Source organism: Ostrinia nubilalis, chromosome 6 (assembly GCF_963855985.1).
Source record: "Ostrinia nubilalis chromosome 6, ilOstNubi1.1, whole genome shotgun sequence".
Classification (NCBI taxonomy): Eukaryota; Metazoa; Arthropoda; class Insecta; order Lepidoptera; family Crambidae; genus Ostrinia; species Ostrinia nubilalis.
In genome coordinates, this window is record NC_087093.1 from 12,187,963 (window position 1) to 12,332,141 (window position 144,179).

A 144,179-nucleotide genomic window follows, 5' to 3' on the forward strand; every position below is an offset into this window, starting at 1 on the left:
CGAGTCCTCCAAATCGTTAGACGCAGTCATTTTTAATACCCGAGACACGATTTCGTTGGTACTATCAAGATGCATGGCTACACGTGTATTTTGCTTTTCCAATCTGACCTCTATCTGGTGGTAATAAAGTACACCATTAATCGTATTGACGGGCAGAAATGAAACACAGGATTTTCTTGCACGATCTCGACTCCCAGATCTAAAAGATAAAGCTGGTAGCTTAAATAAGGAACAGCCTCTATTGTACCACTTTGTCACGCTGTCACTACGTATGAAGTAAGGTCCGCAGATAAATCAATTACGATTGAAGTAGAAAATAGACGAGTGATAAACTCGGTGATCCCTTCTGACACTTGTGTCTAGTGAATTCGAGTCGGTCTTGACACTTAGGTCAAGCTTGGGTGATGGATAATTTCTTAATTTGACAGGACAGTAAGTATTGTTATTAAAAAGGGTTGGAGAAGGAGCATCAAGGTAATGTCATGACCACAAGATTTTTAAGCACTTTGTATATTTTTACACCATTAATAACCCACTGACTACTCCACTGTAATATAATACACAAATTACTTGTTATTTTTTCAAGTTACTCAATCGATACACAGCCTACTTTTCTGACCGTACCAGCTCATGTTTCTGAATATTAGGTAGATTTACCGAGTACAGTCAAAGCTAAAAATATTCTATCACTTTGGTCCATCTGCTTAGGCTGGGTTACACTATCTTACTATAACTTTAACAAACAAACCCACAAACGGTAATCGTTTATAGTTGCTCTTAAAGTTAGATGGTGCAACTCAGCTTTAGAGTCATCTCAAAAGAAGGCGTTCGTGTTATATTATTTGGAGTTAAGGGATGAAACATACAAAGGCAATTCTGAGCTGATACCCAGTGTGTAATAATCTAGTTCCATAAACCGTGAAGATGATGATGATGATAATGATAATAATGATGAGGCAGTTTTAGAACTTTACGACGAAGAAGAAGTTGATAAGGTTCAGGCACATACAGAACGCGACGTATGGAAACACCTCATCCTTCAACTAGTAGTCCAGTAAATGTAAGAGATCACGATGTCATCTCTAAGGACCCAAAGGTAAGAAAGATGATACAAGCAGATACATATTGTTGTGTTTGACTTTACGCAGTTATTAAAGCGCCAGTTATTTTCGGCCGAGGTTATGTTCTTAAATATGGCGAGCGCCTTTGTCTGTCTGTGGTAAATCGCGAACTTGGCCTTGATTTGCCAAATCGTAATTCATCTTAACAAGAGTTTTTTAACGAGCCATTCAAATGTTGGAGATACATCATGGCTGAAGTTACCTTCGCGAAAAAAAGGGAAGTCTTCGTTCCGTATTCTAAAATTGGAGTATCTTAATATTTGGAAATAAGTTTTATCCTGTTATTGGGAATTCGAAAAAACTCTTTTATTGCCTAATAATAGCCATTCTTAAAACCAGATACCTACAATTCATTTTCCTTACGGATAATATTTAGGTATCTATCTCTACACAAAGGACCGAGCAAGATATTTTTTCGCCGCTCCACTATATTCTTGTTACCGTGTAGGATTGAAGAGCAATGTAACTAGATGGTGACAAAAACCAAGACATCTTCATACAGGAATAACTTGTCTACTCAAGGGACATCCCAGCGCAATCCATCATAATTTTGACAAGCGATAAAGTCAAGCGCGTCGACACTATGTCACGGTATCACACGACGCAGGGGTATTAAAGTAAATAGTATAATAAAAATCTAACTACAAAGCCGAGGAGGACGGAAACTATAACCTCTAACGCTAAGCTATAAAATATCCGGTCCAAACAATACCTCATATTACTAGCACATCGTAAACCGTACATATTCAACAAACCAGACTTGCACAACGACTATAATTCACGTTTTGACAACAACGAATTAGTTGTTCGTTTTTCGACACTCGTAAATTTCACGTCGCCATATTTCTTATTGAGGCCAGAATTTTTCGGGGCCATAAAAGTTCGAGACTTCGAGTATCTATTAATTAGTGCCGAATGAGATCATTTTCCTGGGTATTTCAAGCCGTCTTTGTCTCTGGAGTTGTCAGCGGCGTAAATCTAAGCTTCTGACAAGCGTGGCGAACAAATCCGAACTTCGGAATTATTTGTTGGGGATCCGAAGGGGGAGAACTAAGCCGCCGTTAATAAAATCATTATGAGCCGGATGAGTCGTCCATGACGCGTTTGTCACGAAAATGACGATTTTGCGCGATATTTTGTCGCCCTTTTTCATATACGGACTGATGTTTTACCATTCATAACTATTTCCGGATATTTTCTAGCATTAATCATGTTGTGGTGGTTGCAATAGGTGTCAGTGACAACAAAAATGTATGCTCCGATGAGGTATAACACCTACAACTATATGCATAAGAAGCTCGTAAAGAACTTCTTTTTGGTCAAGATTTTAGAACATCAGACGTCAAATCTAGTGTGGATATCTATCTACTGGCAGTAACCAGAAAATTTAACTGCATAGTCACATACACATTACGCTCTCAATCCTAAATCAATGCCTTTAGCTAGACAACGTAACGTTCGATGTAGATTCTATTGTTTATGTCTATGTATTCCACCTGATCATCAGTTTCAGTAATTTCAGAAATCAAAAGAAGAAATTATGACCAACGATGATGACCTCTGAACAAATATTCCCAAATACCTACAATACAAAAACTTCTCGTGCTTGTCGCGTCTTTGTCTGTCCATTGCGTCACCAACATCGCTCACAATCCGAGGAGTGACGAAACGGTTTCACGGCTGCACTTATTTGTACAGCCCGAAGATAAATAACTCGATGCGCGAGAGTGCGATTAAAAAGAATACGCGGGTACAGTCGAGTGCAATCAGCATGATTATGAATTTAAAGTTTCTTGATTCTGATTCTCATGCCTCACCAAGTAGAGCAGAGCACCAAAATTCAGTGTCTCTAGAGTTCTAGACAAAGTGACGTTTGGTATAGATTTGATTTCGATAGCGTTTAGCTACGGGACGTTACAGCATCACTCTGATTGAGCCTGACATAACAAACGCCTATAGCTCAACGTCAAAGCCTTCCATAGAAAACAAATACTAATTATGTACATAGTTAAGTTAAGTTTTCTAAATCAAATAATACTGTAAAATTTTCTACCCAAGACGCCTATCTCAGAACCTTCCTGTAATTTGATCCAAACTTTGGATAAGCTTATCAAAATTGTGGCCAACTGTACCATAAGCGCGCGTTTGTTATTATGAATGCAAGGGAGATCGTCAATCAACGAGTGCCAGAATGCTGTAGCGAAGTCATTGATTGAAGGATTTTTAAATTATAAATAATTAATTAAATTCTTGCGACGTCTTTTAAAATACTTACAAAAAGTCATTTATGAATTCTGTCCTTCTAGACACAAAATATATTTTGTCATAAGTATGTGTGATCGTTCACAAACATTTCCCTAATGATAAAATTACTTAACTCGTTGTATCTATTTTTATAAACTGTTTACTAAACAACACGAAGAGTGAAATATTATTCTTAAATATTGCGAAATAACTTGAAATTAATATTATTCTGTAATTACCTTTTACAGCCTCTTACAACTCTTACATACACAAATTTACTAAGTATGTTAAGCTCTGCAGGTGCACGAATGGCCTTAGGCTCGCAGACTATTTGTGAATGGGATAATTTATATAAAAATTATAATAATGTAATCCAACAAGTAAGTACCTACTAGCAAACTGGTAGTAAAAAGCTTAATGCTGAAGCTTAAATTCGAGCAGGTAATAGCTATAATGGTACTATAGATTCACATGAAAAAAAGCACAGAAGATTCGTACATTGACTTACAAAGTCAAAAACAAAATTACAAATTGGGTTATAAAGAAGCTAAACACAATACAAATTGAGCAATTTAGTGTATGAAATTGACTAAGATACATAACAAAATTGCTAAGTTGGTGCTTTTAAAGCCAATTCCTCTGATTGCAAATTCCGTACTAATAAGAGAGTCCTACTGTTTCCTACTACAGTGTAATCAAACGATATAAATAATTTGCACATAACGAGAAAAAGACTTGAAATACTTGCTGCAATTTACAACTTGTTTTGGGCGATGACTAGATTGATAACAAATTATCAACATTAATTTGAAGTTCCATTCCGGTTTCTAAATGGTTTATTTTCAAATGAGAGGAAGAGATTTCAAATAAAATCAATGGCGTTATGACATTGATTTGACCAACAGAGACCAAACGGTCTGAACTACTGTAAATATAAAAATACAGTTTAGCGCACTGAGGGTTCCGTATCCCAACCATTGAACCATCTCCTTCTATTTCCTGCCTCTATCCTTCTTTTAATTTCAATTATTGTTATCAATTTTAACTTTATGCCTTCACGCGTCCCCAAAACGAAAAAGATTCTGACGGATGAAAATAATTTGCCTCCCTGTACCATGAACAAAAGAGATGAACAAAGAAACAACCAACAAGTTACTTTTTTCTTTTTTTCAGACATTAGGTACTACCAAAATTCGTGAGTAAAAAACCTAAAAAGTACTAAAATACTTAAAAGTGACAACTGCTTAAGTAAGTATTACCAAAAACACTAATCACTCCAAACTCAAACTGTAAACCAAATGTTACCAATCGTTAAGCCTCTCACGTCTCGCGTCGCACCAGAAATAAGTTTGTTCAATCGCACCGATGACGTTAAAATATAACTGTTAGTAATTACAACGAGTTGCAATGTGTTTGACAAAGACTCCGCTCGGGGCGTCACTAGCAGGAATAGATTGGCGCCCCTTGGAGCAACGATGGGGGCACAGCATAAGAAGGACGGCTAGCTCAGTAACAACACGCTACGAAACAAATTAAAACTAAGGAAAATAGAAATTCTGAACTTTCTTTCGAAATCAATAAAATAGATAATTTTTGGTAAGAAAAAGAAAACCAGGTTTCCCAAACTCCAAAACAAATATAGAGAACAAGATGAAGAGACTCAGAATTTGTAAAAACGGTAACACTTAGTTTGAAAAACATAACCCTCCTTCTGGAGCAGTCGGATGAAAAACTGAAAATATGGACCAGTGGGTTGAGTGTGAGATTACATCAAACGAGCTCACTAAAAATTTTAGTTTTTAAAAGGTTCCCGCTAGGGGCGCTGTACAATCCGTCATGAGCGCGTTTGAAAAAAACTCACATTAGGCCCTCAGTCCCCCTTACCAACGAGGATCGTTACTGTTGTAGAAAATTCAATAAAACTAAAAAAATTTTTTCTATCCACGCAGTACGGCAGCGTTCGGATCGGATATAGTGACGTAATCGGTCCCGCGCCGGGCGGTCAGTGAACTTTTTTAGTAATTTGGCCATAACTTCGTCAATTTTTGTCCTAGAACAAAAATTTTTGGACTGTATATTAAGGATTTCTTATCCTTATAAATCTGCATTCACAGCTAAAAATCGAAATGAACCTCATTTAAGTTTGAGATCATTAATGTAAGAAGTAATTTTATTATTGCCTATCGCATTAATAGTAATACTTATCACATGAATAATTACATTTGTTTACGTGTTACAAGTATAACTTTTTATTACATCCTTTGTTACGCTATTAAAAAATTGTGATAACCTTTAACCTTTAATATCGAAATCCTTAACGACCAACGAACATAACAACGTGTGCGTAATGCATTACAGTGTGTACCTAGCCACTTAGCCAGACGTAAACATGCCCTATGAGCTGCGATAAAGATTAACAGTTAATTAAAGCATGAGTATATCTAACATTACGTCAACAATGTTTTGTAAACCTGAGATGCTACTTTAAGATTTTAAACATAACATTAAATACTTAGGCGCCGCGCATCGCAGCGACAGTCGTCGTGAGTGTCTATTGCAGACAGATGCTACTACCATAGATAATACTAGTCTACTATTAATGACACTGTTTGCGTATGTCATACTTTTTAGACGTCATATGCGTCTGACATAGTTTAAATGGTCACGACTTAGAAACTTTTCCGCAGCAATCAAAAGCATATTTTCAGCCGAAAATATTTGTAATACAATATAATTATGAATGCAGAAAAAATGAGGTTCAGTTTACTCTATAATCACTTCAGTCATCAGATAATTGAGGGTCTACATACCTTTTTAAATAAATAGAGAAAACATTTTTAACACTTCACATAATATTTATTTTATATTTGGTTGAACATGAGCTGGCTGTTCTCGTCGACACAATCCCTGAGCGACACTAGGTGTTTCCAATTTACTCCGACGACGTTTCTAATGCGCTACAAGATTTACAATCTGTATTAATTTAAAAACCGGGATGACAGGAGCTATATTTGAAATCCAGATTTGAAACACTGCAGTGTGCAATAAAAATACAGATTCAGAGCAGATTAAGGTCATATCTATTTAGTCTAGATTCGAGTCTTGACCTGGTTGAAAAACTAATATGCAGAATTGTTTTCCTCCTTTTACGTTCGTTCAATTGATTTTTATTGTCTCCAAAATTGTTTGAGCACGAGAATACCTTGACATTTTTTGCTATCAAATGTTGAGTAATTTGTGCCTACTTTATTATTATTATTACAAAACTTTATTTCACAATAAAATCGTACAAAAGGTGGACTTAATGCTATATAAGCATTCTCAGCCAGTCGACCCCTGGGCTATGCAGAAAGCTGTGAGTGCGGTAAAAGTTTAAACGGTAAGTATGTGAAGAAAAAAAGAGAGAAAAAAAATCAATTTTTAATTGATAATAATACTTAAGATACAGATATACCTACTTTCAGCATATGCTTTGGTTTTTAGATAGTACATAACTAACTCAGACAGAAGTTTACATTGCAATTTGTGCTTTTTGATTACAATATATTTTAAAAACTGAAAAATTTTCAAACAAGTAAAGTGTGTAATTTTAAGGCAAAGAGCTTATTTAAAACAAGGCTCATAAACAAGCACTCTAGAGCTGAATTTTATGAGCTCTTCAGTTTCTAATTTCTCGTAGACACCTAAAAACCACCCAACATTTGTAATTGCAAAAGAGAACCGATTGTATAAATATAAATGCAAATCTGCTCAGGGAATGAGTAGTAGGGCCCGCGCACACATAATACTTTTGTGTTAACAATTCGTTCGTCTCGACCAAAACACGTCCACTGCTGGACAAGGGCAATTGTTTCCGCAACGACTGGCCCTGCGTTGCTACATGCAAGTGTTTCTCGCGATTATCACCAGATCTTCGATCCATGGATGGCCTGGGAGGCCTGCCCACACTACGTCTTCCAGCCCGTGGTCACCTCTCGAAAACTTTTTACCCCAACAAGGCATCAGTTCTACGAGCTAGTCGAGCTATATTCCCGCACATTATGTGCCGCGCGCCTTGTTAACAATTACCGATATAGCAATTCTATGCACCTCAGATCAAAGAAGGGATTTCCCTTCTCCTTCTGGTGCCACTGACGGTTTACGGTAAAAAAAAATGGCACTGTAGTACCCACGGACGCTCAAGTGGCTATGCACCAATGGCGACATAGATTATTTTCAATTTGTTTCTGTAATAACCACAGTAGAAGTTGCTAAGTTTGCTTGTAATAATTTTGACAGATGACGCAAAACTGTTGATTTGACAGAGATAACAACAAAAGACGCTACAAAGTATAAAGCGTGCTCAGGCCCTAAAAAGAGCAGAACTATAAAACAGCAAGAAGCTCACAACTCACTCCGCAGACGGATCACGTAGCGCGGTATAGAGACGTTTAATTAGTATCAAACACGCGATCTTCGGCAAGAATACTGTAACGGGATGTTGCGGGGAAAATTTTAATTTAGTACTTCTTCTTCTTATCCTGTCGACAACAAACCTACACAGTGTCAGCCCAAAACTCCGCTACGAGAGAGGCGTTGTCAGCAGCATTCATTAAATCTAGAATGTACTAAAAGTTATGTACATATTTGTACCAATTTTTGGTTTGCAAAGTCAAAAATCCTATAAAAATATTATTAGAGTACCATAATCATAACATTTGAAATGTCCTACCTGCTTAGAAGTAAGATATCTGTGTGATGGTTGAATGGAACTATGTAACATTTACAAGTATTTTAATTAATGAAAATTATAATAATATAAAATTAAATCATTGGAAGAGGCCAAGTTTTGCAGTAGACAGTTCCAATGGCTGAAATGATGATGATATCTTGGAACTAGTAGGGTAGGTTTATTCAAGATTAAGTAGGTACCACACCTTCATGTCCATATTATTAACAGAAACCATGTTATGTCAACAATTTGCGCTCGTTCATCACACTTAAGACGTTAACAAAAACGAAACTTAGCCATTACGCCTCACGGCTGATTCCCAGTTTTTGCTGCAGCAGCACCAACGTAAACTAAGAGTGCCCATCACCTATACTCGTAAAGTGGGGGCAATGAAAAAACCGTAAAACAAGGGAGAAAGCTTCGGCAAAATATGATTTTTGTTACGTGCTTTCTTAAAAATAATGTGTGCATATAAAATGCTGGCTTCGGCTGAGATTGTACACCTGCAGATGATGTGGCCTCACTCGAAATGTTTTTTTTTTTTTTTTTTTTTTTAATTTATTGTATGAACCACAAACAAGTTTACAATAAACTTAAACTAAAACTTATATGAAAAAAGAATCTTAACAATTGTAAACTCAACATCGATGGTTACATTTTACGTTAAATGGAAATAAACATGAAAATGCGGGACTTAAGTTCTTATTACATAGTCGAAATTAATTTTATTGGTTTGTTGGCGATGTGTGCGCAGTATAAGTGCGCTAGTGTTCTTATGAATATCAGTGTATGTAAAATAGGTTTTTAGTGTGTGTGAATGTGAATTAGTATTAAATGTTAGTTAGTAATTTTATGATTTCTCTATTATAGGATACTGCACTGCATGTGAAAATATCTATGGAGTTAAATTTTTTATTATAAGTATCAAGCATGCGGCGAAGGGGGGATCGGACACCAGCCGCTGTACGAGACTTAGTAACCGCAAAAAGCGGATTGGTGCGTGAAGATCGCTTGTGAGTCCGTGTTGGTACCGAGTAGCTGATGCGATTTATTAAATCAGTGCAGTCATATTTATTGCTGCAGATGTCAAATAATAGCCTGGCATCGAGTTGAGAGCGTCTAGACTTTAAGTCAAGGAGTTTGTATTTCTTTAACAAGAGCAAATATGACAGACGCTTGCGGTAGCATTTGTAATGGACTCTGCGTAAAAACTTTTTTTTGGACCATTTCAATGCTGTGATTATATTTTTCATAAAGCGGGTTCCAGATAGATACTCCGTACTCTAATTGAGGCCTGACAAGGTTTAATGTTTGTGACTTATGTTGTGTTGTGAAATGTTTTATGACTTATTGGATTTATCCATAAATCCATAGTAATAAAACGCATAATAATATAGTTGTGAGAGTAATTAGGCAATAAATCAATAAATTCAAGGCACAACTTCTGAAAAAGAACACATAATTTTATCCCCAAAAACCTAATGGTTTCCAGTTAACAGTAAACTTTGATGCCTAGAAAGAGCCTTTTGTGCTTTTGCCGCGTTTTGTCAGCTCATAAAAGAAGGTTATGTGCCTTAATCAGTTCTAACTAAAATAAAAATTGTCATGCCACGCGCAGTGTAGGGTTCTGTAGTAGTCCGTGTTAACACAATATATTTCAAAAGCAAGATATTAATTCATCTAAAGTCACTTTTCATATTTTCTTTGAAGGAATTTTTACTAGTTAAGAAATTTTATAATACATGAGTTAAATGACTATTACTCTTAAATTAACTGATATATCTTAACCATTTAAATTTTCCTTGAAAGTTCATAAAAAGCAGATTTTTCAAGCCAATAGTTTAGTTTTTAGAGGGGGGAACGCCCTACTCGAACAAAAATTGGCACTTTAAACTTCAATCATTTGCAAACAGATCCCTAAATGGAAAAATAGTCTTAGAAACCCCTAAGCCATTTTAAAAGACCTATCCAACGATACCCCACTCAATGGGGTAGAAGATGAAAAAAAAAATCATCCCCACTTTACATGTAAAAATTTTTTTTTTCAAAATTTTATTTCACCGTTTTTTTGGCGTGGTTAATATTCATTCATACCTCCACAAAATTACAGCTTTCTAGTGCTAATAGTTCAAAACAAAACCTCGGACGGACAGGCGGACAGACAGAGATGACGAAACTATAAGGGTTCCTTGTCAGAACTACGGAACCCTAAAAAGGAGTCTTCCATCGACTTGGCCCCCTTTTAGCTTGGTCCACGAACCAAGTTGCCAATATTTAAAAATTCAAACGGACGACTTGGCCCGTGGACCTATCCAGGACAAGGCAACTGCCTACTGTATCTATCAAATTAATAGCCATTCAACTAAAAAATCAAGAAATCTTCTCCTCTGTTAACGATCATTAAAATATGTGATTTATTTACAAAAACACTAAGATTAACGTTAAAGTAATAATTGCTAACAATCTTATAACCTTCAACTTTGACCTCAATAGTTAATTATTGATTTATTGTTTTATTTTCTTTCTGATAAGTTTATTTTAACGAATCTAAGAAAAACAAGTCAAATAAGACACATCCGTTGTAATGCGTTTTATTTTACAACTTTGTTATTATTATGAGTAGGTAAACAGTTTATTAATAAACTGAACGGAAATAAGTGTGATAAAGCATATAAGGCGCACGTACCTATAGTTTGCAAAAAAAACACAATCAGTGAATTAATTGAAGAAAAAACAAGTCACTAGTGTTGTTATCAATGAATTCGGATGCAATGCGAATGTTATTTATAACAGCCAGTGTTTCATCCCAGTGAAATAAAATATGACAGTTTTTTTTTTTATAAAAACCAATATTCCTATCATACTTCTTAGAGTAGGCGCACACCGTTGATTTTTCGTCGGCCGATAGTTTAGTCGGGCAGTTGATCAGTATGGGCATGTATGGGAGTGCGCACTACGCCGATTCGATTTGGCCGATTCTTCATACAATTTAAAATCGGGCACAACTATTGGCCAACTAAAAATCAACGGTGTGCGCCTACTCTTAATAAATTACACCCCCTTTGAAAATCGTCCCTATTTTTTCTGCAACAACCAAAGATGTCACCTGAATTCTGAAAAATGACATCTAACATAAGAAAGTAATTCGAAAAGGCAAAGTTGTCCAACTCATATTGTTGCCTTTACATGTACGCCTTTTTGATGTGACATCAAAGATCCCTTTTCGGGTTGATACCTCTCCATTGTCGCTCGACCCGGCTACTGAACCACCCTCATTTTTATCAGATTTCTTTATTACAACATTTTCTAATTCAATCCACTGATCCTCCCGTTCATTTCGAGTTTTTTCCTTATTAAAATAGTCAAAAGGAACACTCCAGGGAGTTGTATTGTTGCGCCACCTGAATTCCCCGCTAAGTCTTATTATGTTCCTTGAATGGGCATTTGGTTACTTTGGGGGAAGCTAGTTGAATATTGATAACTCTTTTGTTAGGGAAATCTTAACTTTCAGTATTTTTTTCATTTCATAGCATAAATCTTTTTTTATTATCGTGTACAATTTTCGCTTAGTAGGCATTATTATTAACCGATTGAGTCCCAGACGGCATTAATTAATGTCATAACAATTGATTATCTATTGTGTCTAGATTCGCGGAGCTTGAAGGATTAAAGAAATTTCAACTGTTCAGTTTTCTAATTTAGCATCTACCTGTAGATATATCTCTTTCCTACAGAAGACTATCTTTGTAAGCCATTGATAGATGATTTAACCCAGTAGGTACTGTTTATTTGAGTTTAACTACGGAACCGAATAATCCATTCGTCATCCTATGAAAAATTCCATACACCATGAATAGGCCCCATTGAAACAAGCTCATTCTCGTCTCATACAAATCAGTTTATGAGTTCTGAACTGTCACAAAGGCTTCACAAACTGATTATAGCTCCCCTCGCTCTCAATACGCATAGATTTTTAAACACAGGGCCCTTTATACACTGTTCTTAAGTACACGTTTACGAGCAACTCGTAAAACACGGATCACTGAAAATTTTTGATATGTAACCTTTCTATTCAAATTTCAAACGCTGAATTTACGACACCGCCCATTATAATTTTACTGACGTCATATTTTTTTGCTATGGGTGGCATTTCAAAAGATTTTTCTTCTAATAAAAACGTTATTTATTTTTAATCGCTTCCTTTTTTATATCGGCCGTACTTTTTCAATATTGCACGGGGCTATTTTATCTGTGTTGTATAGGTAGTGCTTGAATTTTGCCATCGCCTGATTTGGATTGGCGGACTGTTTTTGTAACTAATTGATTAATTGTTCGATGTATATTGAAAACGACATTCTTTTAACCTTCAACGGTTGTGTTTCGTTTATTTACTTCATTAAGCGCCGTCTCTATCGCCCGATATTAGTTAACCCTTAATCGGACAAATATTTTTTTTGAATTGTTTTTGGACGGTAATAAACCAATAAATATATCAAAATTATGTTGTTATTTTACTACATAGCGGTCTTTATTTTTAAAAGGAATTATTCCACAATATAATTTTTACTTAAATTTTTGTACCTATCTACCAAAGTAGGTGCAAGGAAGGTGTCAGAACAGACTATTTTTTATAATTAGTTATAGCCAATTTCTGCAAAATATTTTCAAAATGACATAGTTAGTAAGTAAACTCTTTTTCTTTTTATTAAAAATAAAAATAATAAAAATTCGTACCAGTAGTCAAATTACTCTGAACACGCAGATGATTAATAATATTATGTGATAGGATGATGACAAACAACATAATCATCTTCTATTCGTACTTAGGGCTATTACACAATCAGCCACCAGAAGCGTCCTTTCATAAACATTGCCATCACGCTCCAAAACTTTCAGCCAGTTACCATTAATAAAATAAAACAAACAAATCGCTTCTTTATGGCCGACACGAGTTGATACAAAAACTGCCCCAATTTATAGCAACTGATGTCATAAGTTCATAAGAGAAGATATAGCGAGTGGAAATAAAAATACGCAACGAAAAACATGTGGTCCCGAGCGTGAGAAAATAACAGCAATAGTATAAATAAAACAATGAAACATAATTCGATCGTTTGTGTTAGTTTGTGATCTGATGTTTCTTTCACAAGCTGTGGATATAACTGTTGTTATATTTTTTTAAATTGTATAGAAGTATCGTTTTAGTGATAGTGATAACTGCGCGATTTTTGTTTGCAAAATTATTAACTTTTGTTTTTTTACATGAAACTCCTTCGGTGTACCTATCGACGTTATACACAGCACAAAGCTATCGACGATAACACCATAAAATAATAGTTTTCTTCAATGCGTAGAAATGAAAAAGAGAATAAGCGATAAGTACTTAATTAAAAAGAGCCTGAATTTATCTGTTCGGCAACATTTTTAATATAAGCTACAAAAATAGAACCATTCACCAGCGAAGTATTATCGTATCGACAGAGCCTAAAAGTAATTTAATGTAACCATACAAAGTCATTATAATTTTACCAACATAATTATTTTCCCTTTGAATCACCGCCAGATGTCGGAACATGTTGAAATTCTCTCAAATAAAGCAAATCGTATGCCAAGTTGTTACCGTTTTGACCTCATCTACATTCCAAACATTGAGATTTATGTATGTAGTTGTCATTTTTCCATGAATCACGTATAAGGGCAGGTCAACAGTCCCATACAATGTGACGTTGTTTTAGAAGTCAAGTTATGCAATAGTCGATCTTATTTAAGGCGCAGACTCACACAATTTTTTATGGTAGGTAAATGCTATTTATACCAAAACTTGCATTACATATTAATGTATAAGTACGGATATAATTATGGGTTAAGGGGTTACAAAATAAGACATGATAATAATTTTATGGATATTTAGTTTAATTCAAATAAAGCTAGTAATGTATGCTCGTAATAAGTAGTAAACAATTTATAAATAGTGGAGATTCTGGCCCTTTCGTAGGAACCTAACATAACAATAACAAGGAAATAATAATGAACCAGTAAAAGAGATTGTAAACAGGTAAAACGATATAATAACATTGCGAATAAGATCAAATTAAAACATCGTAACGAAACCAAAACATGTTTGGTGTATAAAACTACCGTTACTGGTTTTAAACGTTTATTTCTTTTAAAGGATTATCTTAATGATTTGATGATTTTAAAGTCTTGTAACGACATAAATTAAGTTTTACTGCACCATGAATAATGTCAGATTTTTAATCGTATTCAATATCTTTAATAGTAATTAAACTTTCTACGGCACATGCTACTCGTAAATAAGCTTTTGGCCTTTCGTAAAACAATAATTTGTTCTAGTGAATAATATAGCTATTGCAATGATGTTAATTCATGCCATTGTTAAAGTGATTGGAATATCTATTATATATACAGGGTGTTAGGTAAATGGGTATATGAGCCGACACTAGCCCATGTTAACATGGTCATATAAATGGTATAGTGAAGTCAGAAATTTGATATCATCATTTTATTTTTTTTAATTTTCATACAAAATAAATTTCATAAAATCCGATTTGTATGAAAATTAAAAAAAATAAAATGATGAAATCAAATTTCTTCAAGCCAGGAGGAGGACTTTTTATCCCGTTCGAAATAAAAAAAAAGTCTGCTTATTTATTGCCATTAAGGCGGAACAAAGTTCGCCGGGTCAGCTAGTTAAATGATAGAAACAGAAGAGTAATTAGGTCTCAATAAACATTGTGAACGACGTTCCCATCTCGATTGGCCGACGACCTCAAGAATTTTATATCTTGTGCCCGGTGCTCGATTGACACTCCATGGGGAGTCGAAGTCCAGCAGTAGACTGCAATTTACTGAAAAGATGATAATGATAATGTGAAGATAAATCATTTCCATATTCCTGCAGATCAAAGCAATACAATCATAAAACAAGCTCCTTTTGTTTTGTTTCTCAGAACTATAACATTTTCTCAGTTTTTTTAATCAAAATTCAAAACCAATATGTTCCAAATATTATGTAATATCATAATTTATTTCAAGACAACGCCCCTTAACGGGTAACCCAACCCGGTGTTTCCAAGAAACGTGCCATACACAAAAACAGCGGCGAACACCGATACGAGATTATGCGGATTCAGTGAATAGTTCCGACTGACAAACAAACCGATTAAATTGGCATCGAGAATAAATCGATTGATCGAATATGAACGATGTTTGTCATGTTACAGTGAGAATTCTGATGGAAACAGGGGATATTATAATGAATCGATTGATCGACATCAACAAGGATGGTGTTTGACGTAATGAACATTTTTGGATATGAAAAAAGGAAAAATGTTTTTACCATCTTTTCCAAACAATTTTTTTTTTAAAGTTGAACAATGCCGAATGAAACAGCGCTTGATAATATCAAAACGTTTTCAAAGAGTCTGAAAATATGGCCATAAAGAGGTTGAACATGACTTGTTTTCTTCTACAATCAAAATTATAATTGGATTTTATTACAGTTACAAATAAACAATCGCTTGTTTATACGTTTAGTCGTATTACCAGTTTTCCCGCCAAAACATTACGAAGAGAACCTGACCTGACAAAGAATCCTTAAATTCAGCTAAGAGTAAGCTGGTTTTATGTAGTAGAGTTCTTAGCATTTTTTTGTTGTATTTATGTCTGAATATTATTCAGCTTCTAAATAAGTAATTAATATGCAAATATACCGGATTCTTTCAGATTACTCGAAACCTTTTTTCTTTCAGTGATGTTGATGTCTATGGTACGGAAATTTGTAGCCTGTTAGTCTGGTATTGCACGATTATTACTCACCGATAGTTTTCTAAGTAAATAATAATAATGAGTATTATAAAACCAATATCAAGTATCTACTCAATAGTATGAGTAGGTAAAGAAAAATACTATTCAAGTACTTATCGATTGACGAAGAGCATCAAATAAACAATAAACCGAGATTGTTTTGTTTACAATCTAAAATAAACATTCAATAACTCGTCGGCTATCCTTTGATGAAGCCAAACATCGTTATCAAAACTACAACAGTACCAAAATATCGGTTTTTAAAGTCTTTTACTGATCCCTGAAAACAAGTTTAACAGGTCTGAGGCATTTCAAAAGTGTCTTTTTATATGGATTCCAATTTCTTTTGGCGAGAATAAACAGGGGATGAATGCAAGCTTGCGTGATAATAGTGCGGAGATAAGGTGTAACAAACACACATAAAGACTGTAAAGACCGAGGGGCCCTGTATTATGGTCCTGTGCGCATGAGTGCCTTAACTGCGGTCTTAAGTAGGGCACAAACACAACTATAGCTTGAATTTCTCCGGGACAAAGCAAAGCTTTTATTCGGCCACAATTGATTTTTATATGGTTTAATTGACCGGTTTTTAGAATGGATGTGTGAAGAAAGTGTGAGTAAACGGTTTTAGCTATCTTGTAAATAAACGTTTTATTTGTCTCTTAATCTATGGCAAATGTTAATCATAATAAAAGCGATGTTATTGCTCATTTATTATCCGAGGAAATTGAGGTACCAGACTAGAATAAAAGCTTTATTCAGTGACCCGATTATTACCTTGTTCTAATGTATTATTTTTGTTTATTGCTCTATTTGGTTACGTCACATTTAGATTGAAGGTCGAAAAGGCAATTCTGGATTATTTGTTTGTAGATAAGTATTTATGTCCTACATTAAACAGCTGCGTTATTTTTCATAAAACAACATTGTTTTAATAAAATTTTTAAATGATGAATAATTACATTTACCTTTTTTTATTTCTTTTTTTTCTATTCTAATGATAAATTGCTGGCGGTATTATTGATACGTGCCGACTTACGTTTATTAGCAATAGCACACCAACCTATCTATTAAAAAATTAAGTTGATTTTAAACCTTATTTAAAAATCGTTAAATTCAAATTCCGTTGAAGAAATTCGCCATTTTGTTTACCTCCTGGCGACTGTACCTAGTCAAGTTGTGGCCTGCCCGGAGTGTCTTTTAAAAAATACAATTTTTATTTAAAGAGACGTTTATTCGTCTAGAGATGCGGCTTAAGACTAAATGTTCTGAGGGAACTTTCGCGGCTCGCAGGCCAGCGGGATGTTTAGTCTACAAATGATTCTGTTAACTCTTCAAAACAATTCCTAGAATATAGGTTGCTGATCATGCAGCATTGAAGAGTTGGCAGATGTAACTCCTCCCTCCTTAAGTTCGAAGTTCTCGGCTTGAAGAGCTGGAGAACTTCGATTACATGTTTTAGTAATCTTTACACGATATTTAATTATGAAGTAAATTACAATTCCAATGATTATAAGGTAAATTACTAGAGTCCAGACACTAACACTATGCACTTCAATAAAGGCCTTTTCACTTTCATTTTCACTGTTATCACTTTTCTTGAGGGCTACCGTTAGAAGCTTCAAGTCCGTGAGGTCCACTCCCTGAAGGTCTACCGGCTTTCGTGTTCCGTTTCTTGGATGTAGAGCAGGTAAGTTTACTAATGGTAATTTCTCATAGCTGATGTTATCTGTGTTCATTTGATGCATTTTCAGGGTTATTTCCAGGATTTTTACTTCGCAGGGATCATCCAGGGTAAGTATGAAGGTTCCTTTAACTTTCTGCCGGAATATCTCGCTGGTGCAGGTTCTGGTAAGTACTTCTTCATTCTTGCTGAACAGGATCCATCTGTTTGGTTGTAACGGCTGAACTTTGATGTCTTCAATTTCTACAGGTATACGCTGGCATGACGTCACGTTCTCTACGTACGTCATCAGGTCGGTGATGCACGGGTCACGTACATACTGCAGCATCTCGTGATGATTGCAGAGGAAGCTGGATTCTTCAAGTTCTTCACAGGGCTGGTCGAGCAGTTTGATCTTCAACCCTTTCACTAATAGGTAGGGATATTTGGGTAAAATGACGACGGTGGATTCATGGGATAATACAGGTAAGGGAATCAGTTTGTAATAGATATAAGTGTCGCCGTCTATAATTGGTATTTCCAGTAAGTAAGTAATTTGATTTTCCTTGGAAAATGCTTTAATACTAATTGTTTGCTCTATTTTAACTAAGTTCTCTATCTTAGGTTTATAAACTAACTTTTCTGTAGAATGAATGCTTTTTAATAATTTCAATAGCTTACTGGATTCTATAATTGATTGATGTAATATCCCTAATCTACTTAATGCGAAACTTGTTTCAATTTCACTTAATTTAGCGTAAATCGTTTGAAAGTTATGATAAAATAAATTGTAAGTATTGATAATTTGTACTTCAAAATGTTCTTTCTTAATGCTTGAACTTAAGTTACTGCTTAATTCTGAAATTTCCTTATTTAATTGTTTTAATCTGTCATTTAATTGGAATGTAGAGTTAGCCAAGACTTGAACAGTTTCCGTTATTAAAGTTAATCGGTCGTTAGCGGAATTTTGTTTCTTTTGAATATTTTTAATCAAACTATCATATTTAATTGCGTCATCATTGTCCAGATTTCCTGTAATTACTTTAATTAATGAACCAAGGGGATTAATAACGCCACGTTTAGTTCTGACATTCGGGGAAATTTGGCTCAGTTTACTTATAGTTAAGTTTTTCATATAATCTACTTGTTTACCTATTTCTACGAAATTAAAAAGAAAATGTTCACTAAATTTACTGTGGATTAATTTGTTTAATTGGGAAAGTTTATCAATGTTAATTTTTAAATCTTCTTTTGTGGGTTCTAAATCTAATACTTTGGCTATAACCCATTGGTATTTGGTAATTTTGGCTAATCCATTTTTCAGGGGCAGGATACCTGGGTTTTTATTCAGGTCTTGCAGCTGAAGTGCTTGGAGTTGGGTCATCAGGATCGCCGCCAGGAGGGCGCCGACGTGCCTGCGGAGGGCGTTTCACATTTTTAATAGGTACTTTGGTGGTTCGGTCCCTAATGGTTACAGGTAAGACATTTCTAACTGCCTCATCTGTTACTGTTGCTTTTTGGTAACGCGGTTTATCTTTGCTTATTCTTTTGTTAACGTTTTTAGCGAATACTGTGTCTCCAGGTTTAATAGGGAAATCTGTTTCTCCTCCACGCTTTTCAATTATGTTTTGCTTTCTCTTTATTGCTTGCTCTACTATGTGCTGGTATAATACTTTAGTTCGTTTAGCATGTTCTTTAACTAACTGTTGCATGTATTGTTTTTCAAAGTTTAGATCGAACGCGTACTTGGAATCGGTGTGTCCAAATAAAACTTCAAACGGAGTCATTTCTGTTGTAGAGTGAATTGAGTTATTATATGCCATAATAGCATATGTCATTATGGAAGAAGCATCTGTGTACTTCTGTTCATATTTGGCTAACCTGTAAATCTCTATGATGGTGGAATGGAATCTCTCTATGAGTCCCATGGAATTTGGATTATTGGGTGTACCAATGTGAAGATCAATTTTATATAAGGAGAGCATTTCTTTTAATAGAGCGTTGTTAAACTCAGAACCAGGGTCGGAGCTGATCTTGACCGGGATTCCGTAAAATGAAAAGTACTTGATGAGAGCTCGCACTACCTCCGGTGTAGAGCGATTTGGCAGCTCGAAGGCTTGTCCAACTTTACTAAATGCATCTATCAACGTCAGGTAATAGCGACCCTCTATGGAAAAGAGGTCCATGAAAACTTCTTCAAAGGGTTTGGATTGAGTTGCTGTCAACTGAAGTTTTGGCTTTATGGGTTTACGGTCGTACTTGTTTTGTCTACAGGCTTCGCAGGAATTTATAATGGTAGCAATAGTCTGTTCCATGTTATGCCAGAAGAATGTTCGCTTGATGTGTGATAGAGTTTCGCGTATTCCTCTATGACATGTTTTACCAGAATGATATTTTTCTATAATTTCTTTTTGCTCATTTTCGTCTTCTACGAACACAACTCTTTTGGTGCATTCATAGAACTGTACGAGTTCCTTTTTAAACAGAAATATGATCGCTTCGGTAAATTCTCTACGGTGTTGTTCGTTTTCAAAGTAAATAAAATATTTTACGTTATTCCTGATGTATTCTTTAAGAAACTGTTTTACTAAATCGGGTCTGTTGAGAGGTAAATGAACTTCTAATATTTTTTGTTTTTCTCGTGAAAGGTTTTTTACTGATAATTCACCTAATTGCCAGTGATAAATCAAGATCTGATTGGGTTTGGTGTCAATGGCTTCCTGCAATATTGGAATGCCTTGAGATTCGGTATCACGTCCAGAATGAACGGTTTCGGTTCCAGTTTTACTGGATGCTGTTAATGTTGAACTGGATGGACTTGGTACTGGATAAGGGGATCTAGAATGTATGGGTAGAGTCCTATCTGAGTCGGTATCGGAAATTACTACGGGTTTTTCCGATTCGCTGTCCGAAATTGACATTGGCTGTTCTAATTTCTTTTGTTCTGATGCTAACCTTTCTATTTCTTTTGTAAGCTGTGCTATGTATTTATTACGGTCTTCGTCTTTGTCCACGTTGGCTTTGGTAGAGCGGTCATCCTTATCACCTAGTGCATTTATGCGGATTCGCGATAGTGCATCGGCGTTTTTATTAAGTTTTCCGCTTTTGTGGATAATCTCGAATGTATATTCGGAAAGACGTAAGCGCCATCGGGTGAGTCTACTATTTGTTTCTTTAAGGCTGTTTAACCAAGCAAGAGGCTTGTGATCAGTTACTATTGTGAATTTCTTACCATATAGGTAAGGACGGAAATGTTTAACTGCCCAAACTACGGCAAGAAGTTCTTTTTCAGTAACACTGTAACGGGTTTCTGCATCATTGAGAGTACGGCTTGCATAAGCGACAGGTTTGTCACTGCCTATAGGGCCTTGTGATAGAACGGCTCCTAGCGCAAACTCTGAAGCGTCTGTAGTCAGTACATAAGGTTTATCGGGATCTGGATATTGAAGGATGGGTGCATTGACGAGCAACTGTTTACATTTCTCGAATGCATTAATGTAATTTGGATCATTAGTTGGCATTGAACTTTTCTTTTTCAAGCGTGCTGTCATTGGTTGGGTGACTTTTGCGAAGTCTTTGATAAATCGGCGGTAATAACCAATAAGTCCAAGAAAGTTTTTTAATTCGGTTGTAGTACGGGGTAATGGATAATTTAGTACGTTGGTGTAATTTAGGTCTGATTTATTTACGTGATTTAATTGGTCTAATTGTTTTTTGGAAATATTTTCTGTAAGGATTTGGTTGGTTTCTACGTTGGTCGGAAGTTGTACATGTTGTTCACAACGCGGGGCCAATTCAATAATGTTATTTGGATTGCATACTATAGGTATGTTTGCGGTATCAGTGTATAATATTTGATCTTTCATATCGATTTTTGCATTTAATTGCAGAAGAAGGTCTGTGCCAATGAGACCGTCGTATCGACCATCAACGTCGTATACGTAAAATTTGTGTAAGATTGGACTGTTAAAAGTCGGAAAAAGGGGAACTACTATGACTTGGTCGTGTTTACTTGAAGCATGTGTGCTGATCACTTGAAAGGGTTCGTATTGTTTATGACAGGCGAAAAATTCGTCTGCTTTACGCGGGCTAATAAATGATCGTGCACTACCAGTGTCAATCATCAGGCGTGCGTCGATTTCTGGTATTTTAATGTAAGGCAAAGTTAAAATGTGCTTTATTTCTGAATTTAAATGTATTACGTTTTGTCCTGTAACGAGGCTGGTATTGGAAAATTTTCGCATTCGTTTATTGATTCATTTTGTTCTATGGCGGGATGTTCGTATTCTTGATCATCGCAAGTTTCTGGGTATTCGGAATAATTTGGTTGCTCAAAATCATATTGGTCTTGAGGGAAATACTCAGGGTATTCCTGGTATTCGGAAATTTCGGGTTCATCTAGGTAATAAAGCTCGTTAAGCTTGAAGCCTTGAGGTCTCTGGGGTAATGTACGCATGGTTACATCAGTGGGCTGGTGTGTAGGGGGTTTATATCCGAATTGCTGGTTATTAAGCTGTGGTCTATAGCCAAATTGCTGAGGTTGGTTTAGTTGGGGTCGGTAACCGAATTGCTGCTGGTTTAGTTGCGGTCGGTATCCGAATTGTTGGTTATTTAGTTGGGGTCGGTATCCGAATTGTTGGTTGTTTAGTTGGGGTCGGTATCCGAATTGTTGGTTCACTTGTGGTCGGTATCCGAACTGTGGGTTTGGTTGGGGTTTATAACCGAACTGCGGTTGATTTTGTTGTTGTGGTATTTTATGCTGTTTGCTAGGGGTAATTCCAAATTTAAATTGTTGTTTCGTATTGTTATTTGGTTGTAGGCCAAATTTAAATTGTGGTTGCGGATTAAAGAACTGTTTTAATCCCATAGTGTTTGGATTGGGCGTAAACGGGTTGTTGACCATTGGTTGTGGTCTTGGTTGAAATAAATTTGATTTGAGCATTTTGTTTCGTGAGTTATATTGGTGAAGGAAATTTACTTCCTCCAACACAATACTGAGGGCACTCTTTAATGAGCTGCAACCTTTTAGACGGACTATCCTAAGAAGGTCCTCGGGCAAATTGTATAAAAAGACATTCATAGCTAAGTTGTCGTAAATTATTGCTTTACTTCGTTTCAAATTTTCATCTGCTATTAAATTAACTTTTGCAATTAAAGTACTTTTTACGTGTTGGATTCTGTTACAGAAATCTAGGTATGATTCGCTATTGGTAATTTTCAACGTTTCTAGTTCTATTGCTATGCATTCTTCGGATCGCGGGTCACCGAAGTGCTGTTCAAGTGCTAGCTTTAACTCTGTCCATGTTGAAATATCTTGGCGCTCGCTAATGAGCGTTGCTGCTTTTCCGGTTAGTCTTGATGTAATTACGTGGTATACGTATAGGTCTTGGTCCGGGTTTCCATCTACTCTACATGTTCTGATTACATATTCGCACTTTTGAATAAACAAGTTGAGTAATTTTTCATCGCCGTTGAAGACGGGGATGACAGAACTCATTTCACGCGGTATCTGAACGATGCGGTCCATGGTTTGTTTATTTATTCGCGTTGGTGTCAATGGATGTGATCGATGTTTGTATCACTTCTATAAACAGGAACGCGATTAAATTCTAAGTAACTAATATGTACAATGTTACAAACTAAACTTAACACTTAATAAACACAATTGGAAATTAATTATATGTTTTACTTTAATTAATTTATTTTAACTTCAATTAATTTCTTTTTAACTTCAATTTAATTTTTTCACTTTATGATCGGGTTCGCCTTTTCATAAATTAGTATTTTTATTTTATTACCTATATAAGTGATTAGGATTGCTCTTTCACAAATACGGTTTTTCACACAAAAATTTCACGTTAACTTAAACTAACAAAGAAAATAAAATTACTTACTTTTGATGTTTGAAAAATAGGCAATTTTAGATTCAGACACTTATCTAAGGATCGAATATGACAGGATAGAAAGGAATAGCGATTTTGGTCTACTCACAAACTGCCCATCACTCGAAGTTGAGTCTGCCGACGAATAATCTCCAGGTGCGGTCGTAGAGGCTTTTTCCAAGTTGACAAATTTGTTTGTTCGGTGGATTTCCGTTTAAGGCAACAAGAAAGTGCCCGGCGCGCACTGAAGTTAAGTGTTTTCGCGTCGCGGAAATCCTGCCGGCTGCGCCAGTCAAGTTGTGGCCTGCCCGGAGTGTCTTTTAAAAAATACAATTTTTATTTAAAGAGCCGTTTATTCGTCTAGAGATGCGGCTTAAGACTAAATGTTCTGAGGGAACTTTCGCGGCTCGCAGGCCAGCGGGATGTTTAGTCTACAAATGATTCTGTTAACTCTTCAAAACAATTCCTAGAATATAGGTTGCTGATCATGCAGCATTGAAGAGTTGGCAGATGTAACTACCTACCTAGGCCAATTTATTTGCCGCAAGGTGATGATTAAATTTAAATAACCAGACGCAACCAACAGTAATTAAATAAACCACTTGATTCCTTGAAAGATAAACTCCGGAATCGGCATTTGCCATCTTGACTTCGTGGTTTTTAAAGTCCCGCCACTATTTAAGGGTTAAGAAAAAAATATTCGCGAATTGTAAAATAAGGTTCGCGCTAAAATTTCGGGAATCACCGCAGATGTTCTTTTGGCCGGCAAACACGCCATTCCGGGTCATAAATAATACTCGAGTGAACAAAAATGCTAACCCTTCATTGCCTCTTCCTTTTACGATTCTGTGAAATGAAATAAAATATGTGCGCGCCAAAACAAAGGGCGCACGAGCAAAATGACAGGGCCACACGGCTTCCAAGATGGCGGCACGAAAAAGAAAACTATAATTTCGCATTATGTAATACTCGGAAGAGTTGCCTGACGGGATTCGAATGCAGGCTTCGTTTAAAAATAACTCAAGGTTACCTCGCCGGCGGTTTGAGGAGGGTCCCTTTGTGAGATCAAGGCCCACCAGTTTTGCGGGATGCCTATAAGCAAACTTGCACTCATACAATGCACTGCGCACTGGAAAAATAATTCTGGAACCGCGAGCAATGCAATATTTGCGCGAGGCACTTGTTTAATTGTTTTTCGTAGTTTATGACGCGTAGTTCAGCTTCATTCATCAATAAACAGTCGACATTTAATTTTATTAACGAAAGGCATAGTTATTATAGCGTGAGATTTAATTAATAAACGTTGCATGCCACTGGCACTCGCAAGTGATCGGCGCATTCAATTTATAGACGTTCCAGTTTTCAGTTCTTGTTCTCTTCAATATTCAATATCAGCTAACTGCTAGGTGTGCTAGGAGGTCTTAAGAAAACCATGTGTAATCCTTGAGTCCCACCTTGAAATCCAACACAGGCAGGACTTCTCTAGATAGAATAGTAGAGCATTTAATTATAATATTAGTTACCAACCACAGAGATAGAGAATGTTTCATTAAATTCCTTGAGTTCCTTAGTCTAAAGGGTTGGTTTTTGAGTCTTAGTTTTTTCCTCAACTGAGCACCTGTTTGAAAATTTTACAGCTCATCATTTTATAATTGATAGCGCTTAACCTTCGCATTTTCAATTTATTTGTTAAATAAATAAAGTACCTACAATATTAAATGTCGCAGTGGCTAAATTGATCTAGAAGATAATATGTCATCATCAATCTCCAGTTAATGAAAAAACTCATGGAATAAGGCAATATTATGGACATTAATATCATGAAATTATTTATTTCGGGATAGGCGGCCATTCCTTTCATTTCGCATTCTCTTTATCTTTACTATACGTAGATGATATTATTATGCGCATAAAAAGTGTAAACTTGCAGTGCATGCTGGCAAACAGACAGACAGTCGCCGTTTACGTATTCCAATAATAAGCAATTACTAAGATCATATAAAAGTTAAGCGGGTTTTCCATCGCGAGCGGAGCGAGAACATTAATGACTCCGTTTACCTCGCAATACAAAAATTCATACCTTCCACCAAGAAAGAGCCGAGCGAAAATAGTAGCGTAGTACGGGGGGGTGATTGTCTTTCAATCTTCGAATCTGTAGGTAATGGAAAACAGGCTTTAAGTGCAGGTAAAAACAATATCATGACATGAGTACTCGCCAAAATAAAAATAACGAAACTGGTCTCAACACTGGCCGTACGTGTAGATAGGTAGGTATTCACGATAACCCTACTGACAGAGTTATTTTTTGTTCCATTGTGGCCTTTAACGCCAAGGGATAAGACGATACGGCTTATGGCCAACTGAATGTTTACGCGCCGAGTGTAACATCAGCCACATAAATATTATTTTGAATATATCAAAATGTCTACTTTATGCAAACAGGTAGCTACTGATTTCCATTCCTAATTTTATTCAAATCGAAAGTGACCTTCAAGTTTCAACTAAAGTTACATTACATAGGTACCTACCTACATTCGTTTGTTTCCCAAAAGAAATTATTTTACTTAAACAAAGAATATTTTATTTTTCTTTGTATTATTTTGATTGGACTGTAGGTATATTAAAGTAAGTACCTTTTAAAGTACCTAATAGCAATAAGCGATTTTTGTCCAAATCTTATCCAATAATAAAAATTTTTTTTTTCATTATACAAGTAACCTAGTAGTAGTAGGATGTAAACTACATAATATCTTTTCTGTATTTCAACTGACATTGAGTTGGCTATCGGGATGATCTTTGTTTTGTAGTGCATTGTTTAGGTAGTGTTGTGTGAACTTGTGTGGATAGGTATTGGTAGCATTCCAACCTTTACTAGTACTATTGGTAATAATTTAAGGGAAACCTGTTATTGGCCATATTGTATGTAAAATTTATGTATGGTAAAATTGTATAAATACGCTGTTGGTTTTCTCAATAAAATAAAATAAAAATAAAACCTATTAAATAAGCTTATAAATGCCGATTTTAGGTATAAAATGGCTTTAAACTGCTAATTCAAAAGTTCTGCTATTTTTCGTCGGGTCTATGTCTAGCAAACCTTTATATCGATGTCCTGACATTTCAAAAACAATGTCTGCAAAAAAGGGTTAAGTTATATTATCTACTTTAAAAGACAGCGTATTTATTCGAAGCGAAATACTTTGCTAATTTGCAGCGAAAACAAACACTTTCTGCCGAGCCGTGTGTACAGAACATAGCACATCAGATTATAATTTTTTGTTGCAAATTCAACCCTATTACAACTTCGTAAGAGACCCTAGTGTTAAGCTTGATGTGCTTTTGTCAGTACGGCAACAAGACAAAAAAGACTTTTGCCAAGACCTTGAAGAGTGAGCAGATGTGTGTACGTGCACCTGCCCATATTATGCGGTGACCTATAAAAGTAATAATTTAATAATTTATTCCCGACAATCATCCCTTAGATGTGGGTCAAATAAAAAGGGGGCGTTAGGGATCCGTAACTTATTAAGGGCTTATCTAGCGATGTAATTTGTGTGAGAACTTACGTTAGACCCATGTCTAAAATTCTATTAATTTCTCATAATTAGTTGAGTTTATAAGAGTAATTTTTCAATACCACAATTTTTTACCGCGACTTGATGATTTTAGACGACAAACGTATGGGCTTATCGCGTAAAATCGATAAAATGGCGTGATAAAAGTGTATCATCCTAGGCCTAGGTTTTCATCACTATTCCATAGAATGTTTATCGTTTCATCCTTACTAAACTCCATCTTCCAGAAAGTTCCACAACTTCTTCAATAACGAGCTACGGCATATGCAAGGCTACCAGTCGTAGGTTTCGTAGCGGTTGGAGGAGATTTCCTCCGCAAAAAAAAATAGTGTGGTGTACTTTAGGGGAGACTTAGGTCCAGCGAGATATCAAGCTATTGTCAGTATCTCTTCGATAAAATAAATTAAAATAATAAACAATCCATTTAACTATCTCCAGTTAATCTTGCATGCAATGGATTATATGTTTATACATGAATGTATATTCGTCGGTATAATAAAACAGATTGGAATTCTTTAGAAATATTTTATGATACCGGAATGCCAAAGTGGTTTGAGGTAGGTATGAGGAACTCGAATACTCGATTGGTGGCAATAATTATATTAAGTTCATAAAAATAATGTAAGTATAAAAATTGCCCTACCTGATGTTGAGAATTGGACCTTAGAATTATTAAAAAGACCCATAAAAATTATGAAAGATAGTTTGTGGATTTTGTGGCAAGGATTTCCTTAAAAATAGGTACCTATACTAATTAAATTTTGCCAGTGATTTCAAGTATAGTGATAGTTTAGTGATCAAATAACAGTCATTTAATTAAAAAAATAAAGCAACAGCGCAAACAAAACAGGGAAAGAGCAGCGATATACCGGATTTGGCCATACAAAAGAAAAAATACATAATTTACTTCTCACTGTGAACTGGGCAGCCTATGTAGACTGCATAAACTTTCCACTCTTTATATCAGGTGAGGTTGCTCTAAAAGGGTGCAGATTCATCCCAGCTGCATGTTGCCTTTCATGTATATTCTTAACGGCTCGCCATTCAAATAGAACCAGTACGACAGGTCTTACTACGGATTTGCAAAATTTGACCTTCAACATCAAGGGCATCTGAGGATTGCACGCTGTTGCAGCGCTGCAGCGGTCTGTCGTTATTTTAACCGCTCTGGAATACTCCAAAGCGGCTATTATTCAGGCAATTGAATCACAAAGGAATCTGTTTTATTGATTCAAATCGGTAAGGGTTTCGAGTTTCGACTTTCTGAAAATTTCATGTTCAAAGAGATCTTGTACTCCACACACATCAAGTAAGCTGAGTAATAGTCTTCATACAACTAAATATACTGCGTCAACTTATCTACATGTAATAGAAACTTGCTTTGCAACAAAAATATACAGTCTGATGTGCAGTCGATTGGACTTAAAAATAAACATTACACTTAACACATTGACTGCCCACGGACCAGACACAAGCAATGAAGGAGACAGTGATAACGTAGAAAAACCTTACATACAAACGTATAGGGGAGACCGAGGAGAGTCGTAACAGGGGAGAGTTGAGACATTGACGATTTTTTGGAACTTGTTAACTATCAGCGAGCTCGCAACAGAACGTATTTGTTAGCTCGAGACTTGAACTAAAAAGCGCGCACTGTTACGAGCTCGCTAGTAATCGTTAAAGTTCCAAAAAATCGTCAATGTCTCAACTCTCCTCTGTTACAACTCTCCTCGGTCTCCCCTACAGTCCTTACAGACGTTTTCACAGCTAGGCGTCCAGCACTAACATTATTAAACTGTCTCAGTATACGGAACCTCGCTTCCTAGCGATTGTTACACTCCACATGCTTGACCAGTACAACGTAGTCAGTTGTTTTTTATTTGCGACGCATCCGCTTGGCCAAAGGAAATAGGGGCTATATGTAAAATGTACAACTGCAGCCATTTTTTAAGCAGCCCTTGTGTAGTAAAAAGTACTTTGAGCACAATAAAAAACGTACAGTGAGTTCAGGTGGCATTAACAGGTGTGATAAAGAAATTAGAAATCATTCAATGGACAAGTAAAATTTAGGCTTGGTGACGGTACTATGGTTGTTTAGTTAATGAAACTATGTTTGCTGAATTCAAAAATATAGCTATGAACAGCAATAACAATCTTACATTTCAATAAAATGTTACTTTGAACTGCGCCGTTAAGCCGTCATTAAATGAAGAGTTATGTAATTATTCAGTTAGTCATCACCCAAATTATGAAGTAAATTAAATAAACTAAAAAAACAGACAAATACAGAAGAATGTGGTTTGAGACAAATCTATGTAGAACTATTTTAATTAATGCATTGGTAATCTCTTAGTAAAAGCACAGTAAAAGTGATACTACTACACTTACTGTCAATTGTAACAACACACCCTAAGTTGGCTATAATAAACCGTTGCGCGTTGCGCAAAGTGAGTTAAAGTTTTATTACTCAATTAATAGTAAAAAGCATGTTCACCGTTTTAATTTAATTGTACAAAGGCAAGATATTGAAAGTGCTTGTAATAAAGTTATCTGACGATAAAAGAAAGAAAATAAAAATACTTAATTAAAATTTGACTTAGGTACCTGTGTTGTTGTTACAAGAGTATAAAGATAGATTAAAATGAAAACATTTCAATAAGAATTGTGTAATATAATAGGGAAGTACTAAGAACGTTTTATAATTTGTATTCAGCTTTTGTTTTGATTTGTCGCACTCAAAACTGCGCAATACGAATTGAGTTATACAATGTTATGCATTTGAGTTTTTTTCCCTATTGAATTCAGTTATTCAAAGGTCACAAAGAATGTAGAACACGTTGGTGCTGAGCTAAGACGCAGTATTTTTGCCAATGCCTTGCAATTTGATTTGGACTCTTACGCCACAGAACAAAGGTTGAGAATTGATCGATAAATGCTTTTTAAATTTATTCTGGAATGGTCAGATTACCATTCGGCCACTCGAAACACGTGTTCAAATAGCACGTCTCCCCTATGCACCTATCACCTGGTAGAGTAAGTAGGGCAAAATTGGGTCACACGTTCTCCATAGGTTTCTTTATCCCTCCCGTCCCTCCAGCCTTGAACTGGTTGAGGAGAGCCCTTTATACTATCCCTTATTAACACACGTGCGCTCTTTAAGAATACACCATTATGAATGGCCCGTTTGATTTACCCGATTTATTCCTTGGGGTGATGTAAGAACTTTATTATAGGAAATAAAAACGATTATACTCGTGTTGAGCGGATGCGAGGTTTTCTCACCGATTCAATGCGTAAACAAGATTTTTGTTTGGCTTTTTCTATAGGAAACTTTCTGCGTAGTTATTTATTCAAGGTTTAACACCTGAGGCTTAAGATGGACTAGACATACCTACTTAGTAAGAAGTAGGTATAACACATACAATTTATATAAGTAAAAGAACGTCCGACACTCAGCTTCCAGAGAGACATACAATAATTTCAATGAACAATATGTATAATCCATTTGTGGATAAATTTTATACGCAGACAAATTGATAATTATCAAGTCTTGGCATAAGGTGGACAAATGATCTCATAAAGGTTGCAGTTGCAGGACTTGAAGGTAGGTGATGAGGTGCTGGATGCAGGCCGCTACCAATCAGCCAATCTGGAAAACATTGGGGGAGGCCTATGTCTAGCAGTGGATGATGATGATGATGAAGTCTGGTAGTAAAGGAATACTCAAACGGGAAACAATTAACGATCAGCATTGCTGTATCCAACACTACATTACTGCGAGATAAATACTTTTGACAGCATTGGATTTTTTAATTGTTTCAAAATTTTCAATGCAAAATGTAGACAAAAACTCAATTTTGAATTCTTGTTAAACTAATCAAATATTTTATTACCAGACCACCACGATCAAAATGGCCTAAGGGCTTACCTATCAGCAATGTTAAGGGTAAATTATTATAACTAATAATTTATTACTTGTAATGTACCTACCATAAATATTTTATTATCAAATAATTATACATCTGCTTTTTACCTATTTATCAACAATTGAAATAAATCTTAAATTATTTTACAACATAATTTACTTCATAATGTTTGTCTGATTGGGTGATTAATATTATTACTCAATTATTGCTATCAGAAAACTTTAACTGGACAACATGTTTGTTTACCTATAGGTACAGTTAATGTGGCCTTGGTTTAGAAAATAAATTTTACCAAGAATACTCAATTTTAGTAGGACGACCCATATCTGCTACAAAACACGTTAAGGAAAAGACCAAGCCAAGCTGACATTGAAAACTAAAACAACCTTTTTTTTTGGTCCACATTGTAAAATTTTATTTTTAGCTCATATTTTTGGCTTAACTTTTTTTTTAGTTTCCAAACATTTTTATATCTTTGTATCTTACATTCTTTATCATTTAAAAACATGTTCGTATTGTCAATGCACCTGTATCACAGGTGTATACTGCAGGCGTTATACCATTTACTTTCACGTGGAGGAAGCGTGCCTGTTTGGCCTCATTTCACAAGGCAAATAACACATTCCCCTCAGTAAGTTGTGTTGCCAGGCTTTACTTTATAAGCCTTCATCGATAGTCTCATTTAGCTTAAGTTTTATACCTAGGTACTAATAGATCTCAGTTATCTGAGAAAGAAACTTTTTATTTTATTTATTTATTTTTTAGCTAGCTAGCCTTTATTTATTTATTTATTTATATGGCATACCAACAACATATATATTACACTCTTATGATTAACATTTATGAACATAACATTTCTGATATATATGTCACTTAAGGGTAAGCACAATATTCAGACGGAGATTTAGAACGAATACAAAAATTAAACTAAAAAAAAAACTAATAATAACAAGAAAAAAATCATGCCCTACATCGCAGAACTTAAGTGCTTATGCAATTTATCTTTAAATTTAGCCTTAAGTCCTTCAGAGGATACTCGTTGCAAAAGAGGACTTGAAGTGGAAAAAAATATCGGACTTGTATTTTTGTTTTTGTACTCAAATTTCTCAGTTTCAGCGTTGCTAATATTTACTATTAATGCCTACTATTTATTATATGTATACCTACTTATATAATATGAGTACATGACAGAACCATCATATAGAATAAATGTTATGTTGTTAACCAATTAAGCAGCTTAGCTCACTTGCAAAATAAATCCTAATGCTAGATCTTTATCTAGGTAGGTACTTGACTTTTATATCTTGAATCTAGTCTGCATTACTACTATACATATGTCAACAACAACAATAGTATAGTATTCCTTCAATAATAATCATAAAGTTGACGGACGTTATCGAATCATAATTTTTCCACGCAGTTTATTAATAAACGCAAAATGCGCTGCTGCACACGTTTAATAAGATGAGTAGGTATTGTTGTATGTATCATACATTGAATACAAGGCTTGAGTCACGTAGTCTTTCTTAGCTAGTTCGGATATTTAATGCTCAATTTTCAAATTAATCTGATTAAGGCCCAATTTGACCAAACTTTTATCCGAGAATAACTCCTGGTATAACTATGGTACCTACTATTACTTATTCTGTGGTATAACTGGCACATTGACAGTTTCAGTATGGGAAATATGCAAATGTCAAATAACTAAAGATTTATTCTGACATTACTATTCATTAGGTATTGTTAGGTCGAATCCACTCTAATTAAAATTAACGTGACATAACTATTCATAAAAATCGTAAATAATAGAGTTTAGAGTTATTGTAGTTAATCTTCAAGGTCGTACAAAACTGTATTCTTACTTTATAACGAATATCAAACTGTACTTACCTACCTACGCACTGATAAATTAAATAAAAAAAACTGAATTACGGATTGGGATACTAAATTACTTTTTAAATCCTACCTATGACAATAGGATTTCCATGAAGTTAAATTCAAATTCAAATTGTGTTTATTGTGAAATCACAGGTACATAAGTCAGGTCATTAAATTTGTATGATAGATCAGCTGTGTTCCGCCGCATTAAGGTAGTAAGGTATAATATGATATGATAGAGAAATGAACAGCGCCAGTATTAAAAATGACACCGAACATTTGTTAAAATAAATAAAAATGACACCTAGTTACATGTTTGCCCAACTTCCCCCAGCAGTGGAAAATAATATCTAAATCATTGCTTTTAAGATACGTAATACCATATTAAGTAGCTCAATTGCAGGTATTTTCCAGTCTTAAAAAACAATTGACCAATGGGGTAGCACAAAACAACTTAAAATTCTGAAAAATTTCTTTCATGACATTTATTTCACCTCAAAAACACAAACAATGCCTGCTATTTATTAAAATATGGGGGACATTATACGTACTTACAGCATCACCACATCATGCATTTTTATTGCAATATCGGTCTTATTACAACCTCATAAAACGTCACAGTGTCAAGTTTGTTATGCCGTCGTCTGTAGTCTGTCTGTAGTACAGACTGTACCTAACTACGCAGGTAATCGATAAAATAGATTCGTTCGATTCGATTCTAGCGATCGATCTACTTACATACAATAATTTATCTGACTCGAGTCACGCTCACGCACGATGGCACGAGTCATCTCTTATCATCCGTCAATGTTTTTTCAAACATAAATATTTAGATGTAGGTAACGTTGGGTAACCTACAATTTAGATCTTTGGACAACATTTTCTAAAATGTCTACGGGAATCGAACGCCCAGCAATGAGGATCATTTCGATTTTTAGCTGTGAATGCAGATTTATAGGGCTAAGAAATCCTTAATACACAGTCCAAAAATTTTTGTTCTACGACAAAAATTGACGAAGTTATGGCCAAATTACTAAAAAAGTTCACTGACCGCCCGGCGCGGGGACGATGACGTCATTATATCCGATCCGAACGCTGCCGGCGTACTGCGTGGATAGAAAATATTTTTTTCTAGCCAAACTATCAGTTTTAGAGAAAAACTTGTAATGACATTTATTCATCAGAATAAAGTAAGCTATCGACAGGTAATTTTTAAAAATAGAAATTGTGAAAAATATCGCAAAAAATGAATACGCTCATACAATTCAATGGAACGCAGAGACGCGATTGGGGTCTCCGCGGTGGTATATTTGGCGATTTATTCAAATAAAGTGTTCATGTGTTGTTAGAGTCGTCTTCTTCCAAGTAAAATATAAAAATGTATAATTTATTTCCTTCTAACAATAAGGTATAGCTGAGGTAGATACACTCTGCCTAGGCTACAAGACATTGCTATGAAGATCATTTCGATGTACACGCAATACCTACCTGTTATTTAGTTTTTCTGAGTTAAACCTACGTAGGTACCTACCTATCTATTCGCCGTTCCCATGGGCGGGCCAGCTGCTGCAGGAAAGGACAGCTGCACCTTCCTGGAAATCTATTTAATCTTAGCCTAGAAGCTGGGTATGACTCCCCCGCCCCCCTCCTTTCCCCAGGTCATAAGCTGGGCATGACTTCCCCCTCGGCCAGAAGTTGGGTATGATTTACCCCCCCAGGCCCGAAACTGGGTATGACTTGACCCCCCCCCCAGGCCAGAAACTGGGTATGACTTGCCTCTCCCCCCCTCCCACCAAGGCCAGAAGCTGGGTAAGGCTTGCCCCTCCCCCCAGGCTATAAGATAGGTATGACTTATCCCCCATATACCCCCCATATAAAAATTACTGGTCGATGGGTTACTTTATTTTGATGAATAAATGTTATTAAAAGTTTTTTTCTAAAACTGATAGTTTAGCTGGAAAAAAATATTTTCCATCCCAATAGTACGCCGGCTGCGCTCGATTCGGATATAGTGATGTCACGCGGCCCAGCGTACGTTGACTTTTAGCGGCAAAAACGGCCTATGTTTATTACTTAATATCTTCGTAAGTAATGGTCCGATTTGGATAATTCAAAAAGATATATCTTTCTTATGTCTTAAAGATTAACGTAGATACTAGTTTTATTGCATTTTCTACAACAGTACTGATCCTCATTAGCAGGAAGAGTTTGAGCAATTTTAATCCATCTACGAGTATTGTAGGGTCCTACCTTCAGCCTAGACACCTATGTAGTACACTTACACCTATGTAGTACACAGCGTTGCCAGTTTTTTTTTTTCGCCAAGTCGGGACTTCGGTACTTTTTGAGTGAAAATAGCGGGATTCTTTCGTCAGAAGCGGGACATAGTAAAAAAACGTATATAATCAAAGGTTTTCAAATATTTATCTTTTTATTTGACTTAAAATTACGTTTACGTGACAATAGATAGCAAAAGTAGCCATAGAACATGTATTTTAACAAAAAAATAATATTTTAAATCAGTACGGCTAGCACGAAAAACTTTCGAGTTCAAATCGTTTGCGTACTCGAATCGCCATCAAAAGATTTAGTACGAAAACTATAACAGCGCCCTTGTGAACGTGTCGTAAAGTGAACTTAGTGTAAGGAATGGTTGCACGAAACTTATTTTGAGAATCAAAATTGTCACGTTATCGTTTAATTCGAAGGTTGAGTACCTATCGAATTTTATCGAATACGCAAACGATTCGAAGACCAAAGTTGTTCATGCTAAAGGTACAGATTTACTCTATCGTTAAATTCATCTTTAGAATAAAAAAAAAAAAAAAAACAATAATCGAAATTAACAAAGTTTTATTCTTTAGAATAATAAGGCGTTTCAAACCATGGAGCTAAAGATAGCTTCATGTTTCAAACAATAGTCTGGTGAAGTGAGTGTCTCTCTCCGAAAAGCGGGACCGAGCCTGTCCCGCGCGGGACATTTAAATTTGATTTAAAAATCGGGACGTCCCGCCAAAATCGGGACGTCTGGCAACGCTGGTAGTACACCTATGTAGGTACATTTGAGTCCTAGACGAGACATGACGTATCAGTAATTTATTACTATGAAACGTTTCAAAGACTTCGAAATTACAATGCATGCAAGCATGCATGTCGAAGTTGATGCGTCGGGAACAAAACGAAACGATTGACCGCTGCATCATTGGTGCAGCCGAAAAGCACGCATCGCGCAACGCCGCATCGACTGCCGCCGCTTCGTCGCCGCTCCCGCTTCCTCCTCGCGAAAGTGAAAATTCGCCGGCACTTTCTCCCCACCCGGCGCCGTCCGGCGTGCGGCGTGCTCGCCCCGCCCCTCGCTGCACCCCCGCGCGCCCGCGCGCCGCAAGGTCAGCCCCGGCCCCAGTGTTGCCAACTCGGATTTTGAAAAAGTCGTAGGACAGATTAGAAAATTACGTAGAAATGGTACAATTTCCTTAAAGAAAATACGTAGATCTACGTACTTTTTTTTCTGAGTGAAATGAAGAGAGTAGGGGTAGGTAAAAGTAATAAAACGACAATTTATATTACCCTAAAAGTAGTAAAGTACACTTTTATTGTGTATCATTTTCAGAAATGTTTTTATAGTGAAGATTCACTTTGACCGTTTGACGGTTTACACATACACAGTCAAGTCACGTCAGATTTCAAATTTCATATCAGATCAAGGCTCTTCAGTGACATTTACAGGGGGGCGCTGTACAGCATTTTTTCTATGGGGAAATGTCAAAATAACATTAGTTCCGACTTTTGCCACATGCCAAATAACCGTGATCAGACTAATAACCCTTGTGACATACATGAGTAATGTTTTGGCGCGATGTTATTATTAACTTTTTCGCAAAAGTAAAGGAAACGATACCCATTCAGCCTATTTTGCAAATTTGATAGAAAATACGTAGATTCTGGGACTAAAGTTCGTAGGTTTGCAAGGAAGGCTTAAAATACGTAGATCTACGTAAAAATACGTAGAGTTGGCAACCCTGCCCGGCCCCGCGTGCAGGCGGGTGGCGCGGCGGCGCGGCGACGCGCTGCGCTCTTGAAATTTCGCTTTCGTTCACTCGCGGTTATTAGTCGGCCGCGCGCGCTCCGGCAAGCATGTGTCTCGCGTGACGCGCTCCACTACTTCGCGCACGTTCGATTTCGTTGGCAAGGCGATCGCGGCATGGCTCCGCGCCGGCAAGGCGCCACCGGCGAGCGGGAGGCGGAGGACACTCGCGGCTGCTGCGTCCCTGGCGAGTGCCTTCGGCCGAGGGAGCCGGTGCGCATCGAAGACGCGATCCGCGTGCTATGCAACAATGACACGTGCGCCACCGGCCGGTACATGCACAGAGAGTGCTTCGAGCAATGGGAAGGCGGCGTGCTGGCGTATCTGAAGTCCTGCGGCCGGGCGAGGTCGTGGTCTGAGAGGCAGCGCCACCAGAATCTGTGGACGAAGAAGGGCTACGATCTGGCTTTCAAAGCTTGCGGCTGCCGCTGCGGTCGCGGGCACTTGAAGAAAGATCTGGACTGGGCACCCCCAGGAGCGGCAGTCAGAGCCGAGGACGAGAAGAAGCGACGCAGGCGAACAAGGTCCGGCCGCACGCCCGCCGCCAACGATGGGCGCTCCCGAGCGTTCAGCCTGTCAAGTTCAGGGTCCTGCTCGCCGCCTTCCGCGCCGTCCGAGCCGTCCGCCAGCCCGACTCACGCGCCCACACACACTGTCATGCCCATCAAGAGAAACTCCAAACCAGAAATCGTTTCCGACAGAATCAGGTAAGAAAACTTTTATAAATTTATATTGTTGCAATCTTATTGGAATTCGCTAATTCTCGAATTATTTTGCTTTATCAACTCAATGAAGATGAGACAGATTACAGAGGATTGTGAAACATTTTGTTACTATTGTAGGTATTTGAACGCAGCCCGCTGAACTTGTACCGACATGATTCGCTTGATGGTTTATTATTTACATTATCACTATTTTATCATGGTGTGTTATGTTCACGATAAAATAAGCATATTATCATTTTTCTCTAATATTGTTTTGATTCACCGACGGCCTTACAACTTACCTGCCAAAAAGTTTGATATTCAGCTTGTTTATTTAAACTTGTAATTACCTAATTTTGTAACTTGTATTTTGCATCAACAGCGAATAAATTGATCAATGTCGCGGAAGTGTGCAGATATAGTTGTTGTCGAATTAGTAATAAAACGTTAAGTTAATTAGAAACTGAACCTGCACCCACAAATAATGTTAGAAATGTATTTAAAATGCATGTCTCGGTTGTTTATGTCGTATAGGCCAACATTATTCGCGGGAACGGGTTAGGTTGGTAAGGGGCCCGGACGGGTTTCAAAAACCGGCCGGATCGCTAGGCTATTTATTTAGATAGGAGAGTTGCACCCACTACATTTTGCAGGATCGCTGTACACATCATTTGTTGATAAATACTACTTGGCTACCTCTTTAAAATCGTTTTACATTAACATTAAACTGCTAGTTTAAGCAGTTAAGCAGTTTCTAAAAACGGATTCAGGATAGTGTTAAGTCAATTGCTATGTTTATGAGTTTATTTCGCGACTAAGTAACGATCTACGCGTATCGCTTAGCGCGTAGGTGCAAAATTTTCTGATAAACATTATAAAGTAGCTATAAGGAAAAATATTAATACCTACAATACACTAATACCTACCTACCTACATTGTATTATCGCAAACAAGCCAGGAAACTAGAATTTATTTTATTTATTAAACTCTGTAAAGAACTTTTTATTGATAAATTCAGATTATGAAGTAGGTAGGTAAAAGGAAAATATTCGAGTCTAAAAGTGGGTGCTTGAACTTTGCCCGCTTTGCTCATACAAAAATTCTCATTTAATTAAACAATTGCTCATTAATAAAAGTTAGTTTCTTCTTTACGTAACAATATTGCGAGTAGTTACCACAAATGCCTAGTCAACTAACTTATTATACCTATATTTTTTAGAATGCAAACATACGACTTCAGCTTTGTTTTGTATTTAATTTCGCTGAAAGTTTGACTTGGCAAGTTCATTCATCGAACCACACGAAACGTAATGAAACTCTTATCTTGAAAAAATAATACGACTCCCGTGGGATAGCTGTGAAATTCCACACAATAACAACCTTTATCCGATGGCGTTAACGCCATAAGTTATAGTTGAAAGTTAATGATTTTAACGAACTTATTAACAAGTTATTGGCTTTGACAAAAAACAAAAGCCAGTAATACTTTTCTTTGTTCATTGATGCATGCATCGTGCATAGGTAGAACCGTCACGAAAAGAACACAAACCTCATAGTAGGTATACCAAGGAAGATTACGTTAACTTCAATGGTTTACCGTGAAATCCCAAAACTATTGTCGAAAAACATTATATTTGTAAATTAGGGTTTTTATTTGATAATTCCACGCATTTAGGTACATTACGCATTGGGTTTAAAGTTTAAACTACAAAATAGATGAAGAAGACAACTGTACTTACAAGGTTCCATAATAATAATATTTATAAATATAATCGAGTGTAATATTAATTCAACAAACACCGTGTAGGTATATTCAGCAAAGACAAACATCATTAATTCATTAGCAAACCGTTAAAAAATATTTGTGGCGAATTACGCGCAGATTTTGTTTCGCGCACGCACTGTCAGATCACAGATTAAAACACAAATTATTCGTATTTATTCGTTGACTAAATGAATCATGAGGTCCAAGGATTCTTCATAATAATATTTTTAAACACTTCGTTTATTCACTCGAAAATATTAGCTAGATATCTTTTAAAACTTCATTTTAAGTGCACAGTAATGATAAATGAAAACGCACCTATAATTAAAGTAAATGATAAAATTATGAACGTATAAAAAATACGATGCATTACAATCCATTTTGCTGACAAGTGTGTAAAAAACCGGCCAACTTGTTTACAAAAAAAGCGTTTCGCTCCAGATTATTTTCGATACGCATTTCGAATAGATGTTTTGCAGTTATTGTCATTTTAAATGGAACACGTTCACTTCCTGATCCTGATCAAAAAACAAGATATCGCCGGCCTTGACGAAAAACTGCGTTCTGTAATCGTGATAAGTTTAAAATATTTTAGTAAAAACCTCTTTTATAGATATCTGGCTTCTAAAATCTTAACCAGGTAGGTATAAACGACGTTTTTAGTGAAATTTGCATAAAATAAAAAAACACATTCTTTTTCAAATGTATCATACCAAGATAATTTGGAAAATCTATTTTTTTCTAGAAACTCGCAGGATTAAAAAAACCTACTAGTGGTAGGTACTCAGTCTTGAAAATACTTTTTAATGACTCAAAAATGTACACTTAAATTACACACAAATATGGTTTAAAATTTTAGACAAACAATACTTATTCATGTTATTGATGGTAGAAGAGGTGGAAAGTAAAAATTAATAAACTATATTCGAAGTACGGTACACGATAAATTCGTGTATTTGCGACTGTACCGGCCATTACAATAAAACAGGTGCGCTTTACACACCAATTTTCGGAAAACGGTTCGTGTTACCATTTTCGTCCGAAACCAACTGACACCGCAGTTTTTGTATGGCGTTAGTGTAATTCGTATGGGCCCGATCGGCAAATTGGTGAAGCCCCAAAAACGCAATTTCGCCGGTTCCATGCATTAACTGCGCTCCGTTGCACAGCTGGTTTCCGTTTTCCCAAAATTACTGAAACTGCTCTTCCCCCCTTTTGTGCCGCAGCCGTTGCTGTGGTTTCTTAAAAAGTTTTGTTTCTGTTCAGTTGGATTGCGAATCGTCATAAATGTTAACAACGCTGTGGTTACAATGTTTCCGCATCGGATTAAGACAAATCGTAATCGTTTTGCAAATTATTTTCCGAAAACGGTCTTGAACGTTTTGTTTATCGGACAAAAACGTGAACAAAATATTAACACAAACTCTTGATTAAAGTTTTCTTTCAAACATTTGCAAACATTCGCCTTTTGCAGTGTTATCTTGGAAATTTAGTTACCGTGTACTTTTCAAAAACTGTCAAGGTGGTAATCTTATCAGGAAGCTTTAGGTAAGTGATAATAAAAGTATAAAATCAACTTTGTAGACCGCACCTAGGTAGGTATTCAACTGCACAATTTTATTGATGCACATTTTCATTTTGAAACACGCTATTTCAAATGTTCCTGATCACATTATTGACATATTATCTAATATTTTGGTTATTTATTGTGTACAAAATTTACGTACTCAAAAACACAACAGTTATAGTAGCAATAAGTGTTTAATTTTATGTAGGACGTACCTATCAATTGCTATACATATATCATGATATTAAACAATTTAGCTTTTAATTAACATTTTCATCTAACAATGCACTGATTAAAACAGTTCTTTATCTGCTCAAAATCTTTATTGAGCTCGTCTATCTTCGTTTGTTTATTATCTATGTCAGAATAATCGAATGAAAAGATCGCGATTTCAATTTTTCGATCGATTTCTTGATAGAAAACTGAACAATGGCAAAATCAATTATTCACCGCTGTAATAACAGCTTGTATTTGTTGAAGTACCACGTGACTGTTACGATAATAACCCAACCTACCTCAACAACGTAGTTCGTTGAGTGTTACTCATAAGCTTGCACATGCACTAAAACATGCACCTTATCATGCGTAGATATTACGTGTGCAGTAGGGTGTCCCTTATTTTTCAAAGTTTTAAATTTGTAACGCATAGGTCTTAGTTTTGTTTGTTTGCCTCTAAAACACTCGGAAATAAATTTTTACCTTATTTGGAGTACGATAACCCGTGCCGACTTGCATCGAAACATGTTGCGCGCGGCAGTAGCGGTGCCGCGGTGTGTATAGTTCCAAAATACTGAACTGTCCTATCGATGACATTGACAGCGGGGCGCCACCGTCAATACCGAATCGCTGGTTCCGATTTTTGCCATGTTGGAAACCATAAAGTTGAACGATGGTAGCGCCCCCCTGTCATTGAGTTTGGCGGGACAGTTCAGCGTGGGTCATCTATATTCGCGGTATTTGTCATTTGTTCTCAATTAATCTCGTGATAAACACCTATTGTTTGACATTTAGAAGATGGCTGTGGAATTAAGAAGCAATAAAAAAAGTATTTTCTTAGTCGGGGACGTAAATTTATCAAATAATAGGCACAAAGTTACCGTTAATCGTCAAATTTTTGCAGTAGTTTTTAACATATTTTGCGAAGTTAATTAAATGTTATTGAAAGCTCTAATCTCATCATTCGGGAGTGTATTATATTTTGGGAAAAGCTATAAATCCTACCAGAGCCTAACTGTGTAAAAAAACTTGTGTATCTTCACCATGCTTAGAGGGAGTTGCAAGAAAAATTATTTAAAAAAAATCAGGATTTATAAGCGCCGCGGTGAGGAGGATTTAAAAACAAATAAAATATTTTAACAAAAACAAAATAAAACCAAGGCGTCCAGAGTGTTAAGGTGTAGACAAAAAGTTAGTTAAGAAAGTAGAAAGTGCAAGACAAAGAAAATTAAATAAATAAAAAATAGAGCAAATATGTTTCGGATGTTTATCGTCATCTCTTAACGCAAGATTCTATACAAACGCAAGGACATCACGACCAGCTTACCAGCTCTGAGGAAAGCCTTAAGGAACTCTTGACATCCACTTTCCAAAAGGGGTCATCCATAAAGTACGTCACACGTAAAGAGGGGGGGAGGGGGTTGACAAAGTGTGACATGGTGTGACAAGGGGTGGGAGGGGTCCTAAGTTTCGTGACATCACATTTCAATTGTTTCAAATATTTGATATAATGTTGATTTCATATAAAAAAATACTTAATTTAAATAGAAATAAAACTAATTTCGGAACTGCTGTTAATTTAATAATTTTTCGATGTGAAATTGCAAAACATGTGACGTCACACTAGGGAGGGGGGGGGGTCTCAGAAATGTGACCACCTGTGACAAGGACGGAGGGGGGGTCAAAAAAATCATGAAATTCGTGTGACGTACTTTATGGATGGCCCCAAAGGTATATGAGAGTGTTGACAAATTGATTTCCAAAGCAGCCCTGAGCAAGTTTAGTCAACATCTTTGGTACTTCATATCAGAAGAAATTGCCGTTTTATCACTCTTTGATGATGAAGGTCATGAACAAACACCGTCAATATTGTAGTAAAAGTACAAAGAGAGAGTATGTATGATTCTGGGATGAGATACATTCCATCTGAAGAAGGTATGATTATTTCTATGGTAAATAGGACTTTGTACTAATTTTTTATCCTGTTTTTAATGAATTGATAATAATACTGCCTTATTTATTGTTGCTGGAAAACCATTGAGTGGTTTTGTGTCTGTCAAGAGTATAAGTTTATTTTCTTGATTGAAAATTGATAATAATTTCCCCCTGAGACACATTTCCATATGAGATAAAGATGTTGCCTATTTAAAGGCAAAAAAGTGCTTCTTTAAGGGTAGTTAATGATAAAGCTGAAAGAGCAATAAAGCTTATGCAAGATTTTCATGGTTTGATCACTGCAAAGGAAGAGCAAAAGCTTTTTTTGCTACGCACAGTGTAGCAAAAATCGGGCCAATATTCAGGAGCATGGAAATCTGTATCCAGAATGTAAAAAAGGGTCCCTCAAAAGTAAAATATATTGTCTGATCTGTAATGTTATCTTCTTTTTATAAATATTTTATAAAAATTAAATATTTTAATTGATTTAGCTACATTACGAAAGGGGTGAAACCAGCATTATTCAAAATCTTCAGAGCTAAGTCGGCACGGGTTAATGTGTACGTAGGAAGATGAAATTTTGTATTTAAGTATGTCTGAGTAGTACGAAAAGAAACAGAGGGTATGCATTTCAATATCTAAAAAAAATTTTTTTTCGGCCATATAAGGGACACCCTAGTGTGCAGCGTGGCTAAGTTTGCACTGAAAATGCATTGTTTTTGTTTATTTTATAACGCTGCCGTGGCTGGCCTAGTGGTTATAGTTTTTAATGAGATTCTGGGTTCAATTCCAGGTCCTAGTCTTAGAGCTAAGCTAGACATAATAAAATACATAATTGTTATTTGAAAAATTGACGACGTTCACAAAGACAAAAACTAGCAAGTAAATAAAATATCATTTTGAATGAATGAATCTTTATGATGGATTGCTGTGTCCATCTATGACCAAGGTTAGATTTTATCGTTAATTAATATTAAAACTTGTATTTTATCGATGTAGGCATCCATATTGTTGAATGAAATAATCAACGTAGGTGCGGTGGGATTTACAATGTCACCTGGGTCATGATTGTACAGACTGCCAAACAAACTAAAAGCTATAACTCTTATGGAGTTGCAATAGGTACCATTTTGCGACAAAACTGTATAATTATGATGTGCTGTTGTACCGTGGCGTGGGCGAGTATGATGACGCGCAACGACTCTTTTATTCGTTAACTTGACCTATAAAGTCGAGATGGTCTCATGACTCGGTCAGTACCATTTAATCTTTAACGTGAATGAATTAGGAAGTTCAAACAAAAACCACAGATAAAAAACAAACGAAAAGCAATTTTAAAAATTCAAATTCAGAAACTTATCTGACAAAAAGTTGCCAGTAATAAAAATAACTACTATACGCCAGGTCTCAAGTCTTGTAATGACAGTTAAATAAAATTTTATTTACTGCATGCACGTTACTCGGTCTTGACCAATTTAATAAATATGGCGTCGTTTATCAATAGCGACATTTCGAACGAACCCAAACAGAGCTAATGAGGCAGTTTGTATGCGCGCGCGCCGCTGCGACTTCTGCGCCATCTCATTGTTTCATGTACAACTTATTAAGACGTTAAATAGCTCTAACCTTTGTTACTGGGTGTGTTTTTGTTGCTATGTTTGTCCCGGGAACATTAAATAAATAAATAGGTACCATGCAAAACTGTCAATCATTACAAGAACGCAAAGAGTTAGGCATAATAGTGGTCTAACAGCGCGACCTCTTCTAGACATGCCAGGACAACTTTTTCTTCAGTTGTTTTTGGTTGTTATATTAAAAAAGTTTCATTGAAGTAGGTAGTTTTAATTTAATTAGGATGAACGATTAATATGAATGAACCTAACAAACAATTAATTTTAACTTAGTAACAAAATTGTCCCTACAAAGAAAATAATCATACAAATGAGTTTACCAAGCATAATTTGCTACAATATTTTCAGTTTCTAATAAAAGTAATTTCAAACTAATCTGTCGCCTTAATATCAATGTGCTAACAAAGTTAGCAAAGGAAATTACTATTTGAAATAAGGCAATTTGCATTCCACGCCTGCGTCGTCGCGTCGTTCACTCATTGTGTACACATTACCGATCTGATATGAACAGACCAGCATATCAAGCTACGAGTATGGATCTTATGTGGTAGATTCCTACCACATAAGATCCATACTCGTAGCGAGGGGCGATTTAGCAAACAAAGCTTAGATAGTCAATTGCGGTCGACTGTACAAACGAGCTTGTAAAAATACCTAACGTATCATTTTGCTGTCATTACCACAGTGGTTAAGTGGTAAGGGTCGGAAAATTTACTGTTTTCCTCCGATTTACGTGAGTTCTATCTTGTGAAACAACTGAAGTCAAAAGATTTGATGAACCACCTATATGCCATTGGTCTGACATGGTCATACAAACACGTTAGGAAATACGGAATTTTATATCTTTCAAAACAGAAGAGCTTAAAATGTCAGATAAAACACACAAAGCTATCCTACACTGTTGTCTCATCTGGAAAAGGAACACAGAACCACAAATGGTAGATGGTCTCTTTATCTTAGAACTCGACCACGGAGGCGTTTTATTTGTCAATTTCGAGATAGCACTGGCACGTGAGCGCGAATAATCTTACTTCTTTCATATACTGCAACTCCTGTATAGTAAAGCTATAAAATTCTGAGTTAATAATAACATATTATTAGAGTTGCGGATATTAGATTTTACGATCTGTTGTAAATTTCGCAACTGATTAATGTTAGTGTTATCATAGCTTAAAATTCCGTTAGTGAAGGATTGGTGTAGGTAAAAAATATAGCTAATGACCGAATGGTTAAGAACCGGTTTGTTTTGATAACTGAAGGCGTGTCCACTCCGAATTAGGTATAAAGTTGTTGCTACAAAATACTTCGTGTTGTTTGCTGACAGCAAAGCTATTTTCAATTTATAAATCACTTTAAAGTTTCAATTTGTTCAGCGGAAACATAGACTATTATTTTGTAAATAACCAGACCAGATTTTTTGAGTAGCACAAGCGTAGATTTTTAGACCCTTTTAACGATGACTTAGTTATCATAAGACCACACTGTACGCTAGTCTGGTCAAAGTATAAACCTTAAAATTGTGAACATAGACAAAGCCAGCCAGAGAGCGACCATAGACACGTTTCATTTCCATTTCACACGAAGACCTTGATACTTGTGTTGTTCTCAATCCTAAGGTGAAACAGCGCCTAAAATTACCTTATTCAGGTTAGGAAGGAATTTACGCGAGTTGTTTGTTTCGCGTAGTTTTTGTCGGTAACAAAAAAGCAGTCTGATCACGTTCGGGGCGGCCTTGAGACGAGCCCACCGTGCCGACATAAGTATTATGTTTTCTTAAGGCTCAGAACTATTTATTGTAAATAATTTTTATATTGGAGTTAATGCGAAACAATCGTTCGAATTTCAACTCTCAAGTGAATAAAATATAATTTCAAATTACTTGTTTGGGTATCTTCGACGTTCTCAGAATTTTCGTGACAGTAAAAAGACACTAATGCACGTGGGTGTAGCGCTGTAGCGTCTAATCTATTATGAATTGCAAAGATTATACGATAAAAACAGATTTCATGTTTTACTAATAGCATTATCTATTTAATTTTGATAAATCACCTAATTTTATCAACACGCGTGTGGTGTGGAATCAATAAAGAAGTATCTAGTCCTGAAATACTTCTATGACTGAGACCCAAAATATGTAATCATCGCCGCAGACTGACATAGATGGTCTTGGAAACATTAGCTCATTTAAAGTAATAAATTGAGCAATAAATACTTCAATAACATTAAAAGTAGTCCATGATCCTCCCTTTAACCGTCTGAGTGCGACCACAGTGAGTCAGATATCAGTGGCGCGTGAAACGGAGTCGACCGACTGGTGGGGAGGCCAGTGAGGATATCACATCGTGTGTGTCAAACCAAAAGAATTTAGAGCACTTGGATTTTACGACCTATGCCTTGATGACAGTCCAAGAAAAATAGGTTATGCCATTACAAGCAGATCGTGACAAAAGATTCACGTGAAATGCTCAGTGTAAGTCAGCAAAGCATATAAGTCACAAAGAAGATTGAGACCGTGAGCAATATAATCAGCGCTTGACAGGACAGCTATATGGCAACCGTTCGATACTTAACTCTCAGAATTAACTTCACCACTAAGTTATAAACTCCGCTGGGAGTTGCTAAAAGAACGTAAAACACTGACATCACTCTCGTATGCATACGAACAGAATTTACTGCTCTCACAACAAAGCAGCTACTGGCCAACGATTTGACGACAATAAAACATCCGAAGAACGTGGATTTGCACAGTCAGTTGAACAACAAAGTTGTGCTTCGCACATTGTTCTGTAAGAACAGTTTTCACTGTCCTTGAAACGAGTTCAATTTATCTCTTCTACCAATAACTTAATACACCGAGCGCTTGTGTCTTTCGTCTTTCAATTAAAACATCTTTGCATAAAAACGCCGGTGTGTATGTACACACGACATTGAATTGATAATCTTTTTTTCACAAATTCGAAAGCGTCTGTCAGTTTTTCTAACAAAGCGTTCGCAATTTTTTAACAAACGAGTTCTGCTGCTAGATTATAAAGAAAACAAACGCAACAGACTTATAAATGACAATATGCGTCGCACAAATCAACCCTGATGGAATTGAATGCGCTTAATCACAATCCACACATGTTAAATAAGCGGTCTGCAATTTGTGTACGTAATGATGTAACGTTGCCAACACCAGTCTTTATAGGCAGTAATATGGCTTGAAATCAAGTTAAAGTGGTCACGATTATTATTGTCTGAAGACTGTCTGAGTTTTCCTCCGGTAAGGGGAGGCGATTTCCGTTCCCAGGCCGTCGGCAGTGGCCGCCACGGCTCGTTAGCGCCGTTTTTAGGGCGTGATCGACGCAACGGCGCATGCCTGCATAAATTGCATCCAAACAGAACCCTTCCGAACCCTTCTGTCCATCTGTCCAAACTTCACGGCCACGTACCCATTGTCACCAACTTAGTCATTTGCAGAACGCAAAACTTAACCAAAACCCTGGGTTACATGAAACAATGCTGCGTTTTTACAATTGCAAAGCTTAAAAAGTGCCGTGACTCGTCATTTTACTTGCAAATTCACGTGATTATGCATAGTGGAGTCGGGCGAAGATGTATTTACGTGTGCATTGTGTTGTTGATACGCATGTGGGCACGTACCAATGTGCCCGCCAGAGTGCAACACAACACAGCCGCGCTCCCTCTGCGCTCAGTTTCACGCTGTAAATGATCGATGCGACTCAACAATGCATTCGCAGTTCGGAAATATTAATGGCCATTAAAGGCGTTAGCACGTTCCATATGCAAAACCTCTCAGTGCAGTCATCTAAATTCTGAGGAGTCTATTCACTTATCTCAATTTGTACCATGAGATATGATTATTGTGGAATGAGTTTCCAATTCTATTAGGTGTATTAAGCGCTATATTTTATCGTCACCCCACGTACATGGTCAGCATTGCAGTTAAGTTCATTACGCAGTCGAATGGCGGACCAACGACAATTTAGAGCGGACTATGCATAATTTAACCATTAATTCTCGAAATGACTCCTCGAAGTTCTGTGTTCGCCAGACGGAGCTGACCAGCGCTATAATATGTATGCGCCAGCCTCTGGTGTAAGTTTTAAGATGGTTTCGTCTGAACCTGAATTGGTGATTTCGAACGTTTTGTTTTTGAGAGCAAAGGGAAGCTAGATGTTAAAGCGCGGGGTAAAGTTCGACAGCCGAGAGTCTAGCTAGACCCTGTTTAAAAACAAACCAACAAATATTTTCACAGCATTCACAGTGCAGCGAGGAGAAAGTTCGGGTAGGTTCAGGGACGAACCGTGGCTATTTGCGTCGCGCGGCGGGCGATCGTCAATGCAATTAAATTTGTAAGCGAAGCTTTATGTTCCCAGTTAAATATAAACCGAAGGCGCGACGTTGCCGTGCCGACCATCACTTTCGTTCGCCTCATACTTTCGTTCGCCTCATACTTTTGAATTAGAGACTTGCATGCGATTGTTCGCCGATGCAAATGTAACCGCAGTATAAATTGAGCCATTGTTTCTCGGATTCTCATTTTCCAAGCTCGAAAACTTGCCAATAACACGTTACACGCCAAACTGGTCTACCTTAATCCAGACGTAATTGTTTTGCACGGTTTATATTATAGGTACTGCTTAGTGGTTATTTATGTAGTAAACGTCGTTAAACCAGGAATTTGAATGCAGTGAGGCAGTGTGGTAAGCAAAGTTCAGTAGTTCAATGAGCACAGAGCGAGCAGCGAGCACCTATCGCGTTCATTGTCCTCTCAAAGGTTAAAATGGCTGGAAAACGGAGCCGTAGGAAATAAATCTTGTTAATCCACGTTTTTGTTAATAACGTGAAGATTAAATTTCTCGTAGTACCACGCAGAATTCTCCGGGGTCTTGTTTGTCGGGTAATATTTCATCAGCGGGGGCTTGCTTTACGAGCTTTAGCTGACTTTTGACTCCTAGAGAAATGGTTTATTTTGTCTGTACATGAAATAGTGTGAATAATGTTACATGCTATGGAAACAGTGGAAGTGAAAGTAAATATTGTTTCTTAGTGTTGATATTTTCACCAATAATAATCATTGGCATTGCAGTACATTTTCAGGTCTTATTGGGCTATGCATGTTTGGGGTAAACTGTCCGATTTTGCGGTTCGCCTGTTTGTGTTCCGATTAAATTCAATGTGAATTCCCAGACAGAATTGCTGCATAGCCCCGAGCTTGATCCTTGGAGTCCGCATAAATGACCGTTGAGCGAATGAATTGCTTGTAATATATCTGCTTGGAATTATTGCTCTCTGCAATGTGCTGTGTATGACGTTTGGGCACCAGATTTATTGTTGCGTTGACTGCTTCACTTGATACGATATCAACTGCGAGAACGTTATTAGAATTTCTCTTGCTTTTGCAATATTAAACTTTTGGAACGAGATAAGTTTGAAGGTAAATTTTATATGCGATTTAATGTTATAAAATTTGGTTGTAAAATGTAACACCGTCTCGGCCATCAAAATTGTTTTATGGCGTCCGGAACGTGATCGATCCAAGCGCATCGTCTGCATGAGCATTGGTTACGTAAAAACTCATACTTCGTTTCTGCTATCGTCTTGGCATGCCATAAACTCTATTTATAGTTGTGTACTAACCATTCTCAATGGATACTTTGTTGTCTATGCCTATGTTACGTGTGCCAACTATTGAGGTCACAATGTTGTGGACACTAACTTCCTGCCGTAAACATACCTGTAACTTCAAATATTGTTAATATTCAACATTTTAAAATAAATATGAAATTTATGTCCAAGTTAACTGCGACGTGCAAATTTTGATATTTCTTAATATCCCCAAGCAATTTTGGTTTGATTGAAAAACTTCATAAAAGTGGCATAAACGGTTGTACGCTTGAAAATGCGCATTTGTAAATAATTCATAAGTAATAAGTAAATAATTTTCGAGGTGCAAATTAAGTAACAACCGTGCATAACTGCAAAATGAATGCTACGCAATAACACGCTCGTCGCAACATAAACTTCGCTGCAAGAATTAAAAAAATAAATGATCTATTCCAAGTTGGGACTGACGGCTTTATTTTTCGCATACAGCTAATTATGGTCAGTGATAATGGTAGCAATTAAATTTGAGATGAGATGTTTCTTTTTTGTAAAATCCGCGCTATTTTTACGATCTCATCCTGAGGAATATTGTTTTACTGCTTGCTTATCTTCGTTTCGCAACCGGTTTGGTTATGTAACGTTTCCCACAGTGCAAAAGAGATGTAACTCTTAATACCTTCGCCGGCGCGGGCTAAATGTGAAAATTATTATGCCTGTTAGTCCAGTAGAATTAGCTTTTAAATCGGAAATAATTCCTACAAAAGATTTTATTGTTTTAATGGCTTCATTGGTTGCTCATTGAGACTCTCCTAAGTTTTCGACTTCGACGGAGTTGTGCTTAAGTGGTGGGGGCCCCCGAAAGAGGCATTTTTTCGGTTTTCCGGTTATACCGCGTAAAGGACTTACCCTATCAAAAAGTGGTCTTCATGACGGTTGAAGGGCACTCAATCCTGCATTGAATAAGACCAAATTCATATGTTTTGGACAAACCGTTCTCGCGCTAATGTTCGGCAAAGTAGAAAATATACGTATAATTAATGACCCTCTCCACGTCCAATGGTTTGTTACCCACAGGCTTCCAAGTCTTGAAAAGGGCCACCTCAACCAGTGTAACCCTATCAAGGCTTACGAGCTTGATGCGCCTATCCTTGTTCGTCCCAGCCGTTCCTTAACTGCGGTTGCTGCACCTCTTCCTGGCACTCTACTGAACGACTCTGTGTTACCTACTGTGGCTGCCCCTCTTCCTTGTATCTTCCTGCATGACTACGTTGCCTAGCCGTATGCCTGGTCTAAGGTTCGACGCCAAAAATCAACAACAACAAGTTCATATTAAAACGCTGAAGAGTTTTTTGTTTGTTTGTTTGAACGCGCTAATCTTAAGAATTACTAGTTTGATTGAAATCATTATTTTTGTGTTGAATAGCTCATACATTGAGGAAGGCTATAGGATATATACAATCACTCTACGACTAATAGAGGCGAAGCAGTAAAGAAAAATGTTGCAAGCACGGAAAATAGTATTTAAACTATTTTCACGCGTACAAAGTTGATTTTGTGGCGTCGAACCTTGGACCAGGCATACAGCTAAGCAATGCAATCGTACAGGAGGGTACAAGGAAAAGAGGCAGCCACATTAGGTAACACAGAGTCGTTCAGGAGAGTGTCAGGAAGAGGTGCAGCAACCGCAGTTAAGGAACGGCTGGGACGAACAAGGATAAGCGAATCAAACTCGTGAGCCTTGTTAGGGTTACACTGATTAAGGCGACCCTTTACAAGGCTTGGAAGCATGTGGGTAACAAGCCATTGGACGTGGAGAGGGTCATTAATTATACGTATATTTTCTACTTTGCCGAACTTTAGCGCGAGAACGGTTTGTCCAAAACATATGAATTTGGTCTTATTCAATGCAGGATTAAGTGCCCTTTAACCGTCATGAAGACCACTTTTCGATAGGGTAAGTCCTTTACGCGGTATAACCGGAAAACCGAAAAAACGCCGCTTTCGGGGGCCCCCACCACTTAAGCACAACTCCGTCGAAGTCGAAAACTTAGGAGAGTCTTAATGGGCAACCAATGAAGCCATTAAAGCAAAAAAATCTTTTGTAGGAATTATTTCCGATTTAATCAATTTTTGTGTTTAATTCTACTGGCCTATGTATCCTGGTTACATAATCTTTACTCTGGACGCTTGAATAGCCAACGCAAACATATAAATTACGTCTGTTGATTAATGCATTAGCTGTCGTTAAGGAAAAAAAATGCTAAAAGATTATCCGAGTCGTGTATTTTAGATGTAAGTGGTGATTATTGGTCTATTAAGGCGCTGGCTAAAATGCACTTAATATTATTATGTATAATAGATGGAGACTTCCTTACTGTGCGTGGTCAGACTTGTGACATTTAGCACTGCCGCTGATACGGCTTTGGCATTCGCAAACGAGAGCCAATTACCGTAAATAATTGTAACAGAGACAAAATGTCTCCTACAATATTTTGTAAACATTGCCACATGCATTGATCTAGGTCCAAATTATTTCACAAAGTTATGAGTTAGCTGTGACGTGTAGGTTTGTTTACAGTAGATATTTTCAGCACTAACAATTAAGAACCGAATAAAACTAACGACCATAAATTATAGCTGGATGCACTTAAGAAAACGATGGGAGAAATATTAGTCACTCCACACAAAGCCACAAAGAATTCTAGCTTCTATTGTACTTGAATTAAGATGAAGATTCGTCTAACGTTCGTCGAAAGAATCCCGCGCAGGCAAACGTTGTTTGCCGAACAAAATGTTTTTGACGTTTGATGATTCAATTGAGCCCAGTTGCGATTACACACTGTTAATTCCTGAGTAATTGAAGTCGAGTCCAATGGAGACTGAATTGATTTAAAAATAGTCCCAATTTAGAATCAGATGCACGAATTACGCTGCAGTTAGCGGTGAATATCGCAAAAATGTAGAGCGAACTACATTTAGGACAAATAATAAGGTTTTACTTTTAATTCGTGGACGTTCTCTATGGAAGCACAAAGTCGCTAATCAATTCAAACTTATTTTGGGGCCGGGTAGGTAACTGCCATGATTTTTGGAACAAGTTATTTCCAAAACTAGAGAGTTTACAGTCAAAAATCTAATATCTAAAAGAATTTATTATAATTTATTATGATATAACGACTACACAATACCGCCGGCGGTCATGGTCGGGCAAAACCGGTCGCAATTTAAATATTAATTTGTAAATATTATGTAAGCTTTACTAAAACAAACCGGCCAAGTGCGAGTCGGACTCGCGCACCGAGGGTTCCGTACCATTGATTTATGAAATTAAAATTATTATTTTTTATTTAAGTTATTAGTATGAAAGATTACGCGGTAATAAGCGGTTTACGATTTACGAGGTATTAAAAAAAAACTACTTACTAGATCTCGTTCAAAACAATTTTCGTTGGTAGTTTTTATAGTAATGTACATCGTATATTTTTTTAGATTTTTCATTTTCTTATTTTAGAAGTTAGAGGGGGGGGGGGGACCAACTTTTTTCCACTTTGGAAGCGTCTGTCACGCAAACTATTCGGTTTAGAAAAAAAGTATTTTAGAAACCTCGATATCATTTTTGAAGACCTATCCATAGATACCCCACACGTATGTGTTTGACGAAAAAAAAATTTTTGAGTTTCAGTTCTAAGTATGGGGAGCCCCCAATATTTATTATTATTTTTTTATTTTTGCATCAAAATCTTAATGCGGTTCACAGAATACATCTACTTACCAAGTTTCAACAGTATAGCTCTTATAGTTTCGGAAAAAAATGGCTGTGACATACGGACGGACAGACAGACAGACATGACGAATCTATGAGGGTTCCGTTTTTTGCCATTTGGCTACGGAACCCTAAAAAGTTAAAAACACTTCTTCTTTATTCCTTCTATCTAAGAAGTTAGAATATTATTATGGTTCTTATTTAATCCATAGGATTCTGGTGAAAAGTAAGGTTACATTTCTAAAATTAGTAACACATAATTTACAATTATTTCCATATTTTGTGAAGAAAATTGACTTAAAATGCGTAGTAAATATTCTTCTTTGTCTCACAATGATTCACATACACCTGGCATATTTTATTTTACAAGAGCATCCTTATTGTTGTATTGTATGAACAATAATAATAAAAAATCTTACCTTATGTTGTTTTGGCTCGTGTCCGACACGCAATCGGCTACTGCGTAATTTTCGCGTCTTTGTCAGATTGACGTAAACGTAATGGATTCATTTGTATCAACGTAATTAACAATTAATTGGTCTTAATCTTGTCTGTTTACATGTTTTACGCTAAATGAAAACGTGTTGTCAACGCATTTCAGGTTAAATGAATTTTCATTGTACCTACATATCAATCGACTGCTAATTGGACTTGTCCACGTTAAAACGGCTTAAAAAATTTCGATACCAATATTATTACCTATTCCGAGCTTAGGTATTTCAAAATAGTCGCTTGACAAGCGAAAGGTCTTGCCTGGCTATGCCTGCCTTAGTCATTGACAATGAAAATTTAGGCTATCGAGTTGAAAGTTCGTTCGTTCGTTCGTTTCAGCCAAATGACGTCCACTGCTGGACAAAGGCCTCCCCCAAGGTTTTCCGAGTTGAAAGTAAAGCTAAAATATTGAAACAACCAATATCCTACCTAGGTATTTGAATTTCGAAAAAAGATACTCCATTCAGAGAAATGTATCCCCCTTGTCATGTTTCCGCTCAAGACACCACATTTCTTACACCCACCTTTCTTCAGTGTAATTTATATGCTATTTTGCAACTTCTCAGTGCTTTCTAAGGATTGATAGTTCGGCCAATTCTATTGTATTGTCCCGGGTATAATGTAGAGAAAATGTGTAGGTTCTGCGACCGGGACTATTACAATTATCTTGATATATGGGAAAGCTTGTTACTCAATAAGTTTAACGATCACGATTTTGAAAGCTATCCGATTGATTTCCATTTCATCTTTGACAGGCATTCGATTAACTCCGCAATCGGAACAACTAAATCTACCAAGCAGAATCTTGGAACACTGAATTCGACCAAAACTTAGCAATTCAAAACAAATTAAGAAGCTACCAGTAGCATAAATTACATTTCCATAAAGAGGTAGTACTTTATCGTTTCTATCTTCATCTGTCTATGATTACCATTTAAGTCTGGCAAGTTCATAAATTACGAGTAGTCTACGATTTGAATTAAACTCTAAATTGTTCCATCTACTTTCGTACCTACCGTCTGTCTGCTAAAGCCATTAAACGTTTAGAAAATGAATGTGGTCAGTCACGCTCGATCGACTTATCTCCGCTTTACATACAATAGCATCCGACGTCGCTTGCCCCCACTCACTAATTGTCTAATTATTTTTATTACCCGTTTGTTTGGGGCTCCATCTAGCGGACAATTTTCCAATTTGTTGCACGAAGTAAAACGCGTGATAATTTTGTACACCGACGTTTTATAGCGCCGTTACATTTTACTGGCTGTTTCATCGGATACAGATTTTTATGGAGTCGCCTCATAATATCGCTTATTTGTTGCACAGATAAATGTGAACCGTAACGATACTCGAACTTGTATTCTTGAATAATCTCCGGTGATTTTGTCGTCTGAAAAGAAAATATCACCAGTATTATTGCTTAAATAATGGGTATCATTTTGTCCACTCGATCTGGAATGCACTCGAGACTTAAAAATAAACGGTCCGATTTTCAATCAAAACATAAAGCAATCTGGCTTCGCGATCGCAACAAAAAAAAAAGAAATCAACATACTTAATGGTTTTAACTTTTTAAGAATGTCCGGTCAAGCGGCCAGTATTACGCATTTATGCCCAAAAAAATCGTGAGCAAAATAACCGGCGCATCAGTTAGGTAATCGAATTTAGTGGGCCCCATTGTTCGGCGAGGCCAAGGTCTTCGGTGTTTACATCGCGGTGATGCATTATTTAAAACGCGACTGACGGAGGTTAGACGTCTCGCTCTAACAACACATTCGCATTCGCGTTTGCAAGACGCGAAGTAATTACATAAACTTGATGATTCATCATCGCACTTATTAATAACTAAAAAAGTCCACTTCTGTTTGAGTTGGTACAAGAAGCGTAGGTATTATCTACAAAACAGGAAGATTATCTATTTGTATCGATATAATTATTACAACCAACTCCATTGGGGGTCAAGAATCAAGATCTATCTTGTAGTTTTTATGCAAATTTAAACAACCGATTTCCGCAGATAAAAACAAACCCGAAACATGATACTCATTGGTCAATATTATTTGCTTAAACTCATTTTATAGCAAAAAAGCTATCGGCGCTTTTAGCTTCTTTTTTGTAAACCATTCATCTGCCAACAAAAAATGTTAACTATATCAGAGCCGACGTGAATTAATGTTCGGAACTTTGCTATTGACCTTGTATCACGTAATAAAACTATTGTTTTAAAAGGTCGCAAAACACATTTAGTTTGTACTGTAAAATGTGATTACGATCTTATTTACCGCGATTTGCATTTTAGTACCGTGTTGTTGTGGGTTACATGTTAATTATGTGTCTATAAATTTGAATTAGCGTTTTGTTAATTTAATTAACGCGACGCGGTTTGTAAGTGATGCAACAGATTTAGCGCCCACGCACAGTGTGTTATGGGACTGTATAAACTGTTTGTATAACTGAGCTCTATACGTTTCACCAAATCAATGAGAATGTCCGATTATACAGTCTCATAACATACTGTGCCACGTGAATATCGAGTCGCGACAACGCATTGTTGGGATACTGCTGGTTTTATTATCTGTGGTACGGTTAGGCGCCGTTGCGCCTACGCACCACAAAAAGTTGATAGCGATCGATCCAATGCTAGATCAAATATCTCACCTGGACTGTATTCGGGAGCTTATTTTTTTCTTCGATTAAAATTTCGTAACGTTTATCATGTTGCAAACGTTATTATACCATAATAAATTCATCAATTAGGTATGATTGATTCAATAATAATGCTGCAAATGAGTCACAATTATTGAATGTAGACAAATATAGAACATAAACAGTTGTTTAATCTTTTGATCGATTGAATCTGAGTGCTGTCACTTCGCAGATATCGATAATGTTATTGGAACTGCATCGAGCCCACACAACTGTGTCAGTGTGTCTGAAAACACGCACACACACGCTATAGTAATAACTCGTTGCGTAACCGCCTTCGAATATTAAAAAGAAACCACTCAATTTCGAGCCACGTTTCGCGATCGCGAGGCATTGCCAAAGGCACCTTGATGCGACTTTGTTTTTATGCAGGCTTCCTGTGGCGACGCACATTCGCATAATCGCGCCATTATCTAACTGGAGGGTTCTGTTTTGGCGCGAAGGGCAAAAGGGCCGGAACGCGGTGACGTCACCTTTGTTGTGGTGCGTAACGTGTTTTGGCCCAAAGTGAACAACAAAACTTTGGCGCTCAATTAACTTTTTTTAGTTTTTTTCCTTTAGTTTCATGTCAACAAGTTTAATTTTAGAATTTTTAATTGTATTATTGGATTTTTTCTATTTGTAATGGGAAATTTAGCAAGAATATTTTGAGACAAATGTTCAATTTGTTTAAAATTCAACTCTACGATAATCGTGCGATTACCCACTAAGTCCTAAATAAACTCTTCTGCCCCATTCTAATATTTAATTTTCACCGACGCCTTTAATAGGCGAATCTGCATTTATAGACCAGTGTACACTCAACTGGCCATAACATAAACTGCTACATTATATTTAATCTGTGCATTCGGTAGGAGGGCCGACCCGGTTGCTGTGGGCCGAAAGCTCATGAATGAGAAAGTCAGGAACCGGTCCAAGCTCTGGTGTCTACTTTCAAATAACAACACTAGTGATGTGTACCTTTCTCGTTTTTGGATTACCTATGTTGGTGTTGCACTAGGCTAATCTAGCACTGGCTGGAGAAAACATTTTGTTTTTGAATTTAGAATGTCGTTTGAAAACAAATATGCGTGGCCAGTGTTATGTATTTGAAAATAAAAAAAGAACTGATTTTGTGAGAGGATCACCAAGTATAAAATTTACTAAGTCAACTGCTTCTGTTCTCGATGGTCAAAATTTGGTAAGCCAATAAAAATTACAATAAATTTTAATCTGTACTGTTATTACCCTTGATCAATTCGGCCTTTGTTTTAAGTACAGTCGAGCACGAGATGCGAGACAAATCTCTGATTTGGAACGCACAATGTTATATTTTTTTAATCGTTCAATATTTCAGATTCTCTTTTGCAAAACACACAGCGTTGCCGTTTACCAAAAAAATTGTAAAGAATATTACATGCTGAAAATGGTAGGTATTTGCTTCGATGCCTCATTAAAATTTAAATACGCTTTTTAAAAGAATGGTTCGTGTGTTGTAGTGTATGCGGTTTAAACATTTGATCTTTTTTTGCAAATTCTTAGAATGTATTTGGCCTAGCATTGTATTTTCGCAATAGCTAAAATGAAAACACCAAAAATAATTATTGACTAAATGGCTTTGTGGGTGTGTTTGTTGTACAAATAACCATTATAACACGTCTTCTCAAGTCTAGAGTCTAGAATAGGTTTGTTATTAGACACAGCTATGACTGGGAGTCATAAACCGATCCATATATGGATAACGTTTATTACTCACTGAATTTTTGATGGTTAAAGTCTTATTTATTCGCAAGTAGATGACGTCAGTCATATTGAAGATTGTGGAGTCAAAACATTGAAGCCGGCTTATGAATAAGACAAGCTTGCTATATTGAGGGTAAGCTAATAACCACAATTTAAACATGACAAACCAACAATGCAATATTTACTTTTTACGGCCATGCTAATTTACATTGTAATTTCTTTGTTGCTATTCTTACGATATAGGTACCACCATTATTCACTAAGTATTATTATTCTATCCGATACAATCGACAACACATCGAGTTACCTTAAAATAACGAATTTCGCAATGGATTTTGAATTTTATTCCATTGGCTTATGGTCCAGGAAGTCGGCTCCTACTTAACATTTAAATTGTTGCAAAACATAATATTACCGAATAGTACCTATTTAGGTACTTAACGACTGAATTCTTATCAGCAGTTATCAGTCAACCGCATGAATAATTTTAGCTGTGTTCTGTAAGTAGGGTTTAAATATGTTTAATGTTATTGTGTTGCCACAAAAATACATTTTACATGTGGAATAATAGGTATTTACAAAATAGACACGTGACAAAAATAAATGCATCAAAAAAATAATAAATGACTCCCATTTAGCATAACGAAATTCAACACTAACCTAATTTATATTCAGAGCTTGAACTAGTGGTATAGCTCGTGATCGAAATTCTTAAATAACATTTACACTTTTGATATCTTTTACGAAATCATAATCTTTTGTTCTTTATTTAGGACAATATTTATTTTTATGTAGATAATACGAAACGACAGTCAGTTGAGGGTTACATCCCTTCAGATTCTGTCTCATTAACCGGACCTTCTTTTGAACCTAATAAGGTACAAAAATCTATCACTACAGATGGGTAATTTCGCCCAGGGATTAGGTTTTCAGTAGGATACTCACGGCTGTCATATTATAAGTACATCTTATTACGGTCTGGTTCTCTGAAGAGATTAAGTGGGCCGTGATGTTGCCATTTGACATGCTAAATGGGTTAAAGAGGCGGCACATAAAAAGTATTCTTTACAACCCGTCTCTAACACGTGTATCGTACACTTCTGTGTGTGTGAGCTGCACACAAGCTCAAGTTGCGCCCGCGCTCCTCAGATATAAAATCGACTCGACAAAAACATCGTTATTTTTATTCAGAAGCCAAGGCCAAGACCGCCATATTGCATTTGCTATATATCAGCCCGGCAACGTTTGTCCTGCAAACACACTCTTTATTTAATGTGCCATATTAATATGAAAATAAATGTGCAACATGTTTTTAACGAGTGCAAAATGAGTGCGTTCTCTAAACCGGTATGAAGGATACGATATCAACGTTTTGTTTACATTTTACAACGTGTAATCTCTACCAGATAATTTTATAAAAAAAACTATACATCGAAATGAGTTTATTAAAATAACAGAGCGGCTATTATGTCATGTAATTGGTGCATTAGGGTGGGGATCGTGTTTTTTGCCGATCGAATAAAGTAGCCCATTGTGCTGATTCAAGGTTACCCAGTTTGGGCTCATGGTAGAGTTAAAATTCTGTCATGGTATTTCGATCTTTATTTTCATTGGCATTAGTGTGTTCTGTTAACTGCGGCGTAGAACCACGTATGTGAAAAAATGTTGATTCGAACGTGCCGATTTTAAGCCGAGCTCCGAGCAAAACAAAGACCAAAAATATGAGGCGTGCTTACATAACTGGCTAAAGTACAAAAAGTAAGATGTTTTAGTTTGGGTAATACTATATTATAGGCACATATCCTACGTCGTATTTTCTTTTCAGATTGGCGAAAAAGAAAAATAAGAAGGTTATTTTATCGAAATTAAATCATAAACGATTTGAAAAAGGCGTTGATTGAATGTTTGTTTGGGAGTTCGTAATTTTCGAAGCTAGAAGAAAGATCGTGAAAAGCAAAAGCTAGAATTGTTTATTCTTTATTCAGTTACAAACTATTCCATCTACATACTTTTGCCGTGATGCATGAAACTAATAAAGCGCTAACAAAAATAGCTCCAGTTTTCCGATTCCCACCGAAACTCGTTTAAAAACTGGCTTTGCAAAATGTGATCTGACAATGTATTATTTTTATTAATCTCATCCGCAGCATACATACTCGCTAACAATATAATCTGCCGTTTTTATCGTGGACGTATGTAAACAATGTATGTTGACTTTCGCGATACGGCTCCGTATATCTAATTCGGTTGGCCTTGGCAATGAAAAAACAAGTTTTTATCCGATGTTTGCACCGCGTGTACTGACGATATTTTTTGCGCGACTTTTTTCAATTGTTAATTCTGTTGTGACTGTACTCGGATAGGTCGGAATGAATACTAAATAAATTAATGCAATACAAATGCTTTTATACCTAGAATTTTTAGTTTTTGATCACGTCTATGACATACTGTTTGTGTTATTGGTTAGTTGTTTCAATATCACGCATAAATCGCTAACTAATATTGATGATTTTTGGATATATCATCTCATGTTAGAGATGAGATACCAAAACATATGTTTTTTACCTGAGACAAGGACATCGCCAAAATTAGGATTATACCAGTTTTTAATTAACTGCCTGTTTATTGATCGATGCACGAGCAGCTAAGTGTGTTTTTGTTTTTCTATAATAGTGCATTTATGTTATTATTATTTTAACGATTAGTCGCCCAATAAAATTATAATTTATTAGCATACATTAATAATGCTTTTACATTTAAATGTAAAGTGGAATTTTGGTTACAAAATCAAGAAAAGCGAGCCCATAGTCTCAAGACTTACAAGCTAGTGTTGAGTAAAACAAAAAGTAGAATGTGCAACATAAATAGTGTTGAATAGTGCAAAAAGTAAAATGTCAGTGGATTAATAAAACTCGTTGCGCTCTATAGTGTCAGACTGCCACAGGGTTGTCACTTGCCACAGTTAAAAAAAATAAAAAAAAACCTTTTTATCTCTCTTTCTTTCTCGTTCCCACGGGAGAAAACACAAGAAGTAGAAGTGTGGTGAACAGACCCGTTAGCCGTATTGGCTGATGGCTCTGTCATTAAAAGGCATCATAATATTCTGTGATTGGGAACTTTGTGTTGCCCCTAATTGTTTATTTAATTACTTGACATATAATAAATGATGATATAGTTTACACACAAGCTGCGTACACATAACTTGTATCACTTGTTCATAAACAATGCAAATTTTTACTCAAGGCCGTAGCAATGGATGTTAAATTAATGATAAATAAACTGAATGTATTAACTAATTTACTTAATTTCCTTTTAGATTCATGTAATAAGAGGACTACTCTACAAAAAATATCTGGCTTTCGAAATTTCGTAAACAATTAATTAAATTAAATATCAGTTAGTAGTTGTCACCCCTTAACGAGTAACAGAGCCGTGTAATGCGATTAGTCGCAATGCTGTGGCGTCGTTGTTATACTCTGCGTAAATTGGATTCTGATTCATTAACCGAGCATCGATTCCGAATGTCTGCAATCAGACGAATTGTGTTCGATGAGACATTTTAAATCAGTTACCGGAATATTCGTTCAGACTATTTTCATCTCTCGATTGTAGTTTGTTAAAAAATAATGAAATGTGAGTAGGTTTAGTTAAACGAAATTTTCTGCGTCAGTTTCGAGAACCAAACATATTTTTTATTTCTTACTTTGAAATTGAAGGCCATTTTTGGCCTGTGTCTGATATGGGCCATGTCACACACGTGCTCATAGCGAACTTATAAATAATGAAAGAAGTATCTAAAATAACAGATTTTACAATAAATTGTATAATTGTTACAGAGCTGGTGCTGGAGCGAACGGAATATTCTCAAGAAGACTGGACTTTTCTACTTTTAATCTTCTGCCGAAGCACAAAGTCAACTCATATCAAATAAAGGTAAGTGATAGGTAGATTTAATAAATTGTCTTTATTTTCTAGATGGAAGATGTCTGTCTATCCAGTAAAGTCACAAACTGGAAAAACTCAATGGTTGATTTCCTTTGATGTGATAAAAAGAAACACGTGTCAGAGTTTAGAACGGAAAAATTGGAACCCTTTTCCCTATAATATGAGTATTTTATCCTTACGCGTATCTATTTTTTTTTCAACGTTTTTCTCGTATTTTTTCATTCATGCTAGCATATTTATTTTGAGGAAAAATTCCATATATTCGTGATTAAAATTCTCTTCAACATCGACTAGTCATAGTAAACCGCCTGTATAAGTACTGTTAATTGTTCCAAATATGGCACGGTCTTACATAATTATGCTTTAATTATACCACCATTTATAGTCACGTTAGAAAACAGATGTTCATTTGACCTTAAAAATAGAAAAAAAAAAAATATTTTGGGGTCTTAATTTGTTTCTGTTTTTAGACGATGTCCATGGGATAATTGCAACTTGCATTGCGACATTGTTTTGACTGCTGATTTCAAGTCATGGTTGTTTATTAGCAGAACATCTTTCTTAATTATTTTCCTACGTGTATCATCATTCTTCATTAAATGATGTTCGATATTTTTATTCAGTATTTAAAAATAAACAAAGCCTTGGTTGATATTCCGGTTAAATGAATTGATATTATAACGTATCTTGACTCACTAATGAAAATATCTTACGCCCGTATTCACAAACGATGCTTGCTTACGTGAAGCAGCAAATCGAGCGCACAGCGTTGAATAGAGCTCTGTGATTGGTTCGTGTGTCACCCTGTGCGTCCACGCGCACTGTGAGACCTCATAGTAATGTTTGTGAATACGGGCGTTAGTTGATAATTATAATCTTTGGAACACGTCTTCCACGAGTAGGGTCAAGAGAAAGCAATAAAAGGGTCAAACAATCAAACTAAGTTACTGGCGGACTAGTCATAATACACCTACCTAATTCAAGGCAGAACTTAGTTAACAAACATTAACCGTTAAAAGTACCCTCTATTATTGAATGAGCAACAAACAAAATGCAACTGTCCACGTGATGCATAGCCGTGGACGAAGGTGTGTGCGGTGAAATATTTTTATTACTGAAACGTTACAGAGGTGAAAGTTTGCTTTTGTTGCCCGCCGTAAAACAGGGCTGCCACTTCCCCCGATAAAACACTGTCAGGGGTGGCGCCGAGTGTACAGCTCATCTGACTAAATAATTTTGTGCCAAAATAGCCTGTATTGCAACGACATAAGATACCAGGTGTTAAGCTTGATGTGTCTGTACGTTTCCACCGAAATAAACGTAACTTTTCTGTAATTTAATCGCGACACCGGCTTGCTTTACGGGACACAACTTTGATCAATATCGCCAGACCAAGTTTTCAGGGTTCATTTTGCTAAAACTAAACGTTATATGTGAAAATCACGTTTCTGTTGTTACGGAATTACGGACTGAGCCGCGGGTAGAGGAAAGTATAAGAAATAAGAATCGCTACGGAACCTTATCAGGCACTAGTCGCTTTTTGCACTAGAATTACTTGGAAATAAAACTAATACCATTACCTTATTACATTGGAAATAAAATTAATACCTTTATCAATAAATAATAATAATAATAATACAATTCCTATAAACGCCACGTTCCCAAGTTATTTTTGTAGCCTGATGCACGATACTGTTACACTGTTTTAACGCTAAATTGTAATAAAATGTTCTATGACTATTGACTACTATAGATATGTTTTAGTGCTTTATTAACTACTGAAACAATGTAAAAGCTGTTGTGATAACTGTAAATGTGATAACGATACCATGACCTAGCATAATGCACCATGAAGTTACGGTTTTCATGACAATGGATGGCCTTCGTGTACTGAGCCATTTTCCTCCCTAAGAGGCGCTTCGTCATAACTCAGATAACCCATTAATGTTTTCATTATTACTAAGGCTGAGTTGCACCACCAAACTTTGACCGTAACTATAACGATAAACCGGTGTTTTTTGTATAGAGTTTGACAGATTTCTTACGTTTGTCAAAGTTAAAGTAAGATGGTGCAACTCAGCCTTAGAATACAATAGTTAATTGCGGCGGTAAAAATAGAAGTTATCTGTTACAGTTATTAATAATCGCTCGGATCGCACCTACAGGTTTCTCTTCGTTAATGAAATTACCATTCATCAGCTTTCAGTATGGGTGAAATTATTTTTTTATGATCCTAGAACTAGGTTTAAGATTAATTGTCAAGACCAATCACAGCCATGTAACTAGTTTTAGTTTTGAATGTAACTTCGTTTCTCCTAATATGATGATACATAATTTGATCAAGTGTGACGCAAATTTTGTCAATTTTTTTTCAATAATAGTGAGTTTAGATTGAGTAATTCTAGAAATCTAGGGGAGTTAAGGGTCTTTAGTAGGAAAATTAGCTTGGCAATACCAGCCTCAAAATGTAGAAATTACATCTACTCGTAAAAGTTGAATACAAAAGCTGTTGATAAAAGTGAAACTGTTGAATACAATTTACGAGTCAAACACCAATCTCAAAGCCACATGGTGCCAACAATCACAATAATTATTCTAAAAATATCCGGCACATCAAGCTGCCACAGTCAGCTTCTTAGGGCATTTGCATTAGGTGTTATTTTGCAACAAAACGTAAAGCCTGATATGCCGTCGATTGTATATTGCACAGATGTTAGCAACGCGATGTAGATTATTGTATTCTAATCCTAGCTGTTACTGAGTCTGACTGTAGTTGAACTTTTTCTTCACCAAGATTAATATTTGCATTTACATCAAACACAACTGCGACGTCAAACAAACAGATAAAATTACTAAAATGGTCAATCAAATGGTCTTGAAAGAGAATAATTAAAAATAGCTTGCTGCAGTCGTATGAAGAAGAAGCGCTGCAGGAAATTTTTCTCACTGTATGAGAAGCTAATCTTCACTCATCAATATTAACTCGATCTCCCAATTATTGTACCTAACATTATCAGATTCTAACGGCTGTCTATCAAATCCATTTGCTACGCCCAATTTGGTTTTCAAGCGAATCTAAATTGCTGCTTGCTAACTTGCTCAATACCTTTAATAGAATTATATTACATCCTTAAGTAAGAAATTACATGGAGAATAAAATTTATTTGAGCAATGGAAGATGCTCCGCAATTTCCATGTAAGATTCGCAGTAAATAAAATTGTACAAGGCGCTTCAAGGACGGCCTCACCTTGCAAAGAGTACCTTTTATGTACCTACGGATTGTACCTCAAACACCGCAGATAATCTTGTATTTTCCTTTCAAACTCTACTTAATATGCATCGGTCGTCTTCGTTTAACCTTTTATTGTGGTTAAACTGTAGTATCTAATCACAGAGCCCTTGGGCCAGTTGTGTCAGCGACGGTCATTGGTCTGACCGTCTATTTTTATCAGGCTAGGTTCTGAGTTCATTCCCGGGTTGAACATTGAATCTATTAAACCCTTATTTTTAGAGGCACTGTGTAGTAACTAATTGATTCAATTAACAGTATCTATTTCGAGTGTTTAATTATTATCATCATCTGTCTCGTACGATGCACATCGACGACGTTAATTTAAGCTTCTAACTCCTGTCCTTTCCTTTGTTCAACTTCTTCTCTTTTTTAAATTTCAAGACCTTCATCTGATACTGTATTAGCCTAAACTTCGTTTGGTTAATAGGTTTATTAAATTAGTTGTAGAATTTAGCCTGTTATGACAGGAAGTGTAATCTTGTGTTCGTTTCAAAAATATGTAGTTGTAGTGACGTTTAATAATCTGTTGAGACTACAGCTCGCGACAGGACGTGCTAAATTGCTTAACAACGCTCCTCTTTTATCTGCTAATATTCTTTAGCTTTCAAAAGGTCTACACAAAACACGGTGATAGTTAAGTAATTCTCTAGGTTTTAGATTTTCTTACAACCTTGCGTTTACGATGTTATCGAGCGAGTCCGGTGTCTAACAAGTTTTCTTCAGTAGCCATCTGTTTTTCTATGGAAAAAATCTCACAGTTGGCTTTCTTATGCTCAAGCATTTGCTCCTAACCCTTAAAAGGTCTTATTTACATGCACTAGCCGTGTTATTTTGCAAGCGTTATGTTTGTTATGCGCGCGGTATCTAATCTTCACAGGCCTTGGGCCGGTTGTGTCAGCCGGCGGTCGTTCGCCCGGCAGGCTATTTTTACCCGCCGTTTGTTTGCCAGTTATACTATTGCTTGAATAATTGTGCCCTTTATCGTTAGGCTAGACGGTATTGTTTTCCCATTTGTCTGGAATCGGCATTGCAATTGGATAGCTGTGGGCAGCCGTCTTTCGCTGTCGTAGACAGTCGTGTTGTGGCTTAGCGATTGTTTAGTAGGTACAAATATGGATGAGCTGGAGACAATAGTTATTTCTACTATAGTATTTGCAAGTATTATTATTATCAACAAAGCATTTACGCTTCATTTTATTACTTCCATTATTCACCTGAAACTAACAATGAAACAGTAATACCTATTTATGAAAGAGAAACATGTGAACATTACTTGAAACTTAATGTTTCTCGGAAGACAAACTTAAAGTAAATTATATTCTCAAAGGCTATCTCTGAGTCATAAAATATTGTTGTGAATAGTTGCATGGAAAGTAATCATGCTAGTTGTTATGACAGCAGATAACGGACAATATTCATATTCATTCACACTTATCTTGTGTCAAACGTTATCTAACGTTGCAACAAAATTAGACGACAAATTACATTGTAATGATACGTCTCGTATTCCATCACTGCTAATAATGACTGTGCTGCCATTACCTACCTTAACTTTGATTTGTACATAGATTGGCTAGATTGTAGCTAAATACATAATTGCTTTCATGACAATGTGCTTAATTGCATTGCAACCATGATAAAGAGCTCTATATCCAATTCAGCAAAATCTATTTGCTCCATGAATCTATTAAAACACATTGTGGAGTAGATTCCCTACTATAGGGTTGCATGTGGTTTTATTGTAGGAAAGCTGGCTAAATTGAACAGTAAAAGTCTCGTTTCTGCCACTTCCAAAGTGCTAAATATCATGTCTTGCTGGTATTAGCCCTTTCGTGGTATTCCCAGACGCAATCAGCTGTCTTTAAAATTAGATTTCGTGCTTCACAGCGCGACCGAAACTCGTAATCGTTCTAACCGCGCAAAGCGGGTAGTTTGAAACATTCTCTTCACTTATCTATCGCGTAAATAGCCCACCGCCTTGTTGCGCCTGCACTCGCGTGCCACCGCTCCGTTTGCCACCAAAGAAATCTTCATAACTCCTTTCCACCACGTACAATCGACAACACAAAGTAGCACCTGTTACAACTAGGATAAGACGCCACATTTTTAGCTTGATGTGCTGTTCCATGCATCACCCCAATATGTTCCACCGCCACCCTTACCAATTTTTGTTATCTCGCGCGAACTAAACAACCGCTATCGTGATCGTAATCTCCGGTTTCTAGAAAATAAATTGTGACCATACCATTCGCAGAGGTAATAAAATTCAATCGGTATAGTATGAAATAAATATCGCCCGCTTCCTACTGGAATCTAATAACTGGAGTGAAACGATACTGAGATACAAAGCTGCAAGCATGATTGATGATAGCGACAGGCGAGCGGTTTCGCGGACCACGTCATTAAATCGACCATTTCTTCTATTTATGGTGGCCCGCTGTCTGCCAGCATATTGATATCGCGGACCGGTCGCCGGGTACCGCCTAACAGGGAATTTATCGCCGATTTTCACACACACACGCGAGCTCGGTAACGAGCTGAACAGCTTCATAAAGTTGTGCGATTTCATTTGTACGACTTGCAGGGACTTCGCTTTTGTTGAGATTTAGGGCCAATTCTGTAACAGGGACAGTCTGGTTTATGACCACATCAAATATGCCAAGATACTCTCAAATCACTTCCACGAAATTGGGCGCTTAGGTTTGATTTCGCTTTGATCTTCCACTAGTCTGAATCTAACCCGCTAAATCTACCTTGGTCGTTGTGGAATGCTTCCATTGTTTATATTCTGAAGAATTGGCGGTCAATATTTGTATTTTAATGCGTCATTCTCTCGTAGGAAGATGAGGCGCGGTCGTGCATGTAACCGAAGCCGACGCGGTAACCCGAGCGCCGGCTCAAGGCTTCCCATGTGTATTGGCACCGTGTTTTTCTTTAGAAACGTCTTGCCCACTGAGCATAACTCGACCATTATTGTTTTTGCGCCATTGCACTGCTTGCTTCTAAATGTTTACACGAGTTTTGTTTCAAAGAAAAAACAAGAAAACTTCAGCTTTAAAATATATTTGCTGAAGTTGAAATTATTTTGTTGGAGCGGAGACGCATTAACACATTGGACATAAAATTATAACTTATCTTGCAGATTCCCTTTGAAGCTTTCTATATTAAGCGAAAACGCGTCTTGTTTGTATAACAACCAACAAATCCTTATGTCATTTAACTTTCTAAGCCTTATCATAAAATGTCAAGTCCAACTCCATAGTCGGGAGTAATGACAGATATGGCTGCGAATGAAAACGGCCTGTGTGGGATGAAGTTATGCTATCATTCCGCCTCTTCATAATCCGTTGATGCTACGAATGCATCTCGATTTTCTCGGCGTACCGTAAATGGCAAGAAATGAGAAAGTAGCCGGTTAATAGATACAATAGGGCTAGATAGGTCTCGCGCTGCAACTTTCCTACGCGGCAAAAAGTTGTAGAATGATAGCAGCGTGTGGCGAGCGAGTTGGCGACTTCTTGCTGGTCCAGAATGCCCGCCGAACCGTTTCGCAAGTCGAACGTAATTACTCCATTACATAGATGTGCGATAAATAATCGCTTTTAGGTACAGGTGAGCCCTTTAATCGGGAGGAATTTACACGACGTACACCGCTAGATTATGGTGCAACATCGACTTGCGTATTTTCTTCGATACTCGCACGTTCGGCTTTCGACACGGCCGGCCCAGGCTATAAATGGTAAACAGGCGTGCGAACTTTATCCAGCAACCTGCCGGTTTGCGCGACCATTTCGTGTACCTCCGATCAAGTTTTTGTAATGTTATCGCAAGTATCCACTTGCAGGACACCGGCCATACAAGGCACGGCTTTAGGGCCGGTTTTTGTATACCTCGTTCTTTGTTGAATTTAATCTTGATAAATACGCGCCTTGTTTGCGTATATTCAGTTGAATGCACCATTATGCGACGGATTCAAAGTCTTAGAGGTTTTATGGTTGGAGATTTCTGAAAGTAGCTGTTACGGTTGAGTAGTGTGACTTTAGTGGTGGTATTATTGGATTAAATTAACGAGTACTCTCTCAAGTTGTCGAGTAAACAGAATGGATATTGGTTGGATGGGCAGAATAATACGTGTGTCGGTGCATATTGCCTAGCGTTGCCCACGCGCCGCGCCCACGCCGCGTCGCGTCTCGGCTGAGCGCATCGCGCGTCGCGTCTCGGCTGAGCGCATCGAGATGATAGATGACAGCACGCCTATTATCAGGACATTCTAATTCGCCGGTGATTTCTAACATTCCTGCATAACAGCCAATAAACATTCCATTTTAGCAAAGATAAATCCCGTAGGACATTTTAACGACGCTAGAAAAGCGAATGATAAGATCGACGTGCTATTGATAAGTGAACGAGATGAAAGATACGGGGTAATATGATAATTTTTGCTACAGGAAATACTTTAATCCATTCCACTATCGGATTGCATATCGAAACAGTGAAATCTGAAGCAGTATTGTTCGCTGATAACATTATTTAAATTTGTGAAACGTTTGATCGTTTAAAAACGCCCCATTCAAATTGAAATTCAAACATTTCAGTTTCAATGGATGTAAAGAAAACAACGCTGCCGGTTGTAGTAACTCTAGTTGTTATTACTAGAATAGAACTGGGACGGTCATTGATCTCTGCTATTACGTCGATATCTACGGTTATGAGTTACAATAGGAAAACGTGGGCTTAATATGGCCCACCGCAATTCATTGTTATCGAAGGTAAATCGGTGTCAATTACTTGACGAAAATTGTCGCGTGTTTGTAAAGATCCACGCACAAATAATTAATTAATTCTTGTAACTAATTCTTTCCTTCTTTCTGATTTGATTCTGAATCTTAAAGGCATGCGATGATTAGTTTCATTTAATGAGTTGAAACAGGTTTTTAAAATAATTATTTTATCTGCTGTTAAGCGTAAACGGCTTTCCTACAACAATGAATTTTTTAAGCCAAAATATGAAAACAATCTTCATGTGAAACTTCGTGACACAAACATAGGTTACAAGACCGTAACGCGTTATTTGCTAAAAGTCCTCTATGTTCGTAATTGAACTCGATTTAATTGCTGCATTTGTCACGACTACACCTTATACGGTGTAAACAGAACAGTGTATTTATACCGCGAGCATGCTTGGGTTACATAAGAGTGGCATTAGAGCCAGATCGGTTCGTGAACTCTGGTGTTAACCCTGAAGCTGAGCGAGGGGTCGACGCACGATCGCGACCTACATACAACGCTGCACGGAGCTGTAGTTTGCAAATCTCTAGCGCATAGAATCGCTGCCGACGCCATATTGTCCAATCCGACTCGAAAAATGACGCGTGAACGGTTTGAAATCAATTATAACCCCTTAAAGCACCAATAGCTGGTGTAATATGGCATTAAACGTTAGAAAAAAGTGGCTCTTTAGATTAAAAATATTCATTTTAAAATTGTTTGAAATGTAATGTTTGGGGTTATTTCAAGAACATTGTTTATCTTTCCTAATTTTCCGATCAAAATTTTCTTCCACGTCGTGCGTACCTAGACGTCGAACATTTCTTTAATTTACTTAATATTTACAGTATTTATAACTTAAACTACTCCATCATTTTCGTGATGGATTCTTTCCGTTCCATCAGCAGTAATAACTTAACCTTTTTCTTCATTCCGAAAATCAACCTCTCCAAACTTTTTGTTAACTGCCTAGACTGGTTATCGATGGTTTCTGATTCTGATTACCTTTTTTAACCGCACCACCACATAGTTAACATCCATTATGCAACTCGCACCTATAACCAGTATGGTTTTTATCTGCCTTACCTTATTAATTAAGTTCGGCGTGTGTGTACTACTTAATAGCTGTATAAGCGATTCACATAATCAAGTCCAATAATTGCTAGGTGTGGCCTGTATACATTATTACTTTAACAAATTATAGTAACCGTAAGATAAGCCTTGCAAGATTATACCGCTGTAAACAGTCACGCATCGAGAACTCGAACTAAATAGTCGTAATTCTATAATTAACTGAGATAGATTAACTGGCGTCTTATTTAATTAAATGATTATCTCCCATCTACAAAATTGCGTGCAATGAACTATGATTAATTTTATTATATTACATCGTGATATTATAAAAAGGAAGGACGGATCAATTATGCTATGATTGATTAGAATTTAGATGCCTCCGATCCTGCTAATTGGAACAACCTTAAATGTAATAAAATATTTCATTGCGTTCGCAAAATTAATAGCCTTGAATTCTCTAATGAAGCTATTCTAGAATATATTGTTTGGAAAAATAGCATGGCAATTTGATACATTTTATATGTAAGTTACGTTAACCCTATCGCTATGGGCGTCAAGTATGACATCGCTGCTACAAATTATAAATACTTATATTATTGCCTACGTGACCTACCCACACTTTTGACACTTTGCGAGCGGCTGAGCCACTTACAACGCAATAACACTGTTTGTCGATGATACCATTGTATTTATAGTTTGGAATTAACATAGTTATGTACCTAAAGCGTCATTATTACTGCATTACTCAACAATGCGACATAATTGGCTTGATTCTATTACATTGTCCGATACAGAGTGAATGCAAATAAATGCGCGCTCTGAAACAAGTTCCAATTGTAAATAAAATGGAGTCGGGGCTTATAAAGCAGTAGATGGAACGACCGGGGATTTGTAAAGTAGTAGAGGATTTTTTTGTATAGAAACTGGAATCGAGACGATCGCGAGAGAACCATTAGCCGTATTGTTATTGCCAGTATCCCTAGTAATGAAACGCTCGTTTCGTCCCTTAATATTACCACTCTACCATTACTTATACTCGAATAGCGCTGGCTCGATTTCACTTCATCGTTTCTCGGTTTGTATTCCCTTAATTAATTCCTTTATTATGCCAGCGCATCATTTTCCTCTGACGTCGGATTTAAATTTAAAATCTCTGAACATTCTCAAGTTTTCAATTGCGCTAGTATGCATGCTGATGAGATAAAACGCTTGAATATTGGCTTTTAGAGTGCCTCAAAGAGTAAGCTAAGGAATCCCACCTCAGTTGTTTTTACAATTCAGCTAGTCCTGACATTTTGCGGACAGTTACTGGAGTCGTTGTCGCCAGTGTTCCCAGAGATGGGTGATTTACATGGAAACTTAGTGAAATATTCACATCAGCTGCCGATTGTCACGTTATATTGAGATATTCAAACTTTCCCTCCGTCGGGGTTTGTGCATCTGATTTAAATAATGAGATGCCTTGCATTGTATAGCTTCATCTTGGCTCATCATCTCTGTATACGAACTGTTCTATTCTATTTACGAGTTTGATAAAGGCTTAAACTTCATGCATTATGAATTCACAGTGGCACTAAGTATAATAAACTCCTTTTATTTTAGGAGCGTACATGATCATAATTCGTGACGCACCGAGAGATATTTCTACACTTTCGCCCACGAAATCTTAGCGGCGGCCGTGGTGAAGTTCAAGACTATTTATAACGCGAGCCAAGTTACTTGGCTATTGATCGTCTAGAGAGCACGCACCCCGTATTACGGTAGGTTAGTAAGCCGCTTCGTTTCTCCCGGAACGCGCCGAGAACTGCCGAAATTTTACATCCCCGGCCGTATTGATCGGACTTGACATTGAAATCGTAATAGGAGCAAACAGCTGGGAAGCGAGGGTGCGAGCCGCCCTTGCACGGAGCCCTTGAATTTGTTGCGCAGACCTTTTTTTAACGCAACGTCCGATTTAATTAAACCGTTCTAACGAGAACTCAGATAAGGTGCTTGATTGTAAGTGTTCATTAAAGTTATTCATCGACGCTTAAATGTAGTTGAACGTTTGTAATGTCTAGTAATTATGCAGGAGGGCCCTAAGACGGGCGCCGCGGCGTTCTAAAATCTCATTTATATTCAGTGCGGTCGGAGTTTGAATGTTATCTAAAATCCGTGTTTAGGTGTCGGGCTGGATTGCTCTAATCTCGAAACTAAACACATTGTTGAGTTAGCCAAAGCTTTGTTCTCTTGGAGACCATGCGATCCTGGCAAGCGAAATGAATTCTTGGGAGTTTACATTTAATATCTCTCGGTAGCTTGAGGAATAGACGTTCAGGATATTGTGCTGCGAATATTTCTTACTTAATTTCAATCCTCTTTTTGTTTGTAATTTCAACTTACTACTTGTTGTTATTCTTACTTATATGACTTGCTGGATGATATAAAGTTGTTTAAAATGCGTCAGATTAAAAAAATAACAATAAATTGTTGACAAAGTTTTATTGAAAAGTACAATGAACCTGTTTGGTATCTACTAAAAAGTAGAGATTAGATATTTTAACGCACGTAGCTATTTCTTTGAAAACTACTTTTCTTATCATTTCACATTATTGCATTCTAGTCATTTCCCGAGCCTGTTACCAGTTCCACCACTTACCTGTATTTCCTGCAACATGGTATCTTGCTCACAGTCACAGTACATTTACGCAGTTGTAAATTACTTTGATAAACTTTCTTTTTGATAATACCAAGACAACTTGTGAACTTGAGTGGCGTACAATGTAACTCGACCAAACAATTTTCTCAAATACAAGGATCCTTTTGTTTTAATAATTAGGAAAAGAGGACCCTCAAGGCACAGACAGCATTGTCCTTCAGCTGACTCAATGGGGCGTACCAAATTCTAGAAATCTGTAAGTCACAGCCAATCCCTTTGAAATCCAGCAAAGAAACCAAAAACGAACTTGCACAAGAGTTCTAGACTGAGGAGGTCCCAGATGCGCGCGTTTGCTACTTACAACCAAGAAAAAGACAAATCTTGTGCCAGAGAAGTATCTGTAGATGACTCGCTAAAACAATTTCGCGAAGTTATATCCAGTAATAAAAACGATAAATCCAAAGACAAAATCTATTCGTTACCCCAATGGAAATAATTTCAAATTCAATCAAGCTCTAATCTCTGGGACGGGTGGCAAAGCCGATCAAGGCGTGCAAAGCTGAAGACACACCGAGATGTTTTTGCTGAATACTGATCAGTTTCATCGAAATTATTCCATTACCCCAGCTGTTCCAATACAAAAATTCATAAATAAAAAATGCGCGAGGTGTCTCGATGCATTTCTATGGAATCACGGCTCCTCCAAGTTAAATAAGTGATCACCGGTCGGCGGCGACGTGATCTGCAATCGGAATTATTTGCCACCTGGGGCTTAGACAATCAACGCTATGCTAGGCCACTGGCTTGGTCGTTCGTTCCACCACCGTCATTAGTAGTTCTCGAAACTTAAACACAACGTGTTGCATTTTTAATTAAATTTCCGACAGCTCAGCACAATCGAGATTTCTCTTTCCGTGCAGCTCGCTCCGTGCAGATAGTGTAAGTTTTACTGAAATATTTGCGGTACGGAATGCTGCTGTTAATTTCGTTGCAAATTAATTTATAGGGTTGTTATGAGGGAACAATTGGGTAGTTATAAATTTAAAATAGGGACGTGAAGTTCGATATAGATTGGTGGTGGCGCAACGGCGGGCGAGACCCGCTAATCGATCGATGTCTGTGTGCACACTGCTTGGTGGCTGCTGCACCCGATCATTTGTCTCGTTCGGGCTCGTTCACAGCAGATACAGTTGTCCCTCTCTCTTCGTTATTCATCGTAGCCAACCACCCGGTAGTCGGTCCCGGTGTCCTCCCGTATTTAGACACTGCACTATCTAATTTATGTTTTAAATTGTTCGCTTTTAAGTCCCGTGAGCGCGCGACAGTAACGACTATATCTAAGGTTATCGTTGCTCGAGGTAAAGAATTAATGGACTGTCCGTGCTAATATTTGGACTTGAACTCTTCATTTAAAAGGCTTTGTGTGTTTAGGTGATACACATGTAGTCGTAAAACTTTATGACATTCAGAAAACATGTTTTCAGCTGGTATGTTTATTCATACATGTAGGTACAACCGCTTCAGCCATTTTCCTATTTCTTGGTATGTTGCGGAATGGCAATTACAAGCGAATCTAGAGGATCAGGCGTGTAATTTGAAACTATCATAAAAGCTATCTGATGCTGTTTATTAACCTGACGAAACGCCGCCCTTTGCTCTACTGACATTTTGGTTTATTTTGACGATTGTATCGTATTTGTATCTACTTTCGATTGTTGCGGGGCCTTGGCATGAGCCGGCCAGAGGAATAGTGCAGTGGCATTTGTGCGACGTGCGATCGTGCCACAAGCTCGATAGAGCCAAGAGAATCGCACCTAATGAGGACGCCTATTAAGTCTCTTATTCATCAGTAGTAAGTGTTCATCTTCAGAATAAAGAAAGAGTGCCTGATGCGTTTTTTTTTGTCAAATCCAAATTACATGCGTTGCGATACATGCAAGATTAGCTAGAAAAGCCTAATTTAAATTGCCTTGATTACTTCACTTAGCCTTGGTAATGTGTTTGCAATAATCACAGCGTCACCGCTGCCGTTCTGTTCGGCCTCTGCTAGTGCATTGCCTACTTACATAACGCACCTGCCGTATCTGGCTGCACCGCACCTCACGTTCACTCGCCCATTCTATGAATTACTTATAGGTCATAGACCTTACATTATTTTATTCAACTCCGCACGCCATTAGTAATCGTCGATTACAATTCCAACGGAATTGCCGTAGGGCTTCTATTCATTCTAAGTTCTAATTGATTTTGATTGTTTATTGGATTCACGGCCGTGTTTCTTGGTAGAGGATCGTTTAGGGATAGCGCAATTGTTATCATGTTTCTGAAGTAATCTGAGATATTTGGACTAAAGCAGCTTCTGAGTAACGCAACTGAAACCTTCCTAAATTGTACTGAATCTGTGAGAGACGCGCTTCATTCCGATAGAAATTAGATGAAAAAACCGGAGTATAATTTCAATGATAGTGTATACAAAAAACATTAATTTGATATGGACTATAGATAAAGAAATATTATATGATATGGTTAAAGTCGTTGAAATAATCGCGACAGTCATTATCACAAGGCCAAACAACATTAGGAATTTGCACTTAACTGAAGAAATCGGGATAGCTGAAGCCAAAACAAATGATTCCCGTTCTAATCCTGATAAAGACAGCGCCAGAGTTTGTAAGACAAATAAGTGCAGTATAAAACTAAGGCTTCTGCGGATCGTCGGAAATCTTTCGCTGTTAGCCAAACGGATTCTCAAGGCTTCGTCGGTGTTTTTTTTGCTGTCTGTAAACGCGGCAAATCCTTCACATCCCCGAGGAGTCGGTACTCGGGTTAAACGGGAGCGAAGTCGGACCGAATTCAATTTCGGTTGCGGCCAGTTTCGTAATGATACCAAGCTATTTTGAAAACACCGTACAACATAATATTCATTTAAGAATGAATAATATAAATAATAATTTAATTGGTTGTAGCAGTGACCCAACCGAACGAAAGATCACACAGATAATATTTCATGTGAACTATAACGAAGAGTCGATAAAAAAGATAATTAAAATATCTGCCTACTAAATCATGGAATTTGATTCATTCAAGACTGTCTTTAGCAATTATTTTATCAAAACAGTGAAGAAACATGTCTATTTCCAAGAATCCAACTTAATCCACTTCTGAAACTGTATTTTGGTTTCGGTTTCGAAGTTTCCGACTCGCACTAGGGACTGACTGCTTAAACACTGCGAGCACTCAACGACTGCAAACACGGCCCGAATGAAATTTTAAACTACGGAGTTCTGTTGTCTGAATTACTTCTGAGTGCATCTTGAAAATGCTTCAACTTGAAGAACATCCTTGGGGTGGAAAAGGGTTTCGGTTTTCTCAAAGATATACATTTTTGGAACAACAAAATTGTTTATGATTAATGCTTTTAGTAATATGACTCTGCCAAAAGTATTTTTCCCATAGATTCAGTAAAGAAGAATTTTAGTATCTTTTTCGTTGCCAAAGAGTCGCGGGAAACAAATCACTGTCCGAAGTCGCGACGCAATAAAACAAAGCAAAATCTATTAGTCCGAAAAGAGTGGACCAGCCAGTTTTAGATTGGGCAAGTCGTAAAATATCAGGTTGCGATGAACAACAATGTAAGTTGTTACGGCCCGCGTCGTGGCACGGGACGATAAATCGTCGGGTCGGTGCCTCCGGTTAATCCTGAGTATTAAGAGCGTCGAGAAGAAGCTCAGATAGATCAGTCGGCTCATTCAACAGACTAAAGCTAGGTACACTACCTGAGCCGTTACAGTTAACGCTTAGGTGTTTAGGAATTTATTTGCTACATTGACCTTTTGTTTCTGATTTTGTAAATAAGGTATTTCTCGAGTGAGATTTACTTATGTGTGTACGTAACTTTTGTAAAACGAACAGTAGCGAGCCACCACACATGTAAAGCTCACTCGTCCCCCCTTACCAATAAAAATTACACACTCGTTGAACAGTGTTTTAAAATGACGTTTAGTATGGAAATGTTAATATTTCAATCGCCGCGCATAATAATCAAAAAGGTATTTTCTCACACAAAATCTGTACTCAATCGGGAGTGGTTCTCGGCCTCAAATTAACTTGTACTTGATATTGTCCGTTTTCTATAAACTTTGATCAACCGTGAACGGAGATATTATATTTATAGTGCATGTCTCAATTTTACATGCAGCACCCACTTTTAATTAATTGTTTGCTTGCACAACGGTGCAGAGAATTCCCGCTATTTCAATTCCAACGTCAATTCAATCAAGTGTATAGAATATTTCGATTTCTGTTCTGAAATAGGAGCTCAAATATTCGATAACTTTAGCAATGAAGATATTTGTGGATTTGTTTAATCATGACTACACCAATTTAATTTAGTTTTTGTAATCGAGTCTGATCTGACGCACCAAAATTATGTGCCTTTGATTTGACTTTGATTATTTTGTTTTGTTTATTTTGTACCAAATTTGGCAGTGTGTCGTTAATTTAAAGTGTTTACAGATGGATATTCGCTAAGACGTCTTGCGTCGACATCAGATCCGAATATGGCGAAGTAAACATCGACAAAAAACTGCACCGTCCAAAGCAGTAACACTTCCATGTTTGGTATATAAATGCCAATTAAATTACTTAAACTGGATCCTAAATCCATGCAACGAAATTTGTTGCATGAATTTGCATATCAATGTAATAATGGCGCTGTTATTATGGGAGCGAAATGCAAATATCGGTCTAATTCGAACTAGAATTGCTTTTAACCGCTTAGATGTAATTGTTTAAACACGGAATATAAAGGGCTAAACGCTACCTTAGTTTCTAATAATTCTAATTCTACTCTGTAATGGTAGTGCCACAAAGTTTGGAAAGTTAACAAATTCTTCCGACGTGATCTTATACTTTTAACTATGGTTGAATATTTTTGATAAATTGACTGTTACCATCAATATCTGCGTAACATTTTCGAACAATAAAAATATTAATGTATACAGTAGTCAACAAAACCATTTATTTTGTTACATCAAATAGTTGAACCTCGTGTAATTCGATGATGAATAGGTTCTACTGTCATCGTTTGATATAATCATGTATTGTTCTCAGAATGTCCCCAACATAATGTAGGTAATATGTTATCGGAAATAGTCGGTAATTCATTGTGGATAGCCATTGAGCTTTTATCTAGCTTGAAGTGCTTTGAAAGATAGTGTTTACGTTACATAACACTTAAAAATCAGTACAACGACCGATACTGTACTTGTGACTATCAGTCAATACTTTTGCCATGGATAATTGTCGCTTAAAATAACATCCAGTATAGATTAATATTGAAGTAGAGTTAGACCATGGATATTTTTAGCCCAGTTTTCCTTTATTTCCGTGTCGAAGGCAATTGAGCTCTTCATTATTTACAAACTAGGCAGCACCACACGTTCTTCAATACGTTGTACAAGTGACAAATGTGTACCATTTATTTCAGTTACTAGTAACAATGCTATAAGTACAGCAACGGTGTTATTAGCTGCGGTTGCTGCTACTTAATTGCTTTTATAAGTATTTGTATCTCTCTTACCTTCTAAGTATACAAAAATGCCTCAAATGCCCCTTCGAGCTCTATAATGTGCGCTGGCATGAGTACACCTAAGTACCTAATGGATATTATCTCTTGCATTATTCGGAAGATAGAGCCAAAGCACGCGCTAAGTGCCCCATTTCAGAGACAAGGAAACTAAAATAAACTTATTTTATTATTAATCTCATAAACACGCTCAATTATGAGGTCGCCGGATGTGTTGAATGTAAATTGGAAACATTGAACGCTCAATAGCCTACGTCTTAGTATAAATAAGTCAAGTGCACTTAAACTAAGAATTAATTACGCTGTACCTGTATTTATTTGCCGTGTACTTGTAGTAATAAGTTATCACTGATATACGACAGTGATGCCTTGTTAGGCGCGAAGTTTGAGCCGCAAGATTTAGAGCTGTCCAATTATATTTACCAGTACCGATATAGGGTTTCATTGTAAGTAGTTATAGAACTAATAAATAACGCTTCGCAATTCAATAACTTTGATAGTGCAGTACTACTTAATTAATTCGTAAATTGTATTACTTACATTTACATATTAAATGAAAATGTTAACCTGGTCTTACGGACTATATTATTATTATAATCTTTTGAGATATCTACAATCAGAATTCGTCTCTTGAATCAATATTCTGTGTGAACGAAAAACATAATACCTTACTTACAAAAAAAAATCGTAAGTTGGGAAATTGGCGATACCTACCTAAGTAAGTAAACAGTAAATATAATTACATAATATCTACCTAAAAATAAGAAACCTATCTTGCAAATCTTAAAAACAAAGAACACGATATCTTTTAGAACTGGAATAAAATTTAAAGACGTGGAGTCTCGATCCGTAAAGATTTGTACCGGAGCTTCGTTTTTCAATACACCAATAAAAAGTTTAGCCATTCTAGAGTCGGATCTATTACCACTATAACTCGTAGTTTTCTTTTTGCTGTAGTTTGTAGAAATTACGGACATTACTTGTAGGATACTTATCTAAGTGATAGTTTAAAGTTTAACAAACTCAATCCGCGTGGGATCGATTCTTGGTAACGGAAAAGTCACTTTACATATCTTCGTTGTTTATTTATACATCTTTTAAGTGTATGATTATTCAAAATAAACGATTTCCATCTTTGAAAACCGAGAATGTTATTTCTAATCTTCAAAGAGTTTGTTTGTTTTAAATTAGCATCTTTGCAGCGTTAAATCGATATTGTTAGCAGTTCGATCGATTATAATCGAGTTGTATAAGGCCTATTATCCACTGACGCAACTCTACGCGATAACTATACTTGTTAAACCTCTATCATAAGGGTCATATAATCATTATCACGATCTTAATTACGATTAATTTCTGAAGAAAGTGCATGTTCGGGCGTTGGGTATAAGATAATTTATTATAATAAATATATAAGATTAATTTTAAGTATAGATAATTATTGCACTGTATATTTTCAATAAGTATTTACGGTCATTCATCCCGTAATAAAGTAGGTACATACTTTTACTGAAGGCGCTAGAAACTTAGCAAGCCTTCTAGGCAGTTTCAAAGCGGTCTATGTTCGCTTGATAGTAGATGTTATGCTATGAACCTTATCGGTCAAGCAAATACATTTATAACTGGACATTGGTCATTATATCGAAGCCTATACCAACATAAAACGTGTTGCACCGGTGCAGCGAGTTACGCGCCTTACCCGCTTATCATGTTTGTGCAGCTGGCAGCGAAGACTTTTGTTGCAATGTAGCATCTATTACAACTAAATTAAATACTATAATGTTAAGCTTGATATGCCGTAATTGTCTTCGGTACTGCCACAGAATAATAATTTACTATATTATGTTATTGTATTGTGTAAAGTTCACGGGTTGCTTACGTTATAATATTATGCATGCTGTGGTTATCGTTTGTGTGGGAGCAGTTAGCTAGAGACCTTTGGTTTAATTGTGTTTAATACTGTATCTCATGTTGATAGCCCAATAAAATAAATAAATAAATAAATGTAGTTACCTCGGTACTGTGCTGTAGATATTATCTTAAAAACTTATCATAATTTCAGTGCGTATTATCTACTGCTGAGCATAGGCCTCCCCCAATAATTTCCACATCGCCCGTTTAGTAGCGGTCTGCATCCAGCCTTCTTGCTACCTTTATGAAGGCGTCGACTATACTACTACTACTTTACTACGAAAACTCAGACTTCGAAAAGTACACATTCAGCTTAAAAATATGGCGACCAGATAACATTGTCTATCTAGATAAGGCTTTGTAATTTTTGCAATAGTTAGATTGTGGATAAAATGCAATGAATGTCAATTGTAAAACATCGTTGATAAAGTAAATACCTTTGATAATAATATATCATACCTACTAGCGGCCGCCCGCGACATCGTACGCGTGGATCACGTTTTACAAATTTCAAGTTTGTAGATGTTTTAGTTTCTGAGATTTCGTGATTTTTATTGTGAATTGATTGGTAGGTATATTTTGAAACAACTTTTACTATTCTATTCGTTAAATCACAATTGGAATAACACACCTATGTGTCTGGCTGGAATGAGACAGTCAAAGCAAACCACGGTTGCCAAGTTCTGAAGTTTAAATTGCTTGCAAACTTTTCGAATATAAACAATAATAAACATGCATTAGATCACCGAGATATGTGCAGGATATGTGTACATACGATAGAATATGTTTAATCTGTACTAGCTTCGACTCGCGATTTCGCTTGTCACTTACAGAAATTCATAATTGCATAGCGTATCAAAGGATGGTTCGTGCCAATACTCATCCCTTATGACGTGAACTTTGTCCTCCTAGAGTCTTTCATCAGGTGATTCAAACTTCACTGAGCATCTCTAGTTTATAAACATGACCTCTTCCTTACTCTGCTACTATGCCAGACGTGTTAAAAGAGGGTATTCTGTTTGCCAAATTTCATCTACATTCTGCTATGTTCTTCAGAAAACCTAACAGACAGACACAACTTTCGCAGTTAATATTATGTATACGTAATGTTTATAGTAAGTTCGCCTTGGCTCGGGCGTTATCCCCAGCGACCGCGATCCAAGTCGTGGCTTGATGTGCATACGTTGTAGGCCTAGAGTGCACTAATGAAGTAACTATGTGAAGTACACTATGCCTAGGCGTATAGTGTAGAACTGTAGACCACCGACTTTTAGTTGGCCGATAGTTGGGCCCGATTCTATTTTGTATGAAGAATCGGCCGATACCAAATTGGTGTTATGTGCGCAAGTTCATAGATACATCTCCATCTCCACCATACTGATCAACAGCCCGACTCAATTATCGGCCAGCTAGTCGGTGGTCTGCGCCTAGGCTAAGCACTTATGGGCGTTAAAAATAAATAGGCAGCCCTTTAGAGACTGTTAATATCACATACAGATTTTGTTGCAAGTCACTTGATTAAAAAATGAAGTTACAACAATTTTAGCATCTTTTTGGTCTTACCAGAGGCCAGAGCGACTAAATACCACACAAAACCATGTCATTAATTAAATTAGCTTCCTTGTCTTAGATCTAGTAAAGTGAAAGGGCGAAGTGAAAACATATTCATTTAGTTATTTTAAAAGTTAATTATCCCTTCAGGAGTGGTGGTTGATGTTATGTAAAATAAACATTTACGAACATTCTCTTTTTGTATTTACGCTAACTCGGGGCTTATGTCAAATCGTAGAGATAGCAAATTAAGATCTAGCGAATAACTGTCACGTATTTGATGAATTGATCAAGATAAGTTTAGCGTGCTATAAGTCAATTTAAATAATAATAAGGTTGGTACTAATTGGTCAAGATAGTATCAATGCTGCGAGATTTCTCTATGAAAAATTCGAGTATTAGTCTATTTTCACAGCAACGTTTAAATATTTAAACTCTACATGTGTTCTTGTTAAAACTTTGGAATGTCTTTCCCTTTTTGAAAAGGCGTGAATAAAATGGATTTTTATTGACGAACATTAGCCTTCTAAAGTTTAAATCGAATGCGCATTCGTTAACTTAGTAAAGCATAAAATACATACCATTAACAAGTCAATTTGAACGTATCTTATGAGTTCAATTTTATTTCTATCGCCGGCCCATAAATTTTGTATGGTAATTGTAAAACATAAATTCACTTGATTTTATTGAACTGATTAGTTCTTAGTAAAGCTATAGTTTGCGCATTAAATATGGTATGAAGTTACTAGGCGGATCTCTAGAAATATATTGTTTTATTGTGCCTAGCCTCTTGTTAAAGATCTCAGCGATCATTGTGTCTCACCGAATACACGTCATCTTACCAAAAAATTCTCTTGATTTGAATTTGAAACTTAATAAAAAAATCCTGAATCCGCTGAAAACCAGCTTCTGGACATGATTTTGTGATAATTTGTCGCGATTTTTGCTGAGCGGGCACCTCTTCAGCATAGATTTTTTTAGGAAATGGTATTATTATGTATGTACTGCAACTTTGTTATAAAATAATTATGCTAAGTAAAGTTTTTCTTATTCTCATTTTACATTCCAAAATCTAAATTTTGTGTTTACCTGACAATGCTACATTTTATAACACGATTCGCCGTTGATAATAATAATGTTTTAGTTAACAATATCCGAAGTCATCCGTCTCAATTAAATTGACATTATCTCCACCATATTATCACACTGAAGTGCACTGAGACCTTAATAAATGCAGGCAATTTTATAAATAAAGAGTTTGACTACTATTACCTCCATAAATTGCTTTAAAACCATCAATTATTATAAATGAGTCTGTTTCATAGTCAATTTTGGAGTGCAAAATGATGTAGGTATACGCCTTTTGAAAGGAATTCTGAAAATGCATTAATTGCCCGTATTAATATTTTATTGGAAACGACAGCGAAATAGCGTTTCGCAAATTTGTTTGTCGTCGGCAATAGAGAATGCATATTGCTTTCATATTTATTACTTAGTTATTATTGCTTAATTAAGGTGACCGTTTATTTATAAACTGAAACGTGATAATGTTTGAAAATATTTAACATCTGACCTACGGAACGGAGGCGGATTTTAATGTCAACAATAATTAATTGTTCGTACCTACATAAGTTTCTATAATTAAGTATGAAAAAAAATAGAACTAAATGAACTCTATATTATTATTAAGGCTTATTTCTTTATTATTATTTAATTACAACAATTATAAATAATGTTCGAATACATAAACTTAAGTACAATATTACGCGAAAAATGTTAAGACGTCAAGTCATTATCCATTGTTTTTCTTATAACTTCACCCATTTACGTTGATGGATGCACGATCCTTCGCCGACTCTAGTAGATGTAAGTATATTTTTGCTATCAAGTGTTTTGTCAAAATGAATTCTTTAACTGAACATTTTTATTTCCACATTATACAGTGTGAGTCACGTTAAAGTGTACATATGAAAATAGATTAAACTAGACCTATTTTTATCGACAAAAAAGAGGTCAAAAAATTTTTGAGTTTTTTTTTTAATTTTTTATAGAATTTTTTTTCTTCCAATTACTTATTGTAAAGAAAACGTAATAACTTTTAAACTAAGCGGTATATCCCGATAAAATAAAAACAGTAATAATGCTAAATAACAGGCAATACTAAAAAAATACATAAAATACACAAAAAATGCCAACAAATAATAAAAAATGATAGTTTTTGAAAAAAATCTGCTTATAAATTCGTATTTTTTTGGTTATTTGATAAATTTATCAAAAAAATGCCCCTATAACAGGTGGTTTTTATTACTTTTTATTATTCTCTATCGTATTATCTTTGTAAAACCAAAAATTGCATGTCTCTATCCCTATCACAACATTTGCTATGATCGTTTGAACAAAGGCCTGCCACAACATTATTCTCCGCTAAAGGTAGAGACAATTTTAATTTTAACTAAAATGCTTATTTTACTTCGAAATCTTTTGTTTTTATTTGAAGTCTAACTTGTCTTTATCAAAATTACAAATCTAGAGCCATTTTCAGTTTCGTTGTTAACGAAGCGTTGAATGGCGCGCCCGGAGAGCCTTAGTTCAAACGATCATTGCAAACGTTGTGATAGGGATAGAGACATGCGATTTTTGGTTTTACGAAGGTAATACGATAGAGAATAATACAAAGTAATAAAAACCACCGGTTATAGGGGCATTTTTTGGAGAAATTTATCAAATAACCAAAAAAACACGAATTTAAAAGCAATTTTTTTTCAAAAAGTATCATTTTTTATTATTTGTTGGCCTTTTTTGTGTATTTTATGTATTTTTTTAGTATTGCCTGTTATTTAGCATTATTACTGTTTTTATTTTATCAGGATATACCGTTTAGTTTATAAGTTATTACGTTTTCTTTACAATAAGTAATTGGAAGAAAAAAAAATCTATAAAAAAATTTAAAAAAATCTCAAAAATTTTTTGACCTCTTTTTTGTCGATAAAAATAGGTCTAGTTTCATCTATTTTCATATGTACACTTTAACGTGACTCACACTGTATTGCTTTCCGACAACGTCTGTCATAATATTCCACTTGCGTGATTCGCAAACAGTTAATAAAGTGTCGTATAAATGTTAAACATCCACTTATAGTGTAATAAAGTTTCCAGTACGATGACATTCATATTTGGGTCGCGTTTATAGAATAATATTAATAATGTTTCGTAATGTAAGTAGTATTTTAATAAAACGCATGCGTGTCTGTCTGTAGTATACAAATTCTTTATTGCCATAGGCACATTGCCAGTAAAAATATGAACATAATAATAAAGTCTGTTTATTCTTATGCATAATAATTAAGAATACTTACTTAATATACACTTAATTTACACTTTTGTTTATTATTATTTATTTCATTAGTGTCGACACCGCCTTCCCCTTCATTTGTTTTAAGTAACTGTCCTCTCTATAGGTTGTCTGGAAGAGATCGCTTCATAGCGATAAGACCGCCTAATTGTACCTTATGTGTTCCTTTTCTTTCTGTTTCTTTTTATGTGGTGTACAATAAAGAGTATTTATTATTATTATGTTTGTACGCTTTGGAGCTCACGGGTCCAAAGTGGTCCGGTGCTTTATAAGGCTTGCGTGGGGATACAGATCCAACACGTAGAGGCCGTTTTAAGCGCAAAATAATCGACAAAAGTGAAAGTGGTGCACATGCTGGATCTAGTCTCTGACTATATCATGGGATGTAGCCAGAGACCATCCCCAGCCTGTGCACAGGAGCTATTGCAGTTATTGGAGAACGGACTAGGGTTATGGATGAAGGATGGAGGGACTGGTTACTGGGCTATGGATGGAGACTACGGGTCACCTGCCTGGTTCATAGTCTCGGACTGAAAAAATGGCAGGCGGTGACTAGCCAGCGACTAAATGGGCCCCCCCTGGCGTCATGGGTCGTATAGACCGGACTGAGGGGCAACATTGGCGTCTGCCAGCTCAGGGGTGTAGAACTGTAGAGAGGTGTGCTGCGCTTTCTCCGGAGTTACTCGCGGCGTTATGCCCTTTAACACTTCCACCCCTGGAGCATATAGCTCTAGCGACTCCACTCTGGCCGGCCGGTTAAGGCAATCCAGAGGTGAAAGTCCTGCAGACCCTCTCGGATTCCACTTCGGCAAGCCGAAGACGAGGGTCTTGACCGACTCTCGGGAGCACTCGGATTAACAACTGGCCCCGTGGTGTCGCTACTCACCAACAGCTCGCCACAAAGCTGCCCTGCGGGGCTTATTATTATTATTATTTTGAGTTGTTTTAAATTCTCAGCATTTTATGCTGGTAGTTACTGTTATTATTATTATACAATTTGTTTTAAATAGCTATTTCTTGATTATTTTCATGTTACTATAATATAAAACAAAATTTTTTAATTAGTTGTAAAATTCATTACTACATTAACCTGTAATACTTGCCGACGCACCCACGTTATAATATTGCTCATCTATCCATAATTAATGCAGGTAATTATTATTAATAGTCAACAAACGCATACGAGATAGGACGTGTTAACACGTAGGATCGTGTGCGGCTGCTCTAACATTTGCTATTAATATTTATGACTTTTACATTATCAGGTAGTGCGGAGTTGTTTATTAATTTTCACTTTATCAATATTGTCGTGCCAAGATAACTCACAAGGCTGTTGTTAGCAACTTTGCAAAACAGATAAAGAGGGCGCTGGGGTGACTCTGTTAGCTTTGTAAACATATTATCTAACTCGAGTACGGACTCGAGTTGTATTTAAATTTATTTTTATAATTTTATTTATAACGTTCTAGTCATCTATTTTGATGAGATAATATTGATTTCACTGTTTTTTTACAAAAACTTTTTTGGCAAGCCTTAGCTATTTTTTGTGTTAAAAAGTTTGGGAATTTGCCATATTTATTCATAGAGGGTTTTCAGTTCTGTTTACCAAATTATTATCAAGATTCGATGCCCATCATATCTATCAGTTGCTCCGTATCATAAGTTTATTCATCATAACCTTTTCAATGATCTTGAGAAGTTAGTTGTGTTAACAATATGCACTCAATACTGGTCCTTTTAAATTAAACCTTACCTATCCTGAAAAGAAAGTCAATGAACTTACAGTTCCTTAAAAATACAATAAGTACTGGCCTTAAATGTCTGCGAAAACCACAAAAAAAAAACGCTCTGTAAAAAATCATAATACTGGCCCTTCACAAAATGATTACATTAAAAAAAGTTTTTCTTTGCACAAAATATTCGCCGGACCGGTACATCACTATCGTAAGTGCAGGGTTATCAAATGTGGCAAATGGTCGGTTTACACATATCGGACTGATAATGCAATCGAAGTTTGTTTTGATACGTCTAGAAATGTACCTAATAGCATTCCGCAGATAAACAGTATCTGTGTGCAAGTTGTTTACAATATTTTTTATGTCCATCAAAGATATCGTAAGCCGGTAACGCGGTTATCAAGCTAGGTTATGTTTAATAAACAGAACTATCTTTTCTAATTTTAATATTTTATGTAGGTAAGTCTGTTTACGCCTTTAACTGAACGGGTTAAGATAACATGTACTAAATTGATCACAGATATCCATTAAATTGTTTTAGTTTAAGGTTCGATGGGGCTGTCGTGTCTTTAAAGACAAAAGCCCCTAAATAAATAAAGATTACAGATTTGAAATATTATACTCATACGGTTCTTCTTCTTCTTAGAATTGTGCTCTTTCAAGTGAGTGAGACCTGGAGATGAACATAGTTAAGAAATAAGTAAGTCATTATAATATTGTTGCACAACCCAACTTTAATTTCCAGATTAATTATATGGCATACTTACTTAGATAATATATCAATGCAAATTATAGCATTAGACATATACTCATAATTAAGGTACTCGTACTACTTATGTAAAAAGCGATTGGTTTTTACGAAATTACGTTTTGCTAAGTAGAACATGTAGATCGTTTCATAGGAGTTGATATTGTGGGAACAAGAAATATAATAGAATAAAATTAGGGAAAGACAAACGCTAAAAAATGTTTTCCACTTTGTATTCACGCTTCGCACCTCTTAGACGCGTCGCTATTTTTAACATCCGTGTTTACGTACTTACCAATCGTCACAGTGATCGAGTCGGTTTAGATTAGCAATTTGAGGAGGCCAGCCAACCGTAAATAGGCTGGTAATCAACTAAGGCTGGATTGGATTGATCCGCCTTTGTCGGTCGCAAACTTTATCGACTTCGGAAAATCGCAGCGATTATCGCATTCGGACGAAATAATGTTTTGGAACGGCGATCTCCGTTGCCAACCGAGAAAATTGCTGGCGGTTGAAAAAAAACTATTATGTAGTCTTTTTGTATCCTGTTTTGATGATTGGTAAATGTCAATATTAAAATTATTTATTTGATGTTGACAGGTATTTTCGCAAAGCACGTGGCGTGCGTTGGACGTGTCTTGTGTCCTGTATGTGTGGAATCGTAAGACACGTCATATTGTGCGTGCGCGGGTCACGTACGGACGACGGCACGTCAACGTAACCACTGTGGGTTCTTGTACAGTTGTAATAGGGGCGAGTTTGCAACAAAAATGGGTAACCTGATGTGCTATCGTGTGTACAATTAAATACATATCTATGAACATAATTATGGAACTCCCCCCAGATCCTACTAAATTAATAATTTAAAACGTTACCATACCTCACTGACCTTTATCAAAATCACTATAAATAAATAACAGAAGTGCGATGTAGATCAATGCTTAATATTGATTTACTCACGATACAAACACACACCTATTCATTACAATAATTATTCCGTCCTGTAAATAGAAACTGTTTATCTTGATACTTGATAGATTTACGCGCGTTATAAAGCAGGTTTTACGACAATTATTAGTAATGTTTATATTATGACTATTGTGATAGCGCATTGTACGTCTAATATACATGAGAATTGCATTCGGTGTCGTGTTAAATCCTTTTTGTTGCTGCTGAATGGATTTCAGTGTAAAGCTTTTATACTCCAATAAGACCCTAAAAGGGTATAATGAAAGGCAATGTCGTTTTAATATGACATCTGTTATAATATTTGTCTGCTCATTCTAATTAATTAATATTTGTATTATCTTTCCGGATCTAATGAAGCTCTTTATATTATTATTCTGAACTTATTAAATGGTAGTCTCACCCAAATGTGAGCAGGTATCTTATCCTAATGTAGTAATTTGTATGCAACATTTTCAAAATTAACACGGTGACCTGATTTTAGTCAGATATCTGCAACAAAACAAAATAAAGCAATTCCGCCTCCATTAGTCGGATTATTGTTAGTTTTCCTTGTTGGACCACATTGTGTCATTGATTAAATCTCGCACTCGTATCATAAACAATGACGTGTCTGGTTATGATTAGATCTTTAACAAAAAATTGTATTCGTTTATGTCGTTGTTGTTTTTTTTATTATTTTTTTACCTCCCAATACATACAGGGTGGAAACGATAAGTGATCTCATTCGATTATTTCTAAACTATACAAGATATCGAAAAACTGATTACTGATCCTGAAATTGCTTCACGAGCTCTTTCAAACGATATCAGTAATAGGTTACAGAATTAACTGGATCCATCCGAAAATTCAATGTTTTTAGCCTCCATACTAAATGTATTCCACTATGCCAGCCACACAATATTAGAAGTGCTATTTTTTTATTTTAAATAATAATAAACACTTAAAATTAACTCGTAAATTGTATTCTTTAAAATTATTCATGGAAAACATTGGTTTTAGGCTTTACTTGCTATAATATTATCAAGACATGAGTGCCATGACTGTGGCAGTACTAAATGTATGGAAGCTGGTAATATTGAATTTTCAGATAGATCCAGTTTATTTTGTAACCTATTATTAGCACCATTGGATAGAGCTCGTGAAGCACTTTCAGGATCAGTAACCAGTTTTTGGATATCTCGTATAGTTTAGAAATAATCTAGTGAGATCACTTATCGTTTCCACCCTGTATAACGTTGTTCGTCTCAATGCTTTGGGCAATAATTCGTCCAATTCTGAGATGTAGCGACAAGAAACTAAGTTTAACAGCTACAAAAGATGCTAACAGTTTTTACCTTGATGCCTTTAAAGAATGTATTAGTTAATTTCTACCAGTATCAGTCCAGACAAGATATGTGCCATGCACAATGAGTAAAGGTACATGTTGACTCAGCTGCGGGCGCACGTGGCGCTCCACGCCTCGTATATCACTCGCACCATGTTTTATCAGCGGTCTACAATCACTGAGAAACCATCCCGTCCGTTTACGCTTTAAAGACGTTAATAAATGGGTTTAATCGATGTTGCTAAGTGGAATAAAGCTGTTGTTTGTTTAAAGGCGTTTCAAACCATGAGCTACTGGACTCTACTGATACTTTACTTATTTTTTATGGAATGATTTGAAAATTTTGCTTGTTTGGCTTTGAATAGAACTAAAAGTTAGCCTAGGCGCAGACCATTTTTGTCGGCCGATAGTTTAGTCAGGCAGTTAATCAGTATGGACATGGCCGCGCACAATCTACCGGTTGATTCTTCATACAAATTAGAATCGGGCCCAACTATCGGCCGACTAAAAATCGGTGGTCTGCGCCTAGGCTTAGACAGACTATAAGTATTGTGAAATTGTATCATATTCTGCTAACACCAAGGATCAATATTTATTGTGGGTTCTCCCATTGATTCCGACTTCTCAGACGTCGTCCTCCTAATCAACACAAATTTAATTATAGCGCTTAATCGCGTAATTAGTACGTCAGTTTCAGGATAGACTGTATTTAGCGTGTGTACGGTAATAATAATTGGCATATTGCTAATAACGTTGATTTCATGCGTTTCGTCACTAGACAACTGGAATGTACGAAATATTGAACGTTTCAAAATATACGCTGCCTTTAATAATTAATTAGTGCCGTGGAATATTGCAGCTTCCAAATTCTCGAATCCAAATGCTCTCCTGATTTCAGATTCGATTGAAATTTAAACAATGTATTTGTCCATAATTCGTTTGTAAAATTATAATTTTACCAAAAGGATGCGTGTGCAGTGTACCTAATCCTATAACTGAGATATTAAAGGGTAAGAAATATAAAATACCAAATAACTATAGTTCATTAAGTCAGTCTTGTGAATAAATTCGTGATCCCAAATTAGAACTAATATAAATTACTGCTCAGTATAAAACAGTAAAAATAAAGCAGTTAGTCGATCGAACGGTTATTTTTAACTATCTCGCGTGCTATCTTGTATGCGGTATTCTAATAATGAACAGATACAGTTTGATTTCATCAAACATACTGATAAATTGAATAATGTAGCTTAATTCACACGAACATTGAAATTATAAATAATTGCTTATGTTCAAAACTTCTTCTGCGTTATTGCGATTAATGTATATTTCATCGAATTATTTATTAACTCGCGAAGATGTAGCTTGTATTGACTTTATCGATTTAGGTATATCGATTTATTTGACTAGTTAAATGCAAGCAATCGAATGCGATTGACACGTTTATTTATGTATGAGTGGAGGTACTCGTACTTATTCTATCGATGGACATTTCCCAAAAAGGCTTGACGGTGATACGCAATCAGTGGTCCAAGTCCAACCTAATGCAAGATGTGTATAAAATAGTTAATGGTATGTTTTGTAGTGTTAATTGTGAAAAATATAAAACGTTAAAATAGCGGTATCGTTATAGCCTATGAGATGCTGTCATAGTGACATTGACAATACGTCAATGTCACACGAGAATCAAACGTCAGAATAGAGGGACGCGCGGAGACGACTCCGCGCGCTTTTGTGCTAAGTGATGAATTGTATTTAAAATAAGGCAATATAATGTGAAAGATGAGTATCCAGTGTTTTATTTATAAGAATAGATCGACCGGCCTCTAATAGTAGTTATGTATTAAGCTAATTTCTTTGCTTGCAGGATATAATTTTAAAAGCGTTTTCATACCTATCTCGATAAATAAATTTTAAAATTTAAATTCAAAAATTTGTTTGCTAGAATAAGTCAAACTTCATCCCTCTATTTTATCCAAGAATTGTTTTCTCCAATATTAGGACCATGAGCACTAAAAATCATGAAGTTTGATTCAGTGGTTTAGGCGTGAATGTACCAAGAACTACCAAGATACACAGATCCTAACTTAGAATAAATAGTAAAGTTTTTATTTCTTTTAACTAACAATATCAACACCAGTACCCAACGAACCGATAAGAAATAAAACACCTAATTCTCTTTATAAAACTATTCATCGTAAAACATGTAGAGGCGCATTATCTGCGGCCCTAATGACGCTCGTGAATGGCTCTAACTGACATAACAATACTTCTAACGATAAAACGAAGTTAGGATAAGTAGTTTTCCATGTACCAGAGCTAACCGTCTCGTCTGTGACTATACACAACTTGAAACATCGCTACTATAAGAATTCTTTTAGCAACTTTTTCCGCCTTAAACGACTTGTCCGAAGGGTCCATGCAATCAATTACTTGCGACAAATTTACGACATCTCGTTCATCGGAAACGACGTCGAATTGTGAGACAACACTTTAATAAAAATGTCATCGTTCCGACTCGGTATCTGACGGCGAGCTCATCAAAATCGCATCAAACCGCCCGCACACCCACTCGATTCTTATTCCAGCATTTTTAACACCCATTTAAGTCTGAATTTTACTTTATTCTGTGACGAGACGCCCGCTCCTTTAGCACCTTGTACTTGGAGACAGCGCAATAAAATTATAACTACGATTGCATACCTCATCTTGAGCAGAGTGCCTCGAAAATGTTCTTGTAAATTCACACTAGCGAGTCGTCCCGTCTCGTGTATTGTCGAATTAAACTCCACTTTTCATAAGGCAAGCAGATGCGAACACTCGCGGAATGTTCGCGACGCGAGACTAATTCACGCGAACAAATATCTCCGAGGCATTCGATTTTTCCGTAACCCTCACACCGAGCGTGTGCTCGTGAATTTTATGAATAACTTGTCAATAAAATCTTGCAGGTACGCCAAATATTTTCAATACCACCCGATGCCCGTGTTTGAGGTTTTCCTCTTTGTGAGATTAACAATTTGTTCGCTTCATGAATTCCCTTCCCTGGGAGTATCGACATTCAGAGTTGCGAGCGTAATAAATGCTTGAGATTTACATAAACCGGCGGGTCCTTTGACTGGCGAATACTGATGAGTAGACGAGCTGCACTGTGAGTAATCGCCGTGATGATATAAACCCATAATTTCCTTTGGAAACTTGTAATCCGGAGTGTATAGAAATCCAAGCAAGTGAAGCAGGTTCGTTATACTTTTCTGTGCGACGAGATTCTTTCCGCAAGTTATTTCTCGGCTCTCCATTGAAAAATCTATTGTGAAATTGCTGAAAAGAGAGATTGTTAAATTCGTACACATACTCACTCACAAATTGGATATTAAATACAAATAGTCTGAAACCAACTTATTCACCAATACCATAATTTGCCAATTCAAGCCATCAATCATAGGTACACAACACACTGATATTTTAGAAGGCTCTCGGGTCATGGCGTTTAGCTCGCGGCCAACGTTCGAATGCCACAAGGAATATCTTTTTGTTATCCCGTACGACTCCCCGCGTTCCTCAGGTGTAATTTGATAGCCAAATCAGCGTTAATCCTTTCGTTGCTAACATCGTTGCTAACAGACGGCCGTCCTGATGCCGGAATGTCCCCATTCCGCTTCGGCCATTCGAACGTTATGATGTATGTCCCCATACATGTATGCTATCTATGTCGTTTAATTACTTGAGAATCAATTATCATCTGCAACACCTTAATCAACAGTTGAATCAATCGTCCAGCTGAAATTCGATTCGCATTTGACAACACCAGTGTAGTGTCAACACCTTCCTTGTGAATAGTTTCACCCGAGGACCTTAAATTAAACATTCTATTTTACTCTTCCGTCTTCGTTACATTTTCTTTTTCTCTGTTATTGCAATCATTCTGTCTGAGCGATATTCAGTACCATTTTCATAATAATGATTCTGGCGGTCTTCGAGGCCAGTGTCATAAATCAATCTTCTTTCAGTAAGTCCTGAGGTACTTTCTTCTTTAGTCTATGAACGAATACTTGAAAATATATCGTCCACAAATAAACTGTTATGTAGCTCCAGTTTTCATTATGATAAGTTTAGCTTTATTATTTATTTCTTCTTTCACTGTTTTGATACCGAATTTTCGGTAAAGTCTCTCGTGACGTACCACGGTGCTTCTACAATATCTCAATACTCCATCGTATACTGCTGCTTTACCACATTAGTGCATTCACATAAAGATTTACAATTCAGGTAGCATCTTCGACAGTTTCCATTGAAACTTCAACAAAAACGTTTGTCTAGATTGGTTTCATTATACACTTATACTATAACAAGACCTTATTTTCCACTGCAGGTTGACCATTTCTTATGACTTTTTGCGTTATTGTTGTCCTATTGCTGGACGTTTGGTAAAAATATGCTTTTTCCACGTTACGTTTATCCAAGTACATGCCAAGATGTAAATATCTCTTCATCGAAACTAATTTTGTCACGTTCGCTTTGACGTTCGTTATTTCATTTCATTATTTCATTTCATCATTTCATTTCATCATTTCATTTCATCATTTCATTTCATCATTTCATTTCATCATTTCATTTCATCATTTCATTTCATTTCATTTCATTTCATTTCATTTCATTACATTTATTCAATTTCATTTCATTACAATTCATTTCCTCATTAACAGGTTTAGGCGGCATAGATACAGTGTAGGTTCCATGACATGACCTTGTGGAACTCCTGCTTTCACTTTATCAATCCCTTTAAGATTCTACTTGTACAAAAACTGAGTAAGCATCGCTTGTGCATCGGCATTCTTTTCACTCATAATAATATGTATATTCATAATATTTATTTATTCATTATTTGCAAGTCATATTTCATCACATACTGTATCATACTTAATATTAACTCTGTAAGGGTGTAGCAATTTTACAACTTATAATAATTTAGGTACTGAGTGAGCGCAGCTTGTGCTTCGACATCCCTTTCACATTTTTGAGTGAGCACCGCTTACACTTCTGCCCCCTTTTCACTAACAATATACATATTCGTAATAATTCAGGTACTGAGTGACTACCGCTTGTGCTTCGACATCCCTTTCACAATTAAAGTGAGCACCGCTTGCACTTCGGCCTCCTTTTCACTCATAATAATATAAGATTTATAAACATTAGCGTTCCATTTCAATTCAGTAAATCGTATAAAATTGTCACATTGAGACCAGCGTTTCTTTATTTTACTCATAATGTAGTTTTAAAATAATTCAGCTATCTACTGAGTGAGCACCGCTTAAGCTTCAGCATCCATTTCACGATTAAGTGAGCACTGCTTGCTCTTCGGCATACTTTTCACTCCTTTGTCTAATAAATAATATTAAATCATTACCTCCATTGGTGCCAGCATTGCTACCAAAATAATATTCTTAATCACCTTTTTTTTTTTTATCACTTGCTTTCCTTCTAAGTAGTTTGGTCCCGTAACAGTAATATAATAAACATTCTGAAGTAAGGAATTCCACCATTGCTTTAACAGTAACATTATAATTTACATTACATTACATTTTATTCTCAATATAGTCAACCAATATGTAAATGTTCATAAATAGGACCCAGTAATCATTACTTGTACACATGATTAAAATAGTTGCCTGCAAATTTTGTCACGTACATATCCCAAAATGAGTAGTAATTGGATAGTCCACATGTCTAATCTTAACTCTCAATGCGCTTTTCATAATTTAAAGTAGGTATCCATTGGTGACGACTTTTCACATTGTCAAGTCTCTAGTTGACTCACTCTAGTCTCAACTCTCAATGCATTATATCCTAAAGTAGGATCCATTGGTAACAACTATTTATTTCACATTGTCAAACCTCTAGTTAGACTCACTCTAGTCTCAACTCTCAATGCACTATATTGTAAAGTAAGTATCCATTGGTGATGTGACTATTTCACATTTCAAATCTCTCATTTTAAATTCACTTTAGTCTCAATTCTAGTATTCGCTAGATTCACAATCGGCCTTGTTATTACTGCACTGCTGTCCAGGGTTTGTTTGGAATTATAAATGCTTGATAACTTTAGTGCTGCTCCTTTACTCAAGGAAATAGTGGTGAGTCTGGATGTACTACTCACATCTCGCATACACGGTATGGTGGATTAGATCACTATCATAAGTTTCATTAATGCTTTTCAAGTGTGACAAACTAATGAAGTACCACTTATATTCGTCAATATGTCTACCACTTCATAAGACAAGACATGTTTATTCAAATTCAAATTATTTATTTCTCATTATGGTAGATAAAGATTTTACCACGTGTTAATCGTACCTATGTTTTTTCAAGTGTATCCCATTTATAAAAATTCACTGTTTTCTATAAGTTGGAACACATTATCATGTATCTGTATACATACATCTTGGATTATTTCACTGAAATGGCAGTAAATATACTTTTCTTTGTTGTCACGTCCACTAAATGTATAGTAGTAAATGTATATATTAATAAGTACTTTCACCAAACGTACCTATAATATGTAAAACAATAACACAATCACTTTGATTTCATCATTCACCATTATTGTTCAGTTTCATAAAGTCCAGCATTAAAACTCTTCTCATTTAAATGAACTACGACTTGTTGTATCCTTTGCAACTTAATTATTTATGTATGAATTTCGTATACATAATGTTCCGATAATGTTTTATAACAATAACTACACTCGAGCCTGGAGTCGGTCATTTGAAATGTTTGTAAACATCTCAGTGTCCACACTTGTATCGACTTCCATGGACAAATTTTCATATGTGGCCAATTAATTATTACATTATCATCTTCAACTTTTCATTATCTTATGCTGTTAAATTCAGTTACAGTCCGGAATACCGGAAATGTAATGTAACATTTCCGGTGTAACATCATTATCTTCAGATTTTAAAAGTGGGAAGCAAATAAGTATGCGTTATAACTCTTGTGAACTGGGTCGATCGTTGCAGAATTCAGTAAGTACTTACTAACTCTTCCACCAATGAACTTGAATCATTATAAAGAAGTTTAGTCCCATGTAAATAGATACATATAATATAGTACCTACATATTATGTACTAAAATAATGTCTTCATTTAACACTGGAACAGCCACTTCGAGAATCGCCAAGATAAACGTAAACTTTTACTGTTTGCAATTATCGCTCTATTTTATTAATATTTCATTTATTCTAGTGATCGGGTTTTCAATAAAATTTTGTCCTCCGTCAAAAGCCTGCTTAAGGTATCTTTTGCTACTCGTATTATATCCATTATCAACAGGCAACTTTTTTTTTTTCATTTTCTTAACGTTCCATTTATTAACCTTTTACTTTTATTTCCATCCCTGGAATATCATTCTGATTTAACTTAATCACCAAATAAGTACATTACTTATTTTAGACTTTCGTATACCATATTTTAAGTGTACCTTGAAATGTGGTTAAATTTATTTCTGTATAATATTATAACATCTATCCATGCGAGGATTTTATATCTACTCAATTGAGTACATTGTTTTCACCGTATGACACTCGTAGAAGCTGCTCTCAATTAACAAAATGCTCTAAGATCTGTCTGTCAGGCACATGCCTCCTCGTAGTCTTGTTTTGAATTTACATAGTTGTATTCTCCAATTTACACACCTCTAGTTCTTTCGTCTTCAGTGTTGTAGGTCTCGCATATACGTAACAACAGCTAAATTGAGTCTCATAAATCATTAGTATTGTGTTATCAATTCATTATCAGGCAGGTCCACTAGTACACTGCTCGAAAATGGTAGGTAAACATTAAACTCTACATAAATTACAGAGAATGTGACCATGTAATATGAACTTCAGAACGACGAGTCTGTTTCGATTCCTTGTCTCGCAAATAAGCAGGTTGCTTCTTTTATTTTTAAGTCGTATGACATTTGTCACGGATATTTATTTTTTTACATACATCACTATCACATTTCACATATCAATAAACATACATTCTTTTCACATAGTATCACTCGTATATTAGTCTCTTCTCCATAGTGATTCAGGTCTATAGCTTACTTATTTGTTAGTTCATTCATCACTATTCATTCACTATAAAATATAGGGTATTCGACACAATTTGTGTTACTAGAATCAAATAGTTCGATTTGCATCAATTATTATGGGTAATTTGTCTATTTATAAGAATAATCTCTGGCACCCTTGTATTTGTTCTCATAGCATTTCCCTTACTCAATAATTCAGGTATCTATCTACCTACTGAGTGAGCACCGTTTAAGCTTCAGCATCCATTTCACAATTATGTGAGCGCTGCTTGCTATTCGGCCTACCTTTCTTACTCAGTCATCGAATAATAATAATAATTACAACATTAACACACCATAACTTTTCCCAACGGGATAGTTACACTCAAACTAATATAACGTAATTTCAATGATGTATCTATTTTCACTGCTAATTGGTTATACCACCAATCACAATAAACTGTCTCTTGGTAAATCAATTGTAGGTATGCTTTAAAACACTGTTACCCATATGGTACACAATTTATCTAGCTCTAATTTCGCTACATCCGCTTCAACAAGATCAACAAACGTAAACTTAAAACCGCTCTAAATAACTGTTGTAAAAACCAGTAATTTGATTAAAATCATATTCATCGATACTACATGGTATCGCTCACTACACATGGCTGTATAAGCTGCACTGGATGTATTACACATCAGTTATGTATTAAATTACCTTGTTCCGGTTAACAAATCATCATTTAATTCAAATCTTTCAATCAGTATCTGTAAACATTACCTGTAAAATCATTGTTATCATCACAACATCACCGGACTTTCGTGATCTTTACACTTAGGTATCAAACCATTATTAACTCAAGTTCAATTTTTCATAGTGACGTAATAACCAATACGTTACTCATATAATATCACAAACATTCTAGCACAATGGCTACCAAATCTGAAAGCCCAACTGTTAAATCCCACATTGATGGTTGAAAACAAATTACTTACTTATCACTTCATTTACCTCAGATACGATTTTATTTCAAATACATTGCGTGTGGTAACATAAATGTAACGCAGACACATTTAGACAATCACGTAGGTGTCGCTTTTCAACTTGTAAACTTTGACCAATCTTTAACCACTCTGACAGTGTTAATTACGTATCTTCAAAACAACTCCATTCACTGGAGTAATGAACTAATTACCGAATCTTATTTATTTTTCGACGTCAAAATCAAAACACTTATCATTTGTGTTCACATCTCTACGACAATTAGGTAGTCTTACCTACTTATTATCGATTTGTTAAAATTACCAACTTTCATCGTCCATGTGTTCAGTCAGTCAATGTTATGATTATTTCAGTACATTTGCCATTTGTAAATATAGCAGGTACCTATACCTTTCCATGGGCTAAAATACACAAAATATAAATTATTATTACCAGTAACTCTTAAAATATATGTATCTCCATAAATCATGTTTGCACAATCACGACAAATTGTCGAACCAAATTCATCATAATAGTAACAAATCACAAGTACTTACTTTGAACCTTTAGAACCACACACAATGGTGTTTATTGTTTCGAGGCCTCGCCACGAAATTTTATCTTAATGGTGTTAATATAAACACAGGTTCGCTTCGCTAGCGCAATCCGAGTCAGGATGTGTTTGTTCCAAACAGCATGTCATATTACATTATTTTAATACAAAACAATTACGAACTCTATATGGGTAATTTAAATTTACTTAATTTACATCACCATAATTATTATTTCACAGTAATATATTCCATAATTGACTCACATAACTTCTAATAATCCTTTGTCACTTTCAAATAATTCACATTTATTTTGTTAAGATCTTAATAACCAATGATGGAGTAAAAATAAAATTAATGAACTGTGCCATTATGATATATTTTTATATTAATCATAAACTATCTGCTGAGAACTTATCTTTTCTCTTAGTAAAATGGTACTTTTACGAATTCAATATATTCACTATAAAATCATTTTTAGCAATTCCAAATTCATACCTTAGTTTCTTGCGAAGATCTAAATTATAAATATCTTCAATACTTGATAAATAAAAGAAATCTTTCTTTGCAAAAATTGCATAATGACATCCTCATACCAAAAATTACTCACTTCGCGTTTTTTTTTTTAATTAAATTAAAATTTTAAATTATCGAAGCAGATCTTCTCAAATAATAACGTAAGTAACAGTATCCAAAATAATATCAGTTTTTTTTTTTCTCACTGTATTTTCCATTCATTTGTTGTGAACTTTATCGCGCAAAATAAAAGCGCATAAAATAAGGACTTAATGTTATTTTCTGCCAGTCAACTATTGATTGAGCGGCTACTTCCAGAAAACTCACTTGTTGTTTCATGCAACTGCATCAATAATAATAAAAATAATTTACATACCAATGGGCGTCGGACTCACTTCTGATATGTTAAATTCGTACACATACTCACTCACAAATTGGATATTAAATACAAATAGTCTGAAACCAACTTATTCACCAATACCATAATTTGCCAATTCAAGCCATCAATCATAGGTACACAACACACTGATATTTTAGAAGGCTCTCGGGTCATGGCGTTTAGCTCGCGGCCAACGTTCGAATGCCACAAGGAATATCTTTTTGTTATCCCGTACGACTCCCCGCGTTCCTCAGGTGTAATTTGATAGCCAAATCAGCGTTAATCCTTTCGTTGCTAACATCGTTGCTAACAAGATGCTATGATAAGATTGTACCGAAGCCGTTCAATTGCATTACTGCAGAATGCATTTTCAGATATAAAGAGCGTTGTATTAACGTTGGGCTCTCAGACAATGGCAAACACGGCGGAACGCAGGATAAATGTATTGAGCACCGCAAATACCATCCACTTGCAGACGAACGTATTGTTTGAGATGGCCCTGATGAAAAATTGCCATTCCGCACCCGTCACCACTCGAGACTCATACGTTTCAACTTCCAAACACGTCCAAATAGCTAGGAGTTCGACGTCAGTTGAAAAATCGGTTCGTTTGAAAAATCAATTATGTATTTAATTCGCAACTGATCCGCAGTATCGGGTGTCTTGTTTGAACTAATTGGGTTTGCGGTTAGGTTACGTTTCACTCGGTCTTCCCGCGACTCTGCCTCGCTTCGCATTTAATTTTTGCGCTATGCTTAGTTGCGGGTAGTGCCGACGTCGGCGAAATATAATAGGAAAAGTTTCATTTGGCTAATTAAAAATAAGCCACCCCAGGGAACAATCCAGATTTATAGCCGTTATTCAACCTCCGGCCGGCTATGGCTGTTATTTTATGTTGAAACACCCGTTTGCAAACATTTTGCTAGATAGATACTCGCACACAGAACAATGGCGACACAACGTTGACAATGTAACATGAATAACTTTTAGCTGTTAGAGGAACGTACGAGTATCTACTTTTCGATTTTGACGTCGAGAAAAGATATTTGTGAATTAACTGAATACAAAAACGAAACTAACATTATTATTTTGTATTATTAAATATTTTGACGTTAACAATAAATTATGTTCAATTAAAAACTTGTTCAAGCGCATATTTGATAGTTAAGATCGATATCGGATGATGAATTGGATGTACGGTGCTAACACTGCAGGTGATTGTTTAATTATGTTTTGTTTTAATCACTTCCGTTCCCGGGCGGGGCTGCAAAAGCGCAGCGGTGGGGTGCCCACAGGCCCGCTGCCGCCCCATGCGCTCTTTAATTATCGCGTCACCTCCAATTCGGAAAGTTTTAATGTGTGTACGTTCGTTCAGCCGCACGCCGAGAGCGGCGCTTGAAACGCACTCCATCCCTCTCGGCACCTCGTTCAACTGAACACTCCTAGCACTTGTTTGAACGAAACAAGAGAACCGCGATTAAATTTGTTCAGCGACGAGACGTAACTTTACTCATCATCCTTTACTTCAATATGTGCCCCAGACGCTTCGATTTAACTTTAAATATTCTCCAAAGTGCGCCCGCGGAAGCGGCGGCGAGCTGTAACGACGACTACATTTCGACACCATCGAGACCGAGTTTACCGGCTGCCAAGTTTCCCGCACTATGTAAATTCAGACGTAATTAGAGGAAGCTACGATCGTCTACTCCAGTTAAATAGCCCAGACTGCTCGTGTTAACTGACTCCAGACCAGACCGAATCGCTTTCTGCCCTGTTCGTACGACTGCGGCCGCTGTTATGTACTCAGCGCGTAATGGCCCTACCTCCAGTCGTCAGAAAGTTTATGTGACGGTTTACTGCCTCGCCCAGTCATCGCAGACAACTGTAAAAGGCGACGATTGCGAGACAAAGCGTGATCGGATTGAGTAAATAAATAGTCTGCGTCGGGGTGCTCATCAATCTTGCAGCACAAAAGTAAATTGTGCAAGCTGCAGCTCCGCTTACGGGTCGTCGCCCGCAACCTGCAACCTCACTAAACTTTCGTGAGCGCGACACTTAACAATTTAATTGTCACCCATTAGTCCTAAGGCGACGACTCTGCTGTTTTAATTAACTCCCTAATTCATAGACGTTCCATTAACCGAGCTTTTGTCTCTCATTTTTCAAGCGTTCGCGATTTGGCACTATCAATCATAATGTACGAGCGCGAATGTCGGGCGAGCATGTGTTGGCGGGCAGAATCAATCATCTGCTTGCAGACGGAACCAGGCAGATATTTATCACTCCACAAACTGGCGACACGACTGATGATTGCAAATTACGAAACGGGAGACACATTCAACACTTGAACCCTAATATTTACACGGTGTAACATAACCGGAATAGACGTTTATGTTAGAGTTGGGAAGCAAGATATCGCTGCAGTGTTTGCTATGCCGGATGGCCCGACCCCGCGCGCCGCCCGCTCGTCTCTTGGCAAACTGCACTGCACTATACTGCAAATCATACTGAGTTTGTTTGCGTAGGTCAACGCTCTCAGCGAGTACGTTTTATGTGTTCCTGGTGTCACGACGTCACTCTAATAATAGATAGGAATGCTTAACATCAATGTATGCACATTGGCATGCACAAGTTCCTTGCTTACGAGTTTGCATTCTGTTTCATGAAGGCAATCAACTGCGAATGTTCATAATGAAACGGCTTGTGTTTTGAACAATAGGAGTGGGTCTGATATTGCCAAATGAGGAACAATCGGCAAAGTAACCAGTTCGGTTGGGGAATGTGTATAGGCGTTGGGCTTTGACAGTTGATAATATGTTTAATTAAGTTGTGGATGGAGCCTACGCTGCAGCGTGACTCGTTAAACTTTCATTATTATTCGCTCGCAAATTGCTCGTACGTGAACGAATTGTGCTCACAATCGATCTCTGCGGCGCTCGTGATCCTTTGTTTGACTTCGACTCCGAATTCAGCGTAATTGCCTTTCAGCCTTTCATTATTCAACTTTATGCAGTCATTTACTTGCGTTATTACGAAGGGAGAGTTGCTGCGGTAAGTGTCGTGGGTGGATGCATTAATCGTAATATGTAAATGTGGGGATATGAAATATTGAAATTGCGAGCGTGGTTTTACAATAACGTCTACTTGCGGAGAATGGGGTCGACCTTTTGTTTCAATGGGAAAATTATGAAGACCTTTATGACTAATCATTTCTAATAGCTTTCTCCGTGCAATACTCTGCATATATTTCAATTAGACAGAAGATGTTTATAGGTAATTTACTGTGTTTTATGAACTCTACGTTCACATCAAGGAAACAATTAAACATTTGGCTGTTATTCCCGCGGTTTTAATAGCGTGCATTACTTTTCGGTCTGCCACAGAAACATCCTTTCTAAAACCGTGACAAAAACTATATTTTTCTCTGTCTCAAAACTCTACCTGATCAAAATCGGATCAGTGGGTTGAGTGTGAAAACGTAACAGACATACAGATACTTTCGCATTTATAATATTAGTAAGGGTGGATTAATTATGAACTCACGCAACGCAACGAATCTTAAGACCATAATTAACGGGACTTTCTGTTGTTCCAGATTGAGGACGAGGGTAACCACGGCAACGACGACACGCGGCTCTTCATCCTCTCGACCTTGGCTGGGCAGCACAAGCCGCGCGTCTCCTGTGCGCTCTGCAAGGACACGCTCCACGTCTTCGACCGGTATCCCCTGGTCGATGGCACCTTCTTCCTGAGCCCGAGGCAACACACCAGCAGTGCCGTTGAGGTAAAACTCATTTTTTAAACCTATGAATAGCTTAATTTCATGACTGCCTCTTTCTGAATTACCTGTAAAACCTTTGGAGGTGAAGCCTTCGGTAAATTAGAGAGGATCGTACTTCTCCTGCTGTGGAAATTAAATTACCTGGTGATAATGACTACCTCTTATAAAAATGAGGGTTCCTTCTGACGCAGTCGGGTAAAATAGCACTTCATCAAGCAGATCTAAAAGCAATAAATATATTCCCTTTCAATAAAAAATCTATGGTAATTTGCATTTTGGCTGCTCGTAAAAAGTAGTATGTCAGTTGACTAGACGTGTCAACTAAACTTATGCTATTAGTCTGGAAATCAATGTCTAGGATGTAAACTAAGCTTTGAATCCTATTTGAAGGTTTCAAAATGTTTTACGTAAGCCACTAATCCTAGCCTAGCTAAGTGATCAATAGCCCACAGACTAGCACTTCTACCAATCGGTCTAGATCATAGCATTTAATGAGCATCAACCTCTAGTCATGTGGGTAACTAATCGCGTATCATACGGTGCATGTTTGCATAACAATGAGCGTGACTCACAGGCGTCGTGTAGCATTCGCGAAATACCAAGGTTTTTCAGTGTCGGGCTCAATAACGTTCCCTGTAAACATTACACATTTCGGTTTCTTACTCTGAGGTTAGAATTTTTTATACAGATTTTTGCCAAAACGTAATAATCAGCCAATCTGTACTAGTGTCACTTGGTAATATTTTTTTTTTCAAAAAGGCAACTTTTTGTCCACATCTGACAGATGGAAATTCTGAAATAAAAATGTTCAGAAACCCTTCTTTAGACAGAGATAGCAATAACTTGAATGCGTCACAGACATAGGTGAGTCAACCTCATACTGTCTTGTTTAATTGGTGAACTGTACTTTGTGGCGAAGTGAAATCGAAATCTGTTTTGCGGTCTAATAAAAAATGACGTCTGTCTACACAGAAAGAAACTCTATATCGTTATTATTTAAAAAGTTTTTATTTAGGATCAGCTGAAACTTAAGTGCCACTTGCTTAGACTCGAGAACTAGAGCGGAGTTTTATTTTAATGATCCTGTTCGCAAATTCCTTTACAATCTGGGGTACGTTATTTAGATTCATTATAGCCAGTCTTGAATATAATTTATTCTGTATCAATATCATAAAGACTGTATCAGTTGATGATCAAAATTAAACACGAAATTGATTGCGTTTACGAACCTGCTTGGAAAACAGATCGTTATCTATATTCAATTCTTTATTGACTCCTAACAATGTCTACAGTACGACAAGGAAGAAGCGGATGTCTAATTACAATTTACGTTCTTAAACAAACAATGGAGGAACGTTAAATTGGATGTTGATTTTCTGTAGGTTTATTTATGAACGAGATTGACATTTTGAAGGAATCGCAAAGTCCTTTGAAACTTAAATACGGTACGGTTTGTGTAACGTCCCCTCGCTACTTATACGATTGTTCTTGGGGTGTTGATCAGATTACTGGTATGGTGAATACGTCTTGTATTTACTTCTGTTTTAAAAAGTTCTTTTCCGTTCTTCCAATAAACAACGTCACACCGTTACACGTAACACGCAATGGGTTTTGCATTAAAAATACTTGAATATTTGTGAATATAGCACCGTCATAAAATTCTTAAATTTTTTTAGACATTGCGCCATGCCGAATACCGTTATATTCAAAATAACCTCTTATTTTGAATATTCTGCAGAAATTCTTAAATCTAATCAACAACAGTCGCTCTCTGTCTTCTGGCGGCATTCCAATACGTGTGAGAGAGTCGAACATCCCAAAATTTTGTCTCTAAACGTGTCGACCGGTGATGTTTGCTCAGAGAATTAGGATCTTTCTGGATATTTGAATGTTTGGCGTTAGAATTACCACGCATATCCTGGGATTCCTTTATACGCTTTCCTTTAAAATTTCCTTCCGAAAATCCTTTTAAGCAATCACAAATAAGCTCAACCGTTGCAACGCTTTAACTCGAATGATGTTAATTTTTGAGGACTCGGTCCGCGCTAAGTGTCCTTTTTAGCGGAGCCGAGTCGAAATGTGGCTTTTAATTTGAAAGAACATTTTTTGCTTAGTCACCACTTCCTCCAAAATTACCTCTGGGTGGTTAAACAATTCGTCCTTTTATAAGAATTTGGGATTTATGCTCTTTTACGTAGTCTGTAACTTTCCTCTGATTTCTCAGAGTTCATTAGGATTGTAACAGGTTTGCTCAATTATCTCAAGCTAAGGTTTTCGATCATTAGTAAATTTGGGCAATTTAGGAGAAAGCGTAACCTCAAATTTTATCTAGTTTTATCTATCCGCGTAACGTATAACTTTTGTCAAGGTTGTATTTATGTAGCTATTGTACTGTACCAATTTCAGATTAGGCGATGATACACGATAAAACAAACAGACCAACCTAGGAGCCACAAAAAGTTTGCTTAACCAATTCGCGCGCAATACTTTGCGTGCAACTACAACCCCTATTTTCTTTTGGTGAAAGTGGAAGGTTGCACGCAACATTCCCTGGAGAACTGCGACTATTTTCAAAAATTCTTCTTTGTCGCGTGCTTTTGTACATGCAACTACAGCCCCTATTTTCTTTAGGTGAAAGTGGAAGGTCGCACGCAGTACCTGACTTGCGTCTGCATGGGCTGCTTGGAGCGCTGCGACCCAGAGCGCACGATCCGCTGCCGGTTCTGCGGCCAGAAGTGGGAAGGAGCGTCGCTGGTGCTGGGGACCATGTACTCGTATGACATCTTCATGGCCACGCCCTGCTGCGCGGAGCGACTGAAGGTATGTATACTTTTTCTTCTTATTTAAGCTAAAGACGTAGGTAGGACGTAAGATATTTCGGACCGAATGCAGCCGAAGTGATAGTTTGCATACGGGATTACAGTTCCAGTTGAAGTGGTGCGTTTGAATCCTGCTGGGAACAAATTTATTTATTTATTTATTTATTTATTTTATTTGGTGCACAAAACAGGGATACAACTATAACATACAAAGCGTTTAAAGCAGGTTATACAGTATAACTTGTTGCAGCTCCAAAACAAGTGCACACAACACTTTAGTAGGGTTTAACAAAATTTTAGTAGGGTTTACGTAGATTTATACTGGAATATTGGATTTATAAACAGAACATTGTTATTCATTTGTAGGTATTTATCTAGACCAGGCTGTTAGCTAATTTTGCCTTCAAATGACTGGGCGATTAAATCATAGATGTCTCGATATGAAGTTAAAGACCATTCCCATATTTTAGCGTGTATCACTTCTCTCTTTTCTAAGCTTGTGTCATCTCTTTCTACAGTGCAACAGCTGCTACAAGCCACTCCTGCACCCGCAGCAGCGGCTCAACTACTCGGACTACTCGCACCCGGTCACGTGCCCGCACTGCCGCGTGCTCGACACGCACTTCGTCAAGCCGCTGACCTACTGCTTCACCAAACGGGCGTTCCCGCTCTTCCAGCAGTGGCCATAACAGTCGGCGGTGCCGGGGACCTCCCCCGGCACCCCCCCTGCCAGTGACCCCTGGACTGTGGCCCCGTCGCCGCCCCGCCGCGCCTCACCCCCCGCCCTACGTCCCGTCGTCAACACGAGCATGGCCTCCCGAGCCCCCGAGCCGGCCGCCGAAGAGCCCGCAACCAAATACCTCGCGCCGACCCTCGCCAGCATCACCGAGTCGCTCTCCCTCCTCGGGCTCAGCCCCGAAACCCTCGCGATGAGTCTCGGTGAGTCCTTGGCCGAGCGGTACCTCGCCTCGCTTCGGCCCAAGCCGGTCGAGCGGCCGCCCCTGGGCTGCGGCGCCGTCCGCCGCGCCCCCCTCCAGGAACCCTCTCTCCAGCTCTTCTCCAACGACTTCATGGACTACCTGAACCAAATCGCGTAAACGGTGGTGACTGGTGCCCTCGAACTTTTTTACTCCTCGAACTTTACGTGCGTTCGATGACTAGTAATAATTTCTGTTAAATTAAGTTGGTATTATTGAAAATAATTTTATGTGTCGGTTTAGAACGTACTATTGATTTTATTTTAATTTTATTCTGCACTTTGTTGATTAGATGTTGATTTTTATCGGAAATAATAAATTAGCGATATAGTGATGCCAGGGATTGCATTTTTTGTTTTTCGGTTCGAGTCTTACCCGGGATGTTTTCCTTTTGAAGGACTTGCAAAGGCGTGTTTTTAAATTATTGATTACCTTTCAATTCAGTGATACTGATGACCCTATGTGATAGGGACGTTTAGGGTGTGTGTTGTTTAGTTCAATTTAGTTTATTAGTTATGTTTTATTTTAGCAAAATTTTAAACCTAACTTAAGTGTTATACAATATTTTCGTAGGTTTATTGCGAACTTTTATTTCCTCCCACCAAATGGCACTTTGGTTGTATAACTCGAAGAAGCCATGTTAGTTTATTATCTCTAATATCATTTCATTTACTTACTTATAATTTAATCAGCAGTAATAATGGTAGAGGATTTTAATTGTAAGTCATTGCTGTGTCACCAATAATATGATTAGCTTGTCTATATAACTATTACAGTTATTGTAAGGTTTGTCTTGTAAATTGTTACTTTTTGTTTCTTTCTATAATTTATTTGTAACTCAGTGATTAGCGGGTCGTTTTTAAAAGAGTATTTATTGAAATCGAGTTATAATAGTGTTTCTAAATTGTGCCATATCAGACATGATGATTGTTTTTGTTTTGTGGTGGAAATTATCAAAATTTATGAACACCACTAATCATTGAGAATTTGAGAGTTTCTGTTTTAGTTTGAAGAGGATTTTCATTTTTGTTGAATTCTTCAAAGTGTTTGGCTAACTCTATAGGTTTAGGTTTAAGGGTTTTCTATAATTATCATGGATGTCTATTTATTTATAAGTGGATAGCGCTTGACTTACGAGCGTTTAAGTGATGTGCACGTTTACTCTTAACTGTTTAATGTTAACATTTTAGGTAAGGTTTTTATACATTGATACTATTACTCGCAAAGTGATTACAAGTGATAACGTTAGTTTAGTGAGTGTGTAGTGATATAAAGTGGTGCGGATTGCTAGGCGCGTACAGGACGAATCGTGATACAGGCGGACGTTTCGCAATTTAGGCAATAATTCTTATCAAGACTTGACACTTTTATAGGTAAAAATTTTGCATTGTCCTTCTAATCGTACTGCCATTTTACTAAATTTTGGGATTTGCGTGCTCGGTGTTGTTGCTTTGTTTTTCTTTTGTTTTTTAAGAACAGCCTCGCTCATTGGTTTAAGATTTAAATTTCTGACCATCAATTGTTTTTTATTGTTTCTATTTTTTACTTTTTTGTTTACAAGAATGATTGTTTTTTTTTGCAGCCAGTGATGTAAGTATTCAGCAAACACACCCAGTACCGAATCCCAGTTCACTCGGACTGAATACGTCATGTTTTTAGCTAGTACGATATCGAATCTGTTGTGTAGTACGTAGAACATCATCGTCATCGCTACATTTTGGGGTTGCCAGGCGTTTGAACTAGACTTAGGCCGTGTGCTGCTGTTAGAGTCCCGATGATCCTATAGTGATGGGCTCCTAACATTTTTTATCGATATGCGTGCCGTTTGACAGAAGCAGCGGTGCTTTGTATTTGTGTTTTTTTTTTCACTCAGCGCACGGCCTTAGTGTTATTAACCGTAATAAATGCTTTCCAGCCAGTTGCCGCGCAACCTAGAGTTGTAACGACCCAATAAAGATTTTTTCATCGGGCAACAGGCTGGTAATAGTTTTTCAACGCTGGCAACACTCGCTAACATCACGCCATCATCCGCATCACTGCAACTCATCGTCATCCTCATCGCACTGTGTGTGAGGCGGCGACTGACTCCTGTGGCCAGGTCATGATGCACTTAGACATTGATATTGATACGTATCATAGTTGCTTGGCACCGTATCACGAACCTGACTCACTTTAAAAATAAATATCATGGATCAAAAATGAACTATATTTTATGCAGTTTTCGGGGTTTTTTTTCATATTTTTTATGATTTTTGAAGAACGCACATCAAATGTATTTCAAGAAGTACCTCGGTACGTGCAAAGAAAATATTTATTTAAATAAAGTAAATTTCTTATTTTACTGTTCAATTTATTGAATTTCATTTGTGAGTTGGTGAAAGTTCAGAGAGCAACTAGATGTGTATCATTGTTATTTTAACAATTTAACATTAAAAATAAATCATATTTCGAAAGTATATGCCCAAAACTATTTACTATAGAGAGATTTGTATAAATTTTAGATATGCACTATTTTGAATCATCGGGTCACAGTTGCCAGTCGTCATGAGTGGTTGTAATACCTCTTACATTTTATATTAGTATCCTTCGCTTCAAAGTAAATTAAGACGAGATTATCTACCTAACATAGCGTGGCGTCATAGTATTGTAAATATGCCGTTAGTCCTCCACGAATGCTTACAAAAGATGTTTAAAGATATATTGCATATTCTAGATTAGCCATAAATCGATAGTACATAATTTCAACAATATCAAAGAATCCCTAATTATTTTAACAAACCGGCGGAATCACGATGACCCTTCATATGTTATTCAATTTTAATTTTATCGAAGTTTGCTCGTTCGAATATAGAATTATATTTAAATGTTTAATAAAAAAAGTACATTCAAATAAATGTATGTACTCTATAAAGTATTTGAAAAAAAAATTAACGAGCTGTTGTTGGTATATTTAGGAAAATATTAAAAAATCCAGATCATCTGATGGTGTACATGTACAAATGTGGAGTGAAGAGTCATCGGAGTTCCGACCTTATAGACGTGACATAAAGTATAAAGTCATATTGTTTAATAGTCAATACAGAGCCATCTACTTAGATTTATCATATTACTCGTTTAAATGACGCTAGAGTCGTCTGAACCCTCTATCCGGTACAAACTGAAAATAATAACTATTTTGGAAACTATATCAGTCCGCCGACTCACCAATGATGTTTATTTATTATAGAATTTTCAATATTAAAGATAGTAAAATATAGTAAATGAATCATTGTGGCTCCTAAAGTAAATTCCGGTATTAGAATATTATAAATCCTTAAGTTGCATAGTACAACTTTACACGGTAAAAATATTTAAATATATCACTAAACCAAATAAATTTATAACAAATATTACAATTATAGTTATCATTCAGGTAGGTATAGTTCCTTGACAGACCGTAAACAACGCTGTTGTCTTTCATAAAGAACAATATTTATCTGACTAAAGTACAATTCATAGACTAAACAAAATATTAAACTTAAAAAATATCATTGTTTACTAAAAACAAAAAACTAAATTTCTATAAGTTTGTTTACTCCAATAATGCAGGTATGTCAAGAAACCGTACATGTTTAAAAAATCTTTTTGTAATGTTTTTTCTTACAAAACTTTTTTGGCTTTCTACTAAGTATCTATCTATTTTACGTGTAAAAATGATATCAAAACGCTTTGAAAGGTTGTATAGATTAATAGAGGACTCGAGTCTCAGCAATAGTCTTGGTTCTTCCTGACAAAAACAAATAATTATAATTATCAGAATATGTTTGATTCTTCATATTTTACTCACTTAGTTACTTGTTCAGTTTAATAAATGTAATTACACGAACGTTGCCAACTTTCTTAGTTTATTTGCAAATATTTGTTAAATTTTTGTAATTAATAACAATTTATTTAGACACCGACATTCGAATTTCTTAATGTTGAATTTTAATGTAATTTAGTGAATTGCTTAAAAGTACAAAGAAACAATTTGTTACTTTTGCAAATTTTATAAAATAAAACAAATACATATTAAAGGTAACACTGATCTAGGTAATCTATACGAAATAGTTGGTGTAACGTCCTATGTATCACAGTCGCGTTACATTGCACAAACTCCGTTACATGTAAAGAAATTTCGTTTTTATTCGGTTATAAATTTAGTATCGGAAATTGTTACTTATTATAGAAAGCTATATCTTGTATCGGTTCTTTGAATTTGATTAATTTACGTATTTTATCGAAGCTCCTAGTTACATACTTAGAAGCACACTATACAAGTGACGTCATCGGCATAATATTCTTTGGTCTATAGGTATTGTGTCTCGCTTTTAAAATAGGTTAATCTACTCTTTTTCCAACGTAGCTCTTATTTAGGATCGTAGGGTTTCCTTTAAGTATAATGTGTGAATGGGATGAGTGTTTGCGATCACAATTAACATTAAGTTTAGTATGTTTCATTATTGCACCTCGTGCCAAACGAGTTGTTTGTAATCGTGTAATTTCTGGTCATAGTAACTGCGAACGCAGTCCAGTGTTAGGTATGTGAAAATTTAAATTTAAAATTCTCGTGATAACGTAAGTAACTAAGCGCACTCGATGTCACGCCACTACCACTGCCGGCTTTGAATATTAAATTTTTAGCCGTACTAGAGTCTACGTCATATATCCAGACCACATTCGACAGTTTGAAATTTCACCGAAACTTTTCACTGAATTTTTAACTGAACTGCGAGTTCTACTCATGTATGTCGGTTATAGTAGGAATCACCAAGTTGGTTGTTCTAAATAAGGATGTCGATTGCGACTGTCGGGGTAGCGGACTTATAAACAAATGTTTGGAAATGTATGACTCATGTCACGCGATCCCAACTCTGTATTGGCAGCAATACAGCTCCTATATGGCTAAAGCCATCGTTGGCGGGCTCTCCTAAAAAATCTACACGCTGAATGTCCAAAGTGGCGTGATTTATACATTTACATGCATTTGGAATTAAAGTTAGCCGCCTGATATAGGTCTCCGCTGCCATTTGTCGAGCGGCAGGCAACAATGGAACTTATGAATAGACTCTAAATCTACAAAGAATGAAGGCAACGATTGATCATTTTGTACCCCAGTCCATAATTCACGCTCAAAATTTACTGAACGCGTTGGCTGATTCTAGTATACGGCTGTTATTGGTTAGTGAAAGATGCAAATCAAAACGTGTTAATTATATTTTGATACTCGATGTTTTCTACACTAATGTAGTAAGTTTGTATTAATCTTTCGTATTTACTGTGTAGGTAGTAACGTCGCGCTCTATCGCATTTACTAGTTGCAGCGGACCAGTTCAAGTTACAGCACTGTTGATAAATCTAAATATTCCATTTCACTTTAATAGACTGAATTTATTAATAAAACAATATAACTATCTTTCGAACTAACAAATGCGATGGGAATGTGTATCTGACACCAACCGTGCGACGGGTCACCGAGACCCAGCCACATTCGATCAGAAACGATGTAAGACGGTCCAGCAAAAGCCAAGTTTAAGAACTAAACAAAATTGGTGATAATCTTACGAATTGGATAAAGATAATAATTAAGTTATTGCGTGGCAATTAGATTAACGATTTTTACTACGTAACGCGTGGGGTGCATCAGGGTATGAGTGTCATAATTTGTATTAACATAAACTTTTGTACTTTCGTAACGGTAACAAGTAATTTAGCGGTAACATTTTTCTATTAATAATATGTAATGCGTATCTATGCGATAAACATCAAGTAATGTACGTTTTTTTACTGAAATGTAGATGTAGTATTTTTGTAAGACGAAACCGAGTCTCGGGCTCGTACGTGTATCACAGCGATAATAGATATTGTGTAAGACTGTTTGTCTGTCGAGTGTTGAGGAGCAGTCTTTGGTCAGCATAGTTCTGCAGCAGTCGTGGATGTATTGGGAAAATACAAATCGTAAGACCCCTCCTCGATACTAGGCGTTCAAAGTTAAGGTCATTGTGTATCTAGGCTAGTAAGTTAACTTTCTATGCATTTTCTACTTGAATGCTTTGAGGCATTTCGATTTTGCTATTAATTGGCCCACAACATCTTTATTTAGCTTCGATTGGTCTAGTCCAAATCATGTCTCTGACATCGGTTGCTTTAAAAGTAATCCGTGTATCTAAATTCTAAATTATTCCCATTTTGAGATGATTAAAAATTTCGGCTTTAAAAATTAAATTTTGAAGTATCTCAACAGGCATTTTTCGTCAGTAAGTACTATCGTATGTTCGGATGAATGAGTCAATAGCATGTTTTGGGTTACTCCTCTTTCTTGGTCAGATGCGTTGGTCGTCTGCCAGGATGATAGTTTACTTATATTCAGTGTGGTCGTGTCTTTTAAGTGTTTTTTATACGATGATCTCTTGTAGTTTGTTTACAATTTACTGAATACAGATGGTTAGGAAGGTAAGGAAGTAAGGTAAGAAAGATTGAGAAGCTCAGAGGGAAATACAATTATTTTTAAATAAGTATTAAGTGCTTAAAGTAAACGTAAGCTCTAAATTAAGTATTTGCTATTAAAACTACATTATACCATTGGAAAAAATGATATTATTTTTAAAACTACGATGCGTTTTAACGTATATTTTTGTACATTCTCGGTCGATGCATAAGGAATTGGAGCAAATAATGTTAAGAGTAAGATATTTGTGGTTACGAAAAAGAAAAGTTCCATTTTGTAACGGTTTAAAGATTATTAAAAAACTATTAATTTTGTAATGATAGTGAGCGTTGTATTGTCTATTTTGTACGTTGGTGAAGCATGACTAGCTATAAGGTTGTTTCAGAAAATTGTAATAAAACTGGGGAGGCGAAAAAAAAATGTTATATTTTATACGGATCACATGATATTGCGTCTGCCTCGGCGGGCCCTGTGTTACTTTACGAAGCTAGATTGTAAGTTCACTCTTTAAAAGAGTTCGCAGGTAGTAGTTTTAGTAGGCTTAGTGTTTTTTATACTGGCTTGATGTTGTGACATTTATTATTAATATGATATCGATAAAGCAGATAACCGAACAAGCGGCCAACACTGATCTACAGCAGGATGTGTAGTGGGTACTCGATGTTGGGAACATAATTTCTATGTTTTAGTTACACGGCGTGGGCAGCATTCGTGCAGTTTTGTGATGTTAATTAACCAAAGTGTTGCTGTTCGCATGCATATCATTTTAATACGACGCTAGATACATTTTTCGGTACAAAAACTTAGCGAAGTTTTTATTCGATTAATAATATTGTTAGATAAATCTTGTCGGTTACGTGCTGGACGGTCGTCAGCGACCGGTGCAAAGAGGAGCCGTTTCTAGTCGATCCAGTCGGTTTCCGCGTCGAAAGCATCGATTCGTAATCGATTGTTCCACTACGTAACTAGACGATGAACCTGAATTATTTCAGTTATTTAGCAGAATTATATTATTGTCTAGTATTTCCGATTATGTTACGTTTTATATTGCTTATATTATATATTATGAATACAATGTTTATTAAGTATTTAATATTCATTTTGATGAGGACCTAGTCGATTCTCTATATATCACATCTCCCAAAGTACAAATTCCTTGTTGTTTAGTCCAATTTTGTTTGACTGTTATTGAATGGAAATTAATTTAGCAAGCACGCGGTCTCGTCGAACCAAAGAAATGGTTGACGAGGCGCGTGTTCAGACCTAAGGCATGTTTGATTCCTCGTGTATGATCTTTATGTCTACCATTTACATTTTAGAGCATAATAATTATTTAATAGATCAACTGGGTCGGCTTTGTTATCACCGCTTCTACGCTTGTTGCCTTTATTTTGGTTTATGCGATGTGTTGTATACCATTCATATTAATGAGATGTACCAAAACGGAATACACACATCGCAAGAAAATTTAAAATAGCTGTTACATGTTTATTAACATAAAGTGATCGAATCGTAACAATCTTGGAATACAAAAGTGTTTCTCGTAAGTTATTTCGCCAAAGCCGACCTAATGATCTATTCTTATTAAATTAAATGTATCTCGAGCGTCTCGTACGAGATTAAAAAAAATAGTTGAAATAAAACCATTTTTCCATATTTAAACAATTTATTTTGCGTCGAAATATGCGCGTTACAATTATGTTTAGCAGCTTTTAACTTAAGTTTTAATTAGGTTTATTTTATTACTTTACCTACCTATTTAGTTAATGCACAATGTAATAACCCAATACTTATGTTCCGTTTTCTTACTAATTTTCATAAAATGTTGTCAGGATATTAATTTTGTAACATGTACAATCATGCTCAGAAATGTTTATAAATATTTTTCTTACCTTTATAAAGTTGTCGTAATCGCCTACTACACATTATCCAGTTGCAAAACTAATTTAGCAATCAAATATATTTCAAATGACACTATACCTATGATGAATACAATGAAACCTTTATAAAAATATGAATAATAACTTATTGTTTTATTTATGACCATACCTATCCATGAGAATACGAGCGTAATTTGTCGCGTTTTTTTGAGTCGCGTAATAAATGATCATGCAGAATTGTAGAGTTCACTTATTTTCAGTCATAATGACCCCAAGTGAACGTTAACAACTAAACACAATAAAAACAATACAAAATAAATTACGCTCGTTAGGCTTGCTCAATTAGAGTAGGCGCACACCGTTGATTTTTCATCGGCCGATAGTTTAGTCGGGCTGTTGATCAGTATGGGCTTGTATGGGAGTGCGCACACTACGCAATCGATTTGGCCGACTCTTCAAAATCAAAAATCAAAATCAAAAATATTTATTCAGTTTAGACCACAAGTGGCACTTATGAACGTCAATAGAAAATAATAAAAAAAGAAAAGGTAGCCCTTATGGGGCACTTTACATGTCTCCTTATCTTTTGGGCCCTTCATACAATTTGAAATCTGGCACAACTATCGGCCAACTATAAATCAACGGTGTGCGCCTACTCTTATCGGATCAAAAATGGCATGTCCAAATTCATATGGCCAGTAAAACATTAAACTCCTTTGATTTTAGTTATCAAAAATCTACTGACTGAATATTTTCATAAGTTAGAAAGAAATTAAAAGATGGAGGTTTTATCTTACATTGTCAGGAACTATAAAACTTCGGACGTAAATAAAGTTTTCTGAGATACAGCTTAGAATCTTAGATTTTTATAACAGAATGAAGGAATAAAATTACGAAAGTTCTACGAAGACCATTTGAATCAGTTTGGAGATTCCTACGGTTTAAGCCAGTGGTTCCCAAACTTATTTAGTCTACTGCCCACTTAGAGAATAAATTATTTTTAGCGCCCCCCATTTTTGTAGTCAAGAGTCGAGCTCAGTCGATGTCTAAGAGTCTTCCTAGTAGATGACGCCTCCCAAGCCTCTACGCAACGTCCCGATTTTTTTTCTGGGTCTCTTAACGCCCCCCTTTAAGCTTGCAGCGCCCACAAGGGGGCGTTATCGCCCACTTTGGGAAAGACTGGTTTAGGCAATGATACGGTGGCAATGAATTGACATCAACACCGCAAGAGATTATAAACCCTAGAATTTAGATTCGTATTTTCCTTTTTCTTTTAATATTTTTATGTGTATGTGTGTAGGTAAAAGTGCTTGATCGTGATGAAGATATGAAGAATAGGTACATAGAAAAGAAAAGTCATAGGTCAAGTTACTGCCCTATCTACAGAACATCCTAAGTATGTAAGTACAATTATAAAAGTTATTACATTATGTTTTTTTCTAAAAGATCCTTATATTTGCCATAATTTTTATTTATATAACTATAGAAGGAGTAGGTACTTATGTAGATACTCTTTAGTATCAAATGCACGTTTGCACTTTCCTCTAATGGGCCCTATAAATAGGAACGTTTAGATAGCATTTAATTATGAAAACTAGGAAAGCAGGTGGTAAGAACCAGTAGGTGTAAGTACGCATTATAACCCAGACTGACTTACCGGCTGATAGCCCATAAATACCACCTTTCGCCAAAGTAAATAATGGGTCCAAACTCCATGATCGTATCTCACAGTCACACACCCTTGCAAAGGATTACAGGGCTCCATCCACAGCCCAGGGAAAACAGTCTATGTAAATAAATGTTAGTGGGGGGACATATGGTTCGTAGAGCTGATGGCCGTTGGGGCAGAGAAGTTCTCAGGAGGGAAAAGTATGTAGTGTGTGCAGGCCTGTCACTAGGTGGTATGTTGCCCTTTTCGTTTTATAATGTTCCTTTTTTCTCTAAACTTAGGCAGTTAATTAGTAAGGCTACTTACTTCTCTCTGTGAGTTTGTGGGTGCTCGCTTATTTTCCAACAAAACTCGTCCTATAGATACATGCCTCCGACTAACTTTACGATAATATGCATTCATTCAACGTTATAATGTGTACCTACATCACCTACATGTAATGTAGGTACTACCTATATTGCCTGGCTGTCCTCCCTGTCCTACGGTTCTGTTGAACTCGATTCAAATTCGTCGCTAATCCTATCCGTAACTAATTCAAAGATAACAGCAGCGTCTTGAGAACGAACATGCGTTTTCGCTGAGTATTAGGAGTATTTAATTTTCATCTAAGCGTAAAATATGCAGGAAGGATTAGCAGACGATACGAATAATGGTAATCTGGGTAACTACGGTATTGTGCGCTGCTTGCAAGGGAAATATAGAGCTTTGGAGGTTGGCTTTGTTTGCTAATTTATTTTAGAAGTAGATGTTTGGATCTTTGTGATATCTAATATGATACTGCACTAGATATTAGAATATTTTTCAATAGTGTAGGAGATTGGGATAGGAATGGGATGGGATACCTTCGATTGAGCAGACTCCACAGGACGGTCCAAGCTTGGTTCTTCTTTCACTTTCACAAACACTTGAATTTTTATTGAGATGAGTTTAGCGCGCGATTTGGGTTTATTTGAATTGGTTTATTTTGGATACTTATTTAGTATTAACGCCCAGATAGGTAGGCGAAGCGGCGCGTTGCGATGCGAGAGCGAGACTGAAGGTGGGAGGGAGAGGATAGGAAAAGGACTGTCAGAATGAGTGATAGAATAGTGTGACATGAGTTTGAAATGTATGAGGTTTTAATGCTGGCGCGTACAACTCCCCCGGCCTAGAGGTCTTCCTCTAGATTGAGTAGCGTTTGCAAAAAAAAATTAAGTTAAAAACGCAAAAAAGCATGCGTTAGAGAGAACTAAACGAGTTAAATTTGAGTTAAATAAGCGTTAAAGTTGAGTTAAATTCAAATTAAAGTTGAGTTAAATTAAAGTTAAGAAAAAATAAAGTTAAGAACATTATTTGAGTTACTGTAAAGGAAGAGGACAAACTCTAACTACAGGCCGAACATAAGTACCGGTTGCAGTGCGAATCTTTAAGGTGCGAATGATTTTGTCCTTTCCGGGATATACTTCCACAACCACACCCAATGGCCAACAAAGAGGATGTGCATTGTCATCTTTTATAACAACAACAGAGCCCACATCTATCGGTTTGGTCACCGTATTCCACTTTTCACGGCGTTGTAGAGAAGTTAAATACTCCTGACTCCAGCGACGCCAAAAGCTTTGCACTAATTTATTGACTAACTGATAACGCGTTAACCGATTGTCAGAAATATCAGAGACATTCTCTACTGGTAAGAATTTCAGTGGAGTTATATTGAGAAAGTGATTGGGAGTGAGAGCGGATATATCAGATGGGTCAGAGCTAAGAACACACAATGGTCTACTATTCAATAAGCCTTCTATTTGTACAAGTACAGTGTTGAACTCTTCGTATGTTAACACTTGAAGACCAATAACTTTATAAAGATACGTTTTTACATAACGAACATTTATCTCTGTGATGCCGTTAAAGTGCGGACCATATGGTGGACTATGAAGAAACTTAATGCGTTGTTCAGCCAAATGTGAACTTAAATAATTTTTGTGAGAGTCAGATTCTAAAAGAGCGTAAATTTCGTCAAGCTTGCGTTTAGCGCCAATGAAGTTAGTACCTCCGTCGCTATATATCATGGAAACGGGGCCTCTTCTACAAATGAATCGACGAAAAGCGGCGAGAAATAGATCAGAGCTTAAGTCTGAAACTAACTCTATGTGTAGAGCCTTAGTTGTAAGACAGCAAAATAAACAAATATAAGCCTTCTGGCTTTTAACACCTCTGCGGCGAATGTGAGTAATAAAGAAGGGACCTGCATAATCGACCGATGTATAAACAAAGGCTTTAGCTTCTGAAACGCGAAATGATGGCAAGTCGCCCATAAGAGGGTTTGTAGATTTAGGGTTTAAACGAAAACAGATATTGCATTGATGCACTCTTTGACGTACTAAGTTACGTGCGGAAAGTATCCAAAATTTCTGTCTAAGCAGACTGAGTAGAAGTGAAGGACCAGTATGTAAATTACATACATGAAAGTAATCAACTAAAAGTTGAGTGAAGCGATGTTTAGGCGATAGAATGATTGGATGCTTTTGTCCATAGTTGAGTTGAGAGTGAGTGACCTCCGACACGAAGTATATTATCAGAGTCAATGAAAGGGTTTAGTTTGAGAAGCGATTTGTTAAAGCGTTTATTATTTTTAATTGCGTGCATATCTTGAGCAAAAAATAGCGCCTGTATATGGCGTACTAAATAGAATTCAGCGAGTTCTAAATCAGAGGAACTAACCACTCCGTTTGAACGTAGTATTTTAGCGAAGCGTAACACGTACACAGTAGCGCGTAATAATTTTGGGTACGTGGAAATGCGATCAATTAATCGATCGAAAGGGTGAGAGTTCGATTGAGAGCTTGTCTCTGAAACAAGAGCGATAGTTTTCTCTTCCAGTCGAACACTGTTAGATGAAACTTGAAATGGCTCGATAGGCCATTGCGAGATTGGCTGAGCTGTCCATTGAGGAGAGTGAAACCAATTTAATTGATTTAATAATGCTTTAGGAGTTACAGGTCGCGATATTACATCTGCAGGATTTTCATTTCCATTAACATGATGCCAAATTTTTGCGTTGAGTTTCGAATTAATTTCAGTAATTCTATTCGCAACAAATGTGTGAAATTTGTACGCGGGAGAATGTATCCACGTGAGAGTGACAGTCGAGTCTGAAAATGCGTAAATTGAGTTAACAGGATAACGATTCTCTATACTATCGCGAACCGATAATAAAAGATTTGTCAAGAGCAGCGCTGCGCACAGTTCAAGCCGCGCAAGAGATATTTTCTTTAAAGGCGCGACACGCGATTTGGATGCGATAAGAAAGACTTCACCGGGTGAATCTGCATCAGAGCTCACGCGCACATAAACTACAGCGCCGTAGCATACTTCGCTGGCGTCCGCGAAGCCCATGATAGTGACGTGACAACCCGCGGTGATTCCTATGTGACGAGGTATTTTTAATTGCGATAAATAGTTAATCTCACTATCAAACCGATTCCATTTATTTTTTATTGAGTCTGGAACTGGCTGATCCCATTCAAGTTCGCGCTGCCAGCATTCTTGAATTAAGAGTTTGAGAAACGCTGTCACAGGGCCTAGCAAACCCAAAGGGTCGAATAATCTAGCGGTTGCGGAGAGAATCGTGCGTTTTGTGCATTGGTCAGAGTTAGTAGAGTTAATTTTGTAAAGAAAAACGTCATCATTTGGAAGCCACTGCATGCCTATGATTTTTGTCGTAATTTCTGAGTCAGTGTCAAAATCGACGAGCTGTGGATTTTTATGCGAATCGGGAATCTTATTTAAAAGCTCAGGGTTGTTCGAGATCCACTTAACCATTTTAAACCCCCCGGCCATGAACATCTTAACCATTTGGTGGTAAGATTGTTCAGCTTTTTCTAACCCGTCCATCGATGAGACATAATCGTCCATATACATACAGGATTGAGCTTCAGACGCGGCGATAGGATAATTCGCGCGCTCGTCCTCAGCGAGTTGGCGAACGACACGCATAGCGAGGTAAGGCGAGCTAGAAACGCCAAAAGAAACCCTATTGTATTGATAAGTATCAATCGGTGATCCAGGATCAAATCGAAATAATATGCGTTGAAACGGGTGGTGATTTTGATCAAGCTTTACACAGAAATACATCTTTTCAATATCAGCAGATAAAGCGACTGAGAAAATGCGTAAGTTAATTAAGAGATCAAAAATATTACTTTGTAAGTTTGGGCCAGTGTAAAGAACATCATTTAACGACTTTCCCGAAGTTGTTTTACAACTTGCATCTAAAACGACTCGAGTTTTTGAAGTGAGTTTATCTGGTCGATATACTGCATGATGAGGTATATAATAATTTGGAGTATTTTCCTCTGAATTCGATGCGTTTTCGACTTTTGACAGAAAACCGCGATCGATACAGTCTTGAATATTTTCATTATAGTTAGTGCGTAAGCCTGGAGTTGAGTCTAACTTTTTCTCTAAGTTATAGAAGCGACGCCTAGCAGTAAAGTAAGAATCGCCGAGTTCTGATGGGTCGAGTTTAAATGGCAAAGAAACTGTATAAGTCCCAGAGTCGTCGCGAGAATGAGTTGATTGGAAAATGTTTTCACATATTTCCTCGTCAGGGCTGATGTGTCTCTTAGTAGGTACACTTTCAAGCTCCCAAAAGCGTTGCGTGAGTGATTCTAATGAGTGCGAGTCTACATTGCAAAAGAATGCTTTATTATCATTGCGTGAATGAGCTGAGTAGCACTGAGCGCGTCCCATAGCGAGATATCCGAGCGTGGTTTCGATAGCGATGACAGAGGATTGCGGTGAAGTTATTCTATTACTACCTAAAAGAAGCGGGAATATCTCATTGCCTAACAAACAATCGATTTCAGCAGGGATATCGAAGCTGTCATCAGCCATAGGAAGACCTTGTAAATGCGATAACTGGGTTAAGTCAACCCTTACATTAGGTAAATAATCGGTTATTGTATCAATGACGCGTGCGTTTATTGTGTATTTACACCTGGGATCAAAGCGTGAGGCAATTGTGAAAGATACATATCCTAGCGACACACTTTCAGACTGACCTATGCCCTTAATAGTGGTAGGTAGCGGATTGACTTTTAAGTTCAGTCGCGCACAACATTTATTTGTGATAAAGTTGCTCATCGAACCTGTGTCTAGAAACACGCGTAATTTTTGACACGTCTTATTATTGTCATAAGTATACACTGACGCGGTGGGTAATAAGACCGTGGTACTAGATTCATCAGCGATCGACGGCGTGACTGCAGAGAGAGATACATTGTTGGTTGGCATCGATTGCAACGGCGGCGTGACCGGACCGGGCGCGGACATGGACGCGTCGGTCGGCGAAAGCGTCGCGCTGCAAGTCAGCTGTTGTGACGTCATAGGTCTATTCACGTTAAAGTTGTCTATATGAATAAGAGTGTGATGTTTACGTTGGCAAACTGAGCAACGATTTTGAGATCTGCAATCTTTAATGTTATGAAAGCCTAAACAATTGAGGCAAAAGTTACATTTAGTAACTAAAGAGTGGCGAGTTGGCGCATTTTTCGAGAGAAAATAACTGCATTTGAACAGGGCATGTTCAGGTTCCGTCTTACAAAGTTGACAATTCTTGCGTACAGCGGATGGAGTGTATGAGCCTTGCGAATTCGGTTGAGATTGGAAGTAATGTTGATTGGGTTTTACTCCAGAAGCTGTATTAGAAACAAACGACTGTGTCGGTTTCGAGTTTTTAGACTGCGATGCGAAATTCGTTTTATTATTAACGTACGGCTTATTCTGCGTAAAACATAAGCGTAAAGCATGGATTTTATTCTGTTCTTTTATAAAAGTCTTGAGATCATTAAACGTAGGCATTTTTACGTGCTTAATGGATTGTTCAAATAAATTTAGAGTGTCTTTGTCTAATTTACTGAGAGCAATATGAGTCAAAATGAAATCGGAAAGGTCATCAATCTGTAAACGTCGTAAGGCAGCTTCAGCTGAGCAATACTGTTCCAAAAATTCATCTAAAGATTGCGATTTGAAATTTATTAACTGTCCCAAATACATAGAGGCTTGTACTCTTATGTCTTGGTATTTTTCTAATAGGTTGTTCCAAATTATGTAATAGTTCTCACCAGTAGGTGGAATACCCGAGCAAATTGTAAGTGCTTTTCCGGAAAGTTTTCCTATAAGGTATTGAGCCTTTTCACCTGGAGACAAACCAGTGTTCTCATGAATAAGAGTTTTAAAATTTTGGTAGAAAACGGGCCACTTGGAAGGGGCTCCGTCGAAAGAGACTAGTTCTAAAGGCGGTAATTTTTTTACGAAATCCTGTTTGCGACGCTCTGTGTTGGCCTTTAGTTGTGCGATGGAGCTTTGCACCGAAAGGATGTTACAGTACAAATCGTCAAACGAGTTGAGTGCGGCAAATGTAGGTTTGAGTTCCTCATCATTTTTCATATAACACAAATTAAGTTCGTCAATAGTATCAAGAAAATCCGATCTTGTTTTTTCAATCGAATGCATGCGAGACATGAAAATTTGTTCAATCTGAGGGTCGGAGACCTTTAGGCTGAGGTCGTATAGTTCCTGAACCCTCTGAAAAAGCGCTTCTTTTTTAGCTTCAAGCAAATTAATTTTGCGTTTTACTCCCTCCATTGTATTGTAGGTGAGCAAACACACGCACGAGAGCTAGCGTTAAAAATGAGTTGAGTTGTGCGTATTTATTTATAATCCAGTAGGAAAATAAAATGCGTAGCGTATGTAAGCGAATTTGAAATTGAATTGAAATAAAATTTTAAAAGATTGAATTTAAAAATACACGTGTTTACAAACAACGAGTTGACGTTTGAGCGAATAGTAATTTCTAGAATGTGTCAAATATCAAACGAATCGAACTTTCCAGAAAGAATGTGTCAAACGAGCGAATTTTCTAGAATTTTCTAGAGAGTTGTCAAAATGACGGATGCGTGAAAATGTGTAGTTGTGATTTTCTGTAAGTGTAAAGGATAGGAAATGAACCATGCGGCTCGGTAGGACCAGAAAGGAGTTGTAGGAGATTGGGATAGGAATGGGATGGGATACCTTCGATTGAGCAGACTCCACAGGACGGTCCAAGCTTGGTTCTTCTTTCACTTTCACAAACACTTGAATTTTTATTGAGATGAGTTTAGCGCGCGATTTGGGTTTATTTGAATTGGTTTATTTTGGATACTTATTTAGTATTAACGCCCAGATAGGTAGGCGAAGCGGCGCGTTGCGATGCGAGAGCGAGACTGAAGGTGGGAGGGAGAGGATAGGAAAAGGACTGTCAGAATGAGTGATAGAATAGTGTGACATGAGTTTGAAATGTATGAGGTTTTAATGCTGGCGCGTACAAATAGGATGTCACATAAAGTTTCTATTCACGTAGTTTTGTGAACTGGTAAGTAACTTCTTCTAAGTTATAAACGCTCTATTATTTAGAACTCGTATGACACCTCCACACAATCTATTATATTCTTTTGTTCTAAGTTGACATTGCAGGTATGTCCTTTATGTACCTAAAAACCTTACATATACTTACTTAATAGTAGGCACGTACTTATACTCGCATATTTGTATATCGAAATACCTACTACCAGTGCCTGGGACAATAGCAAATATTCTGAAATAAAGGTTAGCTCTCGCAATTAGTATCTACCTACTTCATTACTTATTAGTTGTGGTAATCAAGCAGATCACCCTTGACAAATAACAAACCGCAATTGATTTTTAATCTTAAATGTTAACTCACTGAGTTCAAGTTCCATTGGAGAGGTCGTTATCTGGCGACAGGTTTATTTACCATCAACTGTACATTATTTATTTACAAGCTATTCTTAGGTACTTGTTAAGAAACCTGTTGACGTCTCATAGACAGGCTTACCATTCATCTATCAATCAAACTGTAAGTACAAGGCCCAACCCAGCGTTGATCTACACTTAAGTTTCTCAAACTTATAATCTGTAAAATTTTCTAGAAGCCTGCAAACCGATTAAGTTACAAAAACTTGTAGGTAATATCACAGAATACATAAGTAATATAAAAAAAAGGATTTTAAAAATTAATGAAAAGAATGAAAACGCTCTCACCGTTAGGAAATGTGGCGTTCTGCTTTTGTTTCTGGTCACATATTGTGCCACACTATAACGCATATACCAGCCTGTCATACGGTCAATCTTGTCGCGATTCCTTTACGATTACTGTCAAACCTTTGGGGGTTCAAATACCCCAGCTTGAGAACCCCTGATCTCCACCCAACACATAACTCAATGGTATCTTACCTATTAAGTAGCTTAATACTTACGCGGAGTACTCGGCAATTTGTAGCTATTATCCTAAATAATTTTCCCTAATACCTTATCAAGCTGACCCCAAACTGGACTTACTAATGGGCGCTTGTCTAATCTCTTTATGGTCAGTGGTCATTTAACTGCTACTGTGGCTAAAGTTTTGACATTACCTTACAAGGAGGGTTCAATAAATTGGAGTAAGTATTTATTTAGGGACTATAATTATGAAGGTACAATGTATAAATTTGTATCTGTTCGTACCTACCAGCTAAAAATACTTATTATTAAAATACAAAAATAAAATGTAGGTACTTTTTACCCGACTGCCTCAGAAAGAGAGTTTTGTTTTTCAAGAAGGGCTGCATGCTTAATACTTTGAAATAGAATCATATTTATTTATTAAAATAAAACATGATCTCACAAATTGATACTAGGAATCGAACTCTACTCGAAAGTCCAACTCTACTATTCAACTATAGAGACTATTTATTCCATTACGACAAAAGGTTGAGTCAAATACAAAACACGAAATATTTTATCCATTTTCTAACACATCACGTGCTATTCCACCTAAAACATTTCTAATATTAATCAGCCACTTCACCTCCAACCAATTACATTTTCTTGGAAAACGAAAATATTTTTCGTGTGACGTGACGTCACGCAGTCATAAAACGTGTTCTGTAACGTAAATAATACAGATGAGTTTATAGAAATTTGAGAATCATAAAGTGGACGTCGTAAAACTGTGAAGGGACACCTCGGCCCTTTATCTAGCCTTACAGAAACATAAAACTGTTTATTACATACCCATTCGGTGGGTATACGTAATTCAGTAGTTTTATGCACTATCCACGCCCCCTGTTTACTAACTTGATTGGATTCGTGCCTTTTTTATTGACACAAAGTATTGCAGTTTCTAGTGCGTTCGACAGTAAGTGGTTACTAGTGTTTTAGTTTGATGTTGAGTGCACATAAAAATGTGCTCCCAAACGGCGATACGAGTCTACGAGATTTCTATTTTACAAATTGATCGAAAACCGTCTGAAGGTAAAAGTGTTTTTAGGCAAAAACATTCATTATGAAAACTGAAAATAAAAAATAATTTTTAACTTAATTGTCTACTAAGCGATCCTGGCAAGTAAACCTTATTAAATTAAGTAGGTAATTTAAAAAATTTACGTACTTTTTCCGTAAGTAATTATTCTACTATGTAGTTTTCCAGTCAGAAGTTCAGAACTTGCTTCTCTCGCGCTTACTCACTCACTTTTATAGTGTTCGCCAACTCATGTAATATACCCTGTATAATAACTCTACATATTGCAAAACCTGCTGAACTCAACTAAGTACACTCATGTAAGTAAGTAACGGCAAGTCAAGCTGTCCAAGTCTATCAAACTTTAATTGTCCTGGAACCTTACACTTAATATTTTCAAGATCTTACATTTTATGGCCATAATAATGTGCCGTTGACTGTACAAGTTTTATAAGGTATAAATTATTATACCTAGCTCTAAAAGCTAAGTGAAGGCAAATAGCCGTTAAATATTACTAGACTGATAATGATTTAGCTAATGAGATTGAGTACTTTATAGCCTAGAAAGCATGCCTATGTTGCCATAGCAGAACACTTTCTATTTTCTATGGACCTATTTTATTTCTATGGACCTATTTTATGCGGGCGCAATTACAAATATCATGGAGCAAGGGGCAGAAGGACCGCTATGCCAAGTTTATAATTTAATTTTATTCAATAAGCAGGGCATGGACCTATAAAAAAAGGCGGACGGAACCCGCGCTACAACAAAACTGTGACGCAAAATTTTGGCGTTTGTCTATTGTGTGAGTGAATTTAGGGATGCCATGTTAGCCAAAACATTTTACCCATTTATTTTAAGAAAAACATAGATCGGCAGATGTTACTTGGAAATGTAGACAGAAATATTCCGTGCCATTTTAAAAGGATGAAAGGTAAATGCGTTGAGGTAGGCGCGAAATTTTCAATGTTCAAATTTTCTTACATTGTTTGCAAGTCAGTGTGTCAGGGTATGTACATAATGTTGATCAAAAATGATTCACGCAGCAGTTACAAATTACGAATCTTGTGTACATTATAATCATAATCTTATGCATCATCAATATATTATTATTATCTCTGATAGATGTTTTTTAACATACAACCTGACACTGACTTGCAATCAATGTAAGAAAATTTGAATTTTCCAGATCCACATTTTTGGGAAGGATCAAATTTGCCTATGAAATACCCCATTAAAACACAATGATAAATTATTTTATTTCCATAGAATGCGTAATAAATAACTAAAAAGTCCTAAAATTATTATTAATTTCCCATATTTCGGGTAATTTTCCCACGTAAATAACTGAGAACACTGGTCTTTGACGTATTATTTTTTCGAGTGAATGACGTTTGATTTCAATTAATTTCAATATTTTAATGTCGGGAAATAAGTGATTGGATTATTATTTTGCCTGTGAAATGTGATTCCTTAATTTTTGTTTGTTCGAACAGAACGGTTTTTACACAATTTCATCACACAAGACATGTCGTATTCGTGTTGTTTTTTCGCTGCTTAAATGTGTCAACTATGTGAAGTTTGCACTCGAAGTGGTGTATCAGGGTGTGAATGTGTGCGTGCCGGCCTGTACGTACAGGCAGGCTGGTGTATCCTAATGTCACAGTATTTTGTTGATGAGAATCCGTCCGAACTTGCAAACAGTTGCCAAACGTCAAAACAAAATCTATTAAGTTTGTTTATGAGTCGCTTCTAAAAATTTGGCAACTTTTTGCAAAGTCACCCTGTATTTAACCCAACGCTTTCGTGGCCTAATAATAATAATAATAATAAATTTCTTTATTAATTGTAACATAATACAGAGACTTTAAAAGAACTCTGATTTCCGAACTAGGTATAGAATACCTGTATCTCAGAAGATCAGCGCCCTCTTCCACAGATCATAAACAAAGAAAAATTAAAAGTGTTAATAAAGATTGAATCTTAAACAATGTTCACAAACAAAAAAACTGATAAAATAGTACATTGTGAGGTGTATGAGTTTGAGGTGTATCGGTGTGAGTGTGCGTGTGTGTGTGGTGTGTGTGTGTGTGTGTGTGTGTGTGTGTGTGTGTGTGTGTGTGTGGTGTGTGTGTGTGTGTGTGTGTGTGTGTGTGTGTGTGTGTGTGGTGTGTGTGTGTGTGTGTGTGTGTAAGAGCAAATTATTTCTGTGTGAGCTAAAAACGTACTTTTAAAAGTTCCTCAGTCTTTTGGTAGTCAAGCGTAAGCAGCCAGTTTGTTACTTTAATTTTGCATTCATATACAGTACCAGGATAAAAGTTCAGAAGTTTGTTGGCTTGATTATATAAATAAATGGATAGAAAGTAACTTTGTCGACTGGCCAATGCAGTTCGACACTTGGGCACTTCAATTACATTCTTGATTACACGCCTCCCACTAGTTCTCTCAGCGATGTATGGAGTGAATTGATGTTGTCTGGTAATAGTCCGCAAAAAGAATAGTTGCCTTACAGTTAGGACAGAACACTTTTGATACAAGGAAACAGTCGAAAATCTGAAGGGGCTAAAAGTCATTGTTTTTAGCAAGGATCTCTGTGCTCTTTCAATTTGGATCATGTGAGATTTGCAGGCGCCTCCCCAAACGACAATACAATAGCCAAGAACTGATTGTGCTAATGCAAAGTACACTTTTCGCAAAAGGTCTAAATTGGCCGCATACCTTAGCCTCTTGAAAACCCAAATGAGTTTTCGAGTAGGTACGTGATGTAAGTAGCTCAATATGTTGTTGCCAGTTAAGTCGGTAATCTAGTAAAACACCGAGGTATTTAATGGAAGAGGATTTTACAATAGAAAGGCATGTGCACGAATTCTCAAATTTAACGTCACAAGAATGAGCTTTGATGACTAAATCACTAGATTGCACCTTAGAGGCTGAAAATTGTAAGAAGGTAGTTTTGGAAAGATTTAGTGTTAGCAAGTTTCGATTAAGCCATTCAATCACCTTGCGCAACCCAACCTCAGCCCTACCCCGCACCTCGTCCCAAGTCAATCCATGAAACACAAGTGCCGTGTCATCAGCGTATGTGATGACTTTGCCAGAATCAAGCGACATTTGGCATAGATCATTGATGTATATCAAGAATAGACTCGGACCCAGGATACTACCTTGCGGGACTCCATAGGACACATACTCTTCCCTGCTGATATATCTTCCTATCTTGACCTGCTGGACACGGTCACGAAGGAAACTAGAGTAAATAGAAAGCGCGTTACCTCTTATTCCAATCCGCTCTAGCTTGTCCACAAGCCCAGGAATCGAAACAGTGTCGAAAGCCTTGGCGAGGTCCAGGAATATACCAATACACTTACGTTTGCAATCCAAATTATGAGAAACAAAATCTACAAGTGTACGCACAGCATCTTTCGTACTTTTTTTAGGCCTGAATCCAAATTGACAATCTGATAAAATTCTGTTATTTTCCAAAAACGACATTAATCTCCTATTTAACATAGTTTCAAGAATTTTTGACAATGAGGTAAGTACTGATATTGGCCTATAATTCGTAACACTGTCTCGACTCCCACCCTTGTGGACTGGTGTAATAAGCGCTTTCTTAAAGGCTCTGGGGAAGACACCATGATCGAAGCACAATCTCAGAACAATAGTAAGTGGTGGAACAATAATATCCTTTGCCATTTTTAAGAATTTATTAGGAATTGAATCATACCCCACCGCACAGTCAGTCTTTAGATTTAAAATGATTGATTCAGTTTCAGCTTCATCAGGTGGTAACATTCCCATAGAATTGGCCAAAAATGAAGCTCTAAAAGAAGTTAAATCTCCAGTATCCTTCGGGCGTGCAATTTTATCAGCCAAATCCTTACCAATGCTTGCAAAGAAACCATTGACACAACTAACAGATTTATCGGGGTCATCTGACAGGCGTAAAAGTTCGTCAGGATTTGATTTTTTGTTAGGTGCGTCAATAATTGATTTGATAGCAGACCAGGTTTGTTTATTATTCTTAGCGGTATAGATCAAAGATCTGTCGTATTGGGTTTTGACTTTCTTAATGAGCGAGTTACAGAAATTTCTGTATCGCTTATAGCAGGTTTCCGCTTCGGTGCTACTAGGATGGGCCCTGGCCCTTTCATGTAGTTTATCACGATGTTTGATGCATCTAAGCAAACCCGGGGTGATCCAGGGCTTTATAGTTCTTTTTCTTCTAGGGATTCTAATTTCCCTCGTATTACTAGTTACAGCAAAAGAAAGCTTATCGACAAATGATTGTGCAATCTCTTCAACACTTGAGAATGATGTTACAAATGAGAAATCCATCTGTTTAAGATGATCTAAGGCATCCACGAGGTTACATTTAATGGAGTAAGGATTAAAAGACATTTTAGATTTTTCCCTATCTAAATTGAGTATAATTGAGGCGTGATCAGTTATTGTGGAATTAATTACAATTACTGTTGCTGACATACGGGATTTTATCAATATGTGATCTAGGCAGTTATTTAATCTTGTTGGAAAGGAATGTCCCGGAAGTAGACCAAGCTCAGCGGAAAGATTAAGATATGAGGAGCTATTTCTATCGCTGCTACCTATCTTTATATCAATGTTAACATCGCCTATCAAGACAATATTATCTGCACGTATTGGCATAATTATGTTTTCTAGCGATTGAAGAAAACCATCAGTGTTATATATAGATGGTGACCTATAAGTACAAACTATGACAATATCTGGGACAATATTTAGCACCATGAAGTTAGCACCAATCGGGTCTGGTTCTTCTCTAATGATTCGATTCTTTTGTTCTGAAGGTGCGATTCTTGGGCAAATCCATGTGTATTCATTGGTATCATTTTGATTGTTCAATAAGAAATATGTACTTATCTGATGTCAGATGTTAATGGCGGCTCGTGAAGTCAGACATCACAGTAGGTTAGTGACTTGAACCTCAGATGTTAATTTCATATAATAGAACAAAAAGTAAAGGCTCAAACCTTTGAAAATGCCCCAACCTAGCTGCCATTGATGCTTTTAAGGATATTTTTAAAATACTCTTCTAACTTCAGAGTATTTCAAGTTCAGTCAGTTCAATATGATTGAGCCTTACTTACTCCATCTTCATTGTGTAAAACCAACACCATAATTTTAGAATTGGAATATAACTATCACTGTTCCCACAATCAGATTTAATTCTGGGCTTATTTATGTCTTACGGGTTTCTCTATATCGACCACCCGGCTCGGTCAATGAAAACGCTTTAATGAAGTTTGCTCTTAATTTTGAAACGCGACTTTGTATTAATTCAATTAGATGTTTTATCTATTACTTAAATACAAAATTGTAGCCTATTGTTGCCATTTTGAAAAAGAAACATCTAGCTGTAACATCTTTTATATTAAGTAAAAAGCTACGTATAAAAATGTTTAGTCTAATGAAATGTGTGACCGAATGTACATTAATTTTAGAATTTTAAGCAATAGTTAGACTGCTGAAGGCTAACCCACGATAACACATTATCACAACAATGAATAGAGCTGTTCGGTTATGCAATATTCACACTAACTCGTTAAGTTTTTATGTGCATCGTTCCTTGAGTTAAATCACTAGATGCGTCTTTAGCTTAAGTCAAACCAGTCGCCATCGCCGACGCGATCTGCACCCGTTGGTTTGGCGAAGCTTAGTTCAGGTACCTAAGTACCTACCTGTACTAACTAAACTAATAAACTGGAAGCGAAACTAACTTGCTATAATCCTAGTAATGATTCTCAGGACTCAAAACTACATATTATTTATGTTTTATGAATTAATTATTATCCACGAATAAGAGATAATATGCCTACGAGGTATAAAATTAAATAGGTAGTAAAATATCTCTTTCTGAGGCTTGCGTGGATTTTCGTGCAACAAGTAGACCTTAAGAATTTAAGATTACAACAAGTGGCTGAATGTTACTCAGAAAACCACGAAGAACTGGTAAATCTGTGTGAGTGATCTGTAGTTGAAAAAGCAAAACTAATAAAGCTTTCAAGAGGAGAGCGTATCTTCACCTTAAAGGCCGGCAACGCACCTGTAACGCCCCTGGGTCTGCGGGTGTCTATGGGCGACGGTAATCACTTACCATCAGGTGATCCGTCTGCTCGTTAGCCTCCTGTCACTTAAAAAAATACCCATGTTGTTGTTGTCTTGGCCTGTAATATTTACCTATTCTTCTACTACACATCTAAGATACAAATTGAAAGTTGTGTTGTGTTCCTTCTAGCAATATAATTCAATGGCATCAGAAATAAATTCGAAGTATTATCAGTAACCGCACGGCCGTGTTTACGACGCGTAACAAGCAATAAAAATGGGGTGCCATCGTTTTGGAATCACCCACCGACTGTCCTCTGATGAACCCAGAAGACTTTATTTTTGTCTATAAAAAATGTTATGTGGCTCACGCATGTTTGGCGCAACATAGTGGCGAAAACACGGTAGGCCAAGGCAACACCTGTGTCGGACACTGTCACAATGATGATGCCATAAAAAAAATAGTTTTCAATTTAAAAATTAATAAGAGGAAATGAGTTACTCGTCCACTGGCAGATGAATTATATTAGTGTTATACCTACTGAATTATATCTGAAGGATAAGAAAATAAAATTGAATTTGGATCGTTGATGATGATAGAATCATTAAACGAGTATTATTCATGTGGTTAGATCTAATTTCATACTTAAATAGAAAACCACCAGTTACATAGCTTTCATTTATTTTTCTAACAAATGGCTTTTTTAATAGACTCTATCCCGCGGATATATTCCCGCATTGATTCTCTCAAATGTCAATGTCAATGTTTAAGGAGACACTTAATAAAATCAGATTCACTATTTTAGATAAGTAACTAGGTACATTTATATTATGCTGCAGTACCTATCTTTTCACTTGTTGTCATCTGTTGTTCGTACCTGACACTGGACAGCGGCCTTAGATTGCCTGATTTTTGACGTCAACGGGTAGAACCTCAGTTCCCTTCCTCAGATCATCTATGATCTGAGGATAGAACTTACTGGTGCCCTCATACACTGTGTCAAGATGAGCAATCCTGATCGCCACGTCTTGCTCAGCGAATGTAATGAGTCGTAAAGCCACTGAGCGGTGTCAGACTCGGACCCTCGTAAATACCCTCCCTTGTAGTTATATTTTACTATACCGTTACGGAGGTGTAAGAGTGATCCGAGACATATTGGGCGAGAGGAACTGGGCTAAAAAGTAATAGCACGGAAGGTAAGTTTCGCATATTATAGCCTTGCCATAGCATTTATTGATAGACAGGAAGATCGATTTTTACAATGCTACACTGTTGGACAGTTCTACATACGAGCATGTACGTACATACTTACTAAATCACAGAATAAATCAAAATGTCTTCACTGATACCAAGGATGAAGGTGTTTATCATACTAGTTACTCGTAAGTACGTGATAGGATTCTTTCGATATCATATGAAAAACCTCAGTGCTTTTTTCAGGTTTCTAAAAATAACTGAGAAGTATGCGAAAACTGTTAAACTCGTACCTACTTGAGTTATTTCAAAAGAATCCTAAAAGTGTCATAAAACAAAACAAATTGTCTCACTCGGTGGTTCGCGCTGTGCTCAAACAGAACCACTCTTTTTATTATTATGATTTCATACCAGTAAAAAGAAAAGCCGTGGTAGAAAATTTGTCGTAAAAATCTTTGTATTCTCAGAAAAACATCTTGATAAAAGTAAATGTAAATATTTAAAAAGATCCTAACGAATTTCAAAATACATAAATATTGCTACTAACAATATTCTTATTGGTTTGGCAGGTTCCCATACTTCGGTGACAGGTCTTTAAAAGCTCAAAATGCCCATAGCGGGAATCGAATCGGCAACCCTTGCTCCCATCTATACTAATATTATGAAGCTGAAGACTGTTAGCTTATGGTAGCTCATTTATCGGGGAAGGCTACAATACAGGCTGCGTGCCAACTGCCATCACGCTACGACCAATTGGAGCAGAGCGTCAATGAAAAATCTTGCGAAAACTGGAAAAATAATCGAACTACGAGTATTTTCACGCGTACGAAGTCGCGGGCTAGTGTGTAAACATCGTAACTATTACCACAGAATAATAATAAGTACTTACTAACTAAGTTTAACATGTAACATTACATTACGTTCAACTTTTCCGAGGCATCCACAGACACACTATCTAATATCAAAACGCCTGTCTGTCTGGACTATTTCAATTCAGTGATGGAGTTTGAAAAGAACTAATTCAGTCCGACGCGAGCCATTAGAATGATTGCCGTCATGCAGCAGAGCTGAAGGGGACCAGACGGCCTCTTAACGGATTGAATTTTGCAGTAGCCGATGTAAGGTTAATAATAGCCAACAATGCAATGCAGGGAATGTAGGGATTTAGGGAGTATGATGCCAAAAACTTAAACCTCCTTATTACAAATAGTTAAAAGTCTAGTTGAACTCTAGTACCTATTGTAATTGAATATGGAAATGACATTTTAAACTAGTTAAACCAGAATCTAACCTTTTGGTAATAAGAGGGAAAGTGTAAAGTTAGATTCGGAATTTTATGTAACTGTCACTGAACTCACATATGTTTTAGAATCGATGCTGAAAATACATAGCCTCTTTTTATGCTTCTTAATTTGAACTCATTTATAATGTAAGAGAAGACTTAACACTTGGATTCAAATCATGGTGATTTAAGTCTTACATTAAAATATTAATTCTCTGAGCAAAAGGTGTAAAATCATGATTATGATTTTAATATGCACCGTAAAAACATTGTTCTAAACGCATATTCAAGAAAACCTCTATGACCTCAAATAAAATTCAGAAAAATATTTCTCTCGTTTATTACCTAAACAAAAAAAGCATTAATAATAAATAAGAAATAGTACTTTAGGTAACGTCTTTCAAACGCTATTTCGCCTGGGTAATGACTTGGTAAATATAACAAGCAATTTTATTCTGCATCCAGAAATCAAACGGTTATATTTTCTTCTAAACATAATATACCTTCGCTTTCGTTTTATCGTAGTGCACCTTCGGTATATTCGAGGAGTTGTCAAGAATCTGATTTTGAGTTTATATAAAGACTAGCGGCCGCCCGAGACTTCGTACGCGTGGATCCCGTTTTACCCCCTTAGGGGTGGAGTTTCGTAAAATCCTTTCTTAGCGGATGCCTACGTCATAACATCTACCTGCATGCCAAATTTCAGCCCGATCCGTCCATTGGTTTGGGCTGTGCGTTGATAGATCACTATGTCAGTCAGTCAGTCACCTTTGAGTTTTATATATTTAGATAGAATAGAAAATCATATTCAAATAGCTGCAATGTTTTATAAACTTTTTCAGTGTAGATTAGAGCCATTAACCACCATAGAGTTTGCTGAACTGATCACCATCAAAATGTTTTCAGTTTATGGAGTTCACTGCTGGACGAGAGGACAGCTAAGTAATATGCCCACTTTTTTCATCTATCCCTTGCCAGTTATCTTGAGATCGTTGGTCCACCAAGCATGTAGATACGTCCTACGCTACGTTTACCAAGATTTAGTTTACTCCACCTTTCGTCAGTTCGTCAATAGATATAGTCGCCCACGACCACTTCAGTTGTAAACTGCGCCCTGAGAATAATAGTTTTTGATTTTTCAATAGTGATGTAACAAAGTTAAAATTAATAAATCCTTACAAACTTATCGATATTTTTTCCAGCACCAAGTGCCGTAAACATCGCAAAAGGAGGTGTTTACATGCATTTTACACCGCTCGCCTTTACCAAGACGGTATATTCTCGCCCCAGGAGTCGTCAACCCACGGAATATTTACTTTGAGAGCTTTCTCCCGCTTTACGCCCGTTTCAATGCAGGTGAAAATTGAAAAAGTTTATGTAACGAGCTCTGAATGTTACTACTTAGGAATGCTACGGCTTAATAAAGTAGAATAAGTGCTTACTTATTGCGAATGGAATGAAGAATTTTTGAATTTTAAAACTTAATCTTATGATTCTTATTCGGCTGTATGAGTGGATTCAGGCTGTAAAATGATATTTTAAATGCTCATTTAACTCTGTCTGCATGTTTGGTTTTTACGTTTTCAGACCTGAACACCTGTAAAACTTGATGAATTTTGTTATGGAGATAGAGTTAACCTGAAACCAAAATATGTTTACCTTTGTTCTATTTCTTTTGAGAATCAAACCTTATTTAGGTTAAACTCAAATGTAGGACTAACATTTTAAAAATAATTCCGAGCAAAAATCGCCGCTACATTTAGGCTCCGCCCAAAGTAGCTGTGCTCAATGATTCAAAACATTACTTAAACAAAGCGCTAAGCTTTAAGCTCCGAGCCACAGGTGTCGAAGCGGTCTAAGCTTCGTGCATGATTTAAGGCTTCTATTCCACAGTCAGCGATTCTTGCAGATTCAGTGAGCGCGGCGATAGTATATCACTTTAACGACGTCTGGGCGCGGCCGCGACTGCGCTCAACATTTTCTAATGGCCACATTATCTTGAGACATCTTTCGATTTTCGGATATTAAGTAATGCTCGTATTCTGAAACGGTTCTCAAAACTGGATTCAAACACAAGAGCCTGTAATTGGTTTAACTATTGAGAATAATATTAACCAATCATGAACACAAATATTGTTGAGTTTTAATAATTGAACGTACGTTTTTGGTACCAAATAAATATTTTTTCTTTCTTTCTTCCTTTCAACGTCAAATATATCGTAACATCCAAAGTGACCAAAAAGTTGACAACACCACTAGACGTGTTGCGAATCAAAATTCTTCCAAAGTAGCCAAAGCTACTTTGGATGTCACGAACTATTGACGCTGACTGTACTTTAGTTTGTAATATTGTTGACACTTCGCAACTGCCAACCGGCCAATTTGAAAATCATTACGTATGTACAGCAGTGGACGTCGTATGGTTGAAATTATGAGTCATCATGACTCACATTCGAATATGTAGGTACTCAACGCCAGACATTTTGCCCATTATTGGTTTTAATATTGACTTAAATAAATTAAAATCAAACCAGGCATCTACTTAGATTTGTATTGGAATTTGAGTTTGGTTTCACAAGACCCACTACACATTAAATCATAATCATAATAATCATAATCATAATATCTTTAATCCTTAATTAATTGAAATAAAACACTATTTATTTAGTACCTACTCAATAAACAATCACTCTACGTATAAATAAATCACCCCTAATCCCATTTCACAAGGAAATAATTTAAAAATCTATTCCCTTTTGTAAATTAATTAATGCCAAATGACTAAAATAAACGTAATTAAAACTTTTTCGGATTGACTCTCGCCTGATTTCTTTTTTAATTTGGGCCGACTGGACTAATTTGGACGACGCGGGGGTCTGACAGACCCCATAAAAAGTAGTACCCTTTGTCAGGAAAAATCTTTAGAATTAACGAAGAATGGCCCCGAAGGTACAAATTGAAAAGTAGTTGCTTACGGATAAAATTAAGAGTTTTGGGTGTGACATTGAGGCAGGTGGAAAATCTAAAGGTACGCATATTGACAAAAGTAAGTAGAGGAGGATCTTGTTTTAATGTATTATTATGTCCGGTAATAGAAGAAAATAAAGAGTATTTTCCTATATTTCATTTAGGCATGAAACTTGCATTAACATAGGACAATTACTTTTAAAGCATAGTCATGAGTTTTTTTTGTTGATATTTTTCACTGCTTCTCTTCTCTACAGTAAATTAGGTAGGCTTGTTAAATTGTTTTAACGATCTTTACAATATTACCGATCGACTTTTTCAACTCCACACAAATTACTCTAATCGGTGATCGCTTAAATCCCATACTTTAATTGCTTTAATAACAAGTCTTCCAAGTTTCAAAAACTCGCTTCCTTCAAGGCACGAACGTGTTAAAATCAGAACGTTCGAGGTTCGATTCCCGGTAATTCTCACGTATGTTGGCGATAAAAACTTCGTAGATGCCTTGGGCTCTCATTACAGGCTTCACAATTCACGTGATAGTAAACTCCACAGCATATTAGACTATACATTTTTATTGCAAAATCACCTCTATTACTTGGTACATAAGAGGCCACTATGTGTAGCTTGACTTGCCGACGTCTTTGCTAAACCAATTATGAAGCTACATAATGTACAGTCTGCTGTAATAAATTGTATCAGTAATTAAACTTCTTCTTGTGTTCGCTTGATGTTACAATCGGGGGAGATTCTCCAGCTAAGTAGAACTTTTCTGGCGATATACGACGCCATATTTTTGAAGGTATAAATCGAGATGTGTTACTTAAGGAATAAGAAATGAAAATAAAGATTCATATCTGCTATATGAAGCTATACCTTATTCTGTGGCTATACTAGACCTTTTTACCAAGGTAGGCACACTACTCTATTTTTTTTATACCATTACCATAATAATTTTTGAAGTGGACTGTATATTTACACGTGTATATTTTTTGTTATAGATGTTCGTTCGTGAACAAAAGGTGATTTGAAATCTAATTATCAAATAAAAAAATAAACTTCTGCAAAAATAAATCTTGATTCCACAAAATGTGTGTACTAACATTTTCTAGTTTTTATTGTGACTAAAAAATATTATCAATTATTATATTACTTTACCTTCAATATAGGAGTTTTATCTGATTTTAAATAAATAACACTCCAATAACAAAGAGCCTGTACTTATCTTTTTTTCTTAAATACAGCAATTAATTCAGTTACTGGCTTAAATTGAAAATTAAACTATTAAGATACGGTATGTACAATATTACCATAACGAACCCCTTAAAACTCAATTTACAAGTGTTAATTACACTGTCATAGACAAAATAGAGATAATAGCAGGTTGCGCTACCATACATGATTATGATCAAGGCGAGTGTTGTAGGCAAAATATAGATTAGATATCGATAGTTTTCACCCATAAACACCGGCGCCGCTCGACTATTGTGGTGAGCCCACTCGTAACACAAGCTTATTTAGCTTAACACGGGGGCTAATGGGACTATTAGTAATTTGAGCGATACAAAATCTTTAAAAAAATAGTGATTACACAGATGAATAGAAGGTAGATAGACCTAGGTATAAACTTCAGTTTCAATTTCCATGTTGCCATGATTTACTGGTAAATACCTGCTTTCTTTTATTTGACCAAGGTCTATTTTTTAATGTTTATATTGGCTTTTTCCCAACAAAGTACATCAATATGGTTTAAAATTACGTCGATTTGTACTACGATTAAAATATCCAAGCATGTCATAACTATAAGACATGTGAATTCATTTTTATTAATGTTCATGACGTTAATGCAAATAACCACTGCATTAGTTAGTATATTACTTTGACACACATTACTATAAGTATTGGACCAGACTAACGACTATAGGTTAATACCGGTGTTTCTTGAATTACCGAGTGCCTAAGTTTAAAGTATTAAAACAAGATACTGTTAACCTCGTAGGTACTTATGGCGAAAGAAATTTATAACATTTATTATGGTTCGAATATCGATAAACTCTCTATCTACATCACTAAACCACGGCTCAAGGCTCTATAGCGTTTAGCTACGAGCTGTTCTTCAAAACGGTGGTCTATAATTAATCAAACGCAAACATCCTTCATTAATAACCATAAAATATGGTTTATTATAATAAAAAAATTGAATTAAAATAGTGGCCCGAACTAGATGTTTTTGAAGCAAAAAAATAACAAGGTCTTTAACACGTTGTAATTAGTGGTCGTGATCCTATTATTACCATTTCAAGTATGGCGTAGACATGCTTAAAACATGGTAAAGTACCGACGAAAGAAAATTAGATTAAAGGGTAGGTAAATCAGGAAGATCAGTCGGTTTTTTTTAGACAACCATACATTGCTACATACTGACCGCTTTTGTATTACTTTGCGAGTAGTTAGACTATCAATCTTGGATAAAATATGTTGGGAAAAGATAAAGTAAGTTACAATCAGACATAATTATGTAGAGTTGGACTCAAAAGTAAATCGATTTAGGTTTAAGCAGTCAGTTAGTCCAAAAACATTTCATTTCGTCGAATCCCTATAAGAAGGAAAATAAATAGTGATAAAGATTATCTTAGGATAAGGCTCAGCTAGAAAACTTTTCATTATTATTGCGCTTATGTCTTCTTCTTACGAGTTATTCTCAAGACAAGCGAAAGCGTTAGGAGCGCATTAGACGGTGGAAGATCGTCGGCTCAGCGTGAGTCTTGATAACGGCTCGTGGTATCAACGACCACTCTTACAAGGATACAACTTATGACGATGAATGTACGAGTTATTAAAACGATTCTCAGACTTGCAGTGTTAGGCTACATCAGTTATAGTAGTTGCAATTCACGAAGGCGCGTGAGCTTTACATGTGCGGTGGCCCGCTACTGTGTGCTTACCATGAGTTTACGTTAGGTGTGCTCGCTAGCGAGTACGTCAAAAAATCTATGAAGATTTTATTTCTTGAAAGTAGCCACTAGCTAGGGGCGCTGCACAATATGTCATTTTTTTACGCAGTCGCTTGCGAGCAACTCATGGTAAACACTAGGGCTTGAATACCGGAATTCCGGAATTTCGTAACTCCGGAATTTCGGATACATTTTTTCCGATATTTCAATTCCGGAACTGAAGCCAATATCGTATTCCGATATTGAAATTTTTCATAAATTATTTTAAGTTTTCAAAACGTTTAAGTATCAAAATAGGTTCTTAGATAAGGAAGTCCTTGAGATGTGTATTCGCAACTTTATTAGTAATAATATTAAAGAGGCAATAGGGCGAAACCAA

At 36.6% G+C, this 144,179-nt stretch overlaps 1 protein-coding gene across 1 annotated transcript; it reads left to right on the plus strand.

Annotated features, from left to right (window-relative positions):
* The first annotated feature begins 36,918 nt into the window (after positions 1-36,918).
* Positions 36,919-109,757, plus strand: LOC135072654 (headcase protein). Its single transcript, XM_063966666.1, has 5 exons — positions 36,919-37,618; positions 62,859-62,955; positions 105,999-106,187; positions 108,816-109,004; positions 109,522-109,757. The coding sequence occupies exons 1-5, from the start codon at positions 37,029-37,031 to the stop codon at positions 109,690-109,692; spliced, it is 1,236 nt and encodes a 411-aa protein (XP_063822736.1). The 5' UTR covers positions 36,919-37,028; the 3' UTR covers positions 109,693-109,757.
* The last annotated feature ends 34,422 nt before the right edge of the window (positions 109,758-144,179 follow it).

Bases quoted from the DNA above. Each gene is read 5' to 3' on its own strand.
- LOC135072654 (XM_063966666.1), top strand. From the start codon at position 37,029: ATGGCTCCGCGCCGGCAAGGCGCCACCGGCGAGCGGGAGGCGGAGGAC. The intron at 106,188-108,815 runs GTAAAACTCATT...TATTTTCTTTAG, and splicing joins ACACCAGCAGTGCCGTTGAG to GTGAAAGTGGAAGGTCGCAC. The intron at 109,005-109,521 runs GTATGTATACTT...CTCTTTCTACAG, and splicing joins GCTGCGCGGAGCGACTGAAG to TGCAACAGCTGCTACAAGCC.